Source organism: Manis pentadactyla, chromosome 5, assembly GCF_030020395.1.
Source record: "Manis pentadactyla isolate mManPen7 chromosome 5, mManPen7.hap1, whole genome shotgun sequence".
NCBI classification, from domain to species: Eukaryota; Metazoa; Chordata; class Mammalia; order Pholidota; family Manidae; genus Manis; species Manis pentadactyla.
The window spans coordinates 29,511,184-29,655,362 of NC_080023.1; positions in this window are offsets into that span (position 1 = coordinate 29,511,184).

The window sequence follows — 144,179 nt, forward strand, 5'->3', positions numbered from 1 at the left end:
TATATTACATTTTCACACAGTACACCTTAAAAACATTGTACAACCTAAATATATATATATTTTGTCAATTATATCTCAAAGCTAGAAGAAATAAATTATAACATATACATTTCTGGAAACTTCATGATTGTTCCCTTTGATTACATGACCTTTTTTTTTTTAATTACTAGTCTTACAATAAGTTTTTATATCACCTAGAGCTATTTATTCCCATTTGTTTTCAAAAACATTGGTTATTCTTGTTTTTTTTGAAATTATCTGTAAAATTTAGAATCTACCTTTCCAATTCTATACACATATACAGGAAAAAATCCATGAGATTTTTTATTGAGATAACCTTGATTCCATGACTCTGTAAATAATTAACACCATAATTATATTTAATTTCTCAAACCATAAGCATATTGTGTTGCTACATTTATGTAGTTAATTTGGTACATTTTTTCTATTCATTATTACCCATAATGAATAATTTTTGCATGTGTATCTCATCTACTATTACAGTCATCCTTTGAATTCTTGATTTTAGTCATTATATATTTTTTGGATTAGAATTACCCTTGATTCTCTTTATGGTATCCATTACCCTGCAAAAAAATTATCTTGTCTTTTAACTCTTGCAGTATATCAAATAGTTATATTAAGGCTTGTTTAAAAAATACCAATAACTGGACTCTTGTTTTGCTCTTTCTGTGCTCTGTTTCCTTGGGTTTTATTCATGCTGTTTTATTTTCTTAATGCCTAGAATTTTTTATTGTGTTCCAGATACTGTATTTGCACAATCCTTTGTAGTAAATAAGTTGATGTATAGGATAAATTTTTCTTTTTCTAGAAGGAATTATATATGTATTCATGGCTTTTCCTTACCCCTAGGGTGAGGTACTTCAGGTTAAGAACCCAGAGTGACATGTTGCACTGAGCTCCCTTGGCAAATGCTTACCTCTCTTGGCCTTTCTCTGTCTCTAGAAACTTGACTAGTAATTCTTCAATACAGTCTTATTTCTTATATGCCTTCAAAAGAAATACTAGTATTTATTTATTTTACATATTGTCTTTACCAGGAAAATGTGAATATTGAAAATTGAAAAGGAAAATGTGGTATTTTAAATCCTTGATAACAAAAAAATGATGTTGGACCAACTAGCTATCTATTAACAAAAAAAGTTGATTAAAAAGGATGTTATCTCACTTTCATCGTCAACAAGTATTTTAAATGGAGCATAGATTTAAATTCAATTATAAAAATTTAAACCTAAAATGTTTTAAAAGAATACAGGAGTAGTAATACAAAGCTAGAATCAAAAAAATATCAAATACAAATTTCACTAGGTATAAATTAAAATTTCTCATAGAATTAAAATATAACAATCTCACTTAAACTAAGAGAGACTAGAGAAAATATTTACAAAACTTATTAATACATTATCAGCACCCAAGAAAGCCCCATTTTTCTTTATTCAATCACTACACATTCCAAAGAAACTGTGATTCAAACTTTTAATACTATAGATGAGTTTTTCATGTTTTTTGCTATTTGTATACATAGACTCACACAATACATATTATTTTTTATCAAGTTTCTTGAGTTCAACATGTATATTCACTTAGGTTGTATATAGCTGCCATTTGTTTATTATCATTTCTATCTGTAGGGATATTTTGTTAAATTTTCTAATAAAACTTGTGGTGCTTAACTGATGAATTAAACTGATGTTATAATGAACTCATCCATTACTAAAATCTCTAAGTTTAGAGTTTTCAGGGCAGAAAATATGTGTGAAATATCTTCTTCCTTGCAAAGTATATTTCACTAAATAAATAAATAAGAAATTTTAACAGATTAATTTTAAATGTGGAGAATTCCCTCTCTGTGATGGAACAAAATGGAATAGAGTTAGCATCTCACCTTAATGACTTACAAACTAGACAAAACATAAGAAACTGCAATTTTCAGATATTATACAACAAGTAGTAGAAGTATAATCTTAAGAGAAGAAAAACAAATGAGATAAGTCATGCAATTGGCTGAGCTGTCTGGAGAGTTTCCATTGAACAGGGAGTAGGAACAATAAAAACAAAACCAGAGGTTCTGCTGAGTTGAGAACACAAGATCCAGAGCTGAGGTAAACCTAGATAACAGACAAGAGAGAACTCCGGAGATCCACAAAGTGTTCCTCTCAAGAATAAGATACATACCAAACAGCTCACACCTGAAAAGAAGCAATGAAGTCAGGGAAAGAACCCCCGGAAAGGCTGGGAGAAAAACCCTCAGAGCTCATGGGGGGCTTCAGCTAAATCAGGTACTCAGTATTCAGAGTGGAAAAACCTCTTAACACAAGAAGCATCAAGTAAAGTCCGCAGAAGGTGCTGCCTCAGAACTAGCCATAGATTTTGTTTGATCTGCAAGCAAAACTTAAAAAGCCACCATTTTAGGGATCAAAGCCTTTTCTAGTAACATAACTGAATTTCAGAAAATAGCCTAACAATATGCAGAAGAATTCGAAGTATTCGGCATTGAGTAATGTAGAATACCCAATGTCTTGTACTCAATAAAACAATTAGCAGACATGCAAATAAGTAAGAATATTCAACCCCAAATGAGGAAATCAATCAAGCAACCAAAACAGATTCAGGAATGATACAGATTTTAGAGGTAGAGGCCAAAGATATTGAAAGAGGTTTTAAAAACACACTGCACGTATTCAGGAAGGTGGAGGGAAGAAGCATCAGCTTGATAACGAGAAAAATAAAAGATCTAAAAAATATATTCAAAGTAATCTGGATCTGACAACGTATTTTCTGAAATAAAAAAATATATATATATAGACTGCAATAAACATGTGAAGATACTCCACATCATGTATTACCAGGGAAATGCAAACTAAAACAATGAGATGCTCCTACATTAATACATACCTGTTAGAAATGGCCAGAATACAAAACACTGGAGAAACGAACTTTCTTTCATTGCTGGCAGGAATGCGAAATGGTGCAGCCACTCCGAAGACAGTTTGACAGTTACTTACCAAAGTAAACAAACTCTTACTGTCTGATGCAGCAATTGTGCTCTTTGGTATTTACCCAAAAGAACTGAAAACATGTCCACACAAAAACCTGCACACAGATGTTCAAGAGCAGCTTTAGTCATTACTTCTAAAACTTAGAAGTGATCAATATGTCCTTCAGTTGGTGAAGGAATAAATTAAGTGGTCCATCCAATCAACGGAATATTATTCAGTGCTAAAAAGAAACCAGACTCTCATATTCCTTTCTGATGTAATTTTGAATTATCTCTCATTACTTATGTGGTTATATTTTTTTGGCCAAATGGTAACTTTATAGAACTATAATTCCTACTTTTTAAAATAAAGTTGATATAAACATTTAAAAGTGCCAAGCAGGGTTTTTAAGGTTCTGAATAATCTAGCTCACTGTGATCCAGTTACAGTTGGAATTTTTCAGTTCCTCTTCTTTAGTAAATTATTGCTCCCATCTAACCTTCCCACTTTTTCTTTCACCTAGATAACTCCAACTCTCTTGAAACATCACCTCAAACATGAGTTGTGGAAAGAATCTTTGTGTAACTTCCCATCGTCTACTTAAATTAGGTTTCCTTTTTTCCTCTCTCATTTAGTTTTTCTTCCTGTCATTTATCTCAGACTAAAAATACTGGAATATTTGTTTAATTGTCTCTAAGTTCCATGAAGGCAGGTATTATCTTCCTGTCATTCACTATTATATACCTACTGCCTAGAACACTGTCTTGGAATATAAAAGGGACTTGATGTTTGTTTGTTGAATTAATAATAACTAAAATACATAGACAACCATATGGTACTTCCCTAGTCTGTGCTTAGAGTTCACCTTCACCCTCCCTTGAGCACCTTAACTGCCTTGCATTGCTCATTAAAGGCAAAAAACTTAGACTAGTTTGACTACTTCTGTTCCTGTCCTGGTCCATAATATGTTGAATCAGCATGACTGCTTAAGAGAATCTCGAAGCATCTTTGGATGCCACTCTGATTTCTAGCACCTTGACTAAATTGCCCATGAGCTCTTCTTTTCCCTGGGGTCTTTTCTTTCTCCCAACAATGAAGGTCTCTTGTAATATCCACTTTATTGATTTGACTTGATTCTTAACCAGAATGGGAAATGAATGAAATACACAGGTAGGCTAGACACTGACTCTGTCATCCAAGGACATAAAGTACAAAAAGTCTACAGGTTTACTTTCAATATGAGATACAAATTTGTCTCTTTTTCCTCCATATCTCTTTCATTTCTCACTTTTCTACAGAAGGGAAAGTCATTGCATCCCTGTACCTCTGGATATAGAACAGTCTTCTCAGGTGTATTTTAAAAAGATCACGAGGCTAGAATCGACAGGTAAACTGCCCATCCATTACCCAACTAAGGTTTTCCACAGGTGGATCTCTGAGCCTAAACTATTCACTTAGTTTCATCTGTCTTTGCTCCCATCACTAAGCTGAATGGATCCCAAACTGATGTCTGGGTTCATGGCAGCTGTTTGTAGGCAAGACAAAGACCAATAAGTGACTGATAAAAGGAGTACCCTGCCTAATTATGGCCATATTGATTAACAACAACTTTAAACTGATTTTCTCATTTTGGAAAGATTGAAAGTGAATAAAGCATTATTTTTCCCCAAAGAAGGCTGATAATAGAGACAATACCTTATATTTATTTACTTGCATGAATATAACATTCCTTAAACTTATTTTTTCTTTATAAAAGTCTCATTAAACTTTCATATTCAAGTGATTCTGACTCAGTAGGTCTCAGGTTCTTGGAATCTGCATATTTGGGATGCATCCCTGGGCTTGACGATGTCTGAGTCAGACCATGGAGGAATACCGTTGTGTAAGCAGTATGTTTACAGGAAGGCTTTGCTTGGAATGTTAGAAGTAGGTAAGGTAGTGCTGGCACCAGCAGTCGTAGCTCAGACAGACCTACATCGCGTGAGGCTTGCACACTGCGAGCAGGAGCACTGATCAGGTAATGTCAGCAGGAGCAGGAAGAGGGATACGGTTGAGGGAGAAAAGGATAAGGCTGTGGTGGGGGAGCAATGGCAATACAATGTCAGCAGGAACAACTTCCTGAGGCTCTCTGTGAACAGGGACACATGCCACCACCAGGCCCGCTGCCCAGAATGATGAGAAAATCCAGTCAAAGAATCTCAGGAAAGTCTATGCAAGACCTCTGTGGTATCATGAGCCAAATACTTCTACAGTGGGAAAAGAACAATCTGTTCTGCTAGCAGAGAATTATTGACTTCATGTCTTTCACACAAAAACTGCAAACAGATTATGGGTATCAAGAATAAAATCTTATGAAATATTAAGTTTGAGCCTAAAACAATTGTAGTAGAAATTTTAAAACATTATAATTTGCTGCCACTTAAATACAATGCAAGAAAAGGATGAGATAAATTGGTGTTCATGAAGACAGCAAAAGCTTATACTGATTTGACTGATGAAGAGTCTTAGAAAATGCAGTAAAACTTGGACAATATAGAAAGGTCTCAAGCCATAAACTTTGGAAGTGTGTTGATAGTTTGAAGAGCCAATCACAAAAAGTCAGTTTTGGTTTTACTCAATGGAATTTGAGCTTCAGTATAATAAAGGTTCTGAATGGGAGCCTTAGTATAATAACAATCCACAAGCAGACCTAGTACTATAACTAATAAGAGATGATTAATTTCTTCATGAATTTCCTCTTATCTACACTAACAACTTGAAGGGAAGAATTCTATTCCTGTCTCATATGGTTGTGGTAAAGCTTCCTTAGATGCTTGAAAATCATGAATGACTGTTTGAAGAAAGGAATTAAATAATCTGACAAAAAATAAAAATGGCCCAGAGTTGGGAGGAAAGGAGTCTCTTGTTCCAAACTCAACATCTCCAGAAGCTTTAAGAAGCTTTCTCAGGAGGCTGATAATTTCCTTCAGCAATTCACATCTCCATTTTGCAGCTCCCACTTGTTGAAGGCGATGGATTAGGTAGATTCCAATAATAAACTGAGACATTAAAACTATCCAGAATTTAGTGCATTTTAAAGAATCATATCATCACCATCTACTGGCCTTCTTTAAAGATGAGAAATATGAACCGGTATAACTATACTTGAGAAACTTTCTTATGTGACTATGAATAGATGCTAGATAAAGAAGATAATATCACAGCAGACTTCCTAAACACAGGATTACTTACACTTTTTAAGCCAGGCAATGACAGAGGTTTAAGATAGGTCAACCTGTTGCACTACAGAACAAAAGAGGCAAGTTAATATCAATAAGAACAGGGCAAGGAAGAGATTCACAATGAAAACAAAAGGATACTAGAAAACTGCTAAATCAAAAAGAAAACTTTAGAAAAGTACCCATGCCATTGTTCCAGCAAAATAGGAGCTGCAGAGTCAGGCAAATGGGATTATTGGGAGTGAAGCTACAGAAAACCAAGATGAAGTAAAAGTCTAGGCAAAGACAGTGATTCTGAAGAAAAAAAGAAGATTCCCAAAGTGAAAATGATGATGGTAGCAGCAGATGATATAGAACAAGATGAAAACAAATAAAAGATCATGCAGAGGACTGGCAAGAAGTACATCAAAGTATAAAAGAGAAGGAGCGAGCTTTACTGAAAATCAAATCAAAGATAACTCACTCTTTTTATAGTCTGCACTTTCCTAAGGGGAAAAAACACAATAATGGTGGTAGTTATACATCACAGTTAGGAAGGAACAGATTAATATCTGGGCTGTACAAAATGTAGAAAGGAGATGTAGAACTGCAGTCTTTTTCACCAGGAAAACCTTTAAATGGCCAATAAACAAAAATCACATTGCCAGATATGGGGGTGAGGAGACCAAGGCAAGGAGGAGCACTTTGAGGACTGTTTTCAAGAAGAAGAATGGTAGATACACATATTTCAAAATTTTTCTGTTGGGAAGTCCATAATCATTCAGAGAGAGTGCAGAGCTGATGTTGAGGAAGGTATTTGTTTCTTTAGTGGAAATGTTTACACAAAATAAATTATACATTGGAGGGGTCCTGGTGAAATCTGAAAAATGCTTATGGCTTATAGAAGCTTTACAAGTGTGATATGATATATTTGTTTGATGGTCAAATATGGAAAAATAATTTCTTATAAATGTCCAGAAGTGTGGCCTATATGTTGTCTGATTTGACTTAGTGGCCCCAGTAAAAGACAAGTACATAAAAACCCATCTACAAATGAGCAATTATTTGTATTCTGCTTTGTTTCAGCAAAATTAAAATGAATACCTCAAGAATGTTTTCAGTTTTAATTTCAACCTCTTCTGCTCAAATTATAATTTCTTCATAAGACCTATTTATTTGATTTGTATTTTACAGTCTTTATTGCAAGAATATATATTATAGCTCCATTTATAGTCTTATGTTTCTTAAACCCTATCTTGATCATAAATTACCACTCTCATATATATTTTACATAATAAGGGGAACTGCATTTTGGAATTTGCCTTTTTTTAACTACCCAGAGTTATCATAAAAATCATGAAAATAATACATCATAGTCAAAAAGCCTCTATTTTAGCAGATCAATGCCATAACTAATTCTCCTGATAAGCTAAATATATAAATGACAATGGGAAAATGTTTTCTGATGTTGGTGGCTTAGATGTTATTATACTGCTTTTTAAATGTACACAATAAAAACAAAAGTATATTATTAGCTTTTAGTTTTCATCTTATTCAGAAATGCTTTTAAGGAAAGAATACAGCATGCAAAGGAAACATTTTTAAGTTTGGCATTCATTTGGAACTGTTATGAAAAAACAGAAGATTGCCTTGGTTTATGTTTATAATGACATTTTTTGCTCTCAGAGAATATAAATAGGAAAATCAATTGTACTATTTTCCCAATAGAAACATTTATAGCATTATATTAGGAAAGGTTCTCCAGAGAAACCAAACCAATAGGATGTGTGTGTGTGTGTGTGTGTGTGTGTGTGTATAAAGAGATACAAGTTGGCACCCATAACTATGGAGGCTGGCAAGTACCGAGCAAGTCCCAATGTCTGTGGGGTGAACTGGCATGCTGCAGATCCAGGAAAGCTGATTGTTTAGTTCTAGTCCAGGTCCAAAGGCCTAAGACCCTGGAGAGCCAGTGTTGCTATTCCAGTCCAAAGGTGGTAGGCTTGGGATTCAGGAAGAGCTGATGCCTCAGTTCAAGTCCAAAGGCAAGAAAAAAAGCCAATGCCCCAGTGTGAACAGCATAGGGCAACAAGATTCTTTGTTATTTGGGGGAAAGTCAGTTTTTTTTTCTATTTAGGACTTCAGCTGACTGGATGAAACCCATCCACGTTATGGAGGACAATCTGCTTTACTCAGTCTACAGAGTTAAACGTTAATTTCATCTGAAAACACCCTCACAGAAACCACCAAAATATTTGACCACAGATCTGGGACCCCATGGTCCAGTGAAACAGATACACAAAATTAACCATCACAAACATTGTCACATACTGAACTAGCATTTCTATGTAGTATAGAAAACACATGAGCAGGAGTTCTAACATGAGCAGAAGGGTCTAAAACCCAGACCAGTCTGTAAGAACAGTGGTGACAGAAAACAGATATTTATGCAAATAAACGACTTCTCTAAGGCTAATGTACAGGCACACCTCACTTTATTACTCTTTGCTTTACTATGCTTCACAGCTGCTGCATTCTTTTTTTTGTTTTTTTCAGATGCTGCATTCTTTACAAGTTGAAGGTTTGTGGCAATCCTGCTTTGAGCAAATCTACTGGCATAATTTTTCCAATAGCATTTGCTCTCTTTGTGTCTCCATATAACATCTTCAACTCCCACAGTATTTCAAAGTTTTTCAATATTATTAATTTGTTATGGTGATCTGTGATCAGTGATTATAACTTGCTGAAATCTCATATGATGGTTAGCATTTATTTTAGCAATAAAGTATTTTTTAATTAAGGTATGTACTTTTTTCTAGACAATGCTATTGCACATTTAATAGACTACAGTATATGCAAACATAACTTTTATATGCACCAGGAAACAAAAAAATTTATTTGGCTTTGCAATATTCACCTTATTGCAGTAGTCTGGAACAAAATCCACAATATCTCTCATTTGCCTGTTAATTAATCTTGAGGAACCACTAATCTACAATATCATAGCATTGATTGTGACACATTGATCCACAGAAGTATTTTATTTAGTCTTACCAAAACCACCTAGGCAAAAGTACAATACTAGAATACAAATTTGTGACTTTGCTTACTTAAAAGTTGGATGTTTTACGTTCAAATATACCACTAAGTTTTGTTACTAAAGTAGCTGAAAATACAATGTATAAATGGAAAAAAATGTGGACGGAGTTTTATGAAAGCCCTTTCAAATAAGAAAAAAACTAATAAATTGCGATTTAAAAAAAACTGAAAAAGGCCCCTAAGTCACACAATACAGGTAATAATGACATTTTTCTTAAGTACCCAGCACACCTACATTATCGACTTATCTTATATTTGCATGAATATTATGATTGTCTCTTCACATAGCTGAAATTTGGTAGAATTTTGTACAGAGACAATAGAAACACTATAATTAATTTTTTTCTTCAGCATTGTTGATCAAATCTGTTTTGTTTGAATTATGTGGCACCATATTGTCATGTGTATTTTTAATATTGTCATATATAGGAGTCTATAACTCTTTTTCAAAATGCTGTATTTCAAAGTTGGGTAAATAATAATAAAGAAAATTTGTGTAAGAATATATTTTACTTTAAAAACAACTTCTGATTGGCAAATGTTCTATGCTAAATGCTGGGGATAAAATAGTAACTTAGAAAAGCCCCTGCTGCCTCTGATGTTGATTACCCAGTAGAAATACCATAGCTTACTATCCCCTACTAACTTTGTTTTGTGATATCTAGTGATAGAGCAGAACAAAATAAAATAATTTAATATCATAGATTACTTAGGACTTTCTAACATATACTGAATTCAAAACAAACCAACCGAAACTATATCATTATATGAGGGGGAAGAAAAATCTGCATTTTCTACATTCAGGAAGTTTAAATTGGTTTGGCATAAAAAGAACACTAAATTTCTAAGTTGCTTTTGGATTCACACTTTTTTAGTCCTTTGAACTCTCCTAGGACATAAAATATAAGGGAGTGAATGAAATATTCAGGGCTAATAACATAGAGCCTAACATATGTTTTTACATAAAAATATATCTTCAGTTTCTGGAAATATGTTAGAGGAGATGTCTGGAGAAATGTCATAGGATAGCAACACTGCCTTTTCAATGCATTACATAATATATGTTAATAAATATTTTCAAATATATTGTGATCTGGAGAGAAAACAAGAGAATCAAGAATACATATAAGTAAGTTTGGGTAAAATTGCAGTATTTCCAGAATCTCTCACCTGGCTTTAGTGCATCTGCATATCAATAGGTGTTTCAAGGGGTGTTTAGAAGTGGTCCACCACATATCAACAGGTAATTGCCAATGAACCTGGAGAGGTTGGGTGGAGCCCTCTGTTGCTGCAGCCTGGTCAAGAGACAGATGGGACGACTGCTTGTAAGAAATAAACAGGTTTTCTTAACCTTATTTCTCCCTTTGACTGATTTTGGTTTCAGTAGTATTTTGCCCTGGGATTTTCCCCCCAGAGTTACACTTAGGAACAAAAATGATGAAATACTAATAATACTAACTTCACAGACTTATGGAATGCTGCTATACTCTGAGATTCAAATTTAAATGATCAAAAGAAATCACTAGGACAACTGCTTGTAAGAAATAAATGGGTTTCTTAACTTTATTTCTCCCTTTGATTGATTTTGGTTTCAAAGGTATTTTTTCCCCAGGGTTTCCCCCCCTGAGTTATATTAAGCTTGCATCAAAGTGGTAGGCGGGAAGATAGACATGAGCAACTGGGGAAGATAAGGTTCAAGAAAAAAATTGTCCAAACTCTGCCCAGGTAGGGGGTCTCACAGTGCATACAACAAAGGCTTTGGAGGAAGAAAAAACTCTTGAATATTAGGACTAGGCCAAACTGGTCCCAACCAGTTCTCAGAACAGGAACAATCAAAAAAAAAAAAAAAAAACTAAGAACCACCCAAACCACACATCATCATAATCTCATTAAAATAAAATTGCAGTTTTGTTGCCCCACCATGGGCTTTTCCATGTGCATTTTGGGAAAAGACAAGTACACTAAGAGGAACGGGTGCATAACTAGAACTGTCAATCAAATAAGTATGAGGTCTACTCAAAGTAATCCAGATTCCCTTCAGTGAGTGAACTAGAAAAAAACATGTGTCTTTCAGAATGGATGGGAAATACCTGACTGTCTTAATCTTGACTTTAGGTACAAGGAAGGAAGTGTATATTCAACAAAAAAAAAAGAACAAAATTTCCCTCTGGCCATTCCTAAATTGAAGCACAATTTCTCATGAGTTTAAACCTATATTTAAAGATATCTTTAGTTATAGTTAAGATAATAACAACAATAACAATATTAACAGCTAAACAACTTAATGTTAGGCTGGAGAAAGGAAAAACAAGGACATGCAAACAGAACAGAGAGATGCCATAGGGGGAGAACAGACCAGACCCCAAAGTCCGTGCCGTATATGGAAAGGGGACAGCTCTCCCTGAATTCCATCCTGATGTGCCAACTGGGACCCGGATGTCAGCCTCCTCTCTCTTGGAAGGAAAAAAGTTTCTAGTTGTCTATTATGTCACCTTCAGCCAATCATACCTCTACACACCCCCTAGGATAGCTTGCCCACTCCTCCCCCTCCTAATCCCTATCATCAGCCCCCACCTCCCCAACTGGGTGTGACTTCTCTGGCCTGTGACAAGAAGGCCACAGAACCTCACCCAGGGGTATTCAAATAAATTACCTGGCCCTTTGTTGCCTCACTTTGCCTGCTTATTTCGGCTAGAATTTATCTTACATTTGGTGCCGAAACCCGGGAAGAGTGTGAGCATGGGGCTCTGACTGGCCACTGGAAGCCCCGCCCCCTCCTTCCCTGACCCGGAACCTCAGCCTGCTCTCCGCTGCTTGGACTATTTTCCGGTGAGTCCCTCAGTTTCTCCGTTCTGCTTCCCTTCCTAACTCCTTTTCACCTGTTCCGTCCAAAATTGTAGCTACATCTAGGTCCGGGCATTCAGCCCATCCGTTGCGAGTATCCGGGATACTTGCACCTGGCCCTGTGGTGGGGGAGACGTCCCTCACCCACGCTCCCAGGCCGTCTCCCCTGACTTGGTGCACTTGGGACGCTGGGCGCGCTCCTCTCAGTGGGATTTTTTTTTGGGAAGTGAACGCAGACATGGGAAACCAGCCCATGAAAGCAGAGGCTCAGACCCCGCTGCGGTGTCTCATTTCTAATCTGGCTACTCTGTCCCGGGAAGTCCGCAAATGGAAGTTAGTCTTCCTTTGTTCTGAGGCAGGGCCTCAGTATTCCTTGGACAACCAATCTCGCTGGCCCCCTGAGGGAACTTTTGATTTTAGCCTCCTCACCGACTTAACTAATTATTGCCACCAGAGCAGAAAGTAGAATGAAATCCCATATGTGCAGGCTTTTTGGACTTTGCACTCCCGTCAAAACCTTTATATTAAGTGTTCTATAACTCAGGTTCTCCTGGCACAATCTCTAGTTAAAGATTGTCAGCCTCTTACTCTGCTCAGTCCTTCCTTTTCAGATCTTCCAGAAAACCTCAGTTGCCCACCTTCCTCAACTCGCAATCCCCTCCCCCTCTCCACCACCATCTTTAAGTCCTTCGTCTTCACATGTGTTGCCTCCATCTTAAAGTCCTGCATTCTCAACCATGCCATTGTCCTGCTCTCCTCTTCTGATGGCTGTACCCTCCCCTTCTCCTTCCACCTTCACCACCCTCTTCCCCCACCAGAACACACCCCTCCCGCCCTCTAGTTCCAGAAGCCACAGACAAGAAGCTAAGAAGAAAGAAGGCAATTGAATATTAGAAACTCAAATCTTTATGTCAGTTTGTCTGTGTATATGGTTTTATATGAAAAAAAGTGTTGCTGACTGTAGTCGTTGTATCTCAGTTTGTACGTTTGTGTGTCTAAGTGTATAGATGAAAAATATTTTATTTAAAAACAAGCACTTGTGAAGATTAAGCATTCTGGAACTTCCAGAGAATCTAGTAAAAAATGTTAAGCATGAATGCTAATTTGAGTTTAGCTGAGGCTGGCATGTCCTTGTTGTTATCAGCTGCCTAAGTTTACCTAAGGTCATTTAAGTTGATGTTATCTGTTAAATCTTTTAAGAATAAAATACTTAAAGGCTTGGCTTTGTCTAATATTCAGTAAAAGTTCTGTAAGTAATCTAGCATAGTTGCTAAAAATAAGTAAACAAGTCTAGCAAATAAATATCTTAATAATAATACTGTATTAATGTATAACAGTATATATATATATGCAAACAGCCTGAGAATTTTTGTAGTAACCAAAATTCTTAAAGTTTGCTAAGTTATATAGACATATTTTGTGCCTGACAAGAAATTGTGCTATAAAGCACATTTCCAAAAATGATAATATACGTTCATAAATGTATCAATCTGAAGAATGCTAGTGTAACAGTTTACAGTAGCCTATTTTTCAGTGTTCACTGAAGGTTAAAGTAATAGTTTTAAGTTCTAATCAAAACTACTTAAAGTAGTAAGAAAAACATTTCTGCATGCTAAAGAATATGTCTTTTGATAAAAGAAAGTTGTAAAAAGTTTGTAGAAAAATTTAATATGGTCATGCTGTATAAAATTAAAGCAAATAAGTCTCAGTATCAAGTACACAGCAAAATTAGAATTTTGTTTTCAGTTAAAAAGACAAAGGTTTCTTAACTGTTAGTTGGCTCTTAATATTGAAAGATTGCAGTAAGTTCTTCTAGTTGTTTTATCAAAACAGTTTCTTATGCTTTAAGTCTCAGTGAGTTGTCAGTCTTTAAGAAAATGAGATCTTAATATTAAAAGGACTAAAAGCTAAACTTTGATAACAACTGTGCAACCTTTATTTGCCTTTGAAGTACTTTGTTGTCATTCTAGTTAATTGGATAAGTATTGCTTCATAGCAACCTATAATCCTATTTAAGCAAGCCTTAAAACTTTTAACAACTTCCCAAAATCAAATTCAAAAAAGTGCTTTTGCCTCTAGTTAACTCTGATATTTTCCAGAGAGCCCCTAGAACATGTCAGAAAAACTTTTTCTCATTGAAGAAAGTATTTGGCTAATTTAGCTTATTTATCTGATATATAATTACCTGCTTAATTGCCTGGAAGGCACTGTCAAAAAGAATGATGCTGAACTTTGTTACGGAATGTTTTATGTTACAGAAATATCAGAATTTCCTTATGTCAACTGTCTTACAGTAAGCTCTCATCAGATCTTTAACCATTGTCATTTGTAAGTCTTATTATTTACAGTCACTGTTTTATTACTCTTAAGCTAGTAAAGAACCAGATTTCAGCAGAACAGGAATTGGTTACATAAGATTTAGTAAGCTAAAGAAGATGATTTTGTGGCTTTTTGTTTCAAATGTTGTTGATAAAGTGTTTCAAGCTTTTTCTCTTAAGCTGACAACAGTTTAGTAAATGACTGTCTCTACAAGCAGAATTGAAACTTTATCTTTCTCTCTACCTGATCCCTCCAGAATTTAAAAAGTCTCAGTGACTATTTTTATATTTCATGGCAGTATGTTTATTTGCATAAATTCAATAAGAACCTGCTTTCCTAGTAAGAGGACCAGTTAAAAACACTGGTTATATTACCAAGGCTTTGACTGGAACGTCATACCTGAGAGACACGTGTGTAAACTCAGATATGAACAGACAAATTTAAGGAACTAAGATTGACTTTATGGAGCCAACAAAGCCCCTTAAAAAACTGGCCTGGTACCTTGCTTACAGAGTTCCCAGCAGCCTTACCAGGTGAGTAAAGAAGGTCACTTCCTGGCAGGTGCAGAAACCTCAAGAAGAGAGGAATTCACCCAAATCTATAGGTACTGCAGGCACAACCTGATGGCAAGCCTGGCTTGACTTTCTAGCCTCAAGAAGCCCTTAAAAGTTCAATCTGAAATTCCTTACAAAAAGTTCCAGCAAAGCATATTTAAAAGAGCCTATGTAATCAATTGCTCTTCTTGCTACACTTATGCAAATAATCAAGCCAACTGTTAATTATTTTCTTAATCTGGCTACTTCTAATAAAAATAAGGGTGATTTTAGAGAAAAGTATTGTTTCAATAATGCAGTCTTATCTATACTAAATCCTAATACTAGTCATTGAGATATAAACTCAATCCAGAATTCCAGTCCCTCATAACAGTCTAGCTAATGCCCCTACTGGGCCCCTTAATAACAGTTTGTGGTTTACTCTTAGTTGCCCCTTGTGTCCTCAGGTTCCTCCAACAGCAGCTAACCCAGATGACCCGAGTCACCACCAACCAGATGTTACTTCACCGTTACACACCTCTTCCCACTGAACCCCCTCCTTCAGCCTAATACCAGCCTCAAACCCCCACGATGCCCCTTGTCAGCCAGAGGTAGCCAGATTGAGTCATCGCCCATTATGAACAAAAGGCTGGAATGTTAGGCTGGAGAAAGGAAAAACAAGGACATGCAAACAGAACAGAGAGATGCCATAGGGGGAGAACAGACCAGACCCCAAAGTCCGTGCCGTATATGGAAAGGGGACAGCTCTCCCTGAATTCCATCCTGATGTGCCAACTAAGACCGGGATGTCAGCCTCCTCCCTCTTGGAAGGAAAAAAGTTTCTAGTTGACTATTATGTCACCTTTAGCCAATCATACCTCTCAATGCCCCTTAGGATAGCTTGCCCACTCCTCCCCCTTCTAATCCCTTATAAGCCCCCACCTCCCTAACCGGGTGTGACTTCTCTGGCTTGTAGTACCCAGGCCGCGAGAACATCACCCAGGGGTATTTAAATAAAGTACCTGGCCCTTTGTTGCCTCTCTTTGCCTGCTTATTCCGGCTAGAATTTATCTTACACTGTGGACTGCTGATCATAGCTGAATTCACTTGTGCATTGGGGGTAGGCTAGGGTGGGCTGATCTAGATGGACTCCTCAGGGATAGCTGGCCATAAAGGCTCTACTCCACGTAGATATTATCTCCTGTTTTGATGACATTGAACTAGTCTAAGTGTGTCTTTTTATGATGGTGGCAAAGGCACATACAGCTGAAGGGTAGCAGAGTATGCCACTCCAAAATATGCCTCCTCAGTATAAACAGTATTTGAGAAACAGCAGACACAGAGAAGCTCTGAAAACAAAGCTCAAGTTACTCTTTTGTAAGAGACATTTACTTATATAAGGGAAATCTCCATTTGTGGGGTTGCCTCCATCTGTGTACCAGGAAGAGGAGTATGCCCAAATCTCCAGAAAGATTTATCAATGAAGTGTCCAACTTAAATAAAGAACCAACTTAAAATCTGCATAGAACCGTACCCTTGTTTACTGTGCTTTTCCCTACTTCCCATAATAGGGCTCCCCCACAAAGCACCTTTCTCTTATCTTTAGCTGTAGATAAAATTTAAGGTGGTGGTTTGGGCCATATGGGGAGTTACTCAGTTTCCCTGGTATCTCAGACATAATAAGTAGATATACAGACTAATAAATTTCTGTTTGTTTTTCTCTTGTTAATCTTCTATTATGATAGGGTGGGTGGGGGTTCTCAGCCAAGAACCTAGGATAGGAGGAAAATTATTTTTACTCCCCTACAATTGTTCTTTTCATAGACATTTAAAATACCTTTCAGCTGAATATTTCAGGATCTTTGTATAAAGTTAGATTCATCCTTTTCAGTTTGTATTCTAATTTAGAGAATGCTTTCCTCCTTTTTTGAGTTAGTCTTATTTTAAAAAATTATAATTCCAACATAATAATTTATATTCAATGAAATCTGTATTCTCTGAATATAAATGTAGCACCTGTTGACTTCTGTTTCCTCCCTCATAAAAATTGAAAGGTGAAACCCAAAATTTGAATGGAATAATGGTCAAAATACAAATGTATAGTTCAATAAAAAGAAATACCAATAGCATTAAACATATAAAGGATACTCAACCTTGATCATAACAAAAGGAATTAAGAAATCAGAACGTACTGACATAGAATTTCTCACCTATTGAGGCAGGAGGCAGCTGGCGGAGTGGGTATAACAGGACATTTTGCACCAGCAGAAATCGGCCAAGTGGGATGCTAACATCAGTCATAGCAGCCAGCTGGCCAAGTGGGATGTGTAAGAAAACACTCCCTAGAATGGTCAGCCTGAGAAAAAAGGGCGGTTTCTGATTCCAGCCCAGCCCTAGAAATAAGTTCTAGGCAACCGTGTGCACATCGCAGTCCGGCCCTAGCATCAAGTCCGAGGCAGCCAGGTGCACTTCCTCCTTTCCAGTTCTTATAATCCCTTGGACACTGCAGCCCAAACATCATCCTCTCTTGGAGCCCCTCCTGATTAGCAGGAGTCCTATTCTTTTCACTCCTCATAAAAGCTTTGCTAGTTGCTCTGTACTCCTGTCCATTGGCTTCTTTATTCATCACCTACAAGATACAACCCTGGGAAAAACAGTATCTCAGCTGGTAACACTATCAGGTTGAAAAAAATCTAAAATTTAAAATGTGTTCTGCTGGTGAGGTTTTGAGAAATTAGAACTCTCATATCTTGCTGGTGAAGATACAGAGTGATACAGTTGGGGAGGAAGGAATTTCCTCTGCCATTCAAGAACTTTCAAGGTTCCTCTAGCTGGTCTTGTTAGGAAGAAAAACAGATATGATTGGCAAGACAAGAGGGTGGGGCTCACCAAGAACTCAGGGAGTTAATCAGATAAAGCCAGAGAGCCAGAAAGGACTCACAGAGTTAATGCCCTTTGCCATGTGAGTTCAATCCACATGCTCTAAAGCTGGGCTGACTTTGAGATTTTCCCTAGCTAATGGAGGTGAGCTAGAGCACAGACATGAGACAAGCATCATAATTAACTTTCCTAAAAAATTCCTGGAATTAGAATAATAAGAACAAGAGGAACTTACCTTAAGGATGAACTTTTGAAAGAGAATTGGGAAGTTAGATTCCTAACATCCTTTGGTAATCAGCCAACAACTTATCTTAAGGCAAGGCAAGCAGTTTTAACTGATGTGTTCCCAATACATGGGAGTGGCCACGATCTTAGAGAGGAACAGAAGGTTTTTCCTATAGAATTACTTAGAGGACTGGCTACAGACAATGACAGATTGTCTCTCATCAGAGATAAACATCATGAGGCTGCCTGACAAGCCTACACTCCCTAACCTTTTACCTTTATCCCATTCTTAAAACTTCTTAAAAGACAGAATCCCAGCTTTTGGATGCACCTACTCCTCCCTGAGGTTGTCTGCACTATCCTTTCTTAGAGTGTGTTACTCTCTTTGTCCTACTTCAGATTAGTAGGGAGGGGCTACTGAAAGCTCTGATTTGGGCTTGCAAGTTCCCATTGTCTGGGGGACCTGGACGGAACTTCAACTATACAATTATGCTCCTTAGTTGCCTGCCTGAAAATCTCTTTTGTTTGTCTTTAAGAAGTTCTCAGAACATAATCTCACTCCATCCAGTGCTCTGTGGCTCCCCCAAATCCTGGGGTGGTAGGGACTTGGTTCCCATGCTGTGCAGATTTAAGCTGACACTGGATGCCAAGTGACACTGGCTTTGGGAGTTGGCAAGAGATTATGCCCTATGCTAAGCAGCAGTTCAATGAACTTCCCTTTCCTCCCTCTGTTTTTCCTTCCTGTCTGTTTTATTCAAGTAAATCTCCATTTATCTAGCTTGACTCTAGCCCATTCCTCCCTTAAAGTATATTGAAATAAAACTTTCATTCTGTTTAACTATTGTGTCTCTGCTTTTCAAGAAACAAAGAGAACAAACTCATCACCCCAACAATCTCAGAATCAAATTTAGATGAGACATATTAAGAGTGGGAAAAAAAAGTTTAGTTATATACCTTTGTTAGGTGGAAAGACATGAGCAGCCAGGGAAGGGGAAGACACAGTTCAAGGAAAAACTGCCCAGTTAGGGGGTCCCACTTGAAGACAACAAAAGCTTTGTAGGGAGATAACTTCCTTGCCTATCAGGACAGGGCCAAACCAGGTCCAGAGCACCACTCAGGCATAATCCAGCAAAACTATCATGCATGTAACCACTCATCATCATAATCTCATTAAAATACTATTTACATTGCAGTTTTGCTCACCCCTCCTTGGACTTTTCTGTGTGTATTTTGGGAAAAATAATGTGCACCGAGAGGAATGGGTGGATAAGTAGAACTGTCAATCAAATGACCTCACCCTTTCAAGCAAAGAGGCACCTCCTGGCTAGTACATGATAAACATACCCTCCCTTAAAAGACTGGGCACTTTGTCTGCCTTGACTCTGGCCCACTCCTCCCTTGGAGTTTATTCAAATAAAACTTTTGCTCTGCTTCACTATTGTGTCTCTGCCTTTGAATTCTTTGTTTTAGCGGGACAAGAACCAAGGAGTACGAACCCCACCCATAACACCTTCGGGGAATCCACAGACATTAGATTCCAGACAGTCAGTGAAATCAGGTATTATGTCATCCTGAAGTAAGATGGGGGTAGGGCCTGGGGACTTCAAAGGAAAAAGAAAGTAATTCACAGGAAGATGAAAGAGTAAATGTTTGGCAGACAAATGCTTGCTGGGCCACACAGAAACAATGGGACATAGAGAGGGATTTCAGCAGACTTAACTACATTTCTCTGTCTACCACCCCCAGTTCACATTACAATGTAGTTATCATTCGTGATGGCTCTTTTCCTGGAGCATTTCCTCCATCTAAATTCCTTTTATGCAGGGTTAAGGAGACCCAAATTTATTTCTGAGTTTTTGGGCTGTGATTGTTTTTAACTTGACATTGTCTGCATGTCACAAAGCGGCACATTTTGGGGCAGCCTGTCCTTGACCCCTACAATGCAAAAGAGAAATTTGAAGATATTGATTCATCTACCTACTTGCCTACCTTGATACAGTTAAAAAAGAAAAACAAGCCAAAATCGGGAGTAATTTGCACTTCACAACAGCAAACCAAGATTTACTGACAGGTTCAACTTATCTCACTGAAATTCCCTGATCCACACTAATGAGGTAATCTGCATGATTAATTAAAACAAGACAAAAAACAAAAAACACTGCCTGTTCCCCTACCCTGAAAAAGATGTCCTAGGTTGAAACAATATTTTCTTTTGCTGATAGCTTCTTTCCCCAACCTCCCTCCTATAAAATACACCCATTTTGACTGACTCAGAGCATCTCTGCTTGCCAGATGAGATCCTGTCCATCTGTATTCATGTATTTCATGTGTTTCTTTATAAAGTAAATTAAATCTTTAAATTCACTCACTCAATTGAGTTTTGATTTTGACACTATCTATATAAAAACATATAAAACATTTGGGAAAAATGGAAAATAGCATATGTAAATTTTATTAACTGACACAAATTGACATTGAGTAAATATCCTGTTAAACAACAAAATTCAAAGGAGTAAATTTGAAGATCTAATTGGCTTTATTAAGTAATTCATGAATCAAGAAACATCCTATGTAGGAAGTCCAGAAATGCTCCCAGGAGTTAAACAAAATTGAAAACTTTTATAGATAGGAGGGTGGGGCCAGAAGTTATTGGCAAAAGAAAAGAAGGAATTATTTCCAGCAAGGTCACCTTCCTTTAGGAGGAAGATCAAGGGTCTCCTCATGCAGATTGCCTCACTTCCTTTCTGGAGTATAGAGGAGTAGAGAAGGCTCAGATGACCTATTTCCTTATTGGTGCTTGTCAGAAAATTCCTGATTGACTACATTTCTGGGTGAGACTCAAATTGCAATTAGGCTAGTCATTTGGTTTGGTGACCTGGCTGAGGAGTCACTCTTAGGTCTGCGGCTTTCTTTTTTAACAATCCCTAGACACTCCACATTTTTAAGGAGCTGTAATAGTCACAGACTATTCAGGTTCAGATGGTACGGCTTTATGAGAATTAAGTATTAGTTAATTATTAACATTATTAATTACATTCTCTTTACATTTGGAAAGATCCAACTCATTATGACAAGGTGAATTAAGGAGAAAACTAAATGAAACAAAAAATCTAACCATAATAACTAAATTTAAGTTGCAACAATCTTACAAAAATAACATATATAAAGGGAAAGGAGGGTAAAATGTCATACAGTTTATTCTCATTGATGCAGTACCAACTATCTTCATTGTACTGTCACGGGAGATGGGTCCTTGGTCTTTTTGGGAGAAAAAAATTCAAGAATGGACACAGAAAAGCCACTGAGCATTAAGAGTTTATTTGAAGATTTAGAGTTGAAAAGAAAGAAGAAAGTATGCACCCATGGATCTGGCATGCAGGCAGACCCAGAGGGGAGTGCACCATGGAGACAATAGGGAGACATTTTATCCGAAGGGAGAGGAGTGTTCAATAACTGAGATTAGGTTTCAAAGGGGACAAGTGGAATGTTCTGGAGTTTGGAGTTGCTCTACCCTTAAGTCAGGCGGGGCAGAATTTTCAACTATATTTGGTTCTCCTCAGAAGTGTCATGCTGTACGGAGGTGGGATTTTTACTTGCTGAATATATATTTGAAAGTGAAGTCAGGGTCAACCTCTCCTCCATGTTGGAACCAGCCAGTTTTGGTCAGTCTAATGTACACCCTTAGTCCCCATCCCAAGGGAACAACTTGTACAGAACGTGTAGAATGTAAGCAAGCTTCTGACCAAATTCCCTCTCCCTGTCCCTGCTTATGGCTAATTATCTACCTACTCTAACAGTACCTCTGTATCCCCTGATATTTAGTTACTGTTTAGATCTAAGAATACCAATTAATAAATCTTCAGTGAATTTTCACTTGTTGCCAGTTGATATGTATTAATGTTAGCTCTCTGCTGTCTTAAAAGGATCAAGTATTAAAAAGCAAAATTATTTATATATATGTGTGTGTGTGTGTGTGTGTGTGTGTGTGTGTGTGTGCATGTACAGTATCCTTGAAGTTACATTAACTTGAAGACATAGTTAACCAAGAAAGCAACACTAAGTCAGAGATAACCAGTAAGATTGGTTTCATATTTTGGTTTTTCTATTTTATTATTATAAGAGATCTAGTTTGCTAGAGATGCCATAACAAATGCTACAGACTGGGTGGCATAAAGAAAAAAATTATATTCTATCACAGTTCTGGTGGTTGTAGTCAAAGATCAAAGTGTTTACAAGTATGATTTCTTCGGGACCCTCTCCTTGGCTTGCAGATGGCTTCCTTCTTGTTTCCTCTTATGGCTGTTCCTTTGTGTTTTCTTTGTCCTGATCTATTCTTCTGATAACAATACCAGTTATTTTGGGTGAGGGACCAACTATGGGACTTCATTTTATCTTAATTACTTCTTTGAAAGGCCTATCACCAAACACTGGTCACCTTCTGAGGTACTGGGGGTCAGCATTTCACCATATGAATTTGGGGAACTCTATTCAATCTATAACATGAGCAAATGTTTTCTCAAAAACAATTTCTAGAATTCTCCTGATTTTCAAAAAGGCTAATAAAATTGTTTTTGTGAAAGGAACTTTGATTGTTTTATTAAATTAAAATTAACTCGAATACTAGATAGATAATGAACTTCAGTACAAATATAAAGCTATTAGATAAAACAGAAGAAAACTGTAGATGATTTACTTATTAGCATATCTGTAAACTTATCTCTGTTTTGTCTTTTAAAAGAAATGTTTTCAGTTAATGCATATAAATACATAATCTAAATTAGGGATGTTGAAACAAATGATTTAAGAAATAACTTTTTCTATTTTCATGTAATATTAAGTGCAATATCATCCATAGGCACAATTATTTCTCCTACATTTTGAAAAATATATACTTTACATATTACAATGTCATTAGATACATTATTTTTCTTTTCTTTTCCTTTAAGCAGTTCTAAGATTTTAAAATACATTAGGATAACATATATTCTGTTTTTTTTTTCTTTCTGTGGAGCAAGGTAACATCTGGCTTCATTTCAACAGCTTTTCCCTAATAATTTCTTGTACATAGGTCTGCGAAAACTCTCACTGTTAGTTTGTGTAGAAATGTTTTTATTTCCCCTTCATAGCTACACCAGATAAAGAATTTTTGATTCAAAGATTTTGTCTTTTAATATCTGAGTAAGTTAGGTCTTTGTTTTCTGACTTCTACCCATCATTTGGTCCATTGTTTTGTGTATGTGATGTGTCATTTTTCTCTTGCTGCATTGAATGTTTTCTCTCTAGGTTTGGCTTTAAACAGTGTTGTTAGGATGTGTCTTCATGTCATTTTCTTTGATTTTTATTTGGAATCCAATGGACTTCTTGGATGTGTAAATTAATGTTTTTCCCCAAATTTGGGAAATGTATAGCCATTATTCATGAAGCTATTTTCTGCATAAATGTTTATGCTCACTGTTCTCATCTTCATACATCTAACATTCCTTCTGATTCTTATAATCTATTTCAATTGCAAAATCAGACACATTTTTCTTTTAAAACAAACTTTTTAAACTATGAAACCCATAAATGATTTTCCCTAATTAAGTAAATCACTTCAACCATACTTCCACTATTATGATAAACTTTTTTCTTCAATTTTAGTCGGAAATGAAATTTAGGATAAAAGTTAAACTCAAAACCAAAAAAAAAACAAAACAAAACAAAAATGAGACATTGGATTCCTAAGCATAATTGATAATATTTACCCCAGGATTCAAACAGGCTGATACTTTCTTTTCGTCTTCTCTGTTCTAAACATAAAAAGACATATTCTGCCTTGAGCAAAGATGAAAGTGAGATTTTTGCTGCAGAATGACAATTATTGCCAATAATGGTCTAGTATGTGTTATAAAGTTTAAACAGCAAATTCATCCTTTTGGCTGTGGGCATAAATAAACAAGATAATTGCATATACTGTTAAATAGCAGTAATTTTTTTCTTATGTTCAAGTTGAGGGAAATTGTATTCTTAAGTAGATGAAAAGGGAATTAGAATTAGAATCATACTGTGGAAAAAAGTTCACAATTTACAAAATAGATGCCAATGTAATTATAATCATGATTTAGATTAATAACTATGGCTCACTTTATTTACATTTATTTAAATACAAATTTAATTTAAATACAAACATTGTGATTATATTTCCTATGGGACCTGATATCATGAAGATATAACAATTATTTCATTTGAACACACTTTCCTGAGCAATTTACAAAGAAGATGGTTAGTTCTCTAAGAAGCTCATTTTTAGATAAGTAAAAATAGAATGATTAATGAAAATTCCAATCTTAAATAGAAAATATAATTACAGACAACCTCTTTTTGATGTTGTATTTTACTTATTTACTTAATGTCCATAAAATATATTTATAGGTATTAATTATTATTCTTCATGATATAAAAACTGAATAACAGAGATTGTGTGACATAAAGAGAAAGTGTCAAGCTAGGATTTAAACTCAGTTTGTTTCCAGACCCCAGACATCTTACCACACTCTTTTGATGTGTAAGAATTTTGAAATCTAATGGTAGTATGATCATGAAGATGTCTTGATAACACTATTAGCTCCTGGATAATGCTAATAGTATGTATGATTTTCTCATTTCTTTGCATCAATAATTTTTTGTATCCACCATTTTTTAATTATTTAACATAGCTGATAATATTTTATGTTTTAAAATTGTGAAATGGGAGGGTGCGATTCAGGAACTATAAATTTAACTCCACTTTTCACCACTAAATTTTTAAGATGTATTCATTTGCAAACGTATTGATTATGCTAGTCACTGGAGATACAGCAGTAATGCAAATAAAAATACTGTCTTCATGGAACTTAAATTCTGATGGCAAGATCAGAAAACAACATGTAAATAAAAGAGAAAGAAGAAAACTCCAGATTGCAATAAATTATTTGCAGGATGGTTAAAGGGTGAAGTGATAGAATACACATGGGGAGGATGCTAATTTCAACAAGGTGATATACCAGTGAAAGCTCAGCATGCAAGGAGAGACTACCTCCCCATCCCCCAAGGCTGAAGGCTACAGGAAGCATAAAGACACATTCTAGTTAGAAGAAACAAGTTAAGGTACACAGCTGGGAAAATAATTTGTTATGGTCAAGAACTGGAGACCAGAAAGTGTGCAGGACAGAACTTAATGGAAACAGTGATACAAGGCAAGACAGTAGAGGAAGTCAGAAGAGGAGTCCTGAATACGTGTTAGAGGAGCCCAGTATTTATATGCCAGAAAAATTTGCCCTATTCACGGCAATAGCTTCCTCTCAGCCCCCTGACTTTAGACCTGGTCTCCCAGTTACAAATGATTGGCTCAGCTTGGACAGTCATAATCACCTTCTCAGGAATTTAGGATTAAAAACATGACACACAATGTCTGGGAATTATAGCTGAGCTACATCAGCAGCAGCATCCAATCCGCAAGTTTTGTCACCTGAGAACCCTGGAATAGGTAGAAGTATAATCTTGGAATTTTAGGTATTAAAAGGAAGGTAGGTGAAATAATATAAGTAATATCCCTCCCAAAGCCCTCTAAACTAAAAACACCTAGTCTCCAGTTATATTTTTAATGAGACTGTGATAAACCACAAGGTATCTGAGAATGAATATTTGATCCTTCTTAAGTTTTTGTCTTGTAACATTCACACAGTTAGAAGGAATGTCAAGTTTTAGAATGTATGTGATTAAAACATTTAACTGTTTTACCAACCACATTATATTTATCACAACATTTCATCTATTGTTACCTTATATCTCATTTCTTTTACTTCATTCTTGTATTTGGAACACCACATTCAGAAAATTGATTCACTATACCCATTCAACTCACAGAGTAGTAAGCTGATAACTGTTGCAAAGTACATTTTCTTTCCAAATATCTAGAGGTATAGCAAAGTTAGCATTGGAAGTAGGTTAGCCAAAAGGCAAGTCCCCAGGTTTTATGTAATGTTTTATAGAGGAAAATTCCACTAAGAGAAGGTAAGACCATTTGACTTAGGATAAATCCATTGCCTTCAGGTTCTCATGCCCAAGATATATATTATATTTGTTAATGACTCTAATTTTAAAGATTAGCATAAATGAACAGTCCTGGGTAAGGATGATTAGTTTTATGTTTGGCATCCTAATTATTGTCTCCTTGCCTAGGCATTCAAACTCAATTAAAATATGCTCTTACAAAACGATAACTGGAGCCCAGTGCATGCAATTATTCACACCAACCTTAAAATAAGAATTTGCAGTACATCATGGGCAGTGACTTTATATGTGTGGAAAAACTACCACAAAAATTAATGATGCATCATGAAATAATAATTGTACTTATTACACTATAAGCAGAGAATTAGACACATTGATACAGTCATTTAAAGCTCTGCTTATATCAGCTTTTTATTATGGCTGAAAAGAAAATTAAATGTTTTTTTTTCTTTTTTAAACAAAGGTCATTGTGTAGGTACATAAATTATTTGACCACTACAAAAGTACAGAAACTGTAAGATATATTGTAGCATTTAGAGTTAGAACTTTAGTCGAGAAATATTTCCTGAGCTAGATATTATACTAGGCATGTGATAATATAAAGATAAATTTTAAAAATGAACATCATCCTCTCCTCTCAAGGAACTCATTATACAATAGGAAAGTGTGTATATGTGTGTGTCATATCACATATATGTCATGTCATATTTAAAGCATACATATAGTATGTAGAAATATGAACTTCAGAAATGTATACAATTTACATAAATAAAATTATAGATATGTCTATTTTGAGACCTAGGGAAAAAATTGGTCTATGTGGGGAACCATTATTGAAATTTGCAATTTGTAAGATGTTAATAGTCTCTGTATCTATGTAGTTAAGGTAATCACAGTACAAAATTCTATAATAATATCTCTTAGAAATAGAAAAATGCTCTAAAATGTTTAACAAGTCTAGCCAGGAAACTTTAGCTGGAGAAAAACTGAACATTTATAAAGAATTGATCTTGTGTAAAACACACGGCATGGGCTTTAGCATTCTGAGTAGACACAGACACTAAACCATAAACTAGAGCAGAGTTCTGGACATACTGTATTATGCTAGGTTTTAGCTCCCTCATTTTGGGATCACAAGAAAGCCCAGAGGTCCTGAGAAAGGAAAAAGGAACATACCAGGACTCAGAGCAGTAGCTATTTACCAACCAATGCAGGAATGTTGAAATTCAGCAGTTGAACAAGTGGTTCAGATGCACAAATTAATAGCTATATACCATCCCTGAGTGTGGTTCTGCTGCCATATTAAAAAATGCATAGGAGGAATTTACTAAAACATGTAGAAATCTATTAAAATGTTTAAAACTGCATAACAGAGATACCTTTTATAATCAGATGGATTTTGAAATAACCAAGTTCCTAATCAAAACCCTCATCAGAACAGTCATAACTATGTAATAACCAAAGGAATTCCAAATGGATCAAGGGATCACCTTCTCCACCAACCACAAACATTGGATCTATCAGTTTTACATTTCTCTGTTATACTTTCATATTGTACTTTGAATCTATCTCTTCATTTCCCCAATCTGCAAAATTCGAAGCAACTACCATTTCTCACCTGACCTAAGAAAGCAAAGTTTTTCTGCTTAACTTCTACTGATCCCACAATCACTTCTCCATTTAGCTCAGTGATTTACTTAAAAAGCAAGTAAAATCATATGTCCTTATAAAATATAGTCGTCTTTTTTTTTCTTTTTGCATGTGAAAGAAAAATCCAAACCCCTTACCATGTCTTATAAAGATCATGTCTTTTCTGCTCCTTTCCGATCATAATCTGTTCACATAGGTCTCTGCAGTCGTAACTCTCAGTGAGAACTTCCCCATCTGAGGATCTTTGCTTAGTTTGTTCATTTTTCATGGAAAACATTCCCTCAATGGGTTGCAAAGTGCTTTCTTATTATCTTCCATTTAAATGTCACCATCTCTAAGAGGCTGTTCTTGAACAGTGAAAGGAGGGGCATAGGGTTCCTAATGCTTGTGTGTTTCCCTTAGGGCACTCCCCTCAATCTGTAATCACTTAATCCATTTATGCCCTTTTGTATTTATTTCTCTGTGTCCCAAACTGGAATCCTAACTGTTAGCTAGTAACACTGTTCAAAGTAAATGAACAAGATAAGGAATTGTCCTGATCAAGGATTGATTCCCGAAGGAAATTTGAACTATTCTACTTGTTACCTTTTATGTTAATAATTAATAAAATTATGGAAAACTTATAAAATGAGCCAATAACTATGTACTTATTCATAAGTAGTGTACTTGGACACAAAATATGCCATCAGAAAATGAAATAATGGGGGTTCCAGTTTACTAAATGATCTGTGTATATTTTCAATATACTGAGCACTGGACAGCAGACTGCTAAGTATTGCTGTATTTTATAATGAATATAAGCAAATATCTGTATTTTGACATTTATACTCCAAGTCGAGAAATGTGTAAACAATAATGAGAAAAATTAATTTTTTGTTATGCACTGTGACTCAGATAAGCATTAGACATGATGGGCAAAAATAAAACAAAATGATTATTTAATGGAATTGGAGTGACTCAAATCACAGAGAATCTGGAAAAGAGTTAATCCTTCAGAGGATGCAGTCTGCATTTATTTGACTTGGCTACAACACCCCTTGGTGATTAGCAAGGGGGGATAAGAACTCACAGGGATATCTTCCTTGCCATTGGCTTGAGGTTTCAGAGGTGTTCAGGGTTGTCACTGAGGGGAGAAACCTGGGAAAGAGGGTGCCTTATAACAGAAATGCAAAAGTTCTGAGTATAAAGCCCCCTCAAATCCTTGGCTACTCAGAGAGCTGTGTATATTTCTGGGAGACTCTGACAAGCCCAGGGTAATATCAGCCAGAGTCCACCCCCATGCCCCCTGCACTTTGGTCTGGAGGGTCTGGAATGCTTCTAGGCAATAAACAAGGACCAGCACAGGACCCACCTTGCTTATTTTCCCTCTTGCAGTGATCACGGCCCTATGCTGCCTGCTGCCTTTTTTCTGAAAACAATTTTTCCATATATTTTTCCTGGATTTTTATTTATTTCAGATAGGAACTGTTACTTCATCATGTCTGGAAGTGGCAGTACTCCACATTAAGCCTTTAAATTGCATAAGAAAGAGATATGCAAAATTTTAGAGTAAATTTGATAACACTTTCACCTATACTATACTGTATGTTATGTTAAAACTACACTAAATGTATTTAATACAAGCAAACAAAATGCATAGTTTTACAAAATCAAAAAATAAAGTGGCATTTTTTTTTTTAAGTTTTATTTAAGTATGACCTTTGCTCTTGCTGGAATCTAGTAGACAGAAAGTGGGCTTGGGAGCATTTCCAAAGTAACATGATTATATTCTTTTCACTGGAACCAAACCAAACCAGACAAACAAACAAAAAACAATAGGTGGCTTCTGTGTCACGCAGAAACTTATCTTTACTTCCCTTCTAAATGATTTTGCCAACGCTGGGAACAAGAATGTACATAAAGTGCAAGCATATCTGAGACTGGAGCCTTTAAAAGACAGAAAGAACGCTGTTAACTGCAACGTCAGACTACGAAAGTGTTAATTAGCATCATAACCTGTCAAAAATGAGTCCACTGATATTTTTGGTGCTTAGACAGGATCCAAACTTTAACCTATTTCCTCAGCCCTCAAAGTCAAATGATTAGATGGAAAAATGCCAGGAGAAAGATTACAACATATTCATCTACCACAAGTACTAGATGGAACAGTGCCCCCCCACAGTCTAGCCTGGAAGGTTCCCCTTTTCCCATTGTTTCTCAGCAGTTTGGAAGGCCCTGCCTATAAAGACACATCCATTTTATCCAGCCAGGCACCCCTTTTGTTCTTCCAGAGCCTTGAAGTAAAAGCTCTGAAAGGCCCTCAGTGTCTGGATTATCATGAAATTTAACCCCAAATATCTAGACACTGGGGATGTATTAAGATACACGTGATTCTGCTCTTTGACTTAGGAGTCAGTAATTTTACTTGTTCTAAGTGAAGGGTAAATCAAAGATGCTTCACTATCAGCTTCCAGGAATCAGCATTTCATGAGTCTCATGCCTTGTCTCTCTGAAACATGCAACTATATAGTTCAAAAACTAGTGAGAATTGGCTGTGTTGGCCTGGTAACTGAGTTCTCTTCTGACAACACTTATTGGCTCTGGACAAGTGCTCTACTTTTCTTGTTTTCTCTCCTCTTGGGAGATATTTTAGTGTCTTTATCTTACAATGTTTGTAATAAGTTTTAATTTCTACTACCATGCTTTTAACTTCCATGTTTTGGTAAATAATTAGTTATTATACCACTCTTTTCTTTTGACGGATACTTAAGAGGCTAAAAACATTAATGTGATCTTTTAGGTTTTATTATCCCAACCACATCTGTTTTGTTTAATTTGTGTTTGTTCCATTTTTTTCTTGTTTCTGCTAATAATTTTAGATATTTTCTTAAAATATTTTTTCTTAAATATGTGGTGACCCTTAGTACTTTGTACTTAGTAATAGAAAACTAAGAAACTGATTGAAAAAGACCTCTCCATCACCCTAACACTCACCTACTCTCTAAGAGTATCTTTGTGAATTTTCTTTTGGGCTCATCACATTGCAGAGGCTAATTCCAGTATCCTAAGCAAATTGTAAACCATTTGGCCCCCAGTGGTTTGCTTAGTACATGGAGAAAATAAGAAGTGTTCTGTAGATTCTGTAATGAATATTCACTGACTGTGTAGTCTTAAGTTTGCTGTGTTTTCCATCTTTTCTGATGTCCAGAATCTTCTCTCCCACCCTTTGCAAGGATTAAACTTTTAGGCTCACCAGAGGATAGATCAACGTTCGGTGTTGCAGAATAGATCCCTTGGTCTCTTTCTTAAAAAAACACTCTGTCACACAATCCTTTCATTTTTATTCCTCTATCATCACATCTCCCAACCCATACAGTCTTTTGGGTTTGGGGTTGACATACTTATGATCTAAATGTTTTGTTTTGTTTGGCTGGGGCAGGGGGTGAGTATGTAGATTCAAAGCCTTTGGTTCAAATAAGCCAGTTCCCATTCACTGATTTTCCTACCAGATCTCAGCATATATATTAATGTTCTCTTTCCTTTGTTTTGCCCTGTGGGAAATACTCTAAAAATTCCATTGTGGTCATTTTAGTGATTTGCAGACATAGCGAAACTTAGTATTCAAGCACTGATTTTAATCAGAAAGTTCTACTTTTCTAAAGTATTTTTTATTTTCTTGTTGCACTAGGTAAAAATAATTCAACTTTGGTAAAAAAAAGTGTAACACTACAACTATCAGAGCAACAACTGTACATTATGTATATAAAAAAGTATATTATGAAAATGACTCTCAGACATATTATAAGCTCATCAAGCTATAAGTCTGCTAAATGAAAGGTCAAATGTAAGATTTCCTTCTTGTTAATTCCTTTCGTAGCTTATTTTTAGCAAAGTGGGTCAAGTTGTAGTAGCATGCAGGCTAAACAAATAAATGAATAAGAACACTGTACTGAAATAGAAATTAATGGAGGTACCCTATTTATTGTCTAAGAATATACAGTGGAAAATTTTTTAAATATTTTGTGTATTTTCAGTATTATTCTTCTGATATAATCATTACAAAGACCAAAAGGATACATATTATCTTTCTGGAAGACACATTTTCTTAGTAAAAAATTGTCTAATTTCGTGCTCACCATTTATTTGACACTGGCACTATATCCTGACTCTACAAGAGAGAGCTAATTTATTATTAATAGAGTTTTATACAAACATGTATTCATGACATCAGTTTGCTCTCTTTAACTGTACCTCTGGGCACCTTGTGAATCATTTATGAGGTAGCTATATGTCTCACAATTAGAAAAGACTGCAAATTTTGAAAACATACCATGGCATACACACACACACACACACACACACAAACTCACACACTGTGAATTTCCTTTCATAACAAGCATTTCTTCATTTGGAAGAATAATAAATATTGAAAACACTAGTTCTGTTAATTAGGAAGGATTTTTCCAGATAAATAGATTTGAATGTAGTATCTTGGAGATAAATTTATTATACCAATGATAAAATAGTGTAAGAAGATTAATAAAAAAAACCTGAAGAAATGCTAACAAAATATAAGATTATCAGATGAGGTTATCATATGCCATGGCTATAATGGCAAAAAAATCTGAAAATAGTAAAACAGGCAAACTATGCACACCAAATTACATTTATCAAATTGACAATGTTAAAAATACATCATCAACTACTATATTACCACAGCACACAAAATATATTACACCTCACATGGAAATGCACCCAGTTAGATGATAGCCACAGGTTAATGGATATAAAAGTTGATTAAATATTAAACATATTTTATGTTCAAATTCTATTAATTTTTAATTATATTCATAAACTGCAGATAGTATGCATACAGAGCAAGGCAGGTAACAGAATGGATCATCCTGCTAGATATCAATTACAGAATTCTGCTCAGCTGTCATTAACATCATATATTGTTGATAATGTAATATTCTAGCAAAATGTAATCATAGTAGCAGTAAATAACAATAACAACACCCACTTTTGTCTGCTGTAAATGTTAAGATATATTTGGAATAGAGGAAAACAATAAAAGTTGTTTAGATTCTGACCAAATATATAATTAAGTCATAATCTAACTATCCTATCTCCGTCACAAACTGTCTTTTTAAAAATGTAATCTATTATTTCCAAAGAAAATAACATTTGCTTATTAGATGTTTGCTGTCTTGAGAAAAAATTTCAATAATAACTTCTGTACTTTTCTTGCAGGGAAATAATTTTAATGGAGACATAATAATAAAATATTTTAAGAAAAATTAGAGCAATTGAAAGAAAACAAACAAGTTTAAAAATTCTTAAAATTAGCAAACAGTGGCAGAGCTATCTTCTAGATGGAACATTTTTTTTGTATCTAAATATCTCAGACTATCACATGGTATCATTTATTCAATTAGTATTCAGTGATTGAGAATGTACCTAATTTAGTTGAAAAAAATGATTAATCACAGCTACTCTCTATATAAACAATAACAAAATAAAAATCTGTAAGATTACTCAGAATACAGATAAAATTTTTCAAGAATATATATCAAAAGATATTACAGTAAATCTATGGTCCCCTAGGGGTCCACTGCCAATAAAGGACTTCTCCTTCTCAGCCAATAAAAATATTCAATTCTTTTAGAAATATTAATTGGCAACTGAAGATTACAGGGATATTAAAATATATAATAAATTAATATCACTAGAAAATTTAATTAAGCCTATAATTCTTTTATATTTATTAGAAATATAATTATATAAAAGAAAAATATAGCAGATAAAACTGTATGTACTAACATATAGTAAAAAATGTAAGGGCATTTTGGGGAGTTTATTTTATATCAATCTTAGGTAAGAAGATGGCTGATTTCCAAATAGCATCTGTTCAGTTACGTTTTTTAAATTGACATATGTTTAAATATCTAGAATATGTATTAGGGCCTAATTTTTCAGACTGATCAAAAAATCTGAACAGGTCCATTATTTAGAAATGACATTTAAATGAAAGTAATTTAACAGCACTTCCTTAAGTTCTTAGGACATCTGAATGATCTATAAAAAGAACCCATCATTGTGTTGTCAAAATGAGTGATTATGATTTTATTGTCAAGAACAAATGATGACAATTGTTTTAAACATGACTTGAACATTTTATAATTACACACACACACATTACATTTTTGCAATTTTGTCAACTAGGATGAGTAGATTTCTGGTTATTGTAAAATAAATAAAACAATATGAAATTTTATACTTTAAATTTTTATTACTCACCCACTATAGGAACATAAATGTTGTATTTATTTGAATCATAATTACATATGACTACCTATATATATATACAGTATTTTACTCTAACCTTAGTAAGGAGATCGTTTTGGGGGCATAACAAGGAGTAAGTAGAAACAAAAGAAAGATTGCTTTGCTATTCAACAGGAATGCATTTATTCAATACACCTGCCAATCTCTTTAGCTGTCTCACTGTTTCATATCTCTTCTCCTCAAACCCTGTCATCTGTCAGAATAAAAAATTTCTCTTGGCTTTTCCAAGCAGATATTCAACGTTAGTCAGAAAAATCATTTCTATGTTTAAATAAAATGGAAAAAATTCCAAATAACTGAGAGTTCTGTAAGTCATAATAGTGTTTCCCTAAATAATTTTATTTTCAAAGATTAGCCCTTTGCAGAGGTCCATATATGTGCATTGCCTGGAAAAAAAAATTAATTAATGTAACACTCTTAAAGCTAAAATATTTTTCAGATTTCTATTTGAGAATAAAATAAGGCTCCCATCACCTCTTGAAGTTCTAGAAATGTAAACCAGAGTGCAATTGAATAATTCATTATGTATTTTAAATGCAAATTGCAGTTTTTCTTGCTTTATGTCACATTTTCAGTGGTTAGTAAGAACAGGAAATCTAAGCCAATTTGGAAATACAAATATTCTCACAAAAAATCAAGTCAGTTTTTATACCTCAAACTTTTTCTCAATTCATGTTGAAAATCAAAATGAGTTGCAATGATTTTTAATGCACATACACTGCTGTAAAAGGGGGCAAAAAATGAATTGATGAATCCCCCAGGTTTTCCTTTTTATCTTCTTTTTTAAACATAAAAAGCACAGAGACAAATATTATAGATACAGGTTGTACACAACTTTCAAAGTTGATATGTATGAATATTTTCCCCAGCTCCATTGCCCAAAAAACATCTCAAGGAAAGGTACTATGTATTGATTGCTCCAATCCATATTTCTTTATATTGAACGTATGCATAGCCATAAACTTTATTATGATACTTTTTATCAGTAAGTTTGTAATTCACATAAATTCTACCTTATTATCATTTAATAATGTTTTGGAAAGACACACATGTTGATACATGTAGATCACGTTAATTTTGTTTTTGCTCCACAGAATCTTATTACATGATTTTGAAGAATTATTCCTTTTGATCATTGGTTATTCTAATTTCATTTTTTACAACCTGTAATTTCATAATTTTAATTGATTAACTTATACCCATTTTTTATTCTCATTTGTCTTTTGCTTACCTGAACAGCTAAAATGTCTTTTGTTTTATACAATATTTATTTTTAGGATAGTAAAATTGATCTGTTCTTTAAGATTTTTGCTTTTTCTTTTCAAGATATATTTCCTTATTACAGCAAGGTAAAAATGTTTTCTCTAAACTTTATTTTCTAAAGACTTGCTTCCATGTTTACATAATTTTGAGTGATTTGATGTTTACTGTGTTCTTTTCATATATTTGCTCAATTTTTCTAACTTTTGGGAAGTTTTATTGAATAGTTTTTTCCTGATTATTTTTAAGTCTTCCTCTCAAATTACAATAAAACAAGTCTAGTTTTTTCTTCTGACTCTTTATTCTATTTCATTGGTCTATTTCTATAATTCTATACAAAAAATGACTAGATTTTAATTAGTAGATTTTTATAATACATCTTGACAATTAATAAAAATTGTCCTCCATTCTCTTTTTTTCTCAGAATAGTCTTGGCTTTGAAGACCATTCGTCATATTGCTATTGTCTTGTTCTGTTTTACTTCAAATGAAAATCTGCTGTCTTTCAATCATGTTTTTCAATTTTCTTTTAATAGTGTTTGTGTAATTTGTTAGATTAATTCTTAAATATTTTAGCATTTGTTCTAAATTTGGCTATTTTAAATGGTGTCTCTATAGTGTTCTTTTATTTTCTCATTGGCTATTACTGCTTCTTATAGATCCTTTTCTTCCTCCACTTCTCCTTCTCATCTTTAACCTTACTCCACCCCTATTCCTTTTCCTCTCTCCCTGTCCGTCCCTCATCTTATTGCCTCTGAGATTCAGTAGCAGTAGTGATGGTGAGCATTTCATTGTCCTGGTAGAAATACACTTGACCTTTGAACAACACAGGGTCAAGGGTGCTGACCCTTGCTCAGTCAAAAATCCACATATAATTTTGACTCCCCAAGAACTGAACTACTAGCTGACTGATAACCAGAAGCCTTACTGGTAACATACAATCAACACATACTTTTTAATGTTATATGTGTTATATATTGTATTCTTACAACAAAGTAAACTAGAGAAAAGAAAATATTTTTCAAATTGTCACAAATCTCCAAAAAATGTTCCAAGATGGTTTTTGAAAAAAAACTCTGTGTATAAGTGGACCTGTGCATTTCAAACCCAGTGTTGCTCAAGGGTCAAGCATATTCTCATAACTGTGGTTTCTCTTTTTCATTCTGCTGCATCCCACTTGATTCCAAACAGAGAGAGTGTACTCTGGTTTAAGGGCTCCTGTAAGTCTGTTGGACTTCTGACAATTCATGATCATCTCCCTCTTTCAAGCTCTTTAACCTTAATCACGTCTGCAAAGTCTCTTCTGTTGTGTAAGGTAACACATTCACAGCTTCCGGCGGCGAGGGCAGCCACCACTCACGGGACAATTCTTCCCACTATCCACCGCATGAAGGAGGGAATGCTAGCCCTTGACTCTCACTGTAAGGTTAAAGTTTATACTTGAGTGTGCTATAAGAAATTGATAAGTATATTATAAAATAAAGTTACAACACAAAAATAGCACTTAATTTGTGACAGACACTACTGTAAACATTTCATATTTAATCCTCACAACAATTGTGTGAAGTCCGAATAGTGTCCCAATTTTATAAATAAGGAAACTGAGGCACAGATTAATTAACATATACAGTGCTAAAAAGAAAGAGACAGAGAAAGAAAGGAAGATGAAAACTAAGGGAGGGGAGAGAAAAAACAAAAGAATGAAGGAAGAAAGACAGAAAAGTAGACAAGCAGGCTTTTTGATTTTGTTAAGGGAAATGAGAAAACTGTATTGTTCCATAAACTGTATGGTTCAAACCTTTAATAAATTTGTCTATGTTCAAGAGACAATATGTCTCAAATTGATGTCATTTCTCTAGCAAGGTTACAAATGTAGTTAATCTCCAATGCCATTCATTTTCATCTATATTGGGTTGCAGACAATTCCCTTTCACCAATGACTGTTATCAATAACACAGGCGGATATGAAAGAAATTGCTGTCTTAAATTGGAGGAAACTGTCATGAAGGATTATTTTTCCTATGCATGAGTCCTCATAAGACTGTGCAAGATCATTCTGAGTGACAGGAGACATCCTATCAGTACAAAATATCACAAAAGCCATGATAAATACTTGGTGCTGCAGCAGACTACTGCACCTGAATTAGGCATACACTGTAGCAGAATGAAAAAAGGAATATTATATAAATAGTACATAGCTTCTCACCCAATGAGGTCATTTTTCAAAGGTTAAATTAATTACAGAAGGTGGGAAATTAGCATAGGCATTTCTAAAGCAGTATCATTTGAGAATGTAAAGCTGTTCATTCTTGATTTATATTTTCTGATTTTTCTATGAATCATTCATAGATGATTTTATTCCTCCATTGCCTTACATAGGAATAAATGTTAGATAGGAAAATTCTCACCATACTCATTGGTATAGGGTTTCTAATTTTTCCTTTAATGCTTTTTGGATAAAAATCAAATATCAACCCTCTAGATGTTCATATGTTATTCAGAATGCCTCCCTCACTAGGTGTCTTCACTGTGACCTCATTGCCATGAAAACAATCCTGTGTTTGCATTTATTATATAACTGCCTTCCCATCAAAATAGTAACTTCTTTGGAAACAAATACCGTGTTATTATTTGCAAAATGCTGACATTCATGAGAGATTTAATATGCATTTGTTGACTGACTGAGTAAATCAATGGAAATGTGTTGCCTTCTCCATCAGGAAGAGATAGTGAGGCAGAATGAGCAGCTGGATAGAACAATATTTGGATAAGAAAGAATTATGTCCAAAAGGAAGTGGTCAACATTGCCAAATGCTGCAAAATGATTAAGGTAAACAAAGCCCAAGAGGCTCTAAAAGCCAGATTATAATGAGAAAGTATGTGAACAGCAAAGTGAAGAAAAAGCATCAGTAACTGTAAGAAATGAGTATATCTTGGAGAAAGTTGAAGTGAAAAACTGGTTATAGAAACTCACTGCACAGCAAAGGCAAGTTTATTTGTAAAGGAAGGGCTTGCGCTGATGCCAAAGAAAGAAAATAGTACATTATGCAGTAGGAATAGAAACAGAGAAAAACACCTATTTAGTTAATATTTATGGCAATTTGTTGATTCATTCTTGTACTTTTACTGTATTCCCTCTAAAATGGCATTCTCCTAATTGAGTTAATATTTTTATAAAAAATGGCATTGCATATATTTAAACAGCAAGGAAAAAGGATTTATAAATTAAATTTAGTGATGAATTTGCTTATTTGTTTACATTCTGCCTCATTCAACAAAGGAATTGAGATGATTGGCCAGAGCTAATATTTGCATATCACATTTCTGTTTATTAAGTATTTTACATAAATGATACCTTGATCTTAAGAAATTTTATCAGTGTTACAAGAAAGAGAAAGAAAGCTATTTTCCAAGAGGATACTGAAAGTAAGTTCAGGCCAGAAAATATAAATGAAATACATACTTCTTGGTTGTGTGCTTTACGCTAGGTTAAAATACCACAGAGATGCCTAATAATTCCTGTCCTGGACAGGCATACACTTTAATGAGAGAGACAAACATATAAATGGGCCAACTGCAGCATAGACGCTAAAGTAAAGACATGCACAGTGTAATATGACAGCTTTAAAGAAAAGGAAGAGCATTTCAAAGACATTTTCCAGAGGTGTCCATAACTGATTGCAAGTGGGAAGAGGTGAAGGATTATAGGATAGATTCCAGGTTATAGATTTATGTATGTACTTGGAATAAATTTTTGTCACTTATGTAGATGTTATATAGATTTATATATTGTATTATATTATATTATATTATATTATATCATACCATATCATATATATAAAGAGAGATTTCTATATCATGATAGAGAAGGTACTACATTTCCATTGATTTATTCCATTGATTTATTCAGACTACACACACAGATAAATGTCTGTGTGTAAAATTTGACAGACTTATGATAATAGATGTTTAATTTCGTTTTGAAAATTACAAGCTTAAGATACTTTGAGGCATACAGACCTGACTTACAAGCAGTAAATAGATGAAGTAGACATGCAAGTTGAGGTCAGAATTAAAGAGAGGCATGGGGAACAATCAGCATGTTGATGGATTTTTCAATCAGGAGAGTAAATTAAATTAATCAAGGAAAAGGTGCAGAGAAAGAAGTAAAAATAGACAAGTTTACAACTCCTGGGAAGATCCAATGTATAAGGCTCACGTATAAAAGTCAAAACCCATAAAAGGGAATACAAAGGACTGGGGAAAAATAATCAGACTAAGCAGTGTCATGCAAACTAGGACAAAAAGTTTAAAAACTGACTGTTAAAGAGCATTACAGAACATCAGTAAGATAAACACTGAAGAATCTCTTTTAGAAAAACAGCTGTAATAGAATGGAAGAAATAGAAACTGTGTTAATATACTTGAGGATGGGAGATGTATAGTAAAGCTATCAATGACTGGATAATTTTTACAATACTTGGCTGAGAGAGAAGTAAAAAAACCAGGAATCCTGAAAGAAAAATGTAGACTGACTATAAAGAAAACAGTTTAAGCAAGAAACTCAGATGACTCACATATATACAGATTCATTGAATGGGTTGACCTAAAATGGGGAACAAATAAAAAACAGCTTCTTATTCAACTCCTGGGTTCAGCTAGGCTCTGCGCAATCGCTCACACCTTTCCTCTGATGATCTCTGTGAATCCCAGAGCTTTCCTTTTGCTTTTGTTTGTGATTAGTCTCATTTAGTTATTGTTATTCATCTTCAGATATTAAAAAATCTTTCCCAGTTCTATGTCAAACCTTGATCTCATGACAAACACAATTATTTATTTTATTCTGGGCTCACACCACAACCTAGGCTTAGCATCCTTCCAGGGAAAGATACAGCAACGTGATCTATCCTCTGTGTCTTTGGACTCTCATTCGTCTTCCCTTCCCCACCCTGTAGCTCCCTTTCCTGCAGAGATGCAGCATGGATGCAGTTAGGAAAAAATGGGTGAAAGGTGTACGCAGTAGTTCTTTCTTGTGTACCAATGTTTTTGTGAACAGGAAACACAATTGCCTGTGCAATACATTTTGAAGGCTAATTCAGATAAGCCTGTAAAGTTCATCAGATAATCAGTTAACAAACTTTTCTCTTTATAGGCATGCTCGACTTCACTCAACAGCTCTCTTGCAAACCTTTCAGGAGGTGAGGTACCAGTAGCAGAAGCCATAGGAGATGGGATCACAAGAGGTCAGAGTTCATGAAAATGCAGTGTTCATGTAATGCACAGATTTTTCTTTCTATGCCTTAATGAAGCTTCCAAGAAGGTACATAAAAAAAGGATAATCTAGGAACTGTAACATTTAAATATATACAATAGAGTAATCGTTGAAGTTTGAATTCACGTAGTGGCAGTCATATAAGAATTTACCCATTTACATGAACCCCTTATCCTCTCACCTCAATAATGGAAGAGCCACTACTGAGGAAAAGATGGAGACAAAGGGAGAGAAAGTCTAAGAAAGAGCAGCATACTTCTCCTCCTTGTTGCAGGTTCTTGAGCCTAGTATCAGGACTGGATTTTAAGTCTTTGAATTACATTAATATCTTTAATTGAACTAGACTGAAAGTTTTAATATTTGAAAATGCACCTAGATTATCAAATGTGACTGATTTAATAACAGAAAGTAACTAATGAGCTAAATACAGGATCAGACTGTGCGACTAAAAGCAGACATCTCACAGAACACCAAACTTTACTAAATAATTTCAAAGGTACAGGTAAGCAAGAGGCTTAGAGAAGCAAAAAAGATGTCTGGGAAACTGAGGCAGTTATCCAGGCCTCCACCTTTCCATGTTAGATGTACATTTCTGGCACAGGAGAGATGAGGTACCTAATGAGGTTTGTAGGGTATATCACACAGTGTCAGTCATTTTGATTATGACAGAGATTCCATGTGGGTTTTCCAGGGCATTAGGTCTCAGAGATACTAGGTTCTATTTAGTTCAGATTATTCTTAGGCAGACACATCCTATTAAGGATATTTTAGTGATAAGTTCTCTTCCTCTCAGAAGATACCATTTTTACTATTTACCTAAGAGTACAGGTGACATGAAATTAGTCTGATTCACCTGCTTTATGTGAGTTTTTCTTCCCCTCTAAGATTATCTCTGTTTAAGAAAGCAGATGATATTCAGATAAACTACTTTAACCCTCACTTCTCAAGCACAAAGCTCTGAAATTATTCTGTGACTCAGTTAGAAGAAAAAAAAATCCAATAGATCGTGTTTGATAGTAGAATTCAGTGTGGTAACAAGTATATCAAAAGATGATAAAACCTAGTATTTAAGGATATACTATTTAAACTGAGATGCTACTTCACACCCAGAATGGCAAAAATAAAAAAGCTGTGTAACACTATGTATTGCATAGGATGCAGGAAAATGGTAAACACTTATGCATAGCTGTAAATAAAATATGACTCAGAAATCGTAGTTTGGAATATACATTCCAGAGAACTGAGTCAAGAGACGATAGGTGGGAGAAGGTTCAATGTAACATGATTTGTGGTAGCAGAGAGTAGGATTCAACCTAGATGCCCATCTCTCAACAACTGGGTAAGGAAAACCTGGTAAATATCATTATAAAATTCTATATAATTGTTAGAAGTGACAAAGTAGATGTAATTATAACATAGCTACAAATTACAATTATAATATTAAATGAATAACAAGGTTATTAAATGAATAGCAAAATGCCATTCATGTACATTTAAATGTGTAATATACACTTAAAACAACATTTTACAAGGGCACATAGTTTTTCAGATACATACATATGTGTTTGACTAAATATCAATGGAGAGCACGGTATATATGGATATGAAAGGAATAAAATAATATTTAACATTAAAAGAGTGGCACTCTTCTGATTGTGATGGCCTTTACACTAATGGAAATGAGTTGATCTCGACTTAAATCTTTTTACATGGGATCTAAAAATAAATTTAAAAAGGAAAATAGGGAATTAAAAAGAGCAATAGGATAGTCTACACCAGTGTAGGTGGCTAATCTGATGAAGGTTTTATTTTTGTGAAGTGCAGATATAATTGTTTTTCTTTGCCTTCCTAAGGTTGGAAGATATAATTACATGTTTAGAATGAAGGAGAAGAACTTTTGGGAAAATATTCACAGCATAGAAAAGAGTTTCTCAGAGATACAATGCAACTTTTTCTAAGGTAAAAAGCTGCTGAGTGGATAAGCCAAAGTAGGAAACCCAAAATTATGACTCCAAAACCAAATTTTTTCTAGCATATTTATAAATTATATACACATAAATGTAAAATCATTCAATCTGTTAGATACCTAGAACATGTCATCTCATGTTCAATTCTGATCTGTTTATAAAGTATCAGATCTTATATTTACTTTGACTTACTGCACAAATTGAAATTTTTACTCAAACATCTACAGCAGGCTACTGTTATGACTATGCTGTTAAAACTCTTAGAAACAATATATATATATATATATATATTGAAAAGTTGTATAGGATTTAAGACTAGAAATCTCTAGTAAAAATTTACATGAGTCACCATGTTTTAAATTACCTTTTATGATATATATATATTGATTTTTACTCAATTACAAGTATTTTTCATTTTTATAGTTAACACTGTTTATACTAGAAATTTTAGAAACAATTTAACAGAATTATAGAACAGACATTATTGTATGTATTCTAACTTCCTTTACATTATCTAATAACATAAATAGTATGTCTTCTTAATTAAGTAAAGGTTTAATCTGAGTAGCACTTACTATTTTTAAATAAAGTGCATAGTTTGATATTCTACAATGTAAGTAAGCCTATTTCCAATGTCCAAACTCTCAGATATGAAACCTTGCTTTTTAAATGAAGATGATCATATGAAATGTTCATAATTTTTCTATAACTACACTGTAATATCTCTAAAATTTCACATGAAAACTGTAGTAATATGTCAAAAATATACAATAATAGTAATAAAAATATAGCTATAATCTAAAATATCTATATCAATATCAATTCTAAATCTCTTCTTACAATAAATATTGAGTGATTAATCTTTAAGCAAAGTCCATATTTCATTATGAATATAAAGATAAGACTATCTCTGTTTCTAGAAAAACCCACAAGTAGATGCTTTTTTATATGGAAATGAGCCCAGAAAATAACTCAGTAGGTGACTTTTAAATAACTTCTTAACATACAAAAATGTTTTAAGAAATTCTTTTTTCTCAGTATGACAAACATGGAATCAAGTCAATAAGTTCATTACTATGTATCTTTGCTTCTTTTCTTCCCTCTTCCCTGGTTTTAGCTTTCCTCCCCACCCCTTATCATTAAAACTATTTAAAGAATGATCAGAAGCAATGACACAGGACATGAAGAAAGTAATGTTAAAGAAAAATAGCATCATGTAAAGTTACTTTATCACTGACTGTGTAAGGAAGTTGGCTTGTATGAGTAAAGTGGGGGAAGGAAAAGAGGTTTGATAAATGGATGCAATCAGCTAGAGATAAATGACCACAATGATCTGACTTGTCACTTACGAGCTTCTGAGAAACATTTAATCTCAATGAAGACTGCTGAGTTTGTATTTGCTTTTGACCAGACCTTCATATAATTTATTCTTTCCTCAAACACAACTACTATAAGTGAACAATACAAAATAATAATTTAATAAAGAAACGCATACACATATGTAAACACCTCTCTTTTTCCCTCATTTTACCAAAGGTATATTATCATTGTATTGTTATCCACAGTAATTATTTTTATATTTCTAATATTTTAGCAAAGAGTAACTGGAAAGAAATAAATCAGGTGGAGAAAGACAAATGCCATAGGATTTCCCTTATTTGTGGAATCTAAAAACAAAACAAAACAAAGTATGATGAACAAAATAGCAGTAGACTCACAGACACTGGGCAGTGACTGGTAGTTACCATGCAGGAAGTTTTGGGATAAGTGGGTGGGGAGAGTGAGGGGGATAAAGGGGCACAAAATTTCTTAGTCATAATATAACTTAGTCACGGGGATGGTAGTACAACATAGAGAATCTAGCCAATGGTTCCATAACATTTTTCAGTGTTGACAGATAGAAATCACACTAGAGATGTAAGGATTTAATAATATGGGTAACTACTGAACCACTGTGTTGTATATTTGAAACCAACATAAGATTGTATATCAATGATACTTCAATTAAAAAAAATAGGGGAAGAGGTGTCCGACCATAAAAAACAGCGTGGAGGATGGCTCTGAAGATAAGAATCATAGCAAAAAAGAATAATGGAGAGAAAGATAAGTGTGTCTGGAGAACAGAAAATGAAAGAGACACTGAATTGAAGAAGGACATAGAGGTAGAAAGGGGACATGTCATGAAGTTGAATGGGGATTTGATTAGAAGTCGAAAATTTGACTAGGTAGAGAGAGAACGGATAGGTAGAAAAGAGATTAGAAATTGACAAAGTAATGGTAATGTGCAAACAGATTCTCAGATTAAATGATACGGAGAGCAGAAGTTCTGTAAATTTAGTGTGTAATCAAAACACATGGCATGTTAAAGTATGATCTGATTCAGAGATTCTAGAAGAGAATCGAGAGTTTGCATTCTCTCAAGCTTCCAGACAATACACATCTTGCTGGTCTATGACCAACCACACATTGACTCGCAGGTGGTAGACCACAGACTTAAAAAATAGTAACACTTACACTAAATTCTGTTCATTCTGTTGGATATTTGGGACTGGATCTTTCAATGATATAAATCCAATAATGAACGGGATCAGATTTTTCAGGGGAAAAAACAGTTCTCTTCTAGAATTATTATTATAGAATTTTGTTTGATCTCTCCTTAGATATTTTTAAATATTGCTCGACCTGCCAAAAACATATTTCCATGAACTGTTTTCGCCAACAAAAAAGATTTTCTATCCAAAAATACATATTATATTAGAAAAATGTGTTTATGTCTAATATTGCTAGCACTTACACTATATATTTTTTCTAAGTTTATAGTGGAAATATTGGATCATTTTTCTGTGTGTGTCAACAGGTCATTTTATAAATTTGCTGATACATAAAAGGCATGTTTTTAAGATTTAATGAATACTCTTCATAATCCTAGTCTGTAGGTTAGATAAAAACTATTAGCACTACTACCTGTAAAAATATGTATTTCTATAGATACTGATTCAGTAGTTTGTTTGTGTAATGTTTGCATGTATTTCACCCTCCAGAATAATATCTTCTTGACTGCTTTACTTTCATTTCTATCATTGATATCATGGCCATGAGACTATACCTGGTATTGGAGGAAAAATATTCATTGCATTGATATAGGTTATTTGAGGAACCACTTATCTTTGGAAATGCTCATTGCACTTGGCCTTCAAATAATCTAGATGCTTTTTTATATGGAAATGAGCCCAGAGAATAACTCAGTAGGTGACTTTTAAATAACTTCTTAACTTGATTTTCCATTAATAAAGCACAAGACCACCCAATTTAAAACTTCCGGATTTGAGATACTTAGAATGCTCTTGTGTAATTAACTAATTAGAAGAGGTACCACTATCAGAAAACATACATTCACAAGAATTATTTGTCTTGCTTTGCCTCACCAGGAAATTAAATCCATCTAAAAGATTATAAACTTAAGCAATGGCTTTCTTTGTGCTGTTCAATGTAGGTAGGGCATACAGCGTCATTCTGTTGAAAATCAGCATCATTGCATGATTGGCTCAATGCTCTTACATGCTGTCCAAAACATAAATTATAATTCTACATATTTTATCGGTTAGCTTTTTATAGTGAGTACTGTACAGTGGATTACTGACTTGAATTATTTATGGTAACACCATCTTATATCCTGATTGAAATGCATACTTTATAAGCAACATATTAAAGTAAGAACTAAAGGTTACCTCTGGAGATGTGTTTGAATATAAATTTGGCTTCAACTTTTCTGTAGTGGCACTTTCCTTTTAGGATATATATTTTTGCATTTATTTTCTCTCCCTACTCACGTGCAAATCTTTTCTCTAGAATTAGATTAACTGGAGGTGGTAAATTTAAAAGCCTATTGGGATCAGGCAGGTAATGAAAAATAAATGAAGAAAGCTCAGTAGTAGAAAAACAATAACCAGTGGTTTGGGACATGTGAAAACAACAATAAGAAAAACATGTCTTAACTACAATGAGCAGCTGCTCCTCAGCCCCAGTCACCTGATGTCACCAAGGAATGTGGATTTTTTAGCTGTCATTTGATTTTCAGTTACTTAAATGCTGAAACAATATGCTTTCAAAATCTTCCTGGTGGAAAAATCTATTTGTGGACTGGATATGCATTTTATTTGGACTCTTTGGGTTCTAGTTGTTCATTTAAGTAAATTGAACTATCATTTCAAATTCATATGTTAATGGTTTATCACTGTATCTTACAGAAAATAATGAACATTAATTGAATTCTTGCAGAGTATCCGTTACCATGCTAAAGTTTACAGAAGTTATCTCATTTCATTCATATGATAATATCATAGGTTAAGTGCCACAGTCATCTCCTTTTACATATTTGAAAATGGAATTTACATATTTGAAAATGGAACATGGGGAGTTTATATTTACTACCAAGGTCATACCCATATATTAAATGTGAAAATTGCACCAGGAAGTTAGTCTTTAGAAACAGTGTACCTACCCTCTATGATATAGGTCACCTCAAATAGTGAACACAGTAGATAGATGTACCCATATGTACAGATAAAAATATAGTTCTATTAGTCTATTTGTCTATCTAATAGAATTTTGTGTCATGCATATCTAATCTAGCCCAATTTCTTATACTGTGCTTAGATATTGTTTTTTTAATTACTTTTAAAATTTATTAATTACTATTACATTTACATTTGTTCACCTGCCATTTTCCCTTAAAATTCACCTTCCTGACATTGTGCAAGTTTTATCATTTGAAAGCTTTCCCTAGTTTTCTCCTCTTCATTCTTGCATTCATTACTTTATTCAGCTTTCTAAAAAATGTTCCAGATAATCTACTCCCCTCTGATTATGCTTTATGTTCTGTCTCTCTCACATACCAGCTCAATCTAACATTCTACCACCTTTTGTTAGCTTCATTAGAAGAAGGCAAAACATACTGGCAGAATAAAACATTAAATATTACTAAAAGCCATTGTCAGAAACCTCACAATTATCTGGACATTTTGAGAAAGATTAAATTACTTGTCACTATCAACAACATGATTAAGTCATTTATCCAATGCCTAAGCCCTATCTAGGCATCCTGGCTCTTAAAAGAGGTGCTTATTCCTCAGGAAAACATGAGAGTTTTCAAGAATATTAAGTTTCTTCCTCAGACAAATATGTTTTCAATAATGTATAATTTAGTTCATATTATTTTCCCAGTATTCATATGCTTATGGAATTTTTTGGTTTTGTAAATATACTTCCAAAATACATGAACACTGAATGACTTAACAAAAGCAATGGTTTTCATTATATCTTTACATCACAGTCCAGTAAGGAGAGAAGATATACACTGGTAATTTAAACAGGAACATTTATTATAAAGAATCATTAACTTATAAAAAATAAAGCATTTAACTACCAAAGGAGGTAAAGGGGACTCTAAGAAGTCCAGAATTAGCAATTGTAAATAAATGCATTCTACTGCTTCTAGGCTGAAGAAGAATACTGGACAATGCAGGGAATTGAGAACCTCGGTTCCTCCACCCAAGTCTGAGATTTCAAACTCTTTGAAGATGTGGCTACATAGGGAAAAGCAATCTGCCAGTGATCAAGAAGCATTCCAGAGGCTGGAAGCCAAGGCTAGGGGACAGAAATGGTCTACCATTGCCAAAGGAAGTGAGCAGATGTGAGCTTGTTTATAAAAGTTAACGGTTTGCTGGTAAGACAATTACTTGCCTAAGGTCAGAGCTCGACCTTTCTAGAAGAAACCACATACTAGGTAGTGAGTTGCCTGATGGTGGGTGAAGTTTATCTGTAAAAGCAGCCAGTCAGGTAGGGAGAGTGGGGCTTTAACAGTAAGCGTGCAGTTAGTGTGAAAGACAGTGTGGCTGGAGCTCTTACTGAACCAGACTAACCAGGGTCTGCTTGTCTGATGCACAGCAAAGCCAATCACTGACGTCAGGATGTAGTGAAAGAAAGAGGGCATTTATTGCAGGGTGCCAAGCAAGGACGATGGGTAATTAATATTTACGCTTCCAAACATCCTATTGGCTTCAAAGAAAAGGCTTTTAAAGGCAAAATTACAGGAAAGGATTGAAAGTATGTGATCAGCTTGTGCCCATTCTGATTGGTTAGTGGTAAGGTGACAGGGGTTTGCCTCAGGAACCTTAGTTACCAGTCTCTGGCTCCACCCAATCTGGGGTATATGTGCTTTTTGTCAGGAGGTGACCCACCTGGGAGGGGAGGGGTTTAAGTTCTTGTAAAACATCTCAAGGTTACATGAGTCAAGAGTTTACCTTATTACCCATAGGGCTTACCAAAGAGGGAATCAGGATTAGTACTTTATTCCATCATTTCTGTCTCTCTTTTGAATAATGTGGAGGCAAGCTGACATCGTTTCAATAACAAAATTATGATGATAGAGTCTATTTAGTTGAAAATGAGAAATCTATGACTTCAACCAAATATTTGAATAAAATGCTTATTTTTGCAGGCTAAAATAAACTCATTAACCAAAAAAACCTATGTACATGTGGCTTTTTACATTCCTCCCCAATTCATGTATTTATAATAGTGTGGGGACATAGGATTAGAAATGAGAGATATACACATACCTATAAAGAAAAGAAAATCACTTCTAAATATGATTTCAGACTGCATTTTGGTCTTGTTCTCAAGAGATCACACTTGTTGATGTCATTGATAAAAGAATTTCAAATATTGTTCATTGCAATGTGTTCAGTTAAAGGAAGATTTATCAGCTGTCCAGAGACACTAATTCACTCACCTATGATTTCATAACTAGATAGTGTCTGATTGGCCTACAACTGAATCTCACAGTTTGAATCCCGGTTCTTTTTCATATTGTCTGCATTAGAGAGAGAAAATAGTAAGTACTGTTTACCATGCTTTTATAATTAAATAATGCTGCTTCTTAGTAGCATATATACAGTTATGTAAGTAAAATATTATATAGAGCTCTATGTTATGCATTTTATTATTCATTTTATTTCACATAAAATAGTTTATTTTACTCTAAATATATATAAACACTCAAAATTATTTTAAAATTAGCAGGAAATGTACCCCAGGGAGGAAACATTGAACATGAATTAAAGAGGTCTTATAATATGCCAGGCCTATCTTCTAAAATTAAAAGCCTCCTCATTTTTACTTTTTTTTTCTAACTTTCTTTGCTAAATATAGATTATTTGATCTTATTTTTACATTCATTTCCATGTAGATCTTAAAAAAATAATTTCTTCTTTAGTCGATGCAGAAATGGCAGGAGAAAATTAAGACTGATAGCACAATATATCACAGGCTCAAGAAATTACCCAAAATGTGTCTGCACAACCATGTGACAAATGCCACTAACCTCCCTTGCTTCCTTTGAAATGTTTCTTTGATATAAATGATATAGTTAGTCGCTATCTAAGGACATTCTATAACCAGAGGTCAACTGCATTAATGTAGCAGACACTTTATTCTTAGGACATACAATTTGCTTCTCCTAACAAAAAAAAATCATCATATTCTGGTGTGCTTTAATCTGTCATATTTCAGGGTCAGATAACTTTCTTAAAGTAGATAGCAACAATTTATTAAGAGTAAGCCAGTGTACTGGACTTTAAGATAGAGTTTCCCTTTCATATCTTACAAAGTTTTTAAGTTGTATTCAGACAGAAAACTGAGGGCCAGTGCAGAGTAGAGGAAAGACATTTCAGGTACTGAATATCAGAGCAACTTTTCTTCCAGAGACTATGTTACACTTTCTGTCAAGAGTAAACATACTTAAATATGATTCAGAGACATAAGCCAGCTTGAGAGAAACATTTGTAAGATCCTTTTCCATTTCCTACCAGGGCAACACTTGCAGATGCTTTAAGGGATTTCAGGATTACACAGCATCAATGACCACACCCTTTGGTTAATTCATATTAGAGACTTTGAGGCTGAGGGACCTAAATGGACTACACTGATTTAGTATATTTGAGCATAATATTGTCCAGAGTTTAGAGGAAGAATAGAGAATAGAGCCCACAGCTATTATTTGGGGTTATGTTTTTTGGCCATGATTTGCTTTCTCTTACATTTGCCATATGAAGTACACAACCATCATATTCCAGGAACTGTGGCAATACCACAGACTTTTATATAGAGCTGTGTCTTTCCATTTATATAATTACCTAAGAAAGGGTCTTTAAGAAATGCTAGCTACAAGTAAAACAGCATTTTCCATCACCTAATCCAAATCAACTACTGGAACCTTCAGAATGGGAGTGGAGACACTTATCTAAATTCAGGCTTATCAAAGAAATCATTCTTAGGTGTCAGCATAGCATCTCAAGAGGTATTTTTTGATCACTCATAGCCTAGCCTTTAACACTTCAACAGAAAGTTACAGAAATAAAGCCAATAAATTTGATTCATTTCATGCCGAACACATTTAATCAAGCATTGTGATTGTAGATGAATTCTATACTTTATCCACTTTTTGAAGTGGATGAAAAATAATATAACTTTCACCCAACACGTGCCAAAAAAAAGGTGCAACAAAAATGGCATTGAAATATATGAGCTTTCTGACAACAGTATTAGTTACATCTTATACACTGACCTTTCTAGTGACAAGACTAGATTACCAAATCAGAACATGATTTTTTGGTATATTGTAAATTTATCACTATGTATAGCACTGAAGATTTGTTAACTTTTCCCACCATTAAAATAATAATAATAATAATAATAATAATAATAGCAATATTTTTTTAGAAGGGATTCAGTAAGCTGTTACAAGGAGTTGGCATTTTCAGAAATAATAAACCTCTTTAATGTCAGTCATCTGCTTAGCAGGACTACCATCTCCTGGCTGATGAATTTCCAGTGTTGTAAAAATCCATCCAAGTACTTTGCTGATTTTGCCACTATACCAAAGAGACAGTGGCTCATTTCAAAGAGTTAATAATATCATTAACAGCTCCTGGACAATAATCTATAAGACAATGGAAGGATGAGATGATTGACTGTTATACTCTTTAGAAATATGTGCCTGTGGAACATGGGTATTATATAGAGCAAGTGCTTCCATATTAATAAAACTGCATTCTCAGGAGGCTCCAAAAATTTAGAGGATAGCATATGTAAATTAGGCTCTTTCTAGTTCAATGTCAGTTCTTAATCCTGTTTTTGATTGAGAGGTATATGGCTTTAAGTTTTATCTTTATTCTGATTTACCTTAAAAATTTTAAGTTTTGAATTTGATGAGATGGATTAATAGTGGACAATTGGGCTCTTATTTCTCCTCTTGCTTATCTGAGCAATTATCCACAGTTTTCATTAAAAATTTTCTAAGTAGGAAATCAGGTTATTACATCTGACTGCATTATCTAATAATCTTCAATACCACTTGCCTTTCAGCAGCAAAATTTTCTATTTATTAATTCATGTCCTTTTTGCATCAGTGACTTAGCACAGTGTGGAATTAATGAAACCACAATATATAATTTCTCTCACCATAGTAAGTTACACTAGTATATATTCACTGCATGAGAGATTATGAAGAGATATATTTTTAAAATTCTTTATAATTGTTTCTGGAAACCCAAAGATTAAGTATGTGTGCACATGTATTTGTAGATAATTGTAGCTCAGGAATAAAAGTTGGAAGAAAAATACTACAGGTTCTTTATATACACAAAAAATGATTACCAAATCAGAACATGATTTTTTGGTATATTGTAAATTTATCACTATGTATAGCACTGAAGATTTGTTAATTCTCCCACCATTAAAATAATAATAATAATAATAATAGTAATATTTTTTTAGAAGGGATTCTAGTAAGGATAATTAAAATGTAAATATATATTTTTTTCAACCTGGGAACAATCCATGGATTTTCATACACATTATTGTAACTTTTCATACTATATTCACCATTCATATTTGTTACTTTATTGTCAAATTAACAAAATTACATCTTAGAGTCTAATGAGACCTAAAGTATTATCCCAGGGGCTAACAGGTATATTTCCTAGATGAGGACTCCGTGGCTAATAGAGGGTACATAGCTTGGCTACAACAAAACAAAAACAGTATATGTTCACCAAAGATTAGAATCTAGACCTTCAACGTTCCAGTGTTTCTTTACCTCTGTCTTACACCCTTTTTTGTGGAATGGCATTGAAGTGATCTCATATGCTAATAGACTGAATGTTTTATGCCCCAGATTCATATGTTGAAATCTAATCCCCAGTGTGATGGTATGAGGAGGTGGGGTCTTTGGGAAGTAATCAGGTCATGGAAGCGGAGCCCTCATAGATGGGGTCACTGCCCTTAGGAGAGGCCCTCCAGCACTCTCCCGGGCCCCTTTCACCATGTGATGACACAATGAAAAGACTGCTGCCTATGAATCAGGACTAAGGTGCTCACCAGACAGGAATTTGCCAGCACCTTGATTTTGGACTTTCCAGTGTCCAGAACTAAGAAATAAATTTCTTTTGTTTATAAGCTACCCCCTCTATGGTATTTTTATTACAAGCAGCCCAAACAGATTAAGATACACTATTAACAAGATACTTAATTTTTATATTATCTTGTTCTATCCCATAAATGTGACATCTTGCAATTTACTGTGTATAAATACAAACTAAACAGATGTCTTTAACTGTTTCCTCTCCTATTATTGATAAATTTGTTGACTGTGGGTTTGCATGCAATCATCTGTAGGCATAGTTTGTTTATCAAGTAGTAATATCGCCCTGGTCCCAACTTCATTCTTAATCACAAAACTTGACACGAGATATAATAAGAAAATATTTTTTGTCACTATTGAATTTACAATTGTATATATTTAAGCTTTTTTTAAAGCACAAACCTTAAAAAATGTTTAAAAGAAAAAATATTACAGAGCATGTTATTATATCTTTTAAAAACCTAGAAGCAGAGCCAGAATCAATTTTGAAGGCTTAGAAAGTTAGGTTTTCAGAAAAACATATAGCTTATTTATGCCAACCTCTTCATTTTAATGATCTATAAAAAATAATCCTGAGGGCAATAAATTACTTATGATCACAATGCTAGACCCTGATGTATAAGCCAATCTTCTAACCCTTATCTCAAAATGCTATTACATATACCTGAATACAGTTATATTCAGATTTTTTCCATAGATTAATACTCCATTTTTTAAGAGTACACACATTTATCTGATATAAAGCTTTATAAAAATATTTAAATTTGTACTACAATGCACATCAAGTTTTACTTTAAGGATTTTGTAATTGAATTTAGATAGTATCTAGTTCTCCAGTTACAATTTTATAGCACTGGTTTATTATAGGAAATACAACACAAACAATATAAAGGAAGAGTCGATGAATCAATGAAACTTCTTAAACTGTTAAAAGTGTTCAAATATATTAGATTTGGTCTGATATAAGTACGGTTATTTTGGATTTGGCTTTGATAAATTCATATTAAGTTTAAAACCCAATTTTTATTTAGTTAACTTGTACAAAAAAATCAAGAATTATTAGTTTTTAAAAAGAAGGAAGAAAGACTTTTTTTTTTTTATTTTTGCTTCTGAAATATATGGCAAATAGGAACTTAGTAAATCTGGCACTTTAATGACTTTTACCCTGATGTGATTTTTCTCCACTTTCAATAGCACTTTGTTATCTCATCTACATAATGAACATAAAATGAAATAGCAATATTTATGAGACATCACAGAATATACCTATGAGACCCCAAATTCTACACAGGCTTCTGAAACAATTAAATCAAGTATTAAGGAAATAGACAAAAGTTAAGGAAATAGACAAAAATAAAGACACTCTACAAATAAAATATGAAAGGGCTAACTGAAGCCCTCTGGGATGTCTATACTAAAAATTAAATTTTAAACAATAATTTTAAATGAAACTTGGGTTTATTTGATTCTAAAATACTATTTCAAGTTTATCTGTCTTTTTCTACCCTGAGAGTTCTTGATTCTCTCATTACAACCAATTCAGTTAGTAACCTTAAAGCCATCTGGTAAAGATATAAATGTGAGAGATGTTAAGTAGGAAGAAAAAAATGGTTGCCAGGTTCATGGAAAAACACTATTAGTTAAAAGTTTGTTACTCCATGATGACTTGTTGGAGTTGAAATTAATTCTACCAGAATCTATTTCTTCCAAGGATCTCACACTCATATCCTCAGTATGTGTATCCTCAAGAGCTACATCTAATGACTCAAAAATAAAACAACACTATGATGTCTATTTTCAATCCAGCCATTGCGGCCAAAAGAGGGTGGGCCGGTTTTCCAAACTAAAACCAGCAATGATAGGAGAGAAATGTGTGTGTGTGTGTGTGTGTGTGTGTGTGTGTGTGTGTGTGTGATATAAATCTTGTACTGCAAAGATTGAAACTTAAGCAACTCTAAACATATATTAATAGTTTCACCTGCTGTAATTCAAGTCTTCTACGACAGACATTCAGAGATTGATACTTGCAGTACACAGCCTTGGTTCACATGAACAGACAGGGAAAAGAAGAAATGATACACCAATGTCAGCCTCAATACTCCCCAGTAACCTTTGGCTAGGAAGAGAAAATAAGAGACTAATCAATGCTAAAAAACACATTGTTGTAATGATGGCTTTATATGTAGTTATTTGGTTAAATAAAGGCCTACACTAATATTTATGAATATATGAGCAATTATCAAATTGTGTGAATTCAGATGTTTATTTTGATACATATTTCCATTAAAAATACTTACAATAATCCAAATATATAATTTTGTATTTATCATGGAATACATAGATAGATACTTACTTATCTGATTTATGTTTACCTCCCCTACCAAAAAGTAATCACTTTGAAGGAAGAAACTCTCCTATTTATTTATTTTTAGTACTTAGCGAAATGTATGACACATATATTATTATTGAATAAGTGGATGCCAAATATTAGTGGAATCTATTATATATTAGAAGGAAATATAACATACTCATACCCATTTTATGTAAATCATTAAATAAATGTGGAATCTATTCTTTTTACCTAATCAATTTGTTTATAAATAAAAAGAAGTAGCAACATCCCTTTCCAGATTGTTGCCTGTCCATTATCGATCCACTTAAAGCATTTCACTTCTTCAATCAGGACATCCTATGCACTAATTGTTGTTCTGTTTCACATTTTAATCTTTACACAAATTTTAATAACTTCTTGAAAATTAACTGGAAATGTCCCTTCTTTGGGAACAAATATGCTTTAATGTGCTATATTAAGTGTTGGTACATACACTTTCAATATCTTGACACTTAAAGAATGCTTTAAATACAATCTCAACATAGCAAACTCCCTAGCAAAAACAAATACAACTATTTCTAATGAACAATTAAAATCAGTACTCAAAAACACATTTTCCCTAAGTGTGTATTTTACAGAATAAAGAAATAAATTGTATTTTCAAAAGAAGCATTCAGAAAATTGTTTCTGTCCAAATTTGACCATACAGTTTAGTAAAACCCTAATTAGATACAATTGCCGGATACTATGTTTAACTGCTCCCTGCTACGTTTCGAATTTTGATCACACACTGAGTTAAAAGCTCTATCATAGGCACTTTCACTTCTAGTTTCAACACTTCTGTAAAATGATTTAGCTTTTTTGTCAATCTGTTTGTTAAATCAAAGTCAGAACAAACTCTAGCCCAAGAAAACACTCAACTATACTAGATTTAAAGCTGTATAACTTTTAATTGATAAGGAAACAAAATCCAGACACAGGCATTAGTTTCAACATTATTTAATATACTTACATATCACATTATCATTAGCTGTTAGTCAACTGTGCATATAAAAGTTGATATAAAATATTACTACAATAGATATCAAGTAACACATGACTGAAGATAGATTTTTGGTGATCATTGCTTATAGTCTGCCTTTCTTAAAATAATTTGTTGGCCCTGAAAACCTAGTGAAGTCAAAAGTATATGCTAACCATGATACACTGCATGATCTTTTACATTTATCTATGTCTGAAAGTTAACAAAATGAAACTCTAGAAAAATAATAAGGTTGCCTTAATTAAAAGTAGAGACTTCCAGCCATTTCCATTGAAACCAATGATTTGTCAAACTGCAAATAACAACACAATTAGCAACAGAGGAATCCTACAGTCTTTATGCACAGTGTGCTATATTCAATGAAAAGAAGGGAAAATAACAGCTTCTCCTAGACTGATGTTTCACATTCACTCCTATAGGCCATACCATTTGAGAAAAAAACATTTCTGACCTTTCTCACTCTCCATTCTGCCTTTCCATTTCTGGAACCTACTTTACCCAGAGTATATATCATATATAAATTATAAATACCCTAAGCAAACAGCCATTTACTAGAACTCTTTTTCTTTAATTACCAGTTTTGTCCATAGGAAAGCTTAACTGTTTGACAAATAAATTTTAGGTATTTAAGAGGTACTTCTTAAATTTAAACATTTCTAAAGGAAATATTTAAAAATTATTAGCCTTCCCTGCCTTCTCAGTGTTTGTGGGACTTAATTTTATCTTGATTATTCCACTCTTATGCTAGAATATTGCCACAGATTTCATAAAGCTCTTGTGAGATATGTGGTTAGCTAGGACACACTATGAATCTCAGATTCTTGAAAAATCCCCTTATGACAACTTGTTTTTCTGTCTTTCTTGCTTCTAATTCACAAAGGTGAATGTGACTTCCTGGGCAATGGAACATAGAATTTCTGCCAGATCTGTTATTAAACAAATGTGATATTAATTTCTTATCCTCTAGAAAATCTTTCTCACACTTCTATTGCTTTTTAAACTTGAAAAGAGCATTTAAAACTTTTTGGCATTTTCATCAAGAATTTTATGATGTAAAAACACCACATACACATTAACTAGAATTATTCTAAATCTATGGAGGTGTTTGCCTTCAGTTGTTATCATGGCAAAAACATCTGTGCATTAATTTAACTGAAATTCCAACATTGAATGATTGGTGTTAATGGTATCAAAGACTCAGTCTGATATCTCGATATCCTGATTATTACACTATGCCTTTTCTTGATCAAAGGAAGTAAGATTTTGATACAGTGAGGTCTCAAATCCAACTCAATTACTAGGGAATATGAAAAGCCCAGGTGACTACCTTACATCTTTCTGACTGAAGGAAGCAAGATGAAGCTGTCCCTCAGTGATAGTATGTTTTTCAAGAGCAGAAAAGTGGACTAAAATCATAGTGTTTGTAGCCAAACCAAAGACTTACATTGATCTCAGAAATTTCCTTTACAATATCTAGAGTGCTGGGTTTCAACTTTAAGTAGCTTTATAGGATTGGAGAGCATATTGAGATATACAAGGTCAGTTAAATGACTGCTTGTCTGTTGTTTTTTGTTTTGTTTTGTTTTTTGGTATTACTTGAAGGGAATCACAAACTCCTTTGCTTTTCTCAATAAATTTATGTAGAAGATAGATGTCTATTTAGACAGTGATAACAAAATGAAGCTATAGTTGTCCAAAACTCTCCAAATCTGGACCAAATAAGTAATTATCTATTCGAGTAGCAAGAGGAAAGAGAAAAAGTTACCTTTTCAAACATTTTCAAGGATGAAAAGGGTATCCTAATTGCAATAAAGTTTTATTTGCATATATTCTTCTTTTTATGAAAGATTGTGTAAATGGTCTTCACTTTCATCACCTCCCAGTAAGAAACTTCTGCCATGTGCACACTGGATCGATCATTCACAATTTAGAATTTTCCATACCAGACTAGGACATCCCAAATCCCTTGGGCATAATATAATCATCAAACAACCGAAGACATAATTTTACACCTGGTCAAAAGTTATGGCAAAGGTCAAATATGGAGTATACAAAAAAAAATTTTTCAGTATATATAGTTTCTTTATATATCATTGAATCATTAAATTACCTGAACACCCACTCACCCCAACACAGAAGTGTCCATATGAGCATTTTCATATGAACAATGTACTGTTATCTAATCTTCCACCGGAGGTTCTTTAGCCTAGGGCAACGGTATGTTTAGAGGTGGCTAAACATTAAATGATTTTTGTTATTGCCTAACCCAGAAGGACAAAGAGTTAACCTGTGTCCTGTTCTTTTACCACTATTTAATTTTTAGTTAGCAGCGTATCAGCTACTACACTCATTTCACCTACCCACCGACCCTAAACCCTAGCCCTTAACTTGCCTATTTCTATTCATGACCCTGTCTCTCTGACAGGGCCCAAAGTATACGCCACACTAGTTTGACTTCTACCCTTCTTTTTTCTCTCTAGGCTCCTTATTGTTTTTCCTCACCCCTAGATTTCTAATCTTTCATAGAAAAATAGCTTTATATTTATATCATTCTCAAATAATTGTAATTGTTGTTTACTTCTGTTCATTGAACTGACCAGTGACCTTAAGAATTGAAACCAATACTGGTCCTTCTCAGTTATTTTTAAGTTGTTAAGTACTAATTTTCAGAATTTCTTTCTCAAATATTATTTCAGAAACGTATCATGACACACACACACATACACACATCTATCTATATATATCATGCTATAATATGGATCACAGAATAATATATATTACAATGTATAGAATTATTAACAATCAAGCCCTATTCTTTATATTATAACAATAATCATATATTTTAAATTAATTTTTAAGTTAAATGCGATTATTACAGTATATTATATTCTTTATTTAAAACTCTGTTACAAAAAAAGTATGCTGGAATATACTTTCAAATACTTTATTATGGGATATTTTTTCCTATAATGATTTATATGAAAGTATAGTGTCTAAAACTTTAAATCTGTAAATGAGAAATGCATGAAAATTGCCTCTATGGAGACAATAGCTTATTCTGATTCATGTGTACATGTTATAATTCAGTGTGTAATATTTGTAAAAGTTTAGATATTTTTTCCAACCTGTATTCCAGGTACTGTAAGACACCAACTTAGAATGCTTATTTTTTCTTGCTAAATACAAAAACCACAAAATAATAATAACTGTTAAAAAGCATTATTAAAATATTATTAAAATATACTTACAAATGTAGAGGTTTATTAAAGAGTAGACAAACTTAATTTCATTTTGTTGAAAATATAAGTATTTATATGTGTATGTATTTGAATATTAACATTGTTCATATTTATGAACAACTGCAATTAGTGTGTTAACAGAAGATGTCCAGTAGGGGAGGAGGTTAATGAAAACTTTTACATTCGCCTTTAAAACTTTTCATTAAAACTTCAACTACAAAAATAAATTATTTTTAAATTAGAAAAACAAAATATTTCATTTTGAAAAAACTGAAGGTTAAGAAATATATTTCTAATAGAGAAAGAATATTAAAAATTAGATAATTTAAAAAATCTAATATAAAGTTTAGATAAATCTAGTTATACTTTTTATTTGCTTATTATTTCTAAGATACAAAGCCCGTTTTTGCTTTTGAATTGAAATTAGAACAATAGAAACTACTGTCTTAGAAACAGATTTGTCTTTAAATATAAGGCCTAGATAAATATCTGAGATTCCACATAATTAATTATTATACAACACTTTGAATATTTTGTGTATAGTTGTGGTGATAATAATAGTTAACTTTTATTTCTCTTTCTTTTCCTGTCCTTTTTAAAAACTTCTCAAATTTCCCTTTTGCTTGTTTAGTTATATTGCAGCTGAAAGTACATCAGTAACTTCTTCCTCAACTACCTTATTGATATCAATCTTGAACACTGATTCCAAGATGCACATGTTTTCACATTATAATAGTTTTTACTATTGCTGGCACCATCTTATAATAGTTAATCTTGCAGTGATGTTGTGGTAATCACTGGAGCACATGCATAAACTCTACAACTGCAGAATATTTAGCAGCAAAATAATAACTATCATTGATTGAAAAGGTCATACAGAGTCAAGGCCATTTATGAAAAGAATAACTCCCCTAAATAACAATGATTTATGTTGGTGTCAAATTTTCATTTTACTAACTGTCTATGACATTAATACTTATTTAAAGGCTAAATTAATAAAGGTCCAAGGCTGGAGGGACATGTCATGTATGCATATGTAATCTTGATTCAAATTTTACTTCAAAGAGTATATTGACTTTATACACATAAATGTATTGTTTTATTTAACATATGTTACTTCCCAATTATTTTACTTATAGCTAAAATTAAAATCCAATAACGTTTCTGTTTTAATAATGTATAAATTCATTTTTTCAGATATTACTATTTGAAAAAAAACCTTAATACTGAAAAATATTTATATACATATAGGCAGCTTATAGCTCTGAGTGACTTGCATTATATATAGAGCAAATGTAACCAAGACAAACAGTATAACTATATGAACTGATAGTATATGAGTTCAGAAGTATTTTATGAAATAGGTTTGTGAAGCTTTAGGTTTACAATTCTAACTCTGTTGATTGTACTATGCCATTGCTAGGAATCTTAATAAAAACAAGCTAAGTCATTTATTCCCTTTAGACATTATGTCCTGGTAGGATAGTTTCTGTGAGTGTTGCAAAATAAACTTACCAAAATAAAACTATGTAGAATTTCTACAACCTGCAGCCGGTACAACTGAAGGATAATTGATTCCAAGATTAAATTCTCTTGGTAATAATCCATCCCAGTACATCAAAGCCATGTTCAAATTCAATAATTAATATGATTTACTCTAGGCAAACTAGTTTTTACTCACTTTAATCAATGTTTGTGTGCAAGGAATTATGCTAGGTAACAGAAGACTTAAAATGAAAAATACCTTAATTATGCTGTTTGTAATGATGGATAGGGATGACTTTTGATACTATTTACTGAGTATGTAAATTATTCCAGATGCCTTGATAAAATTTTATTTGAATTGACTCATGTATCCTCAAAATACTCATATGAATTAGTACTGTTATAATTCCTATTTTGTAGATGCCATTGTTGACGTCAGGTAACGTGCCTAAGATTAAAAACCTTGTCTCTTTGGTGGAATCGGATTTGCACCAAGGACTTTCTACTGCAGAGACCTGTACGGAGGTGAGGAGCCTGGCACAAGGCCAAAATCCTGTGTGATCCTTCAAGCCTAGCCATAGGTGGTCACAAAGGCCTCATGGGGGAAGCTGTTTTCTGCACAGCAGCTTAGTAAAGAGACAGTGCATTGTAGTCTCTGAGTGACCTGCCATCATGGACTCAGCCTGTCCTCACAGGCCAGCCCTACTCACCTGGGTATGTGCATTTCTAGACCAGGTGTCTCTTTTCAGAGGTGTGCTTACTGGGGCCCTTGCCTAAGATACTTTTCTCCACTCTCTTATTCAAGACTTATCCATCCCAGCTCCGCCCCTCCCCCTTCTACTGGCCCCTGGGTCCATAAAATGGCAGAAGCCTTTAGTTCAGGGTTTTTCAGCAGTGCTATAATTCCACCATCTTTCCTGATCCACTATTGCTTTTAAATTGCCTCTAGCATAGGAACACACAGAATTTTATTTCCTTCACCTACTATGTCTTTAAATCTCATTAATTTACCTGTCCTCTTGACGACCCAGGATCAGATTTTTAGCCTACTACCAAAATACCAACTTAGTTCTCTTGAGTGTGCTTGTGTGTATAATTGTCTTCAAGAATAAGAAATATATGAGACTAGGATGATATTTTACTGAGTATGATATCTGAAATAGAGGAAGCAATAATTATTAATATATATTCACTCATAGTATGTACATTATATAATGTATATCATAAAAATAAGCCACACTATAATATAATAGATTCATAAGTCCTTATTAGTAAATAGACTAATAATTTGATCCTGCAGTCAACTAAAAAAGTAGATATACTTAAGGCTTTTCATAGTGGTAGGGTAAGGCAAAGGAACTTATTGTTTGGGACGAGATTAATCACAGGCTTTTTTTGACATACAGTAGAAAGATAAAAATCAGTGGGTTATGTAGATATAAATAAGAAACATGTAAGTACTAGATTATATATATTGCCTAAAAACATTTAAAACTGAAGATTTTGTCTCAATAAATTATCTTCCATTTTATTTAAAGTCAAAACTGTAAGGGGTCATGTTGTTAATCATCTCACATCTGCAAGGCATGACAATTTTGCCCAAGGTCAATGTAGAAAAATGTAATAACCTATCCTAAACTTACTGAAAGCCTGAAACCTTTAAAAAAGCCACTGATATATTTGATGCTAATTGACATTTTTGACAGTGTAAGTGAAGAGGTCAAGAATTAAATTGGCCATAAAATAACCTAAGCATTCTTTGTTTCTGGCAATTTTAGCTAAACTTTGGGGAGGTGTTTTTGAGGAACAGAGTTCATATGGTGCAGTAGAAAAGATAATCATAACATATTGATAAAGTTTTCTTAAATATGCACAATTTGTTAGGTTAAATAAGCATAAATAATTTTTTATTTTTACACTACTTTGAATTAATAAAGAGAAGAGGATAAAAACTCACTATATCAAATAAAAATTCATCATATCAAGATATCCTTCTCAATGTGAGATTTTCCTACCAAGAAAGCAAGTCATATCAATATCCAAAAATTCACGCTGACAAGTTCATTGAAATTGCTAAGAAATTAAGTTTCTGTTCTCAGTGAGGAGCAGCTCAGGGATCCTCAAACATTCAAAGCTCAGGATTCTATCATCTGTTGTAAAGCTCAAATTCACTGATAAGGAGGGGGGTGTCATTACCAAACAACTGTCAGGGTCATTACTGCAACTACTAGATCAGGAAATTACATTATTATTTTCTAGAGGAATTTTTCTTGAAAAGCAAAGCAATACAAGAAGACTTAAAAGAGATTTACATAACAGGAAGCTTGAGCCTTGTGAAGGATATATATTCTTAGTAATTGGTGGAGAGAAGAGTACCCTTAATTCTTGAGCTTTCAAGTGGGAGACATGGGCCTTTGCTGAAACTGGTTGGGGGAGGAGGGAGAAGTAGAGTATAGTTCACGTTCAAACTTCTGTGAGCCTCACTGGAGATGTGGATTCAATTCTGTATATCACTCACTAGGAGATATGAGTAAACTGGAGTGCTTGAGAGTTTCCAGCATTGTAAAGTCTTGAAAATTTTCATTGCATTTACTCTGTGTAACGTGTGGGTGAAATTTCATAAAAATCCTCACATTTTTAATTTCTGGAGTTCTTAATCTACTACATATACTGCCTCATAATTTCTTGTAAAACCCCTACTTTTTGCCATAGTAGAGAAAACCTCCTTCTCTTCCTGGCTTTAGTGATATTTTAGCTACTGTACCAGCCAAAAGGAGGCATGGGGCATATCTAAGTAAATTTCATGAAACTTTTGACAGAAGGAGGGATTGATGTAAAATAAGAAGATCAATTTTTTTCTCTCTGTATTTATGAGTCTGTTTCTGTTTTGTTTGGTAAATACTTCATAATGTTAAATCACTCTGTTGTACATCTGAAACTAATACTATATGTCAATTATACTTCAATAAAAATAAATAAAAAATGGAAAAACTAACAACAACTGCCAAAAGTAGATAGGGAATCAAGATAACAAAAATCAAAACTATTAATTATAGTTCTCCAATAAAGAACTAAATAGGTTTGTAGAATTCATAGTCCCAAGTAACTGAAATATTCATTCAGGGACTACGGAAATTGGATGGATGTTTTAAAGTATGTATTTGCTGTAGGTGAGAGATTAGAATAGAAATTGAGAATTAATACTTCATGCATTTTTAATTAACTTTTTCAGTAGTGAGTTGCGATTCTAGAGTATCTATATCTGTATAGGATAGAAAAAACTCCAAGAGGAAAAGACTCAGCAAGAAAGCCAACAAAATTGCTAATTGTTACTAAAGTTAATTATTAAGTCATTAAAAATAATCATTACCCCTGATTTTGAAATCTGAACTGTGATCACAGCTTTGTGAAAATCAGTCATATTAGCATATTATTGATGGTTTGAACTCCCAATTATAAAAGACTCAGAAGACAGCTAATGGCTCACAGCATATGAATTTGTAGAGAAAATTAAATATAATACTTAATGAAGCATAGAGGTTATTAGTGCTATAACTTACAAAACACTTGCAGAAAATTAAAAGGCAGATTAGTATGTGTGGCTCCAAACCCTCAAGTGACATATAACAAGGTCAACTGGAAAGGATGAAGAAATATTAGAATGTTGTGAACAGATGGCAACGGCCTTGAATTTTAAACAGAAATGACCCTTACAAAGAATTCTAATTCTGTTCTGAGGGTGTTCTTTGAAGAGAGTACATATTTAAAGATTATTATAAATACTTCCATAATTTCAGACCATAAGGAAAAAAAGTAACATTATGACTTCAGTTTTATCTTGGGTCATTTTAAACTTTTTAACAATTAGAGAAGGTAAAATAGATAGTATATTTATCAGGGTTCTCCAGACAAACAGAACCAGTAGAAGACATACATATAGGAATTGACTTACCCAGTTCCAGAGACCAAGAATTTGCAAAATCTGCAGTGGGCAAACTAGAGAATCAGGAAAGCCAGTGGTGTAATTCAGTCTGAGTCTGAAGGTTCAAAAACCAAGAGTTCTAATGTCTGAAGATAGGAGAAGATGCATGTATATCAGTTCAGAGCAAATTTGCCCTTCCTCTACTTTTTTGTTCTATTTAGGCCCTCAGTGGATTGGATGACTCCCATCTGCATTGGTGAAGGCGATATTATTTACTCAGTTTATGAATCCAATTGATAATCTTTTCCAGAAACACCCTCACAGACCCAGAAATAATGTTTTACCAGTTTTGGAGCATCACTTAGCAAAGTTAACTTGACATATAAAATTAACCAACATAGGTAGGATAAGTCAGAACATAGATTTTTAATTTGAATCAACTTAAATTGAACTCATGTCCTGGTACTTACTACCTATGTGATGCTGGGCAAATGCATACATCTCAATAGATAACTTTTATACAATTATGATGATAGCTTTTATAAAATAAGGATAATAATGTGTATGAACTGGAAGAGACTGTAAAGAGAATATAAAGTCACCTTGTCAATAAAAAATAAATTTAATTTTTATTGAAACTGAGTAATTTATAATGATAGCCCAGAATGTTGTATGGAAATTTTGAGTCATTATTGTGACTTATTAGTGAAAAGTACTATTATCAATTATAATAGTCACAGAATGGGGAAATTCAAGTGCCATGCAATCTCTTATAACAGTGCCTCTTTTGAAATTTCTCACTCTATTTTAGAAAAGAAAAAACCTAGTGACATCATATGTCTGATGAGAATACGGAGTTAGCTGCTAGTCCTTTCTATTATTATCATAGTTTATTCCATTTTTGTTGCTATACAATTCTCAAAATAATAAAATAAATTTATTTTTGTAATTTTTTCTTCTAGATTCACATAAACATATATATTACCAACTTGAATTGAGAGAGCAGATTTTATTTTTTATTATGCTAAGATAAAAAGAGAAAGAAATATACTTATTGGGAGTTGAATGTTTATATTTCATACTCTTATATTTAGTAATAATGACAATGAGTTACTATTATTATAAACAACACTTAAAAAGTCAAATGGAAAGAGCTAAGACATAGTCAAGAGACTTGAACTCTTCCTGTTTCATTTTTTAAAATCTTTGATATTTACCACAAGGGAGTAAGAAACAGTTTCAAGTATGGTGAAATCATATTATTTCTGCTTAATTCAACATGGAATTCAGATAATTCCTTTGAGTGTAGTTTCCATGCTAACAAAAATAAATTCATGATAGTGTGTTTCACATAGCATAAATAAAAAGACATTGGTTATTTCACTTATTCCTAAAATCAGTCCATGGATGCTTTATCCTCTTGTTTAATTGGCAAGTACACTATCTCTTGAAATCCAGTGGGAACCATTCCTCCTTATGGGTCAAATGGCTGATTTTTGAAGAGCTAAGTGGCAATATCTTTCAGCGTGCTCTGAATGATAACCTGTTTCCCTTCACTTGTTTCACAATATTTCCTCTGTTCTTAAACACATGTACTTTTCATATTTTGTTAACTCAATCTTTCCTCTGGATCATCTACCAAGTATATTGTATATGCATAAACAACTCTCCCTAGTGCCAAACAAACTGATAAGCAATGATTTCCAGGTGGAAGTTAAGGAAAGAATGTTAATTTCCAATTTTATTTTTACACAATTTAAGTAATCATATAATTTTGTAATGAAACAGTATTTTTAATTTGATAAAAATAGAACACTTTCACGTAAAGGTTGAATTTGCATTGTACATTTCTTTATAATTTTTCCTGGCTATTCAGGGAATTATTAATGAAACATCATCACAATGAATGGAAGATAATATTAATAATGAGATTCTAATGAGAAGCATGATAAATAACTAATTTGATGTTAATAAGATATTTCATATACTTACCTTCTGATCTCAATATAATTTTGATATTCCATTTTCATGTCTCTATTGGCTTTTTAGCTTTATATTTAGGCAATTTCTTTTAGATTTTGCTCTCAGGATCATAATAAATAATTAATCACAATATATTTAATGTTAATACTTTAAAATGTAAGAAAGTTGTAAAAGGAGTTTTACCATGTCCCCATTCATAGTACTTTAACTGTCATATATATTACATCAACATATATTACAAATTTCATTATACAACATAATTGTTTTTGAAAGAGATACTGCATTTTAAAAATATATAGAGGAATAAAGTCTACATTGTTCTTATCCCTGCATATTTAGCATTTCTGGGGTTCCTTATTTCTTCTTAAATATCTGAGTTTCCATGTGGTATTTTCTTTTGGCCTGAATGACCTCATTTAGCATTTCTTGTGCTTGGATTTGTCAGTAAAGAATTATCTCACTTTTCCTTTATAGGAAAATGCCTTTGCTTTGCCTTCATTTCCACAGGATATGTGTGCAGGATATAGGATTTTTCAATGATAGAATTTTCCCCCTTTCAACCCATTAAAGTTGTCATTCATTCCACTGTTATGCATTCTTTCTTGTGAGAATTCAGCCATTATCTTTATATCCTCTATGGAATGTGTCTTTTTGGTTAACTTTAAGATTTTTATTTTTTAATTTTCAGTTTTATGCCACTTGAATATGATGTGCCCAGGTGTGGCTTTACTTGTTTCTATTCTGGTAATGATATGTATTCTTTGAAAAATTTATATGTGGCTGACTTTTCTTTTAGGTATAGGGTTTCCTTGTCTTCTGCATATAGAAGACAAAATAATACTATTTATACCTACCATTTACACCCTCTCCTCTTTTAGTAACTAGCATTAGTTATCTGGTAGATATATTTTTAAACGTTCATTTATTCTCATAAACATACATATGCTGGTTTTCTTTTTAATTAAGGTATCATTGATACACACTCTTATGAAGGCTTCACAAGAAAAACAATGTGGTTATTACATTCACCCTTATTATCGAGTACCCCTTACATATCCCATTGTAGTCACTGTCCCTCAGTGTAGTAAGATGCCACAGAGTCCCTATTTGTCTTCTCTGAACTATACTGTTTTCCCCATGACCTCATACACACCATGTGCACCAATCATGATACCCCACAATCCCCTTCTCCCTCCCTCCCTCTCCACCCACCCTCTCCCACCCCTCCCCTTGGTAACCACTAGTCCTTTCTTGGAGTCAGTGAGTCTGCTGCTATTTTGTTCCTTCAGTTTTACTTTGTTGTTAAACTCCACAAATGAGGGAGATCATTTAGTATTTGTCTTTCTCTGCCTGACTTATTCCACTGAGCATAATAATACCCTCTAGCACATATGCTAGCTTTTAAAAATTAATTTTACAGGACTAGTGTTTACTAAAGGGGGGAAGTTGGGGAGGGTGGTAGAGAGGAAGAAGGGGATTAAGGGACACAATAATTCAAAATCAAAATACAGGTCGGTAACAGGGACGGGAGAAGAGTATGGAGTATAATTAATGACTCCATAACATCTTACTACACTGACAAACAGTGACTGCACTGAAGGGGGTGAGGACTTGATAATATGGATGAATGTTGAACCACTGTGTTGTGTTTGAAACCATCATAAGATTATATGTCAGTGATGCTTTAATATAAAAAATTATTTTTACACTTATTGCTCTGTACTTGGTGCTCATCACTTAATGAACTGTTAGAACTATCCTTCCAGGGAAATAGTTGTTAATATCTAAGAAATGTCTCAATCATTTTGTTAAGTAGCAGCATGTTATTACATACTAGGTAGATAGCATAATTAATTCAACCATTCCTTTATGAGCATTCAAGTGGTTTCCAGTTTGATACCACTTTATTTATAACTAAAGGTATGATTATATTTATATTTTAGAAAGATATCTAAATCACTCTGTTCCATAACCAGAAGATAGGAAAACCCTAAACTTTAAGTACAAGTATGAATCTTTAGGACTTAAAGATTTGGAGAAATCATTTGGAAGGACATAATAGCCGGATTAAGACTTCATGGATGAGTAAGAATTGGATAGGACAAAAAAGCTAGAGGAATCTTCTAGACAGGTATTGTATGGCAAAAGCAGGGTACATTTAAGTGTGGGAAGTACAAACAGTACATTACGGGAGACAAGAAATGACACAAGATGGAAGCTGATTGGCATTGATAAGCCAGACAATAAAAGTCCCACAAGTGTGTTTGTACTATAGACAACAATTCAAGCTGATTTTCTCTATTTCAAATATACCAAAATGATACCGTTATATAAACTTGTGCATTTTTGCTCTGTTTCTTACTGTTTGAAATGAGCATAATTGAATTTGGTTTTATTTTCTCTCAGATTAAGAACAGTCTCATTATTAGGTAGAAAAGAAAATGAATGTGGATTAAATAATAATGATTTAATGTGAAATACAACTATCAATTACAGAAATTCATTAATTAAATATTTGCCAACAGTTCTACACACCTGCATTATTTTCAAGATTTTCTATCAAAACAATCTCATTGAGTTATGTATGTTAATCAGAATGTTTACCATTTCATTTTGCCTAACACTGCTTTGCATTTAGGTTTTGAATTCTTTTTTTCATTATAATTTTGAAGCAATTAACTCACAAGGAAAAAAAGTAATTTGCAGGTTTTTATAATTGCACAGATGTTAGTCTGCTATGCTAGGATGAAAAGAATAGCAGGATTCTAAGATTTTCTTTCAATGAGAAAAAGACAAGAATACACACACATTAAGTTCTTTTTTGCTTGACAATTCCCATAAATGTATTTTTTAAATTGCATATAGTACATTGAATTTAATAAAAATGTGGTATAGAAAATTGTCTCTGAGCACCTGAGATTAGCCTAAGCAAGTTAGAAAACTAATTAGTATATGGGAATAAATGTAATTATAAGATACATAATAAACCGCTTTAGATTATTTTACTATTGTTATCCCTTACTCTTACATAAATTTACAGATAGAAAATCAAAGATAATGAAATATTTTATATTCAACTATACCAAAACTTAAGGACTTAAATTTTAGATAGCTTTATCAGTTGACTTTTTTTGCTGACAAGATCTCAAATATGTTCAGCTGTGAAAACCATTAGAAAGGTGGATATAAACCTCTATTTTTACATAGGTGTTTACTTATTCCTAACTTAACTGTCCTCTGATCTTATTCTAAAATAGTCTTCTTCAGCAGGTATTGTACATTACATATGTATGTTTATATTAGGGAAAGACTTAATTAGCTATTTTAATATCCATTGAAATAATCTGCTTGTGTGAAATTATTCTTTATTATGCATGTTATTTTATTTATTCTACATATAGTATCTAGTATCTATTCTTCTCAAGTCCAGATCTACTGATTTTATTAGTCTGTAGACATAAAAGCATCAAATCTGTTGACAAAATTATATTTTACTAATTAGTATTATTATTGTAATGAATAGTTTTGAAATGTACTGGCTGAATTGTACAGTCTTATATTACATAGTCATTATTAGTACATCTTCTCACTTCTTTCCATCATTGAGTTCTAAAGGAACTTTTCTTTTGGCCTGCCCTTATCTCAGATTATTAATAAAGTGGCTAATACATGACCTTATCATCCTTGACCATGAGGTACAATGGTAAACGAGGAGTTCCACTAGGTTGTTATGATTGGCATCTTCAAAATAAGTGAGGATTACCAATGATGGAACTTTAGAAGTTTCAGAATTCAAGTTCACCCTGGATAAGCTTGGATTCTTATTGGAAGCTTATTCAAACCTTCTGAATTAGTAAAACAGAGCTGTAAATGTCAAAAAAGCAGACTTTCTCATCGGATTTACTATACTCTAACTTCTGTTCCAAACCAGGGATATCAAGAGGACAATTTCTCTTGCAATGTCCCTACGGCTTTTTTACAAGTCTTCAATCAAAAGGTGATAATGGAAATGCAAAGGGAAAAACAGGCAGAATCAAAATGTATTTAAATACTTGTTCTTATTTTGGTTTAAAAAATGGATATGACAAAATTGGAAAAAATATTCCATTCTTATTACATTTTTCAAACCTAAAATGTGTCTGGTTCCACTTTGCTCACTCAGTGAGCACTGGAGTTAGTAAAGTTTATGTCAAAAATTCAGGACCAATGTTATAATTTTAATTATAAAGCTATATAAATAGAGTTTATATTTTTACGATCTTTGTGTTTGCTAACTAATACTAATTAAATGTAATGCTTGGCATGGTGATTGATAGTAGCAGCATAACAGTTAAGCACTTAAGTTTATAGAGACACTTTCTTCATTTGCCTCTTAAGGTTGCCATTTATTTGCTGTCCAACCTTGGCATCCAACATAATCTGAGAGCCTCTGATTCCTAATCTACAAATATGGATAACAATAACACTTAATTCATTAATGTTTGTGACTTTAAGAGATTAATGATTAATCTTAGCACAAAACCAAGCATAAATGAGAACTGTCATTATTATTATTATTATTATTGATTATTATTTGTTTCATACCCTATGCTTCATGAAGAGTAGAAATGGGGTTGATGATTTTTTATCTTACTATCATCAGAATATCACATTTCCATGTTTTATATAATATCTGTTTTTGAGAGTCATGCTTGTCTACTATTCTCTACTTTTCCACTTTTCTGTCATCCACTAGCCTTCCAATTATTCCCTACTCACTCATCAGGGACATAAACTAATGTTCCATTTCATACATCCATTCCTGTAGATACCTTGGGAAATGTGTCAACAACAGGAACTCTCCCAATTTTGAAATCACTAATTTCTGAGCCCAATTCATCTCACCAGCTCTTTTACTCTCTCATGTGTTCCTTACCATCTTACTTCCAGAGCCTTAATTTTAGATCATTCAGAATGATTAAACTATTGAAGCACTTCCCCAATACTTGGAAAGATGAATGCATGTGGAAACATCACCCAGAAATATGATCACAACTCTCTATGCCCTTAGTGACATCTATCTGGAGGAGAGGTCCTTCTTTCACAATGACCACTTGTATTAATCCAATAAATATTTGTTGATTGGCTACTCTGGGGCAAAGACTGTCGTGGTCAGCACCAATCTAATAGTGGGAACAAGGTACATGAGGCTTTCACTCTTAGAATTGAGTGCTTGTTGTGGGAGACCTGGTTTTAACAAATAATCACACACCTGATGTACACACACACTGTATTAGTGTTATGGGCTAAAGTCAATGAAAGGAGGACAGAATAAAATTAAAAGACACCTATTTTTAAAGGATGTAGGCCTCTTTGTGGATTTGATACCTATACTGAGACTTTAAGATGACAAAAATGAGTAAGATATATGAGACTCAAGGGTGGGAAGAATGAGACATGTCAGGTGGCAGAAACAGCATGCAGCAAGATCCTGAGATGTTGGTTTGTTATAAAATAAAGGGTGGCTGGAAGGAAGACCGGGGCCATATCACAGAAGCCATTTTTTAAAAGTGCAGAAATAATTTCTACCAGATTAGAATAGGCACCCAGAATAAAGATCTAATGATTGAAAAGGTTTAGATATTTCTTGAGGTTTTTCTGACTACCATACAGATGGACAAAAGCTGGAGCACAATCAAGAGCAGAAAGCTATGGCAGCACCTCAGGTGGAAAAATAAAGTGTCTGGAATGACGTGTACTTTGCAGTTGGACTGAATTGGATGTGAAGTTGAAGGAGTAGGTGGAATCAGGGAAGACTTCCAGGTTTGTTCTTTGAGTAACTCAGTGAGGACTGTCGGCATTTACTAAGATGGAGAAGTCTAGAGGAACGGCTCATGGTGATTGGGGAATATCATGAATTTCTCATACCCCCATGTCAGTTTCCAACCTCTAAAACCTCAAATTCTATGATTTCAACAACGTGTTGGGGATTTACATATCTGTACTTCCACTTCAGATCTCCAGTGCCTACTTTAGTGCTGTCTCACTGGTCCCACACCACCAATATATTCAAACCCAACCACTTTAGTTCCTACTTTCACACACACACACACACACACAAATGTATACACGCACACACACATATATATATGCACATACACACATATTCCATATATAAAAAAGCAAATAGGAAAATCTATTCCAAGACCACAATCCACTGCATGATTACCACTTTACAACTGAATAATGTTTACATTTTTTAGGGTACTTTTCAAATCACTGTCCTATTTCCCCACAAAAAGTGGTTCCTAGATATTATAGGTATAAATGCTTAGTTACATAGTTATGCACAGTGAAGTTTGAATAGACAAATGATTCATTTATTCAAGGCTCCAAACCTAGATAATATCAGATCTAGCATCAGAGATTTGTTATTCTGATGGTAAATTTAGCAAAAATATAAAATCTATATTTATAGTTCTTGTGTTACACTTCTAACTCTCTGCTGGCATTAATTAATTTGTTATTCAATAAAATTACAGTGAATGGTTATATATGGCAGGTATTTCAAAAGACACTGGAGACTGGAAAAACACACTCTATGAACCCAAAGAGCATGTATTTCATTAGCCATGACAAGCCACTTCACATTTCTGAGTAACAGTGTCTTAAACTTTAAAATAGACATAGAAAATAATATTTGCTTGTATTGAGTGTATTCAAGTATGTAGGAGATTTTGGATAGTAATGCTATGATCTCTTCATTTACATGTCCTATGTTTTTATCCCAGCTCCAAAACTGAAAATTCACACAATAAATATCATAATAGCAAACACTATTTGATATTCTAGTTATTGGGTGCCAGAGTGTTCTAAGTCGTATATTTATATTAACCCAGTAATCCTAATAACAGCCCTGTGTGTTACACATTATTGTACTCTCATTTTATAGCTAATGAAATCAGGCACAGAAGGGTTAAGTAACTTGCACAAATTTAAGGGGCTGGTACAAAACAGAGCCAGCTTTCAAACACAGTCAGTTTGACTATAGCTTCTGTACTCTTAACTGTTATATTATACATTAGTTATAATCTTTACCTCATTTTTTTCTTACTTGTAAAACAGAAAATATTCTACTGCCTACTTCATAAATTGTTGTTTGAGTAAAAAAATGGTTATATCTAAAGCACTTATGATAAAAACCAGATCATAATAAATCCTCAATAGATATTATTACATATGTTGTATATTTAAAAATGGCTTTGTAATAGCTTTTACCAACATTTTAATTTCATGGTTAATTTCTCTAGTCACTTATAATTCTGGATCTCACTACAGTTTCTCTTATTCTTTCTTATTTCTGTTGCATGTTCATCATTAACAGCCACACATCTAAAACTGGCAGCCTTTCTGATGACCATTGTCAAGGGCAGGTAAGGACAAGAAGAGTTGGAGCTGGGAGATGCTGACAGAAAATGGTATTGTGGCAGGGTGGGTACCGTAAGAAGGGCACCAGGGTGGGATTGGGACACTAAGGTGTAAGAACTTCAGGCAGCATCTCCTTTTTAGGGATGATGTTCATGGAGAATCTATTTAAAATAAATACCTGAGTTGTAAAAGACCTGGTCAGCAAACTAAAAGTGATTGGAGTATCAGAAATTATAGACTCGTAATTGTGGTACGTATAGGCTTGTAAGTCAGCTCCATTTTTACTTAATAATTTATATTCCTCTTGGTAGTTTTTAGGATGTGTCTCCTCTTCCATAATGCCTCTTCAACAGGTAGGTTTCTATTGAGAAATTGACCAGTTGTCTAAAGGAAAGAAATGGCTGTTCCCTCAAATTTCCTTAGGTATTGACCCTACAGTTTTAAAAAATGGCTTTGTAATAGCTTTTACTAACATTTTAACCAACCAAACAAAATAACTGGTATTTTTTTATCAAGATGAAACACTAAGTCTAAAGCCTATGTAATAGCCATAATGAAAAAATCACTATTTTCACAAACTAAGATGTCAAACCTATGCACACTATATTAGAATTTTTGTTTTGATCACTTCTCCTGAGATTTGTCCTATCTCATTATCCCAAAGACATCCATCTGACATTTTTATTTGTATTTCATCTATCAGTAACAAACAAAAAAATGAGCTAGAAAACATTAATAAAACAATAGCTCAAGGTGTATGATATATTGATGAAATGTCAACAGCTAGCCTCCACCTTTGGCATCTGTGTGACAGATTTAGTGCAATGAAGCAGAGTCAGGAAACAGGGAAAGACAACAAAGAAACATACAGGGATAAATGATTTGGAAATGTTCCAAAGTGATTCCCCTTTTCTTTTCTTTAAGATAGCACATGGCATTTAATCAAAATTATAAATACAAATGTAAACAACAGAGAACTTATCAATGTTTTTATGGTCTCAGTTTTACATCAGAGATTTCAAACACTTACCCATCTCTTACAGAAAAATAAAATATTATAGCTTCTTCCCTTTAGGGTCATATCAAGACATAACTGGGCAAATAACTATTACATCTGCATTTCATAAATAGTTTTAGTTAATTAAAAATACCCTAAAGCTTCTTAAATTACATATTATAAATGCATATGTTTATAATACATTTATATTTGTTTACCTATATATATGAATATATGTATATTTGTTATGAATTTGCATATTATAAACTGTTTAAGGAAATCTTAAACATATAATATTTAGGGATCAATGGAATGTTATTAAGTCATATGAGACTCCAAAATCTGTATGTTTCCCTGTATTTTGAAAGGAGGCAAAACTAAAGTGAGAACTTAAATTACATTAAACTGTCTATGACTTCAGTTATGACCAACCCAATAGGTATGTTTCCATATTGATGCATATGAATATTATTAAAAATGGTTAAAGAAAACATCTTAAGTGATACAAACTTTATTTAACACTTCACAAAGTAGACAGTCACCTTTCAGAGAATTTCAAAATGGGATGGAATGCAAGAAGCTTTTATAGGATAAAGAATAAAGAACAAGAAAGAGACAAATAGAAAACATCTGACTGGTGGGTTCCATACAGTGAACATCATTTGGAGACAGCCCAGAGTCGGCTTGGGGTTTGGGAATTGACCAAATATACAGCATTCATGAAAGTTATCTAAATTTTGGTTTGTTGATATCACACCCTGGACACGAGTGGCTCCTTCTTGGGTCTAGAAAGTTATTTCAGTAATATAATTCAACATTTAAATGGCCGCCAAAGTAAAAACCTCAAAATTAGATTACAGTGTACCAAGATGGAAAGAAGCTTTGAATTAGATCATACATATTCTTCAGAATTTTTTAAAAATCTTATTTGATTTAACAATAAAATCAGTTGGAGTTTGGAATGTAAGGTGTTTTTCATGAGTGAGTAATGAGAAATGTTCTTCAGAGTCTCTTTCCAGAGGGGTTTATAAAAAATCCAGTAGAAAATATCCATAATTTCCACACACAAAAAAGTGAAGTAAACCAAGAATACAGGGCGAGGACATTGTATTCCTTTTCCAAGCAAACCTCAGTTCCTAGGAATTTAACTTGAACAATAGAAAAAAAAAGCACATTACATGTTAAACACTAAATGAACTGTAATATCAATCACTAGAAAATTTTTATATTATGTTCTGTATAGAATGGAATGTTAGAGACCTATGAAGTATCTTTACATGCGCAAACATTTTCCTTATGTACTAGTTAATGAAAAAGATTTCAAGAAGGAATATATCATAAGACCAGTTGATGTTAGATATAGATGGATGGATAGATAGATAGATAGATAGATAGATAGATAGATAGATAGATAATAAATACGATAGATATAAAATAATTATTATTGGTTACAGCCTAGAGGACCCTTGACTATTACTTTCTGTGTTCTGCATTTCCATATTTTTAGAAAGCTTGCAACAGAATGCATTGAGTTTTGCAATAAAATTAGATATTTTCATCAAAAATACACATTTTCCTTGCTGCACAGTTTGTTTGGTAAACAGCCACCAAATTAATTATAAGAATTTCCTGTAAAACATGTTAACTATATAAGTAATACTTCTCCACTAGATATGAATCTAAAAATGGGTTAGAGTAGTTTCTTTCTGTCCATTGTGAAAATGAAAATGTAAGCTGTATTTGTTTAACAAATCAGGAAGTTTAATGTTATTTTCCAAGAATAATATTATTAAATCTTACTATTCCAGCTTACTGACAGTTTTGTAAATAACCCAAAAACACTTAGGAGAAACATGCCCTATCCTGTGGAGAACTAAAATATAGTAGATACGTATATGATTAGAAACAGCCTACCAAATGCTTTGAAATGCATAGCATATGAAATAATAACCACTTTTTCATGATACCGGGCATCTATTTCAATGAGACAAGGGCATAGAACTTTCTATACTATGTTAGTTACTTCTTGACCCAGAACAGTTCAATTTTGTGTCCTCGGGCACAATAACTTACTCTGGCAGTAATCACTAGGATGAGTCACAGAAAATTGGATTCAAAAGGCTTGAAAGAATAAAAAGGCTCTTTTTATTAAAGGACTTATTTTAGTACTACTTACTTCCTGCAAATCTTTTGGAAATCTTGCTAGCCTTACAAATCTTCATAGTCTCCTCTCAAACCTCTTTTTTTACATATGTCAGTAAGTTTTAAGACAAGAAAATGGATGTCAATTTTCCCTTGGTACTGGTAACTTAAGGAAAAAAAACAAAAAACAAAGACACTCAAGTTTTAGGAGAAACAAAAGTTCATACAAGGAATTTAATTAGTAAATTAACACCGAACTGTAAACATACAAATAGAGCAACAGATATTTTTATCTCCATGAAAATTCATAGAATTGGTGTATTCATGAATTTATTTCCCCAGTTTTTTTACAGTCATTTATTTTATCATGGTTAATAAAATATAATGTCCCAAATACTTTAAAATATTTAATAATTGAGTAAATAGAACCAAAGGCACAACTTTCACATTTTAGTAGTTGAGCAATTTTTTTTCTTATCTGAAGTTACCTGGGGATGAAATGAGGGGAAAAAGAAATAAGAGGATCAAGAAGAGCATACTGATGCTCAGCACCTTGAATTTCTCAGTCTAAAGGCCTCAGAACTTCTCCATCACTTCATGATGGGCTCCACCTGTGCATTTCAAAATTCTCCTGACTTCTGATTACCACAAACATGTCCTCCAGATATTTCAATTCTTATTTTCACTGAACCATCTTTTTTCAACACATTACATTTTTGAATGTCTTAAACTCCCCTTTCTCTTTGAATTTCACTTCACAGCCCTGGATATTAGTCTCAAGTTATTCTGAATATATGACCTTATTTTGTCATCGATTCAATTTCTTTCACCAATAACTTCATTTATCTAGGCTGCTTGTTTATACACACTATTGGGAGGTCTCATTTTGCCGGAATGCTCATTATTCTTCTTTATGGAAAAAAAAAAAACAAACATTAGCTTCTTGTGCCCGATGTAACAAATCACCACAAACTTGGTGAGCTGGTCATGGGGACAGTAGTTCAGCATGGAGAATATAGTCATTGATTTTGTAACATCTTTCTACGTTGATAGATAGTAACTGCACCAGAGGAGGTGAGGATTTAATAATATGGGTAACTGTTGAACCACTCTTTTGGACATTTGAATCAAATATAAGATTGTATATCAACAATACTTCAACAACAACAAAGAAAACCCACACACTGCTCTTAAAACAATCACGTATTTTTAGGCTCATCCAAAATTAGTTTCCCTGGGCTGAAATCAAGATGTCAGCTGGGCCATGCTCCCTCCAGAGGTTCCCAAGTAAGATTTAATCCCTTGCTTTTTCAAACTCTTAGAGCTACTTTTGAGAGCTACTAGTCACCCTACCAAATCCAGGTAGTTTGCTATTGGACAGAAATTAGGATTATATTGGTGGGTGCTAGTACAAATCCTTGCTCTTCAGTTTTATTTATCTAAGTGTCCAACACTGCCATCATTCTCCTTGAGTCCCAGGGTTCACTACATCATTTCCTGTCTCATATGCAACAGATGACTTATTTGTGGAGTGACTTTAGTAAAATCTCTGCAGCTAGTGACTCATGTTCTGCTCTAATTCTTGGACTAGGATTATTTAGTCAAGCGTACAAACAGAATTTTGGACCTGTCCCAATTTCTTATATTCCTTCTTCCCACTCTTTGCAAGATATTAATGTTCTATATTTCAGAAAAAATGCAATATCTGAAACATATTATGCTCTTTCATGCCTTTTTACATGCAGTTTCTTTTTTCAGAAATTTCTCCTTGCATCTCATTTAAATAATTCTATTTGCACTGTTTACTTGGTTAGTACTTGTTACTTCCACTGTTCAATGGATGTCTACTAAACACTTAATAATCAAAAATTAATGTATAGTATTACCACTAGCAGGTGACACCTCCACCTCTATTATAACAGTGATATCACCAGCAATATTAAGTGCCTTTCTTCATCATGCTCAAGCAGAGTACGCTAAATATTTAATTCCTACTTCCATGACTCTTCATGTGGTTGGCCATACATCTCAATGAGAAAAACTTTCAGTCGTATTTTTGAAGAAGTAATATGTGTAACTAGTTTAAAAGAGGAAGATGATATTTATAGTTCGGCAAGGTGACAAAAATATACCATGGTCTAGAGGAAGTAAAGATTTGTTTTGCTGAAAAAGCAAAATCTATATTGAAGTATGAAGGGAAATAATGTAAAGAGGACTTCTGAGCAGAGAGCCTTCACAATAAGTTATAAAAATTTGAAGCAGACTTCTGAGCAGAAAGCCTTCACAATAAGTTATAAAAATTTGAAGCAGAAGACAGTAAAATTCAACCTGGAGCTTGGAAAAAATTGCATGTTCATATTGATCAGAGAGAAAAATTTACTGAATTAAATAAGCATAAGTAAATTAGTTTAAGTACTATATTTAACAAATATTTTTGAATGATTTTAAAACTATTAGTCTCTGTGAGTTTTTTTTTAAAAGAATCTGTAAAGGAAAAACTACTGGCCAGGGATACAGTAATAAGGAAGCAGGCTTGACATATTTGTCCAGAAGTAGAAATAAGGGAATAACTTGGTGATAAACATTTTTAAAATGCAAACCTAACTTTAAGATTCATCAGATTTGTCAGGAAAGCTTACATAAAGCCACATGGCAAGGAGTCCTCTTCAATATTTGCATTTAGGAAGAATATAGGGAGATCTCAGGGATCTGGTTTTGTTTTGTTTTGTTTTGTTTTTTTAAACAAGTCCTTATGATGACTCAGATACAACGTCAACCTTAAAAGTTCAACTTTATAAAGGAGTTTAAAGGGAGAAAAGGGAACTGGAGGGAAAGATAATTTTAGACAGTAATAGAAATAGTTTGCAATTATTTGGGCATTTTTTTTCAAATACACCACTCCAAAATCTTTATGTGTAACACCCCATTTATTTATAACAATACAATGTAGTATGCTTTATTATTCCATCCATTTTATTAATAAGTGAATAGAGGATGAAAGGGAGGAAATAAACTGTCCTGAGTGACAAGGTTGAAAGAGCACTCAACCTGGACGTTAACACTAGGGCCATCCCTTTCAACAAATGTGAAACAATGTTTTGCTGGTGGCCTCAGATAATGAACTCCAAAGTAGACTGTAGAAAGTAGTAATGCAGGAGAAATTTGTATGAAGATTATATGTACATTCTTTCCAAGAACACATACTTCTAATATTATTATATTCATGGCAAGTACTGTAGTAATACATGAGCAAGTATTTCTCATTTCCACACAATTTTTCAGGGAAGTAATATATATTTTGGATACAAATCCACATGGATTCGAAGTCCAAGTTTGAGGAAACACTCACTGGAATAATGCCAGTTCCCTGTTGAGATGAAGAAATACCTATAAAAATATCCACAAGTATCCAGCCGCCTAAACTATCATCCTAGTTTTGTATCCAACCATGCATGTAAAGTAGTGTTCAGGAGCTAAAAACCAAAAATGACATGAATAAAATACCTAAATATTGCATCACATTTAAAGTGCATTTTATCAATTTGTCCAGTTTGTACTTCTAGTCAACAGCTTCAGAACAAATTTCCTCCCTCTAATATTCACTTTTGATATGGGAAAAAAACAGACTTAGTAGTTGAGACTACTGATAGACTGGAATAAAGAAAATTAACTTTATACTTTCATATTTTACAAATATATGTCTATCTATCCAGGGTCTGATGAGCACTGAAATCTCCAGACAGGAAATATGCTAAAAGTTTATGTAATCCAATGGGACCCCACACATGAAAGTGCTCATTTTGGAGTCCCTGTGGTTATTCATTGGCTCTCATTGATGTTTTTGAAGCTTTGAGAGATTATGATTAAATAGGATTTACCAAGAGAAATTTCAGCTTTTAGCTTCAAAAGTCATCATGAAAATATTCTCCTAGCTGCCAAATTCAGTTGGCATTACTCAACAGTGCTTTCACTTTCAAAATCCCAATTTCACTGTTAAGAAAAATGCATGACACAAATGTTTTATGTTAGGTAAAGTCCAAGAGTGCCTAAAATAGTCTTTCCCAAACTGAATGCCAAGGAACATTGTTGCCTAAAATTTTTATACCAGACAGTAGATTCTTTACTTAAATACTTTTAGGAGATTCTGGGTAAACAAATTAAATGAATTGCTTTTCTGTATTTTTTAGCAGAACCATATGAATATATTTTGTTAATATCTAAAGGGAGGTGAGTAAAACATGCGGTCTTCTCTAAACAGGTTTTTTGCAAAGAATACTCTATAATGTTTAACAAGCATTTCCTCAGAAGATACATTTTAAATGTGGGTCTGTCTTATAGGAGACATGCATTGGAGACTGTTCCCTCTAATTTCACGTGATACACAGTATCACATAGGGAATATTTACTTTACTGTATTTGATTTCAAGATTTATGAAATTATTACAGGGACATTTTTGCTAAAGTGTGAATAGAAGATGATAACTATTCTCACAAATGCATATGAAATGTATTACTAATTATTTCAACAGGCTTCTACTGTTCTTATCTGCCCTTTCACCCTACACTGCTTTTATCTACTTTATTGAGAGAAACTGCTTATTCCTTACTAAAATTATGTGTAATTACTGGGGACTTTTAGTTCAGTTCTTTAAGTACCAATGAGTGTGTATATAACCTACTGATGACCTATTATTACATCAATCATGCACACTAATGGTTGCATATGTATTGGACAATCAAGGGATGGAATAAGAAAGCATCAGTTGCTTTGCCCAGCATTAGTGTTCATGGCATCATCAATTTGCTGGGGGGAATTACTTTGCTGCATCAGAATCATGTGATATAGTTAGGGCTGACCTAGCCCACCCGATCATATAACTCCAAGCAATTACTTACAGTATAAAACCTGATAATGCAATGAAAGTAGGGTTAAATTCAGGAGAGAGGGGAGTGGAAGTGACAATCGTGGCTCAAAAATTATCTGAATAAGCTATGTAAATCCATATAGCATGAAGTTTCAATGGTGAACAGGGATAATTAATTAGCACTTAATTGTGGCAAGACCTGGTTTATAATTTGGTCATCTGTAATTTCTTCCACCTCTGTAGTGAGCTATCTGAGAGAGCACACATGTAATAGGTGTAATAGTCATTTTATTGTTCCATTGATGACAATAAAGTATGCATCTTCTGTGTTATTTGATGAACAAGTATTTCTAGTAGCCTTTTGTATTTTTCACTCCAAACATACATATCATGACTAGTTTCAAAATTTTTCAAGAAAAATGTGACTGATAACTCCTTTGTACATCACTTAAATGATGACACTATAGTTAAACAATCTACAACAAAGTTAATCAATTTCATATTGGAAAGCAATATTTTATGTGTAGTATGCAAAAACTCATTAGACTTTTTAAAGAGAACTCTATTTGAAAAATGACAATATTTTGCTGGCTATTGGGGAAAGCTTCATAACACTACAATTGATGGTTGAATGGATTACATTTCTTAAATACATCTATTTTCATCTTCTTGATATTTTTCTTCTTATATCCTTGACATTTTTATTTGTTGATATGACTTAATTAGCATATGCAAATTAATGTTTTTATTTATAGGTTTCTGTTTAAGAATGGTCCACTCACTCTTTTCCATTCCTTGAACAATTTTTACCCCAAAACTAATTTTATTTGCTTTTCCAAATTAGTATAAACTGTTTCCTCTGCTTCCTCTACCTCTAATATTTGAGATCATTTTTGCCTAGAGACTTTCCAATGACCACATTTAAAAAATAATCATCCTTTATACTGCACCATTCTTTTACCTTGTGTTATATTTGTCTCTAATAATTACTGTGTAAAATGCTGTTATATATTTATTTTTTATTGTGTTTCTTCCTGTTAGATTATAAGGTTCATGAATTTGGAAATGTTACCTTATTCCCACTTGAATTTTCATCCTTAGACACACAGTAAGTTCTCCATTCATGCTATTTTTGTATTCAACTTCTAAACTGCTGTATTCATAACTGCTAAATGAAGAAAGGTATTGAACACTTTGGAGTGACTTAAATATTTTGTGCATTGAGAACCGAGAGCAATACAATAATCTACATGAAAAACTGTAATTCCAAAAGCATAAACTCTAGCAATCAAATCATGTTCAAATAGGCTGGTCAGATGAACTGTAGCTTATTGATGACATTTCAACTGATACATCCAATTTTTGTAGCATAGGTTCCACCTTTGAAAACTTCAACATCCCTGAGTTAAATCTTACATACCAAATTTGTAAAGCAATTCTTTACTTGCCTTTGCTCTTAAACTATGCTGCCTATGAGCCACACCTGTTTCTCATGGCCCACATTTCAGAAAATATTTCCTTAAGACCAAGTTTTTTTTCCTCATCTTTGCCTCCTTGATGCATATAAGTCTTCAGCACATATTCAATGTATATTAATGCTTCTTTTGAATAAATGAACAAAACAATAAATGAAAGAATATATAAATACAAATAAACAGTGGTGACAAAAGTAAAGTGATTTTTAGAATAGATTCATTTTTTTAACCCGAATGACAGAGCCACCATCTGCTCCTAACTATATCACCCAATTACCAACTGTGGAGGACGGCCAAGACAGGACTATCATGGCAATGATTAAACTTTTCTTTTTCTATGAATGGTTTATTGTTTGGAAATAATCTCCAAGGTCCAAACTATGATAAAAGGAATTCCTTCTTTTTTCATCATCTGAAATAACACACATATAAGTATTCTAATGATAAACATTTTTCCTATGTCAGTTATTTAATTCCTAAATAATGGTGATACTCTGATGTTATTACAGTTTAGAGCAGATAGTGCATTGCCTTGAGAATGTGTTCTGAGAAGAACCAAGTAGAAAAGACTAAATTACTTTCATGGTTTGACAGAAATGCAGTTATTCTAGATGTAATATTTGAGCTGACACTTGTTACTAGGTGTATTTGTTCTACATTATGTCAGAAATAAGCGCTTTCCTCTTACTTTTTCTTAACATTTCTTTTTTTATGGTTCACCTAAACACTTACCTCTATATGCCAATATATCAAGAAAAAGTTTTGATATTACTTATTTACTCCTCAGAGAAGCTGTTTATACTAATTTGATACTCCTCCTAGGATAAATTTTATTATTGAATGTACTTGTAATTTAATGAGCACACAAGAGCTTACCAGGTAAACATATTTTTTTTAAATATACAACTGTCTTTGAGGGTCATTTCTCCTACTACTTATAGTTGAACCAGTCATTGTTAGGAGAAATTTCTTTTTCTCCTCATTCTGTTACAAAAAGTAGAAAAGAAAGGTAAATCATATATTTTACTATGAAATTATAATTTGAGAAGGATGCTCATTAACATACTTGCCATAATTTCACATCAATTCAGTTTAATATAATAGTATGTGTAAATCACCAATGTAAGTTTTACTTTATTCAATAAATAGAGAAACTTTGTCTCTGTCAGCTAGAAGTATACTCAATTTTACTTTTTTTTATAGAATAAGCGTAATGCCCTATTCATTTGTTTAATTGTTTTTAATCAACTATAAGTTTATGCTGACTTCTATCTTACTCACTTGTTTCCATTGTTAAATTCTGTTTCGACTGCAAGATGCTGGTCATAACACAATTGTATTTGTATCAAGTGAGCCATAACTTAGTCTCTTAATTTATTTTCTTTCCCTCATAGCCAAGTAAACCTTCACAAATTGAGATTTTTTCATTAAATGAGGGTAGGATCATAAGGAAATTGGTAAAATGAGTAAGAAGAAAGTAGAAACCGACCCACTGGTTTTTCAATCTTAGATCTTACCCATTTATATAAAAGAGAAAAGGAATAAAATACACTTCATTCAAGCACAATACTATCTGCCTTTAGATCAACCAGTTTAGCCTTATCATAGGGAAGTAAAGGCCAGCTTAACCAGGTCTGTGGGTGCTTTGGCATGAGGGACTAAGTAAGGGAGAAAGGTGGGAGGCGGGAGTCCGGGAAGTAGGAGACACTTGAGTGTTCCTGGCAGCTTCCAGTGCAGGTTGATTATAATTCAGAATCCTCAGGAGGGCCCTGGGAAACATGTGCTCCGTGATAATCCCTCCTTGATATATACTCGTGGGTATTTTCAGCTGAATAGAGTAGTCCCTGCGGTTACATTTATTTGCAAACATTTTCATTTACACATGACACGTAAGAAAGTGTTATCAACGTTACAGAGCTAATAATTAAGAATTTAATGATTATAATTAGTCATTTTAAATTAACGTATTACACAACTCTCCAAATTTTCATGCAGATATTCACTACAAAAATAATTACAGTGAATTTGCCTAAGAAGGTACGGAAGTAATTAATTTAGTGTACCTTCCATGATTTTAAATCTTACTAAGAATGGATTCTCCCCAGTAGCTCTCCCCTTCCAGGAACTAAGTTTATTATTTCAGTAATCCAAGTAATAAATATGTATCGATCGCTTACTATTGAAGATGTGCTAGGAAGAATCATAAGGAGAATAACAAGAAAAAAGCACAGATCCTGACCTCTATGAGGCTGCAAACTACTACAGCACACACACACACAGAGCGAAATTTCTGTGTAATGAGTGATAGGGATCATTTTGCTATGTAAACACTTCACAAAGAAGGAGTCATCTTGTTGTGGGATTAGTGAGGTGGTTTCTTTTTTTCTGAGGTCTTCAAAAAACAGTATGCTTTCAACTGATAAAATGGGAGCAGATCTAATATGTACAAATGAACAAGAATTTTACATGGGAACTTATGTTTCAGTTATGCTGCTCTTGGTTTTGAAAGTGGTTTAAGTTCCCAGAATTTCACTTTATTTATCTCTTAGTGATGATTAGAATTGCTTTTTAACTTTTAATTTATTGTGTGAATTAAATATATAGATATTTGAGATATGCAAAGGAGCTTTGGAATAATGTAGGTTCTTAGTAAATATTAAAGATGTTTAACTATAATAAAAAAACTACTGATACTGAGTCTATGTGCTAGACCTATGATGTTTTACGTTAATAATCTAGGTCCTTAATTATAGGAGGATATTAATTATATTATCCTTATTACTCTGATAAGGAGACGTATCTGATAGGTTAACCAAGTGTCCCAAGTCACTCAAATAAAAGTTAACTGATAGTGTTTATTTTAATAAAGCAGAGATCTTTAAATAACTACATTTAAAAAGCAAAATTGGAGATATGTCTGACTTAGAATCTTAATATAAATTCATTTTTCATGAAAATATAAAATGTAAAAAGGCCAAACAACTAAATGGAATAATTATATTATGAATCAAAAGTTCGTACTTTTAAATAGAGATACTAATTCTTAAAAGTCATTTAAGAATAGTGTGTTTGCAATTACATTTGGCAACAAAACAAAACACTGATCAGTGCATAAATGGAAACAATCAAATGAGTAAAACTTGGACAGAATGTAATTGATAATTTTCATCATTTATTAATGCTGTAACAACAACAATTAGCATTTAAATTATTGTAATTATTCTCTAAATTTTAACAAAAATCAATAGTATTTGCTTACATAAGTTTTAAATATCATATCCCCTAATGTGTATTTCACAGAATGTGTGTGCTGTTTATAAATCCAAATCTTTTTGTTAGAAAAATGGATATAAAAGAGTATTTCTTGGGAAAGAATAAAAAAGACTGTGTGTGTTTGTGTTGAAAAAGGCTGAGTTTAATAAATATGATAAAAATGTACATGTATACTATCTTACAAATAATAGTTATTTATTTATTATAATATGGGATAAATGAGTGAGTAATCTCTCTTTAGCATAGTTCTCTTCAAGGACCAAAGATTTAAAAAAGTGAATCTTTTGCAAATTCTACATATTTTTCCAATGTCACCCTGGACACCAATATGCCAGTGACCTAAAGGAAGAGGAAAAACAAGTCTGGAAGATTATAACAATAATCCCCAAATTATTTGATTCTGTCAAAATATGAAGTCTATGTTCCCAACTCCAAGTAGAGGTGAAATTCAATCTATTCCATGTAGTGCATGGGATGCTATGTGACTCCTGAGGCTGGTTCAGAAAAGGAAATCCTACTTCTGCTTAGTCTTCTTGAGATGTTTACATTCCGGGGAAGCAGATGTCATCTCAAAATTCTAGCTACACTTGGTCCACTTTACTGGAAAGGTCCACGTAGATACTCCAGTCGTATATCTGAGCTGACCTCCTAGTTGACAGTCAGTATCAACAGGTAGCCATGTGAATGATCTAGGACCTCCAGCCCAGGCAAGCCTTCTGATTTATAATTTCATGACAGACTCTACTCAAGAGCAGCCAAACCAATCCCTTCTCTAATTCATGACCACCACCATCCCCACCAAAATTTTGAGAAAATTAGCATGGTTATTTTGAGCTGCTAAGTTTTGCAATAATAGCATCCATTAGAAAAACACAAGAGGCTTGCATGGGCCAAGTGTGAAAGGCACATTTTACTTTCAGTAACATATTATCTTGGTCTGTGCAGCTGCTTTGACAGAATATTGTTTGGGTAGCTTATAAATAACAAATGTTTATTTCTCACAATTCTGAGCCCTCCGAAGTCTAAGATCATGACACCTGCAGATTCAGCAGCTAGTGAGATCCCACTTCCTGGTTCATCAGTAGCTGTCTTTTTGTTGGGTACTCACATGGTGGCACAGGAGAGGGAACTCTTTGGGGTCTCTTTTATAAGAGGAGTAATTCTTCTTCCTCAATCTTTTGAGAAAGGGGATAAGACATAAAAGTGCTAGTAAAAGGTCATGAAATATTTTCCATGGCAAATTTTTATAGCCACATCAAATACCTTCCCATAGTCTAAGTTGAACATCTTGGAATTAGTTTTGCATTTTAAAAAGATGATATAGGATATTTCTGCTCTTGGTAGTAATTCCAGACTGTATAACTAGTCCATTTATTTTATTTTCTGTCACTTTACTTTTGTAATAATTGACTTTCAATCTGTCAGTCTATTCAATAGTCTTTCCCGATGGGCTACTTTCCTGATGCTTACATAGTACCACATGTAAAGCAGTCACTCAATAAATTATTGTCAACAGAGTGGAAAGAGAGAAGAAAATAATAGTTAATGGGAAGCTACCAAATGTTATATACACTGTTACTTACTGTACTTGGGTTAATTCTTTTAAAAATAAAACAATCCTTTAAGATATTTATTTTTATACCCCATTTCACAGATAAATAAACTAATTCATTGAGTTTCATTAAGCAACTTTACCATTGTTACCTATCCCTGTGTAAAGTCATGTCTTTTTGGATTTGTATCAACAGTGTGATGAAGATTAAGATCAACTATATACTTTTAAAAGTTTTATTCTCATTTATATTATAGAAGCAGCATTAGAGGAGATTTCAGATAGATGTTTCAAAGCCATTTCACTTTTGCAAAGGGAATGTATCTGAAGAGCTATACATTGCAACATTTTTCATATACCATGCCAAAGATAATGCTCAAAATAATACACATCCAGGCTAAAAATCTTATACTGATTCATCAAAGATAAAGAAAATATTGAAATTAGAAACTGAATATAGAAGTACAGGAGGAAATGTAATACGTATCCAGTCAATAAAATTTTATCCATATCAAAACTAGATATTTTTTAGATGTCATATTTGTCAAATTGATTATAAATTACAATGGCAGGGACTTTCTAATCTCATTCTTCATTGTATCTGACATGCTGAGTAGTTGACTATTCCACACTACCTGCTCAATGAAGAAACAGATCAAAATGTATAGCAGGACTAGGTACCTAACTCAGCCTCACTATCCAGGACAATAGAGATTTCACCCAATCAAATTAGTCTCTGAGTAATAAGACTCCTCCACACATTTTTGCCCTTCCCATACTTTTAAGCATATAAAATATCCTAAAGACCTAATAAGTGGAGAGACTATGAATGAAGCCCAATTATATCTGACACTAAATTCCATTTCCTATTACATCTTTCTGCCACAGTGTAATTTATTTATTATAATTTTACTATTCATATGAGTTATGTTTTGATTTATTTAGCAGACTTTATTCAGAATTCTATTTGATGTATTAAATAAGGGACAGTTGTGTCCCCAGTACCAAAGCTATTATTTAATAAGTTGATTTTCACTTACAGTTTACACATATAAATGCTAATGTAAAGATTGTCTTTTCAATGTCATATATATTCTGAGGTATACAATGTCAGCTATTAATACATTTTATGGATTCTAGAAGAAAATAAAGAAAAATCTTTTCCATTTTAAATAGATCAATGTCTTTATATCTTAAGTATCTACTATTGGATCAATTGGAAACAAATTATTTATACAGTCTGACTAGCCAACAATTTTGGAAAGATGGAAGATTCAATACATCCCTGTGATTACCCTCTACCAATCCCTATCAAAATACTAAATACTGCTGCTGGAACAGCTGGATAAAGTGTGGGGCTTGAAGGTTGTGAGCAAGGCCTAGGCTAACCAAGACGAGCAAATGTGTCCATCTCTGAGAGTTTGTGAACTGGGGTTGGAAAGCATCAGAAAGCATGGATCCTGAGGAAAGTGGGCCTAAGAATAAACATAAGTAATCCAAACAAATTACTCAATAAATAGCAAATATCAATTTTCTTAAAGGGAATGTCACCCAAATCAAAGAATTTCAAGTGTAGACTGCTCTTCAATAATCCAATCTTCTTGTAGATACAGATAAACAAGTAAATCATGTCACTTAGATAGGACATTTTCTGGTGTCTAAGAATTTTCAGAAAAGGGGATACATACAGGCAATTTTAGCCCTGAACTAAGACATAAGTCCTCAGAACCCATCATAAATTTTAGTGAACTAAACAACAGGTATAATAGAAAGTTTTAGAGAAACACCAGGAATCAACATAATCAATTAATGTCATGTGGATAATCTACAGTTTCTGTGTTTTGTGGGATGACAGTAATAATCTATTTTTCTATTCATAAAGTTAAAAAAGATATTTAGTATCTAACCAAAGCCATGATTAGCATCTCTAATAGTGAAAGTTTCATTGGATATGTTGTGTAGAACTTTTCATAGAGTTAAAGCCATGGTAGGTCTGTGAATTTCAATTATTCATGACCCATAGATAATAGAGTTGGTTTAAACTGACAAGAGAAAATATTTATACTAATGATATTAAAATGGACTGGTCTGAGGGCAAAATTACATGCTGTAGTTTTTTGTGTTTTGCATATACAGGCCTCTTAGAGAAAAAGCTAAGAATTATTATTATATTTAAATATCATTATAAGGAACTTAAGATACTAAGGGAGAAATATAGAGGCTGTCTTTTTTGAAGGCTATCCATCTTAATCTACAAACTTTATTGGCACTTTTACTTTCTAAGTTCTACTTGTACGGAGTCCTTTAGGTATTAAACTGCTCTTTCTGCAAGTCTAGTTGCATCTTATAAAATCTTTTTCTCTTAGTTCACTGACAGCGCATCAACCAACAAATCTCAGTAGTGACAAACTATAATGACTGAAGCACAATCTTGATTTCTCTCTGAATCTCAATATATTTCTGATTCAATACTGACTCTACCATTATTAGCTCATCCCCTCTCTTACTGTCTCCTTTCATCCATCAACGATAAACTACATGTCAGGACTATAATCACCTGAACTAAGGGAAGAAAAAGAAATAAAATAACATTAGTTCACTGTAACCCTGCTGTTATTTAATTTAGTTTGTTGTAAAATTTGATTCTTAATAATAATGTCCAATAATAAATTATACTATTCCAATTACTAATAAATTCCTGAAAACTGAAATTATTTATTATTTGATAACAACCAAAGATTTGTTCATTTTTTTCCTCTGATATGCTTCAAACTAAACAGTTTAGAAGCAATGTCTTTAATAAAATGTCATATTATAAATATCATCTGCTGATGATATTCATTTAGCATATCAAACTAGGCTTACATTTTGAATTAGTATAATGTTTCAATTGACACAATATCGCATATTGTATATATCATAAGTCATGTCTGTTAAAGAATATTTAAATTTCATTACAAAAGTGTTCCCTTTATTGATTATCTAAGAGTTTATGTCTAGCATTTCAGAACAGCAATTTCTAAAGTCTAAATAAATTCAGTGCTGAATTTAGGCTCTAAGATATACAATATTTTCATCAATTTAGTAAAATAAGGTCATAAAACATCATTTGGATCATGATAAAATTATTTTATAAGTATATCAATAGCTATATATACACTATATTTATATATAAGTAATATAGAGGTATAAATATATAAATATATACATATACATAATACATATTAATTTAAATATATATATATTATATGTGTAATTGTGGGATAAAATTATCTACTTAACAAGCAAGGTACACAGTATAAAAAAAAGTAGGAGCTAAGATAATTTCACAGGTGATAATTGCACAGGTTTTATTCTGCTATAAAATGAACCTAGCAAGGAATGTAATTGTGCAGCATGTTAAAATAAAAAACAAACAGAGACAAGTCTTGAAAATTTCTTGAGCAAACAAAATCACTCCAGTCATTTTAAACAAATAACAAAGGTTAACTTTGTTTATTTTGCAAGCCTAACTTGACCTGGTTTATTTCTTGCTTATGCCTCTCAAACCATAAGTAAAACTTGAACTGTTTCCCAAGGTGGATATGAAGTAACCACTGACTTACCATTTCCTTATCATTTAAGAAATTTCTAACATAATCAACCATTATAAAGAAAAAGTAGTCACTGTTTTGTCACTACAACACTGCTTTAAAATAATATACACCTGAGCTTCATTCCATGTTTTGATTTGAGTACCCTCTGTTTGCAATATTTTTGGTAAGTGCATAGTAAACTTTTCCTATTTACTACTTCAGTGATTCTTTGCTTTTTTTTGTTATTTCTGAATTCTGACAAGTAAATATTTTCCACTATATACACAAATTGTGTGTGTGTGTATGTGTGTGCAGTAGGTAGAATAATGATACTCCTCTCCACCAAAATGTCACCATCCTAATCTCTACAACCTACGAATAGATTCCTTCAGATGGTGTAGAGGAAGTGAAGGTTCCTATGGCTAGGATTCTCACCTGGCCCAGGTCAGCTTGCTCACTATACACATGTGGGCAATATGTTGTTACTGCCTCTATATAAAGAGCTCTGCCCAGTGCTCTGGGCTGCAAGGCTGCAGGAGAGCAGAGACTGGAGTGGTGGCAGCACCAAGGGCAAAGACAGATGGCTGATGGGGCAGAGAGGCCCAGAGGCAGAGACCAGCTTGCTGCATGCAGACTTGCTCTGAGTGGATGGGATTCTAGTGATTGACCTGCCACCATGGGAATAAAGTTGGGTATAAACTCTTTCACCCCAAGAATGTCCCACTGTCATTTTTTCAGTCTCACTGAATCCATAGAACTTGTCCGGGACCAAAATCCATTGGCAAGACAGATGGAAAAAGTAGACTAAGGTTACAGATAGAATTAAAGTGGCTAGCTAGCTGAACTTAAATAAGAAAATTGTCCTAGATTTTCCAGGTGTAATTGAAAGGGTCCTTACAGGTGAAAGGAGTCTAAAGACTCTACCTGAATGTGATGCAGAATGAGGCCTCAACCTACCCTGGCTTAATTTGAAAATGGAGGAAGAAGACCATGAGTCAAGGAATTCAAGTAGCTCCTTGAAGCTGCAAAAGCAAGGAAAGGGAATTTGCCCTAGAGCATCCATCCAGAAGGAATGCAGCCCTGTCAACACTGATTTTAGCCTAGTAAAACCTGTGCTGGGTTTATAACCCAAAGAAATGTAAAAGCATAAATTTGTGTTGTTTCAAGCCACGAAGTTTCTGCTAATTTGTTACAGCAGCAATAGGAAACTACTATGTTATGCAATAGAAAATGAGTATGTTTAGGCGGAGCCAAGATGGTGGCATGAGTAGAGTAGTGGAAATCTCCTCCCAAAACCACATATAACTATGAAAATATAACAAAGACAACTATTCCTAGAATAAAGACCAGAGGACACAGGACAACATCCAGATCACATCCACACCTGCGAGAACCCAGCGCCTCGGGAAGGGGGTAAGATACAAGCCCCGGCGTGGCGGGAGCCGAGCGCCCCTCCCCCCAGCTCCCGGAGGGAGAAGAGCAGGCAAAGCGGGAGGGAGACGGAGCCCAGGACTGCCGAACACCCAGCCCCAGCCATCCGGACCAGAGCGCAGACACAGTGCGTGCGCAGGGCCCTGGATACTAGGGAAACAGGGCAGCAAGAACGGTGAGCGGGTACCAGAGGTCTGGCACCAGAGGCTATAAGAAAAGTGAGCGGCCGTTTTTTTTTCTTTTTCTTTTTTATTGTTGTTTTGTTGAGGTGAGTGCTTTTTTGAAGTCTTAAAGGGACAGGGACCCCAATACTAGGGAAACAAGGCAGCAAGACCAGCGAGCGGGTATCGGAGGATGGCACTGGAGAACAAAAGAAAAGTGAGCAGCCATTTTTTGTTGTTGTTTTTGGTGTTGTTGTTTTCTTTTGGCGAACACTTTTTTGGAAGTCTTAAAGGGATAGGGACCCTACTACTAGTGAAATAGGGCAGCAAGACCAGTGAGCAGGTGCCTGAGGCTGGCGCAGGAGAATAAAGAAAAACGAGCAGCCATTTTTATTTTTATTATTTATTTTTATTAATTTTTTTAATTTTTTTTTTTTGTGATCGTTGTTTTGTTTTGGCGGGTGCTTTTGGAAGTCTTAAAGGGGCAGGAAGGGACACTTAATCCAGAGGTAGGGAATCCGGGGATCTCTGGGCACCCTAATCCCCTGGGCTGCAGGGAGCACGGAGGCCCCTTACGGAGATAAATAGCCTTCCAGCCACTCCCCCTCCAACGTGACTTCACCACTTTGGAGGAGCAGCCTGAGCCAGGCCACGCCCACAGCAACAGCAGAGATAAACTCCATAGCAGCCAGGCAGGAAGCAGAAGCCCTTTCTGCGTGCAGCTACCCAGGACAAGCCACTAAAGGTCGCTGTTCTCCCAGGAGAGGAGGGCCACAAACCAACAAGAAGAGAAGTCCTTCCAGCCGTCATTCGTCCCAGCTCTGCAAACTATTCCTATCACCATGAAAAGGCAAAGCTACAGGCAGACAAAGATCACAGAGACAACACCAGAGAAGGAGACAGACCTAACAGTCTTCCTGACAAAGAATTCAAAATAAAAATCATAAACATGCTGACAGAGATGCAGAGAAATACGCAAGAGATATGGGATGAAGTCCGGAGGGAGATCACAGATGCCAGAAAGGAGATCGCAGAAATGAAACAAACTCTGGAAGGATTTATAAGCAGAATGGATAAGATGCAAGAGGCCATTGATGGAATTGAAACCAGAGAACAGAAATGCATAGAAGCTGACAGAGAGAGAGATAAAAGGATCTCCAGGAATGAAACAATATTAAGAGAACTGTGTGACCAATCCAAAAGGAACAATATCCGCATTATAGGGGTACCAGAAGAAGAAGAGAGAAGAAAAGGGATGGAAAGTATCTTGGAAGAAATAATTGCTGAAAACTTCCCCAAACTGGGGAGGAAATAATCGAACAGGCCACGGAAATACACAGAACCCCCAACAGAAAGGATCCAAGGAGAATAACACCAAGACACATAATAATTAAAATGGCAAAGATCAAGGACAAGGAAAGAGTTCTAAAGGCAGCTAGAGAGAAAAAGGTCACCTATAAAGGAAAACCCATGAGGATATCATCAGACTTCTCGACAGAAACCCTACAGGCCAGAAGAGAATGGCATGATATATTTAATGCAATGAAACAGAAGGGCCTTGAACCAAGGACACTGTATCCAGCACGACTATCATTTAAATATAATTGGGGGATTAAACAATTCCCAGACAAGAAAAAGCTGAGGGAATTTGCTTCCCACAAACCACCTCTACAGGGCATCTTACAGGGACTGCTCTAGATGGGAGCACTCCTAGAAAGACCACAGAACAAAACACCCAACATATGAAGAATGCAGGAGGAGGAATAAGAAGGGAGAGAAGAAAAAAATCTCCAGACAGTATATATAACAGCTCAACAAGCGAGCTAAGTTAAGCAGTAAGATACTAAAGAGGCTAACCTTGAACCTTTGGTAACCATGAATTTAAAGCCTACAATGGCAATAAGTACATATCTTTCAATAGTCACCCTAAATGTTAATGGACTGAATGCACCAATCAAAAGACAAAGAGTAATAGAATGGATAAAAAAGCAAGACCCATCTATATGCTGCTTACAAGAAACTCACCTCAAACCCAAAGACATGTACAGACTAAAAGTCAAGGGATGGAAAAACATATTTCAAGCAAACAACAGCGAGAAGAAAGCAGGGGTTGCAGTACTAATATCAGACAAAATAGACTTCAAAACAAAGAAAGTAACAAGAGATAAAGAAGGACACTACATAATGATAAAGGGCTCAGTCCAACAAGAGGATATAACCATTCTAAATATATATGCACCCAACACAGGAGCACCAGCATATGTGAAACAAATACTAACAGAACTAAAGGGGGAAATAGACTGCAATGCATTCATTCTAGGAGACTTCAACACACCACTCACCCCAAAGGATAGATCCACCGGGCAGAAAATAAGTAAGGACACGGAAGCACTGAACAACACAGTAGAGCAGATGGACCTAATAGACATCTATAGAACTCTACATCCAAAAGCAACAGGACACACATTCTTCTCAAGTGCACGTGGAACATTCTCCAGAATAGACCACATATTAGCCCACAAAAAGAGCCTCAGCAAAATCCAAAATATTGAAATTCTACAAACCAATTTTCAGACCACGAAGGTATAAAAGTAGAAATAAATTCTACAAAGAAAACAAAAGGCTCACAAACACATGGAGGCTTAACAACATGCTCCTAAATAATCAATGGATCAACAAATAAATTAGAGATCAAGGAATATATGGAAACATGACAACAACAACACAAAGCCCCAACTTCTGTGGGACGCAGGGAAAGTAGTCTTAAGAGGAAAGTATATAGCGATCCAGGCACACTTGAAGAAACAAGAACAATCCCAAATGAATAGTCTAACATCACAATTATCGAAATTGGAAAAATAAGAACAAATGAGGCCTAAAGTCAGCAGAAAGGGACATAATAAAGATCAGAGAAGAAATAGACAAAATTGAGAATAATAAAACAATAGCAAAAATCAATGAAACCAAGAGCTGGTTCTTTGAGAAAATAAACAAAATAGACAAACCTCCAGCCAAACTTATTAAGAGAAAAAGAGAATCAACACAAATCAACAGAATCACAAATGAGAATGGAAAAATCACGACAGACTCCACAGAAATACAAAGAATTATTAAAGACTACTATGAAAACCTATATGCCAACAAGCTGGAAAACCTAGAAGAAATGGAAAACTTCCTAGAAAAATACAACCTTTCAAGACTGACTAAGGAAGATACACAAAAGTTAAACAAACCAATTATGAGCAAAGAAATTGAAACGGTAATCAAAAAACTACCCAAGAACAAAATCCCCAGGCCGGACGGATTTACCTCGGAATTTTATCAGACACACAGAGAAGACATAATACCCATTCTCCTTAAAGTTTTAAAAAATATGAAGAGGAGGGGATACTCCCAAACTCATTCTATGAAGCCAACATCACCCTAATACCAAAACCAGGCAAAGACTCCGCCAAAAAAGAAAATTACAGACCAATATCCCTGATGAATGTAGATGCAAAAATACTTAATAAAATATTAGCAAACCGAATACAAAAGTATATCAAAAGGATCACACACCATGACCAAGTGGGATTCATCCCAGGGATGCAAGGATGGTACAACATTCGAAAATCATCAACATCATCCACCACATCAACAAAAAGAAAGACAAAAACCACATGATCATCTCCATAGATGCTGAAAAAGCATTTGAAAAAATTCAACATCCATTCATGATAAAAACTCTCAGCAAAATGGGAATAGAGGGCAAGTACCTCAACATAATAAAGGCCATATATGGTAAACCCACAGCCAACATTATACTGAACAGCGAGAACCTGAAAGCTTTTCCTCTGAGATCAGGAACTAGACAGGGATGCCCACTCTCCCCACTGCTATTTCACATAGTACTGGAGGTCCTAGCCACGGCAATCAGACAAAATAAAGAAATACAAGGAATCCAGATTGGTAAAGAAGAAGTTAAACTGTCACTATTTGCAGATGACATGATACTGTACATAAAAAACCCTAAAGACTCCACCCCAAAACTACTAGAACTGATATCGGAATACAGCAAAGTTGCAGGATACAAAATTAACACACAGAAATCTGTAGCTTTCATATACACTAACAATGAACCAATAGAAAGAGAAATCAGGAAAAAAATTCCATTCACAATTGCATCAAAAAGAATAAAATACCTAGGAATAAATCTAACCAAAGAAGTGAATGACCTATACTCTGAAAACTACAAGTCACTCTTATGAGAAATTAAAGGGGACAGTAACAGATGGAAACTCATCCCATGCTCGTGGCTAGGAAGAATTAATATCGTCAAAATGGCCATCCTGCCCAAAGCAATATACAGATTTGATGCAATCCCTATGAAACTACCAGCAACATTCTTCAATGAACTGGAACAAATAATTCAAAAATTCATATGGAAACACCAAAGACCCCGAATAGCCAAAGCAATCCTGAGAAAGAAGAATAAAGTAGGGGGGATCTCACTCCCCAATTTCAAGCTCTACTATAAAGCCATAGTAATCAAGACAATTTGGTACTGGCACAAGAACAGAGCCACAGACCAGTGGAACAGATTAGAGACTCCAGACATTAACCCAAACATATATGGTCAATTAATATTTGATAAAGGAGCCATGGACATACAGTGGGGAAATGACAGTCTCTTCAACAGATGGTGCTGGCAAAACTGGACAGCTACGTGTAGAGAATGAAATTGGACCATTGTCTAACCCCATATACAAAAGTAAATTCAAAATGGATCAAAGACCTGAATGTAAGGCATGAAACCATTAAACTCGTGGAAAAAAACATAGGCCAAAACCTCTTAGACATAAACATGAGTGACCTCTTCTTGAACGTATCGCCCCAGTGAAGGAAAACAACAGTAAAAATGAACAAGTGGGACTATATTAAGCTGAAAAGCTTCTGTACAGCAAAAGACACCATCAATAGAACAAAAAGGAACCCTACAGTATGGGAGAATACATTTGTAAATGACAGATCCGATAAAGGCTTGACGTCCGAAATATATAAAGAGCTCACACACCTCAACAAACAAAAATCAAATAATCCAATTAAAAAATGGGCAGAGGAACTGAACAGACAGTTCTCCAAAAAAGAAATACAGATGGCCAACAGACACGTGAAAAGATGCTCCACATCGCTAATTATCAGAGAAATGCAAATTAAAACTACAATGAGGTATGACCTCACACCAGTAAGGATGGCTGCCATCCAAAAGACAAACAACAACAAATGTTGGCGAAGCTGTGGAGAAAGGGGAACCCTCCTACACTCATTGTGGAAAGCAGTATGGAGGTACATCAAAATGCTCAAAACAGACTTACCATTTGACCCAGGAATTGCACTCCTAAGAATTTACCCTAAGGATGCAGCAATCAAGTTTGAGAAAGACAGATGCACCCCTATGTCTATCGCAGAACTATTTACAATAGCCAAGAATTGGAAGCAACCTAAATGTCCATTGAAAGATGGATGGATAAAGAAGATGTGGTAAATATACACAATGGAATACTACTCAGCCATAAGAAGAGGGCAAATCCTACCATTTGCAGCAACATGGATGGAGCTGGAGGGTATTATGCTCAGTGAAATAAGCCAAGCGGAGGAAGAAATAACAAATGATTTCACTCATCTGTGGAGTATAAGAACAAAGGAAAAACTGAAGGAACAAATCAGCAGCGGAATCACAGAACCCAAGAATGGACTAACAGGTACCAAAGGGAAAGGGACTGGGGAGGATGGGTGGGTAGGGAGGGATAAGGGGGGGGAGGAAGAAGGGGGGTATTAAGATCAGCATGCATAGGGGGTGTGGGAGAAAGGGGAGGGCTGTACAACACAGAGAAGACAAGTAATGATTCTACAACATTTAGCTATGCTGATGGACAGTGACTGTAAATTGGTTTATAGCGGGGACCTAGTATAGGGGAGAGCCTAGTAAACATAATATTCTTCATGTAAGTGTAGATTAAAGATAACAAAAAAAAAGATGAGAGAAAGAAAAGGGGGATTACTCCATGATAGGATAAAAATAACTATAAATCAATGATTAACGCATGCTTTAAATATCCTTAATTTTGATCACTTAAAGGGGGTCAGATGATCGGCCATGGAGGTACACTTTTCTGATAATATTCCTTTCTCTCAAAAAAAAAAAAAAAAAGAAAAGCAGTTCCTGTGTGGTGACCTTCACAATGGTATAAAGGGCAGATCAAAGTGTGGGCAAAGGATTTGTTTGTGTTTATCCAGAGGATCAAAGCCTAATTTGACTACCCAGAAAATGAACTAAGATGCGATATGAAGAAGAACTTCCAACATCAGCACTCTCTGGAAGAGTCATACCAGAAGATGATCATCAAAAAACCTCAACAATGATCCAAGGGATGCTGAAGTTGTAGCTGCATTCATCCCACCAGTTCCTGGATTTGCCATTGGAATGAAGAAGGAGATATCTAAGCTGACCTGTGCATACAGTAAAACAACAAATTTGACTGGGTCTACACTGTTGGAACTCAACCAAGAATTAGGAGAAGTGCAAGTTGTAGCGTTCCAAAATCTTACAACTACAGACTATCTACTGTTAAAAGAACATATGGGATGTGAACAGTTCCCAGGAATGGGCTGTTTTAATTTGTGTGATTTCTCTCAGACTGTTCAAGTACAGTCGGACAATATCCATCATATCATAGACAAATTTTCACAAATGCCTAGGGTGCCTAACTGGTTTTCTGGGCTTCACTGGAGATGGCTGGTAATTACAGATCTGCTTTGGTTATGTAACTGTATTCCTATTATGTTAATGTGTGTGTGCAATTTAATTAGTAGTTTAAAACATATACATGCTTAAATTACTCTACAAGAAGATATGTCAAAGAAATAATCAATCTTCCCATGTTTTCTGCTACCTCTATAGCTTTTCTTCTTCCTTCCTAATTACAACCCTTAAATAGAATTCATGCCTCATATCGAATTTACTGAGTATCATAATTCCTCAGTGCTAAAGATACCTCAAGACAAATACTGGGCATAGAAGTCACAGGGCATAAATCTGCAAGAAGTAAAAAGCTAACCTTTTCAAAGAATATGGCTTCTCTCTCACGTACCAACTTCACATCTCCCTGTATGGCCCCGGAAGATGACTGGTTAGCCAGAGATGGGTAAGATTCCTCAAGGGAGGAACAACCTAAGACAGTCACAGTCGCAGGGGGGCCATCAGGTGAGAAATTGGGGATCAACAGAGGTGAGGCTTAGAACCTCACCCCCCCTGTTTTGAGAGAAATCTTCTGCGTCCGTGGATGTTTTATTGCCCTTGTCTAGCTTGAATTAACACATAGTCTACAGGCACACACCTGATCATCTACATTTGCTCTCTTACAACACTAAACTAAGTTTTCTACCTTTATCTTACATCTACCTACCACTTCAGCATTTTATTAAAAAAAAAAAAAAATAATAATAATAATAATAATAATAATAAAGGGAGAAATATGGGATCCACATATAAATCAAGTATAAAAAATCAAATGAATATTCATATTTGACCTGATTGTTTATAGTTCATAATGCATGATCAAAACCGAAAGTTTCTGTGATGATTGCCCTTGCACTGTTCACCATCTAAGAACTTATTCACTATGTAAGAATTTGTTCACAATGTAAGAACTTGTTTGTTATACTTCAGAAGATTGGAGACTGTTCAGAATTAGGCTTGGGGTTGATTAATGATTATGCATTGAGTCCCCTATACAGAATTTTATTGTTGTGAACAACCATATGATCAATAAATATAAGATATGCCCTCTCAAAAAAGAAAAGAAAATGAGTATATTTATATTTTAAAAAGCTTTTTAGTCATATCAACAAGTTACCCAATTTGTGTAATTCACAAAAAATTACTCTGATAAGATTAAATCTTTTTGCCTACCTATAGTGAGTAGTTTTTCAGTTATCATTTACTTACAGGAAACAAATTAGTACAAAAACAACACTTATAAAACAAAATAGTATTTCTAATTATAGAAGTGTATGGTTGTGAGGAAAATGGAAGTTCCTATGGCCAGGATCCTCACCTGACCCTAAATTACTTGATGAGGTATTTGACCTGCTGCTAGGTTAATGCTTCCATAAGCTATTATTGACAGAGTCACTGTATAAAGAGCCTTGCCCAATGCTCTAGTTCAGGAAGAGACAGAGATGGATTGCAGACCTACAGAATTCTGTTCTGGATGCAGAAATGATTCTAATGCTCAACCTATTGCTGGAAGAATAAAGCCAAGTATAAACCCTTTTACAACAAGAACATTCCACTTTCATTTCTCAGCCTCACTGAATCCATAGTGAACTTGCCCAGGGTTGAAACCCTCAGGCAAAACAATGGTGTCTATGTATGTATGTGTTGAAAAGAGAAGTAAAATTATGTGCCTGTAAAAGATGTTTTTCTGTTAAGGTTTGCATGCACACACACACACACACACACACACACACACACACACACACAAACCATCATCAGACATACAGGCATACACACTGTCCTGCCAGAGGTTTCAGTCCCAGGCAAGTTCACTCTGGGTTTACTGAGACCGAATCACAACAGAATGCTGGGGTAAAAGAGTTTATACCCAGCTTTAAACTCATGGTGGCAGGTCAATCACTAGAATCCTGTCCACTCAGAGGAAGTCTGCATTCAGCAAGCAGGTCTCTGCTTCCGAGTCTCTCTGCCCCCCTTAGCCGTCTCAGTCTCTGCCTTAGGCGCTGCCACCACTCCAGCCTCTGCTGTCCTGCCGCACAGCCACAGATCACTGGGTGGAGCTCTTTATATAGAGTCAATAATAACTCATTGTCCACATGTGTGCAAGCCCATGCGTGTGAGCATTGCACTTGAGCAGTGGGCTAGCAGATCAAGGTCAGACTAAGAGAATCCTAGTGGTGGAACATCTATTTCCTACACACACATTTTATTTTAAATAAGATAAAATTTCTATACAGTGGAAGGCATAGATCTTGTGTATGATTCAGAGTTTTGAAAGATGTATAAACCTAGGTAACTAATGCCTTAATGAAGATTTCGAGCATTTCCATCCTTCCAGAAAGTTTCCTTGTGCCCTTTTCCAGTGAATCCCTGTCAACCATCATCACACCCTCTCTGCACCTCCCCACTATTTGTTTATCTATTCCCCTGTTGATGAATAGTTGTTTCCAGTTAGAGGCTTTTATACTAGGTCTGCTATAAACATTTTAATATGGGTATTTATTGAGGTTCAACCCTGTTCCACTTAAATACTGTATAAACCATTACAGTGAAGGTACCACCCACATCTGTGTGCAAGTGGGTAACAACACAGCTTACCTTTTTCCACTAAACAAACAATCTTACTAAAGACCAAAAGAAAGTGAAAGAATATGTGATCTAGAGTGGATTTACTGCTGAAAAATATGAACTAAAATATACAACTAGTCTAAGCAAAATTCTAAAGAAAAGTGTATGTATAAAATTTAAACAAGAAAAGGATTTCTAAGATTAATAAACACTGTATAATTAACATGATTATTGTATTAAAACTATAATGGTGTGTATGAAGAACAGAACAGATGTTAATGAAAAAGTATATTAAAAAAAAAGAATATTGTTACCCAAAAAGAAAATATTTTCTCAGAAATTAGAAAAAAATAATAGGGAGGTCTTTTAATTTTTAACTGAGAGAAAAAAAAATAAAGTTATGAAACCAAATTTAAGCTAAATTATACCATATGTATGTCTAGTTTTAATACTAATAGCAACTAATTATCTTTATAAAGAATATATATGCGATAATTTTAAAATAATATAATTATATTAAGTGTTACATAAACTATTATATTAAGTGAAAAAAGATCAAATACAAGCTGAATAATAGTGTCAACCAGCATTTGTTATAGCTATATGTCTAGATAAATTGCAAAATATACTGAATTACTAGTCAAGTTTTCTTTTGGTCTTGAAATTACAGAAGATTTTAATTTTCTCATTATGCTTTTCTACTTCATATATTTTGCAAAATGCATAGTTGTCTTATGTAATTACCAAAAACAATTATTTATGTCAATAAATAGGACTCCAGAATTTCATTTTGAAGTTTTCAAGGATCGTTTATCAAACAAAATGAAAGGATCTATAAAAGCCCAGGAATGAGAATATTAAATTACCCATAAAAAAACAAAAATCTAAGCAATAATATCCACTTTTCTGCACCATCAATCTATAAGAGAAAATATGAGAATAGCTGAAAAACTCTGAAAATAAGTTTATGATTTCAAAACAATGTGGACTAACCATAGACAGCCATTCTCAGTTTTGTGTGATCTTAGGAAACACATCAACTATGTATCCTTTAATAAACTTGTTGGCTATTAATTGATGGTATTAAAACTAGTCACACATGCAGTATAATCATAGTTTAAATTTTATAGGTTATAAAAAAAGACTAGGATTGAAATGTAAAAAAAAAATTCAAATAATATAATTTATCATGCTATATAAAATTAACAAAGTCAAGTAGGTATATGAAATCTGGAAACATATCTCCTAAAAAGCATTCAAGTTATCTTTTAAACTATTTTCTTTGAGAAGCACTTAGATCAATAGAGTTATAAGAGTCTTTGAAATGAACTCCAAAATCATCAGCAGAATTAAAAGAAGTATGCAATTTCTTAAAGATCCTTGCAGAAGATAATGGTCATAAAATAGAAGAATGGCATAAAAGAAATCAAGAAAAAATGAAAACAAAAAATAGAATTAATTTTTTTAATAGATACAATTACAAATAAGAAAGTTTGGTAAAAGAAGAACGAATATGAATGTTAACAATAAGTATAAAACCAATAAACTCAGCTATTAAAAAGTGAAAGACTCTGTGTTGGACTATGAAGTTAATTCTATGACATAGTTCTTATAAGGGATATTCCTAAATCATCTACTAACCACACACATACACACAATAGAACTACTGGAAAAATAATTGCCCCACAGTCATTAGCTATTTTTTTCATATGTATGAGTAAGAACATTCGTAGAAAATAATAAATAAATAGCCAATCACAACAGTAACAAAAGATATGAAGAAGCTAGATATATTTGGAAAAGAATGCCAAAAGGCTATATTAAAAATTATGTCAGAAGAAATTTCCAAAAATCAACATAAATAGGAAAATATACATAGTAAAGATATAAAATCCTCCAAATTCACTTACAAATCCAAGGTAATTAATCAAACACTACTAGAAATTTAATTTATTTAAAAAATTGACTGAGACAGTTAGAGTGATGTCAGCAAAATAGGACTTTCATCCTCCATCTTGAAATATCAATTTGGACAACCATCTATGCATAAGAAAAACCTTCACCAAAGCCAAGGATTCCAAGTGAGGGATTACAGCACCTGGCTGAAACACAGAAATAAGAAAAGAGTCATTGAAGAGCATGGGAAACATGGACTCATAGTACCCCCATGGAACTTCATGGGGAAGATCAGTTCCCAGCCTGGGGCAAATTACCTTTGAGACTAAATCAGTCAAAAGGAGAAATAAAGGGAGAGAAACCTGTTTGCTACCTACAAGCAGTTGTCCACTTTTGCTCACCCATGTCTCACGTGACCCGGCTACAAAAAGGGACTCCGTCCAACCTCTCAAGTCCAGATATGCCCTCCCTCTCTCCCCCTTGTAATCACCTATTGCTGTGGAGATGGACTACTTCTCTCCATCCCCTGGAAACACCTATTGATATAGAGATGCACCAAGGCTAGGCGAGAAATTCTGGAAATATTGCAGGTTTACCCACACCCCAGTATGCCTTCCTCAAGCTCAGGCAGCCCAGCTTAGAGAGATACCCTCCCTGTGGGTAAGGATAGTGAAGTAAGCACCCAATTTCACCATGGACTCCAGAGATTACCATCCCAACAGCAGTCCGACTCCTGCAGCCCTTGGGGCTGCACTGTGGGCCCCTGTGAATGCAGGCCCCTGGCTCGCCCCTTCACCTACTGGCTCTCAGGGCTCCAGGCAGCTCCCACAGCCCCAGGTGGCTCCCGTGGTCCTAGGTCCTGGCAGGCTCCAGGGAACCTAGGCCACCTGCCCGCCCCAGCGCCTACCTGCTCCAGCAGCTTGGGCTGCTCCCTTGGCTCTAGGTGGCTTCCTTGGCTCCATATCTTGGAAAGTCTGTGGCCACAGGACTCCCAGGCTACCCAGATGCCAGCCTGCTCCAGTGGCCCAGCAGCTCCAGCATCCCCAGTAGCTCCCAGGCTCCAGGAGGATGCCTGTGAAACCAGCTCCAGGCATACCCTAGGGCCAAAGGCTCCTAGGGTCCAGCAGCACCACAGGCCTTAGGCGCCCAGAGGGTTCTTATCTTTACCCCTCCCACTAAATAAACAGTGGATATCATCCATAAAGTTAGTGTAACAAGACTCCAAAAGCTTAACAGATAGACTGTCTAGGGACCTTGAAAACAAAAGAATGACCCAGTGGTGAGTTCCCTGGGTTTTCTTTTCACTTCATAAACCTCACATAAGAAACTGAAGATGAAAACAATATGGAACTATCCAGGTTGTACACAAAAACAGACCCAACAAAAGCCTGCTCTCTACAGCCAAACGCCTGGGAACTAACTAGACAGAAAACTTCTACACAATCACCACTCCACCCCAGCCAAATGTCACAGGTAAACACTATGGCCCTTTGCATGCCAAAAAAGGCCAGGTAAAGAGCCTAACCTTCCACCCTGTATAGTTGACCTGTAAGGAAGCAGCCAACACCCTCCCCATCCCTGTCAGGGTGCAGCAAAGAAGGCTGAGAAGGGAGCCAAGACTTTCATCCCCAAAAGGCAGGAACAAGCCAGCTCACGTGTGAAATGGCTGGAGACCACGCAGGATGTCTGGACTTCCACCCCAGTCCAGCCCAATTGAGTTACCCCTCCCTCTCCCCACTGGGGTGGTTATCAGAAAGGGCCTAGCAGAGAGTCAGGGCTTTCACTATCACCTAGCAGTTAGGAGGCCTCTTCTGCCATGGGTCAGTGCAGGCTACACAGCGAGCAGCAAGGAGGCATTCATGCCCTTCCCAGTCAGGGATGTATGTGGGGACTAAGATGACCACACCTGCCCAACAGTAATGAGGATGCCCCTTGGTGCCAGCAGTGGCCAGGAGGTGAACCTGGGCTTGCATCTCCATCTGGCAGTGAAGAGGTGGTAACCCTTTCCCTCCCAAAGTGTTTTCAGAATAAGCCAGCTAAAACAGAAGACTTAAATAAAAGCCAGTCTTATAACACAATACTCAAAATGTTCAGGTTTCACTTGAAAGTCACTTGTCATACCAAGAACCAGAAAGATATCAAACTGAATGAAAAAAGGTAATCAAGATACCAACAATGATACAACTTAAATGTTAGAATTATCTGATGGAGATTTTAAAGCAGCTATTATAAAAATGCTTCAGTAAGCAACTAGCAGCATGCTTGAAACTAATGGAAAATATCTCAGCAAAAATATACAGACTATAAGTAAAGAAACAGCAAAACTAAATGGAAATTTTACCTGAAAATACACAAATTCTGGGAATTAGAATGACTGCCACAACCATGTTTATGAATTACAAGACTCAACATAGAAAAGATGTCAATATTCCAAAATGGATATATAGGTTTAATACAGAGTCTACGAAAATTCAATCATGGTATTTTCATTGATACAGAAAATATAATTCAAAAAATTTATATAGAAAGGAAAAGGAACTAGAATAGCTGAAACAATTTTCAAAAATAAGATTTAAAAGGTAAGAAATCAGCCTATATAATTTCAAAATATATTGTGTAGTTAACAATAATCTTAATGATATGGTATTGACAGAGAGAGAGAGAGAGATATGGGTTAATGGAAGAGAATAGGGAACCCAGAAATAAACCTACACAAATATGTCCTACTAGGACATAAAGATTGCAAATAAGAACAAGAAAATATATTAGCTTCATTGACTGTTAGGGAACTGCAAATTAAAACTACAGTGAAATATCACTACAGGCCTATCAGACAACTAAAATAAAAAATAGTCACAACACTGCTGGTCGGGATATAAAATCACACAATCACTGTGGATAACAATATAACGGTTTCCTTAAAACCAGACATGGTATTATTATCTCACTCCACAGCAGTACTTCTAGGGATTTATCTCATAGATGTGAAAACTTATGCTCATGCATAAATTGTACATGAATGTTTAAGTAAGTTTTATTAAGTAACAACAAAACCTGGAAACAACTCAGATGCCTTTCAGCAGGTTAATGAGCAAACATTCATACCATGGAATACTAGTTAGTATTAAAAAGGGACTAACCATTGATGCAAAAAAATTACCTGAAAAAATCTCCAGAGAATTATACAGGGTTAAAAATATGTAAATTGCAAAAGATTACATGATCTTATTACTCCATTTATATAACATTTTTGAAATAACAGAATTACAGAGATGGAGGTTAGAGCAGTACTTCTCAGGGGGTGCGGCAGGGTGGAATTGGGAGAGAAGTGGATGTGGCTGTAACAGGGCAGCGTGAAGAGTCCTGGTCATGAGGGAAATACACATGATGTCAAATTCTGGATGTGATGTTGTACTAAACGTTTGCAAGATGTTACCATTGGGGGAAACTGGTAAGAGGTACATTGTATCTCTCTGTATTAATGCGTAAAACTTCATGTTAATCTACACTTATTTCAAAATAAAATATTCAATCAAAAAATTTTAAACAAAAAAAAGCAGTGGTAGTAATGTCAAAATAAAAGCCTGAAATAATTAGTAGAAACAAAAACCACTTTACATGAAAACATATCATAAACAAAATGAAGAGCAACTGCAATTTGTGACAACTGCTTGCTGCAAATAGATAATAATTAATAATAGAAAAAGGTAAACTAAAGAAGAAAGTTTCAGAAGAAATTTATAATTTAAATAAAAATAGTCAACCTCAATGGTAACGAATGTGTTTTGACAAAATGCTTGTCTCTCAAATTAACACTTATTTTAAAGTTACTCTTCAGTGATAGAGTATATGGTAAACTCTTTGGGAGCAGAAATGTACATTTCTATGTTCTTTTCTGAAAGCAATTTATCAATAGCAAGAGTTTTCAAAATAGCCTTCACAAAAGAATGAAATTTTGCCATTTATAACAAAATGGATGGACCTAAAGGGTATTACAGAATGTGAAATAAGACAGAGAAAGAGAAATACCATATGATTTCACTTACCTATGAATCTAAAAAACAAAACAAATGGACAAACAAAACAGAAATAGGTTCATAAACACGGAGAACAGTTTGGTGGTTGCCATTGAGAGGAGGGATGGGTGATGGATGAAATAAGTGAAGTGATAAAATGGTACAAAATTCCAACTATTAAATAAATTAGTCACAGGCTTGAAAATACAGTATAGAGAATATAGTAACAATATTGCAAAAACTTCATATGTTGACAAATGGTAGCTACTTACTGTGGTGAACATTTTGTAATGTGTCTAATTGTCCAATCACTATGTTATATACCTGAAGCCAGTATAATATTGTATTCCAGCTATATTTTAACTGAAAATAATTATAACCATTGCTCCAATAATTCTGTACATAACAATCTATCCTAGGAAACATAAAATGGCATTCTCTTTGAAGGCAACTTGGCAGTTACTTAAAGTGTTAGCCATGGAGCTCCCATATCACCCAGCAACTTTTCTGAGCACATGGAAACATGCCCACATAAAAGTGTGTATGCAATTTTCAAAATAACACTAACATCCAGAATATGAGGAAAAACAACAAATGTTCATCAAGGCATGAATGGGTCAAAATGAGGTTGTATATCCATACAATAGAATATTACTGTGCAATAAAAACAAATGATGCATGCTACAACACAGATGAACTCTATAAACATGCCAAGTGACAGAACTTAGTCACAAATTCAGAACAGCAAATAGAGACAGAAAGATTGACTGTTGCCTGAGAAAGGAACAATTGCAATTAGACATGGTGTTTCTTTCTTTTTGGGATAACATGTCCTAAAATTATACCACAGAATCATGTATTTTAAATGGGTGAATTTGATGATGTGAATTATATACAATAAAGTTGTTTTTAAAAAATTATTGTGCCATGTAATGTGAATAAATATATATGTACAAAAAGGCATTGCAATTTTATACCAAATGATAGAGACCACCTAATACCTAAACTTAAGATAAGTATTAAATCAGTTTCACTTTATCTATGGAATGAAATGTTATACAGAATTTAAGATATATAGATTGAAAATTCCTAATAATATGTAAGAATTCATACAATGTGTTAAAATGTACAAAGTGACATAATGCACAGTATAAACTCTAATATGTAGTACTTCTGTGTGATATGTGAGGGATCTCATAAACACATTTATTTAAATGGCCTGGATATAAACATTCAATCATTTTGACAGGAATTTTATTTTAGTGATGTGGTAATTAGATATTTTTTGTTTATTTTTTATTGTTCAGTTTTTAGTTTCCTTTGTATCTTCTTAATTTCTATAATTTATATTTATTGCTTTCATATTTTCTCTTTTGTATAAAAATGCTCAATTTAATAAATTTAAACACAATTGTGAAGAATTTCATAACTAAAGCATGAAAAAAGTCATCAATCTTTTGGGAATTTTTACTGAATGAATGAACTTTAAGTTTTATAATCTGTAAAATGTAAATAATAATATATCAAAGCATTTACAAGGACAAAATAAAATAATTTGAAAAGCTCTTGATTAATCTCAGAGTACCAACTGACAGGGAGGCAGAAGTAAGAGAAAGGCAGCAAGGTCTGCTGAGTTGAGAGAAATACACATGGAGAATGTTCCAGGTGAGATTGCACTATCCATCGTCCATCAACAAGGTAAAATGCAGAAGAAAAAATAAAAAGAAATGATCATAGTAGGTTTTAGATAAATCTTCTCTTCTACAATAGAGGGCCAAAATCTCTGTAAGAATTCTAGTCCAAATATAGGCTTTTGTGATGTTTTGCAGGGTAGAAATTTTCTAAACAGAGCCCTCAGAGAAAGCTGACATCAGTTACAATACCACACCCCTCCCATAAAAAGAACTAAAGAGACAGTCAGTAAGAGTGAGACATACTGTAGTTGCACAAGGTGTGTTTGTCCCAAATTCTTTGGGATGAGCATGGCCCAAACTGAAGCATCATGGAAATAAAATGACTACCTTACACTTGCAAAATACTTTCTGCACTGAGAATTATTCCTTATGCATTATCTACATTTCTCAACTGGCTTTATACATTCTGTAACCGAGGTACAGGTCTTACAACTAACATCTGTCCCATTAATGTGGAAAGAAAGACTCAGAGATAGTACATGCTTTGGTGTTGATTACATATTAAATAAAGGATGGAACCAAGATTTCAATCTAGGTCTTCTAATTCAAAAAAGTGTTGTCACTTACTTCCTCTTATATTTACATAAACATGCTGGTATGTTTCTCTTTTCTTCCTGAAATCTTTTACAAACATTAACACTGAGAAAGGATTTCCATCTGGGAATGGAGATTTCAAGTACATCTTGTGGGGGGAAATCCATGGCCTTGTTTCAAATAAAGATTTAAAAAATTTAAAGTGTATGTTAAATATGCCCACTAATTTGTCTTTCATAATGAAGTACCATCTACTTACCCAGCCCTTCAGTGTGGGCTGCCCATGTGACACTGTGACTAAGAGACTGTGTCTGAAGAAATATCGTATAACTTCTGAATCCAAGACTGAAGGGTTCTTACAGCTTCTGTTCTTGCCCCCTCAAAGCGTCACTGCCTGTGCAGAGGCTCAGGATAGAATCCTCCAGGATGAGAGATCTAACGGAGAAAGACTATGGGGAGAGAGGCTCTGCTGTGTAGTTTTGTTGCCAGGGGAGCTGAAGCCCCACACATGTAAGGCCTGCAGAGAGTGCACAGCCCAACAGCCACAGCCACTGACTACAGATCCTGCATGAGCTCAGCTGACAGGATGTGGAGCAGAAACCAGCTGTCCAAACTGAGTGTTGTTCATGTCACAAACCTACAGAATCATGAACTCATAAATAGGCCTTGTCTAGACCACAGAGTTCTGGGGTGGTTTGTTATTTAGCAGTAGATACATATGATTGATGTTGAAAGCATTGAGACCCTTATAAGAGACCATCATCATCACAGGCTTTGTATTAGAGAGATCAATTTGAAAAGCAGAAATAAAATATTTCCCATTAGAAGACAATTTGATGATTTATTAATGATGAAGCTTCATTACTTAGTGAATTTGAATTGCGATAAAAGCTCAACTGGAAAGTGAATTGTGTAAGATGATAATGAACAGTATTTACATATATACTATCTTACTGCCATTAACTAAATCTTGTGAAAATAATTTGTGGTAAAAGCATTATTCCATTATCTAAATAGAGAACAGAAAGGAATTGACTTTCCAAAAGGCATATACTGAATGAGAAACCACTATTAATACTTCTATTCTTATGCTTTGGGTTCTTACCCATTAACATTTATTTAATCAAATAACTTCAATAACTATGTATTTTTGGAAATTCATAGATCACAAGCTTGCAATTAACACCTTGCTCTTCCATTATCTATTTCATTATTCCTCAAAATATGTCACATTTTCAGTAAAAACAATGTCATTTGATAGCTACAGATAAATAATTACAGCTTTCATATTATCCCATGACATGCCAACATAATCAAATTACACTTGAACTAACAATTTACTAAAAAATTATATAGTTGCTCTAACATTATGTTTTTTCTTTACATGAAGGGCTCAGGTTTCCTGTTAGTCCTGAAACAAACACAGGGTCTGTATAACCCTGAAAAATCAAATTGATTGAATTTCTTTCTATTTCCAAAGAATCTTTCATTTGTTAGTTAGCAGGAAAAATATTATAGAGAGAATATCAAGTAAGGAGATATAATAAATAACAACTATAAGGAAAGTATCAGCAAGGCTAGAGAAGAAAAATAATAATCAAATGCAATTTACAACAGGAAGAAAGCAAAAGGAAAAGAGAGGGGTAATATGCTGGGAAAAATTGATCTGGTTGCTGATGATAGCCAAGGAAAGAATAAAGTAGTTCCTGGAGATACTGATTCCATCATAGAAATGGACACACAGATGAAAAAATAAAATAAAAAAACAAAGAAAAACAAAATAAGACAGGAGAAGCCATAAGAGAATCTCACCAGTAAACTGGATAATTTCCAGAAATCAGATTGTCAAAGATTAAGTTCTCATTAATCAAAGAGGAGAGACATTATTTAACAAATGGGGCCTTCGGCTGCAACATCAGAAAGGCCATAACTTAAAAGTGTGGCTAAATGAGCCCTAGAGTATAGACTTCTCTACAAGCAACATAAGAATGTTTTAAACTAAGCCTTTAAACTACCCAATTGGTCTGCAAATTACTTAACTACTAACTAGAAGAAAAAGTCCAATACTGTTTAGAACACTACAACATCAATTATCACTTATCAATGCAAAATTCATAATATCTGGCATCCAATTTTTTAAAAAATCACTAGACTTAAGTAGTAGGAAGATGCAACTTACAACCTGGAGAGTACCATTCGATAGATACAGTACTAGAAATATAAATGTGAAACAATTAACTGACGTGGACATAAAACTAATCATTACAATTATGCTCCATAAGTTCAGGAATATAAAAGAAAATATGAAAATAATCATAGAAATATTGATATAAAAAAATGGATGAAAATAATCAGAAATAAAAATCTCCCAGGTTAGACATTGCAGAAGCAAAGATAAGTGAACCTGAATATCTAACAACTGCATCTTTCTCATAAAAAGAACAATGAAAAGAAAAAAATCAAAGACATCTCAGTGTCACATGGAGCAATATTAGGCAGACTAACATAAGCAATTAGAGCCTTATATAGAAGAAAAGAAAGGGACAGACAGAAAATATATTTGATGCTTCAGAAAAAAAGACAAGTAATTGTCCTAGATTTTATACCATAAAGTAACGTGAAAGTTCTTTGTAAAGTGTATGCAAATTAATGTAAGGCATTGTTTAGGCCCTACCTGTAAATTTTTATAGTCTTCTTTATTGTTTCCATAAATATATCAATGCTTTGTTATTTCCTCTTTAGTAGCTTCTGTATCCATGCTTTCTTATTCATTGAGCTTTCTTTTTTTTTTTTTTGAGCTTTCTTTTTGATTCACACTAGCAAAAAAGATAATGCTATGGAATCATTGAAAAAATCAAACTGTAAATCTCTAAATAAATGTAAGGTATGAATGATCCCAGAAATTCAAGGTATGGGTGATCATTTTCCTTATAATTCATAATATTAATAGGGTGCCAGAGGATAGAAGACTTATTATTGTAAATGCTCTTAAATGTAATGCTTGGAAAATCAAATGACATTTTTTTGTGATCCTTTAGTACATGGGATGACTCATGTATGACTCAAGATCTTTCTCATTAGCAGCAGCTAAAAATGCCATCTAAAAGGACTGAGATACAAAAATCTCTTAATTATAGAGAATGTCTTACCTGAAATGATTTTCATTGCAGCAAAATCTACAACTGAGAAATCTGAAAGCAAACTAAAATATTTCAATCAAAGGGTTGGTTAAGAAAACTATGGTGTAGCCATTATAAAGATATTAAATTTTTATCTCAATATTTCTATTAATATTATTTAATTACTTTTCAAATATTACCCTATCAGGAAAATGCTTGTATTATATTCAAGTAGAAAAGCAGAGTAGAATATTATATTTGATTATTACAATATTAAATTTAAAAAAATACCTCCTCCCATTTCCTAAATTTTCTTTATTAACAATTTCTTAGGGTTTCTAAATAATGCATTTATTCTCACTTTCTTTCTCCCACAACTATTCAAAAATAATCCTAGGTATCCCCTTGTTCTGTGATTGTACTGGACACACACATACTGCTATACATATATAATTTTTGCTTGAGTTTTAAGTATTCATCCAATAATGTTTGCAGGAAACTTTCTGCTACTTGGTTATCAAAACATAATTAAAAACAAAAAAGAGGAAGGTAGGAAGGAGCTCACTCATGCAGAGAGTTTTAGTGATGACAATAGCAAATGGTATATTGACTCATGATGCTTTTGTGACAACCTCACCTGCTTTTTATTGTCAAATGTGAAACATAAGAGGAATATACCCTAAAATAAATAAGTCCCAGAAATGTTATTCTCTGTGAATAATTATCTACTTGTTTATTAAGTATTATTCTTTTTGCAAAATGGTATATATTTGGGGCTTGATTTTATTAGGTCTCAAGTCAGGCTTAGGTTAGTACACCCTCTAATTACTTCCTCAGGAAAAAGAAATGGTACTCCAGTATATTTTGTTTATCCAACATCATTAAGATATAATTGACATATAACAGTGTGTAGGTTTAAGGTGTACAACATGATATTTGATATAAGTATAGTATTGTGAAATTTTTATGACAAGGTTAGTTAACACATCCATCACCTCACTAAGTTACCTTTTGTGTGTGGGGAGGGGTGCGGTGAGAACACTGAAGATCAAATGTTTAGCATCTTTTTAAGTATGTAATACATTATTGTTAACTATAGTCACCATGCTGTACATTAGAGCCCCACAACTTATTCATTCTACAGCTGGAAGTTTGTACCTTTAACCAATTTCTTCCCATTTTCCCCACCCCCAGTTGCTGACAACCACTAATATACTCTGTTTCTATGAGTTTGGCTTTTCAAGATTTCATACTCCAGTATATCTTTACTGATGAAGAAAATAGATAGTTTTCATTGGAAAAATCAATTAATTCAACCAAGTTTAACTTACTTCCTTGAAAACAATAACTCCCTTATTGAGAATAATTAGAAGATCAGCATCAAAGCACTTCACACTTAACAATATGTCATATTTCCCCATGTTTAGCCATTTTTTTAGTCTCCATACAAAATGGAATGTAATCTGAAAGAATGATATATCCTCCAATATGGAATCAAGGAGGTAGGAAAAGTCTGGGAAATAAAATTTTGTTCTCTTTCCCATTTTTATTTTGACCTTAATGCACTCACATTTTTATTAGCACAAAGATATATATGAAACATATCACAATAAGTGTGATAACTTTGGCATTAAAAATGGAGTTCTATGAATCATTGAAGTCAACAACATCAAAGAGAACATATTCACTCTAGCTTTCTTGTTGCATTTTCTTTCTTCTCATGTGTTTTCTTTTAAAAATATATCAATATGGTTAAAGTACAAATAATAAATAATCATACTTAATATTAATATTTCTATATACTTTACAATTTAAAGAAGGTATACCATATTTTAGAAGCCTCAGAATAATACTTGTTGACAGATCACAGTGGTATTTTTATGAACAAAAATATCCAGAAATGCTAACTTTAACAAATTGTAGTATTGTTCTTTTAAAATTTTTGAGGAACTTCAGCTATTTTTTCATATTAATTTTAAAGATAAAGTGTTCATTTTCTACACTTTTGACAAAACTGCCAAGTTGTTACTGATTGTGTGACTTGGACCCCATTTTTCCTTCTTACTTCAATAAACTGATGTCAAAATAGTAAAGAAAAACATAGTCACTAATGCTAACAAATAGTTTCCCAGAATTGGTAACAAAGATTCTAATTTGCATTCAGCAATTTTAACAGAAAGCTGAAGTTTTGTAGAGCTAATTTCAGAAGAAAGTCTGATGTACTTGTCATGGTATTAATTAATCAGGAAAGAACATGGCCAACCTACTGCCATCGCCTTAAGTATAAATAATAGTCGTATTTGATGCTTATCAAGATTGTAGATCTTACTAAGCTTTTTAAAGGAAAGCATCTCATCTTCCCATTCAGATGCTAGACTCCTGAAAAGCAGTATTTCCTCATTGTTCAGAAACTTCATAACTATTTTCTTACATGAATTATATTAATTATAGTCACTACATTATTAGACTTGAGTACAAAAATGTGTACTGTTTTCTTTCCTATACATATCCTTTATTTAAAAAAATCTTCTTTATTAAGAAACAATCTTAATAATTTGGGAAGAAGATAGAAATTGGACATTTTAACAATAAATGAGAAAAGTGAATCATATTTTTGTATTGTACCTGCTTATGCACATATTTCCTAAAGTTACCCCATATTTTCAAGCACTTTTTCTCCCCTGAAACCAGTATCTGCTGCTTGAGTTAAGTAAGGATATTTTTATGTTGCTGTCACTTGTTTATTTAAAAAGATGGTAAAATCTGTCATGAGTTCCAAAAATGAACTGATATAATGTGCAAGTTATCTCAGCTGCAAGAGAACAGATCACTCTCATACTGCCACCTGAGTTAGAGTAACTACATTAATGGACAAATTCTGATGGGACAAGGGAAAAAGCTCTGTCAACCTCATGCAAAAGTAAGTATATGCTACTTGTCATTAGGGCAGAGGTGCAGCACTCTATGAGCACTCTGCTCACAGCCGTCCTATGAGAAGTGGTTATATCCCTGTTTTAAAAATAAAAATACTGAAGTCCATTGAGAGAATTTAAGCACAGTGTGCAAGCAGGGGAAGATGAGAATTCAAACCTAGATGTGTTGGGTCCTCAACTGTACGTTGGCTTTAATGTCTCCAATAGGAAGAAGAGAAAAGTATACAGTGTGATCAGTATATATTGCTGACAAGGGTCAAGAGTCCTAGGAAAGGTGAGCTACATCTGAGGCAGCAGAATGAAGAACTGAGAGAAGCTCAAATGATGGGGCTTCTAGGACTGAATCAGTGCCAGTGGAGCCCATGGCATTCCTGATGGACTCCTATGATATTCAGGTTCCCTCTACCCACTGCCTTTTTTCTCCTTCTCTCTCTCCCTCTCTTCTTCCCCATCTCCCCTTAGCTGTATGCTACTCTGGTTTCTCCAAATGATTCTTTAATGTTAGCATAAAAGTTCTCTGTGCACATGTGGTTCTGTCCATGGAATATACTGCACATTGTTTTGTTGCTGTCTGCGGCAGGTCAGTTGAGCCTCCACTAGCAGGTTACGTGAGCTCATGCTGACCCACACATCTCTAAAAGAATTACAGCTGGGTCACAGTGCTGTCATGCATGATAGGCTCATGGATTCGATCTCCCGTGGTGTGACTGAACCTGATTTCCCTTAAATCTGCTGCATCAATTTCACCAGCTTTAAGTATGCCATAATACCACCTATTTCACAAAATTGTTGCAAGAATTAAAGATCAACTAAAGAAATAGTCCATGACCTATTTTTAATACAGTGTTTATGAAATTATCATGCTTCACGCAGCTTTTCCTATTTATTTATTATCTCCCACAATTCTTTCCAAAGACTGCCATTTTTCTGAGACATAATTCAGGACAATGTCAAAAACGTTAGATATTTTTGCTAAAAGAAAAACATCTTGTCATGGTGACAATGTGTCACCATTTTATTATGTACACTGTACGTATATTTATATTCTCTATCTTGGGGAGACCTACAGGCACATTAGAATCACTCAAGTCTTGGAGAATTAGTTGTAATATTTTTCATTGTCTCCCTCATGTTATAATACATAAATAATTTTTTAGTATATGTGCACAACTCTCCACTTCCTTATCTCCACCAAATATAGAAAATGAATAGGAATCAAAAATAGTTTATGAGTTGAGGGGTATTATGTTTAGTACACATGGTGTGGGAGATCATAGGGAGAACAATGTAGCACAGAGAAGGCACATAGTGACTCTGTGGCATCTTACTACACTGATGGACAGTGACTGCATTGGGGTATGGGTGGGGACTTCATAATATGGGTAAATGTAGTAACTGCATTGTTTTTCATGTGAAACCTTCATAAGAGTGTATATCAATCATACCTTATTAAAAATAAGTAAAAAAAATAGCTTAAGAGTATGATAATTTTCCAAAATAATTTCCCAAAGCCATGATAGTGCTCAGTCATTGATTACATTGAAATTTTTTCATTTCTTATTTGATAATGACCTTTTTTGTCCTTTCCTCTTCAGCTTCCAGTCTATTTGAAGAAACCTTGTCTTGCCTGGTGCTTTTACAGTTAAAGATGATGGATTCAGTGCAGACTGTCCAAGTCATTTTATCTTTACTTACAAAGGAAACCTACTGGGTGATGGAATGATGCTTTGTAACACTAACAGCACACTTCATTTGTAGTTATTAAACACTCAGCAGGCTCCTCTCCACACTGACATTTGTTCCCCAGTCAAGGCTCCTGTTTGACATGGCCCCACTGTGTAAGGTGCCATTTACTGAAAATGAGAATTCAGCTTGGATAATTAATAAATGCCACGATGCTTCAAACAAATGCAAAACTTGATATATGAGAAATAAAATGTACAATCCAACGACGAACAACACGAGCTCTCTTGAATGGCATTTTAAAGTTTGTGAAGTGTTAAGTGGACATCTGTCCCTGTCTTTTTTTAATACAAAATCCCTAATAGATGGTGAGATGGTTTGAGTTTTGATTAGCTTATCAAGGGACATAAACTCACAGGTTACTAGATTGTGAATCTCACACTGATAAGAAAGCTCTACCTCTGACTTACCATGTGACTTTGTACACATCAATTTTCCTCTGTAAGTCTGTGAAATGGGTTTGAAAATGCATCTAGTTTCCCCAAAGCTAACCAATGGTGGGGCAAAAGCTTATTTTAAGAGACATATTGATAAACTTTTTAAAAATTCCATAATTGTTTATATTTTCATGAAGACAAAAAAATAGATAAAGCTATCTATATCATACCCATTACCCATTCTTTCAAGGATGACAGTTTTCAAGAGGAGCCTAAGGTGTTAGTGAATTAAAAAATATATTTAGTAAATAATATACAGGTCATCTACAAATATGGAAAAATTACTCCATTTCTACATAATATATTTAAATCAAACGAGTAACTTTCTGGCATGGTAAAAGTTTAATCATTGCTGTTATTATTGGTGATGGTGGTGATAGTAGTAGTAATAGTTGTAGTAAAAAATAGATATTAGACCAAAAAGTAGGATATTGACCAAAAATCTGCTTCCTGTTGTTGGTTTTGTTTCTGTTTTTTTGTTTTATTTTCAATTCTTTTTACCCATTTCTTCCTTGGAGGAAATTAAAACTAAACCTATAATTTCATAACAAAACAGTAAAAGTTATATTTTAAACATTAAACTCCTCCACATGTTTGATGACTGTCACTACCACCATATCTGTAATTCCAAGAAACTGGTCCCGCACAGCTGCCAAGCCGTACTGTCCAGGAAGCTCAAACTGACATGTAGCTTGCACGATAATTCATGTGCATAAAGATTTTTAATCCAAAATATTTTTTTTGTTATCTAACATGTCATTTGATATTTACAATGATAGTGGAGGAAAGCAACTAATAATATGCCCATTTAGCAAATGAGAAGAAGAAACCTGAAGAAATAAGACACATGACCGTAATTCCCACAAGTGGTACTGGACAAAGAATTCTCTCTCATTTCAAGACAAAAGCAATATCAGAATTTTATTTTGAATAGAATAGCCAGAAAAACTTGAGACATAGCATTAAATTTGATATTTTAAAAGCAAATTTTCCCTTTGAGTTTGATTTCTTTGCCAAGCAATGAAATTATATTTTGAAAATGAGTGTGTTTTTACAATCATAGACCAGTCTGTGATATAAATTCAGTTTGAAAATAATTTTTTTCTTTCAGAGGAAATGAAATGAGGCAACTAGAATAATAAACCTTATATTTTACAGGATTACTAGAGGACATGTAAACCCATACATCAAATTGAAATGACATCAGAAAATATTAAGAATTATTTATTTTTTATTTAACTGAATTGCATAATATTACTTGCATCTTGAGAGATAGTTACTGTTTGCAGCTTTTCCCCTTTGCTACACAATGAGCACGTCATCTTCACTTACATTAACAAATAGCTGTCATGATTATATCTTATTTTTCTCCAACAAAGATGCAGGGACTGTTTGGCTGGTTTACTGAGAGGCCAAAAGATTAATCCACGCATGTAAACACTCGTTATCCAAGAAGAAGTAATGCCTTGCATCGTGTAACCTAACTGGTAGACCATCGTTAAATCTGATTAATTCCTTCTGTACCACCCGTACACCTAACAAATGAGAAAGATTCAAGGGAGGCTTATTTTTTTTGAAGTTATCTGTTTTTTATATACTTGCATTGTGTGTGTGTGTGTGTGCGTGTGTGTATGTATATATATATGTGTATATATATATACATACACACAGCATGGATCAGACCCAAGGGGTTTTCATTGCCTTCATGATTTTATAATTCCACTTGTAACACGGAGACTCCAATGTGGGGAGTGGGGGATGTCAGTAAGCTAACTCTGCACCCTCTGATGTTCTGTGCCACTTGTAGGAGAATCGTACATGTGTTGAGAGTTCATAATATAAGTTGTAAAATACCAACTGGAGTACATCATGGCACAGAGTTTTCATTAGCTTTATCACGATACTCACAATGGAGAATTATATTGCATGGGAGCAGAAATAGAGATTTGTATGTGTTATTTTTTACCTCAAATTGTAGATACAGAGTAATCAATAAAATCCATGCCTTTCAAAAATAAACACACACACACACACACACACACACACACACATATCCCTGGAACTTGTAAATATTTGTTACATAGATGGCAAGGGAGAATTAAGACTGCATATAGGGTTGATGAGGCTAATCTACTGACTTCAAGATAGGGAAATTATCCTGGATAATTCAGGTGGGCCTAATATAAGGACCCTTAAAAGAAGCAAGAGGCAGAAGGAAAGTCAGTGTCACAGCGATGCCATGTGCAAAAGCCTTATCAGCTATTGCTGGCTTGGAATGAAAGGTGCCTATGAACCACAAAAGCAGGCAGCCTCCAGAAGCTGGAAAAGATACAGAGACGGATTTTCCCCTGCGCCCTGTAGGAGGAAGGCAGCCTTGCTAACACCTTGATTTTAACCCGTGAGACCCACCTCAGACATCTGACCTCCAGAACTACATGATAATGAATTTGTGCTATTTTACTACTTACCACCACTAAGACTGTGGTAATTTGTTCTCACACCAATAGAAAAGTAATACACAAAGTAAGGACTTCATTTTATTTCTTCATTCACTCATAAAACCTTTATTAATTCCTGTACCAAGTTAAGGAATGTGTTAAGTTCCTATAGCATGTTAAACCTTTGTTAAATTACTATAAATATTCTAGTTCCCTGGGACACATCAGTGATGAAAACAAGTAAAAAATTATTCTCATGTTGTTTACATTTTTTGGACATGAAGTGGGGAAATTGAAGCCAGGAAGTCAAGTTCCAGAGGCTTCATGTGTTTTCATCCTACCTGCAGTGAACGTTAGAATGAATGTTGCCTTGATCTAAAACTTAGAAGTTGCATTTCAGATTAAAGATATTTTAGGCAGTAGAACTGTATTTACATTTTGTTGAAACACACTTAGAATCCCTTATCGGTACCTAATCACTCCATATATCAAACCATGGATTAATCTACTAATTTTTGCCTTGTTTTGTGTCCACTGAAGCAGTTAACAGATTTATAAAGAAAGTAACTTTTAAAAAATTATTTCTGGAATGTATTTTAACAAGCATTTCAAAAAAATTTAATTTATTTGAATATACCATGACAGGATATCTGAAACACTGATTTTATGCAGATGTAAAATCCTGGATTTTTAAAATATGGAATATATCCATACAATAATAAAAAAAGAATGCTGACTTTGTTTATTAAATACCATGAAAATGTTGAAAACACATCTTACTGATAAATTGGATGACATTATTACATTATAAGTAATAAAAAAATGATGAAATTTCATCCTGAGGCAGTTATTTTATGGGTCTTAATTCTAGGAATTTTGCAAGCCTCATAAATAATGGGAATTCAATTTTAACTACACCTAATTATCTATGGATTTACCATTTTACTTTCATATTATGCCATGAAAATTGCTGTAAGTTTGAAAAACTTATACATTCTGTAGTGGAAATATATTTCATGGAAGGAAGAGACTCTCTCTGATGGAAGATATATTCACTAAAACATGGGAATAGCACAAGTTATAAACAACCACAAGTGTTTGAGGCTTTTCTCTGAGCTCACACAAATTTGCAGGCATTTGAAAATAATCAATTCATTATACTAAGTCTTTAATATTCAATTCAAAGTTTTCAGCTGAAACAGAACAACGAAAATGAAAAACAAACAAAATTCTCTTTTGAGTATTCGCCCAGGTGGAGGTTAGGTGTTTAAAACTGAGAAAAAATATGCTTATAAAATATTAGTAATCAAAATGTTACAGCTAAAGTGAAAACGTAATTTGTAAAATACTCTTTAAATAGATGTCTGACTCTTTAAACAGACAAGTTATAAACTTTTGTAACTTCACAGGTTGTATGCTTTCTTTTTTTGCAGTATATATTTAATCAACAGTGATTTTTTTTAACCACAGTGAAAGATATTAGAGAACAAAAGGATGGGGTAGTCTTTGCAGGCTTTTTACTTGGTGACCTTAGTCTAGGACAGTAATTTTCAACAGTGTGTGTGCATACGGGGGCCACATTTTCTATTTTGCTCCCTTACTCCTAGGAGAACTTGGAAGTATCTGGAGATACTACTGGTTGTCACAACTTGGGGAGAGGAAATGTGCTAAAACCAAGTAGTTAGTAGAGGCCACGAATGCTGTTAACCATCTACAATTCACAGAACAGGCTCCTACAACAAAAAATTGTCCAACCCAAAATGTCAGTGGGACCAAAGCTGAGAGACCCTGACTGCAACATTACACCAGACTGAAAGTCGGAGTTAGAACTAAGAACAGGGAATTATCTCTGATATTATCTACTCAAAAGTATCACTAAGTAATTTTTTAACCTAAAATGCATTTAGTCCTGACTGTATTGTAGATTTACATGAAGAAGAAAAGATTATTATGCCCATTGGATGAAGACATCTGTATTCACTAGTTGCATCGTATGTTGCTCATTTTCCTCTTCTGTAAAATTGGGAAAACAGAAAATATCACAGGATTTTTCTGAGATTCTAATGGAGCTAAAGTATATAGTATGTCCAGTATGTGGAAGACACTGTAACTTTCAATGGAATTACATGTTCATTGGAGTTCTGTCCAGAGCAGCACCTGAGGTAAGCCCCTGGTGGAAGGGTGGTACGTGATACATTTGCATATTTGGGAAGTGAACCCTGGCAGCCCAGAAAAGGACAACTTCAGGAGTGAGTCAAAAACAAAGGAAATGCCTCATAAAGACACATTATTGCATCTGCTGAGATCCCTGCTGTGAGAAAGGCAGGTTATTCTGGTGGTACCTTTTGAAAGCCTACAGAATTCTTCCCAGAGTTGTACACCTTGAAAAAAGAAGGGCAGGGAGATTTATATCCAGAATGTCGTTTACCCTCCTTGGAGACATTTCCCCAGGGGCGCTAACCCCCCTGCAATTCAGCCTTGCCTGCAGGAAGCTGAGGGCTGGAGGAGCTCCGTGTGTTGGACAGGCCCTCGGTCAGAAAGCTGTATTGGCCGTGCTGGAAGTGGGATGCTTGCACAGAGGCATGAGCCTGAGCTCCCACCGAATCATCGGCTATGGAAATAGACTGTGGGTCAACAGAACATGGCAAAGTCAACAGAGGACTCTTCAGTACCTCTTTATTTTCAATAAACTATGTAATGTTTAAATAGTAGCTTTAGTAAAGAGTGCAATAGCACTGTAAATACAACATGCCAAATGGTCACATAAACCAAGATATGTGATTAATTTTATATTAAACTGAAAATCTTATGGGAATATTAAATGTGAAATTTAGAACTCCTATTTTCTTCCTGATCAGTGGATAACTAAAATTCAACAATCAAATAAAAATACACAAACAAAAGTCCAGTAAGTAATAGCTAGTTGACAGATCATTGAAAACGGGCTTAATATACCTGTTAGCATGTGGTACTGTAAAGATTATATATATTTCAGGCAGACAGATTAGAATTCAAATACTATCCCTGAATGAGCCAGGGAAAAGTGTCAATTAATCTGAGTTTCTCTTTTTACCATCAAAGTTGCATGTTAATATGTTTAGACAAAATTATTAATAAGAATGGATAATTTATTAAAAACTTGACAAGAAATGAGTGTCAAGAACTCTGAAAGGTCTCAGACTTGATCCTACTTGCAAGCTAACAAATTAGCCTGTCCCAGTTCCATGGATGATGGTAGAAGACATGAGTCTCCTGGGTTGGAGATGAAAAGCAGTTTATAGCAGAGGGCTAGGAATAGCAGTTGACAGTGTATCAGCAGTTTTCTATCATTTTCCAGAGCCCCAGTTCCAAAAGGGTGACACAAACAATGCCAGATAATACCTGCACATGAGGTGGGTTATAGGGAGAGGAACCCTGAGCTTAGGGAGCCCAATTCCTTTTGGACAGTGAACCTGTTTGCACTTTCTTCAAGGAGACACTGTCTTTATTTGGAAAGACTGCAAATAAACCCACCCTTTGCTACAGATGCAGGCACTACCTCTATCTTCCATTTCTGCTCCTACACAAATATCTTAAAAATATAATCTGGGACAAAGTGCAGTCAGTACATTGCTCAGATGTGCACAACACTTGACATCCAAAGAGAATTGTATCCCACAGCACCTTCTCAACATATAGCTAATCCATTTTATTTTAAAAGCACAATAGGGCCTCAGGATAAAAATACACATTTAAAGGCACCTTGGTACATATACAACTTGATACCAAGGATTATTTGAGGAATTAGGAAAACTGCTAACCAATAAATTATTTAATACCTAATATAAATGATATGTGATTAAAAATGTTTATCTTCATATTGATGTTTTCCTATTGATAAACAATCAATAAATGTAGCAGTGGATATCAAAATTTAAATTTTGTTAGAACCCTTTCAAAATGTGCAGTTGCAGCATATTCAGGGCTTAGGGATGTGACCTGTGGTGAGATGAAGTTTACATCATTCGAAATGGATTCCAAGGTACCTTCTCTGTAATTCTGTGGGCAGGGAAGAAGGGAAGAGAAAGAGGCAGTTTCCAGAATGCAGAGTAGTTTTGTTTGGTTGTTTAGTTGGTTTGGGCCAGCCTGGGTGGTGAGCATAATCAATTTTGAGGATCTAATAAAAAAATCACTATGAACGTAAGCACTGTAAATATGATAATCATCAGCCTTAGGGAGGAGTACCCATTTTTGAGCAGTTATATTTCTAAACTTATGCTAATTATTTACCCATGAATTACTTATAGTTAGTTGTACCATGGTACATCTTTACATCGATTTAACACACGCTATGTAACGATGAGTATATATAAGAAAACTAGTATGGTAGTTGTTATCAACCATTTACCATTCGTGAGCAAATATTTGAACCAGTGTAAAAGTATTGCCAGGTACAGTACATTCAGCAACAAATATCCTCATTAAAATTTACTTTGGACACTTTTTCTACTTTTGCCATTAAGAAAAAAGACTTACATATACAAAATGGTATCACATAATTCTAAAACAACAATTTCCAAACACATAAATTAAAGGTGCAGCATACATAGCTCAGATTTTTACCATTCTCAGAATTTAGTTTGCATAATTTGCTTAATACATAAGCCATATTATATAATTGATGCTTTTATGCTAAGCTTTGAGCCATTATGATCTGTTGAATTTAAATATGCATTTATCATATTTGGATACTTAATGATCACTTGCATCCGTAATGCTTAGTATTTGACTCCTTTGAAGAGTAATATGCCACAATACCCTTGAAAGCCTTTGCTGCTTAACATGATATACCTATCTATCTAAATATATAAATTATATAAATATAAATATATATATAATCTCTATCTTATTGTTGCCTGCATTTAAACGCATTTCTTGACCCCTCAAGCCTAAAGTGGAACTGTTATCTTTTAAGTTTAGTAACCACTACTTTGCAAAATAAAGCTCTAAAATTACCCAGCTAGAGGCATAAAAGATAAAGGGAGATTAGATAAATGGAGGAGAAAAGGCTTCATAGCATACTTTTAATTTTATGTCTCTGCTTTGCTTTTTAATTTCCTCTCATGTGATCATTGGTCCATTCAAAACACTGATGATATTTTGATTACATTCACTTAAGAATTAAGGATCTGTCGTATGGTTTAGTGACTTGAAAAAATCACTATTGGTTGGGAAAACACTCAAACAAGGAAAACTAACAGCTTGTCACACACACACACACACACACACACACTCTCTCTCTCTCTCTCTCTCTCTCTCTCTCTCTCTCTCTCCAAAAACTTGTTCAACCCTGCTAGGTAGATCTATCCACATAAACATTTTCTCTTTATTTGTATATAGATGCCATCTTCCCTCCATAATACTTTATCATAGGATGCATTATCTGACATTTCATAGTAAAATGATTATGAAGTCAAGCAACTGTGGCTTAAAAATGCTAAATTTTACGACAATTTTCTGGGAGACAAAAATGGAGCTGATTATCTGAAAGTTGAGTTCAAAATGTTTTTATCCATGTGAAGAGGGCCAGTTGCAGTTCCAGACATGGTACAGAGAGGTCTCCATAATTCATATATATGGTTTATCTACATGGTTGATTTTATACTCATCACAATATGGTTGATAAGTTAAGAGAGGAAGGCAATTACAATGAATAAGGGGAATACAAACTCCTAGACAAAATTAGTGACAATAAAAAGTACTTATCAAAAGAAACCAATAGCTACCCTGTGGGAGATGAAGGCATAACGTTGTAGGGGTGAAGGAGAGCCAGAGAAACTTTCAAGATTTGGCAGAGATTTTTGAGTATGATGAAAACTGAAAAGAAATTTGTAGTTCAAGGATTATGTAGGCCTTAGCAAGACCACCTTAGAGTTTGGAAGACCATATATGTAAAAGTCAGAAATCACTAAGGAACCATTCTCTAAGGCAGAGCTCTGAAATCAAGACCTCCATGATACCACACTGTTTCTTCCAGCATTTATTAATTTAAGTGAGTAGCAAGAATGGGCCAAGAAATGTACAATGTACTAGATAAAATAAATAACTTTACAATGTGCTAGATAAAAATAAAAGAATTAAAGAAAACGGTTTCTACCCTTATTCTCTCATTTCCCCTGCAATATTCATTATCTGTTTCAGAAAATAAAATCATGATTACACACATGTATCTACTGTCCAATAATATTTTTGCAAATGTCAACCTTCTACAGGCATAGCAAGCTTTTAATAAAGGTTTTCCACTTGTTAATACAGTACCCAACAAGCAATTGAAAGCCTACAAGGTGGTAGTTACAAATGGGATTTCTCCAAATTTAAGGCATTAGTAAGCATCTGAGGCAGAAAAATCATGACTAATGACACTGATGATTCTGACTGGAGTGTATTTGGAAGCATGCATCTATGACTGGTGAGAGCCTCATCCATGCTAAGCACTGTTTGCAAAGAAATAGAGACAAATGAACAACTACACCATGTATGGCCCTTGTCCCACCCACACTATGGCAATATAGATAACATAAACAATTGTAAAAGCAATTAAACAAAACTACAGTGGGGAATGGAGACTAGGCTACAGTGAGAACACATAGAAGCAAAATCTATCATGGATTTAGAGGTGAGGGTGGCAGTTTGTGAATTGGTCTGAGAAAGTATCTGTCGAAAGCAGTACCACTTAAGTGGTACCATTTAAGATTTAAATGGTAAGTAGGAACTAGGCAGACAAATGGGTGGAGTGTGTGTATATACATGCATTTGTTTCCTAGTATGTATGTGTGTAGAAAGTGGAGTCTGCACAGAGATTGTGCTGAGCAAAGCCTCAACTAAAGCAAATAAGAGAGAGAGAATAAAGCTTTTTCAGAGGTATTAGTTCAGTATAGTCAAAGCAAACAATGTGTGGGCAAGAATAATAAGAGATGAAACAAGACAGCCTTCAGGAAAGACCTTAAAATGCTTTTTAGGTAATTTTAAATTCTGCCCTAAGGGCTATGGTATGTATCAAAGCAGCATGTTGTACACCTTAAATTTAAACAATGATGTGTGTCAAATTTATCTTGATAAAACTAGGAAAGAAAGAAAGAAGGAAACAGCCCTGGAGAACTAAATTGCATGAAGTGAGTGCGGGGAGAACAAGGTGAAGTTCTAAGTGACGAGTAAGAAGGCGGAGCTAGCAGAGTAGTGGCGGGGCTGGAAGAGACTCCAGTGGTGTTCAGGCAGCAGAATCTGCAGCGTCCAGCATTTGCTGTAAGGAAAGAAGTCACAGTAAAGTTAAAAATTTAGCCACTTGGGGGAAAATACTTGAGGTTGAAAGTGTGAGAGAAGATAAGGGATGGGTACAATTTCAGAATTATTATTTTTAAATATTTATAAAATACCCAAGTGGAGAAGTTCTGAAGAGGATCAGATAAAAAATGAAAGATCCACAGAGACGTAGAACGGTCTTTTTTTAAAAGACATCTTAGTATCAACACACAGGTAGTGGCTGAAGTAACAGAATAGATAACAACGTCCAGGGACAGTGTGCTGAAGAAGATGAGGACCTAAAGAAAACGTGAGATACATATATGATTGATGTATAATTGATATGTGATATATATGATTCTGCCATGAGAATGAGGGACACCTGCCATTTGCAACAACATGGATGAACTTTGAAGGCATTATGCTAAGTGAGATAAGACAAAGAAAGACAAATACTGTATATTATCACTTATATGTGGGATCTATAAAAGCCAAAGACACAGAAACAGAGAATATAAAGGTGGCTACCAGGGGCTAGTGGTGGGGGGAAGAGAAAAATGTTTGTCAAAGGGTCCAAACTACCAATTATAAGATGACTAAATTATGGGTATCTAACATACAACATATTGGTTATGGTAAATATTGTATTACATGCTTGAAAGATGGTAAGACAGGTATTAAATGTTCTCATTACAAAAAGAAATGGTAATTATGTGATGTGATGGAGGTGTGAGGTGATGTAATGGTGGTAATGATTTTGTAATACATTAACATGTGAAATCAACAAAACATGCACCTTAAACTTACACAACTTCATATGTCAATGATATGTCAATAAAACCAGAAAAAAAATCTTGGCCTATACTGTCATGTATAGCCCACATGAAACTACAATGCAGTTGTCAAAGATTTAGAAGAACAAAGGTGGTATCATGACAAGTGTGGTATCATGAAAGCAAACAGAGGTGAGCATTGGAAAGAGCTGGCCAAGAGTGCCGAATGCAGCAGCAAGACCTGAGATACTCCTGTTTGGGGGATGCCCAAGAAAGACTTAGGTGACTTTGATCAAAGAGCAGCTACAAGCTCAGAAGTAAAGAAGAGCATGAATAGGCGGTTCTTTTAAGAAGAGAGAGAATGCTGGTAGTTGGAGAATTCTACAAGATTTGGTAGATGTTTCTGTGATTTTTTTTGTATGTTTTAAGTTTACCCATCTCTTTCTTATGCTGATGGAAAAGTGCTTGAAATGAGGGAAAAAATTAAGACATAAAAAAGATGAAGAGTAATCCAAAATATCAAGTCTCTGGGCACATGAAATGGGATGAGTTCTAGAATGGTGACAGAGTGATAAGCTACACTTTGCATTATAAGGTAGGAAAAAAAATGGGCAGTTACATATACAGATAATTTAAATCTTGTGGCTTTGTGGGTTAGAGGTTTTGTGGTATCAGTTATATTGCTCTGAGAACTTAAGGTATATCTGTCACAAATATAGGCGAAGTAGGTGGATTCTGTGAATGAAAGAAGGCAAAGGTTTTAAATGGCCTCTGAATAGTTATGAAACATTAGCTCAGGATTTATAAGGAACAGCCGTGTAGCACAGTTAAGGCAGGAGACCATAAATGTACAGGCTACCCAGTCTGTACAACTGATTGACTTCCCTCAGGGGCTCTTACACTCTGCATGTAGGCTCAAAGAAGGTCAATAGTTGAGGTTGTTCAAATTTGGAGTTGGCCAAATGAGAAGATGAAAGAACAAAGGAGCAACAAAGTTGAAAATATTGGAAGGAGTAGTTGAATAAACCAAGGACGCAATACAAATTTTTCCTTGTTCTGGTGTATTTATGACATCTAGTGTGTTTAATAAAAAGTACTGCACAAAGAGGTTATAATGATTAAAAGATATAAATATTCGTGTGGCACCTAGCATACTACCAGAAAGGTATTTAGCATACTACCAGAAGAAGAAAAGCATTCACAAGTAATCAGAGAGCAATAGTCTCACCTTTGCCAGCTTTAGCAGTGCATAGGAAATCTTCAGAAAATGGTAGCAGATCTGTATTCTTGAAATTATTGTAGAAAGTTGGAAAAATTAAACAAAGTTACCTTCAGAATGAATTCTGAACCAAAACCACTAATCTAAAAACTAAAATCATATAACACTCCTTTACACACATTACATAACATGAAAAATTGGTTTAGAAAAGAAGGTTCTCCTCCACTGAGGTAAAAATAGGAATAAGAGGAAAATAGTTGTAGATGATGAGACCAAAACTGTTCTTCACATTTTATAATGTAAAATTGCTTGGATTTTGTTACAAGGCTTTGGAGAATAGTGCAAGATAAAAATCTCTTAGGGCTTTTAGTAAAATAGGATTGTTCTGTGCTTGGTACAAATGTGGAACTTCTGTTGACAGAGAAGGGAAGAAAAGCATCTGGGACTGAATTTCTCTCTCCATGGAAATTAAAGAACATTTGACTCCACAGTGGTACAGAATTTCAATAACAGATCCCTTTTAGTTAGTGTCCTAGAAACATAAATTTATAAATTTTACATGACTAGAATACTGTTTAATATGTTTAAGCTGTCCTCTTATGCTCATTCTACTGTCAATATTTTAGAGTTATCTTTGCAATGTTACCTTACATTAAATCACTTTTATCATTATCCACAGTCTAGGCATAAATACCCAGTGTTTTGGAAGTCTCTAAGGCTCTGAAGAATGAAAAGCTATCTGATTTCTAGAAGTCCATGGAGATGCTTTATACCTTTCTGGCACACAACCAGAAGAACCTACTTTGCCGTCTTTTCCAAATGTAGTGTATCCCTTGATACTCATTGACATTAATTACACTATTGCCATGATAGATATTCCTTTACTCAATTCAGAAAAGTTATGTTTCAAGATGCTAGCGTCAAAAGTTTAATGACCTGTTCTACTCATGAAACAAATCTGGATCTTACCTCTAAAATACAAAGAAAAGTACATTGAAATAAAGTGTACCATTATAATTATACTATTCTACATATACCATGTATTGACCAGATCTCATTCAAATTATTTTGCCTACATAGCTACCAAATATTACATCCTCATATTATAATCATTTTTACTATGGTGAGGCAAACAGGCACCAGGTAGACAGTTTCTCTAAATCTAATCGTTTTGTTAGAGAAAAATCCATGGCTCAGTTTACATGTTACAAAATAGGGGGAAATGTGCATTTAAAATCCTAGAATGCATGTGTCTGTGTGTTTCAGCCCAAGAAGCTTGTTTGGAGGTTGCACCTGCATCCCAGTCTTACTGCCATTGCACAACGATGCCTCTAATGAGATTACACTGAGAGAGGACTTTTCTTCACCACAGAAGAATCTTAGTAAGTTCTCTTTCCCTAAAACCATTGAAGAGTAGGTAAAAGAGGCCACAGTTTAGGCCATGTCCTTTCATGGGTTATTTTAATAACTTCCTTACTGAATCCAGGCATTTTACCAGAGTCGATCTACCTCCCACGCCATAGCCAGAGGGGTCTAACCAACTCTTCTGTCTTGCCATTCAACTATTCATAATGCCTAAAAAGAATCTTAGCTCTATAATTGTGTCTTTTCTTAATAACAGTCAGAAAAGAAATCTCTTATAATTTGCTTTCAAGTATTCCCCCTGTATCACTGGGCTGCTCTTAAGGCCCCAGGTAGTGTATATTCTCATTTCAAATCTTTTTATCCAAAACCAGTGAAAAAATGACTAGATGTATCCCAATTCTATTAATATTAGGAAAAAAATAGGGAAACTTATGTTTATTTAAACATCATTTTTGTTTAGCTTAAAATGCATTTTATTAACATTTGGAGAAATCATGTAACCTAGGATGATGTCCAGGTCAATGTAAAAATTGCAAAAATAGATAAAAAGAATCAAATACTTTTTAAAAATGATCTTGCAGTTATGTCTATGAACATGTTTGTAATTTCCAAATTTAAAGGCTCCTTCCAAACAATAAAGATTAAATTCATTTATAAGTTGTTCTGCAAGAACTAGGAGCCATTCCAAATCAATAGAATCAAAGATTTTTCTACATTTCATGTTTTAAAATAAATGGCCTGACTGAAACTCTCATCAAGTTTCCACAGCTAATTTTAAGAGGACCATATTCCTTTAACATGGATTCTTTTTTGCACTAGTTTCATGTTTGTCTAACATTTTACACAATTCTAAAGAAGAATGAAATCACACAATTTTTTAATTTTTGAAAATCTTCCCAACTGGTAATTTTTCTGCAGTGATGAATAGTTAATACATGGAAATATTAATCATTGTTCTTTAACTCTTGTTTATTTATGGTTCTTCTTGTTGTACCATTATTTTCAACAGATCTACATGTTGAACTCTTCAGATAGCTTTTAAAAAAATACTGAGTTTTAGGCTACATGCAAAAGAAGGAAATATGATTCATGGGTTGGTGTGTTTGGGTATTAGTAATTTCAAATTCCAGTTGATTCTAATGTATAGCCAGGTGTGAGCATCACTACTTTAGTCAGTCAAAAACATCTCCATTTCTTTGGGGAAATTTAGGCTTGTTATAAAATATCTGCAAGAACGCAGCAGAAATAATAAAACCAAACTTTTGATTTCTAAGAGCTGCTTGTGCTGAGAGAAGAAAGGTCTCAAAGTAATCAAAATGGAGGGCTCTGAGGGAATCAAGGCAATGGTTTTTATTGCAGCAATTTGGAGAATACAAGACGAAGATGTGATTATTCAACTCTCTGGGGATTCACCTGGCTGAAAAGTTGGAGAAATGAGGGACATGATTTTGAAGCAGATCTGAGAAGCCTGAGGCAAGGGGATCATGGCTGCCAATGGAGAAGAGAATCAGCACCTGAAAACCACCCAGAGCTCTGCCTGGCCAACACCAGGACACCTATGAAACTGAGGCACAGCCTGCAAAGCACCTGTGCCTGTTGAAGGCAGCACTTTTTGTCTGCAGAGCTGAAGAGCCCCCTTAGCAGAGCTCATCTTCTAGATGGTCTTTGCTGAGGGTCCTCCTTCTATAGCTGCCTGCATGCTGTGAGTAGGTGAACAAGAAATAGTGATGCCATTTCATGTAATAAGATTTGTCTGTGAGCCATTTGTAGTATTCCAAGTTGAAATGCTGCCTTCTGAAGCCGCATGGCATGCATAGTAACCCAAACAGAAAGTGATACCCTTAATACCGGTGAGTTATTGCTCATTAGGAGGGCAACATGCAAAGCTCCTGCTCCTGGTTGGGACAGGAAAGTGGCAAATCTTTTCCAGTTACATAGCCATCCATGAGTTGATGCCATTTTACTAATCATGTGATTCCACACTACGCTATAGAACACACACCCCTGTCAATGGCATCCAGCTATTTCTGAAAGATTCAAAGAATTAAAAAACTATCAGGGAAGTGTATTTGATATAAGCAATATTTAAATCAATTGATCCTTTAAGTTTTGGAATGTGAGAAATAGGAACAGAAAGTTAATCCTCTTTTCCTTTTTTTCTCCCTTTCCTTCACTTTCTTCTGCCCTCCCTTATTCTCTGCCTTCCTTATTTTATTCCTATTTTCTTTAATGAGTTTGTAAGGTGATTTAATAATGAGCAGAGTCTAGATATCAGCTTTTAATATACAAACCTGTTAAAGGAACACTTTGAGGTTTGTTACCTTTGCATTTTAATGTCTTGAAAAACAATACGTACTGTAAATTCTTAGTTGTAGAACTAAGTACTAACTAATAGTAACCATGTTATCTCAATGTCACAATTTTTAAAACAGTATTGTTTTATTAATAATTTTTCGAGAGATGTTTTAGGTTCATAAGAATTGATGAGTTATGTTGGAACTCTTCTCTGTGTCTGAATGATAAATCAAATAGAACCATAGCCTTTGAAATCATATTTAAGCATTTGTAGGTATTATAATGCCTATTTCAAACAAATTTCAAATTTACAACCTTTAATTTTCAAAGTTTATTTATGTTTAGAATGCAGACACATTTCTCTCCTACTGGGATAAACTTTGAGGTCCAATGTTTAGTCACTAACAATATGTAAGTGGCATCTCAAAACTGGTGTTAAAACGTAGAACTTATAAAAAACATCTGATGTGTACAGCAAACTAAATGTTGTAAGTTTTTTGGGCTTGGTTATATTACAACATGAAAAATCATGTTGCAATGATTCAGAAGAGCATTAGAGTCCCATAATCTGGGTCATAATCCTGGTGCTATTTTCCTAGTTCTGTGCCTTTGGGCATTTCTCTGAGTATTTCTATGCCTCAGTTTCCTCAATTATAAAATAGGGCAATGATACAGCCCAAGCCATAGGGTTATTGTTATTCAAGTAATACATAAAAAGTCAGAGAAGAGTGTCTAAATAAAATATGCCCTGACTATGAGAAATTTGGGTTTTTAAAAAATATGCAATTACTTTAGTTGTTACTATGCTCCAGGAGAAGTGTGGAGACTTGGCATTTAAGTAAAGACTGAGGACTCGTGCTAGCCCAAATATATAAAACATAGCGGAACTACAATCTTTTACATCAGTAAAATGTAAAACAATAATAAATAACCACATATATAGGAGAAATTTTATTTTGAGTGCTTCCTTGCAGTACTTGTGAACTTACTTGTGGTCTGTAATGCTTAAAATTTCATATAACTTGGTTATACTAGCTGTGTTACTTTTCATGCCAACGCTTAAAATACTTAAAACATAGGTAGGTTAGGAAATGTTAACAGAACTTCATAAGTGACTATTTCCTATTCTTTCCTAATACAGTTACTTTAAAGAAAATTTGTCTCAAACAGTAGGATTATGCTAAGGTCAGTGAACTCAAAGAAGAAAATGATAATATAAGATATTTATCATTTGCTTAATAGGTCAGTTTATTGCTCTTAGTATGAAACATTCCTGAAAATTTATTTTTAGCATTGAAACTGTGGGAAACATATATATATAAAATAGTAAAATTGCATGTTTTATAAACTCTTTACTTTCTTAATTTTAAACTTTAATTAAACCCTTTTTTATTTTTAGTTGGGATCCCACTTCTAGTAATAATGCTAGCAATAATATTACAAGCCCACTGAGCTGGGACCCTGGGACAGGACAATATGTGCAGGTTAAGCAATTTAATTTCATTTGGAAGTAGAAGAATGTAAAATCCCAGGCTATGGTAACTCAAGAATAAATGAGAGAATTGGTATGGACCTAAAGAAGCAGATCTTGGCTAAATTTCTATAGGACTTCCAAAGTTTCATTTATAAAATCAGTAAAATCTAGGGAAATAAGACTTGACTTTAGTCAGATATTATAGAAATAAATTCTTTCTTAAAAGCTTTTAAAAGCACTAATTATGAGCCTGGTATTAAAATTACACAAATATCTGTGCACACCCAGTGCTGCATGTTCTCAGTAAGATCAGCCCTTATGAGTAGACAGAATAAGGAAACATCAGTTGTATTCTGAATCTAGTAGTTTCAGAGGTGAGAATGAAAAGGAGAAGCAGCATTTTTTGAGTGCTTTATACATATATGCCAGATTCTGTGAACATCATAAGCAGTTCCCAAACTCAACGTCATTTTAATTTCTCATATGAAGGTTTAAAAGGATAATATAGCTTGCCTAAGTTATAATGATAAAGGTAGGATTCAAACTCACTTCCTTCTGACACTGCTCTTTAAACAGTAGTTTACAAAGTTTCCACAGCCAGGTTTCTCCTCCTACTCTCTGAAGAAAACACAATAAACTCACTATGTTGTCATTTAAAAATCTTATAGTATTTAATAAAATATAGTAACACATCTGTGAAAGATATATACATGATAGCTGACTGATAGATTGATGGGTAGATAGATGATAGTTAGATGCATAGATACACGAATAAATGATAGGTACGTTGGCATTGGGTGATGTCTTAAAGAGAATACCGAAATGGGAAAGCCAAGAAAAACAAGAAATCTTGCATGAGCTCCTAATATGTGACAAGCACAATGCTACCACTTCAATGTAAATTTTTTGACTTATTCCTAAAATAATTTGAGGAACACCTCATGGTTTCCCCATTACCAATGAGTAAACTGATCTCATATCAAAAAATGTGGAAGCAAAGAATCTGTCATACAAATTTTTCTTGCTAAGAAGCAAAGATGAAATTCAAGTCCAGGTTTATTTGATTTAAAAGGCCTCTTCTATATCATAAAAAATGTAACTTACAAATAAACCACATTATTCTGTATTCAATTTAAAAACAAGCAGATTCAGTGGGATTCAACTCCACTCAGTGGTCACACATCAGAAACTGACAGCACTGAGCTTATGCATTGAGGTATTTTCCTTTCTAAATCAAAGCTGTTGTTCTCTGAACAGACATCTGCCCCCTTGTTTTCAAGAGAAATACAGGTGGTTATTTTTGAACTCCTTTCCTCATGCTGGCAAACTGGAGTTGCAACTGAAGTTGTGCCTCATCCAGGATTGTATCATGGATGGAGATTATACTTCCTATGTATGACCATTAACAATTCCCTTGGCGTAAAGCATCTCAGATAAGAGACTTTTTAATTATTTATACCCAATGTTATGTGGGTTTTTCATATATTAGTGGGAAAACAAAAAATAGATTATTTCTTGTATTTCCTTTAGGAGAGTTATTTTTACATTTTTTGTAGAGTTGATAATTAAGCTCTCTAGGTGATTTTTTAATTATAATTTTTTCCCCAAAATAGTTATACCCCAATAAGTTCAATGCATTAGTTTTAATTTTAAAAAGTAGAGAGTTTTAAAAGTACACAATGGTATAACATGAAATGAGCTCTATTTACTTGATTATCCACTAATTGTCTCAGGAAGTACAATGATGTTTGAATCACTTTGTATAGATGAATTAAAGGCATAAGTGTGTACAATATTGCCTAAGGAAAGTCTATAGAAAAAAAGCCGCTGGGGTCGATCCTAGAGGGACTCCAACATTGGAAGTAGAGGAGACAAAGCACGCAAAGGAATTAGAAATACTAGTCAAGAGATAGATGGTGAAAGAGGGGAGTGTTGTCTGGTGAAATTCAGGAGTCCCAAAAGTATAATTTAAAAAGTGAGAGACAAATAATAAAGGGCATTGAAAAATACCTTTTGGATATAGGAAAAATAAGGCTATTCTTATATAAGTGAGGATGGCTTTGGTGAAGTGCTAAAAGCAAATTCAGATTTGAGTTAATTGAGGAGTGACAAATCTGGGTAGAAGTTAGTTGAAAAGAGAAAAAAATATTTCTGGATTTAGGTGGAAGTTCTGATGAAGAATTGCATATTTAATATTTTAAGCAGAAGAAAATAAAGCATGTGAAAGCGTTTGTGGGGAGGATGTAGTTGTAAAGGAGATGTTAAATATGCAAGGAGAGAGTAGGGATAATCAATTACTGTAAAACTCCACAGAGGTTTGGAAAGCATGGACTTCAAAATACCATTTAGAAGATATCCTGGAATTAGAAAGGATCAATTCCTCTATTGGGAAAACATTTATATGGGGGGGATGATAACGGGGGTTGCCTGAACATGATTGCAAAAATTTGTGAACTTTCTATCTAATAGCTTCTACTTTCTTTGGGAAGAGAGACATGGACATCTATGAAAGGATTGAGAACAAGGGAGTGTCAGAAACAGTAAAACATAGAAAAGATATGAAATAGTCATTCTGACACAATAATTGGGATTAACACATTTCTGTTCTTAAATTAATGGAGTACATGAATTATTTTTAAATAAATCAGATTATAACAAAACACAAATTTGTGATTCTTTTTTACTTTCTTGTAAAAGTTATCTGTTTCAATAAAAAGAAGGACATACAAATAAAGAAACTTCATACATGCAATTGTCCAGAAGAATTGTTTCCCAAAAAGTTCTGTCTGCTAGTAGAATTTACTGATGCAAGAGGCTCTTGAGTCAAATATTATATCTGAATTTTGAAAAGCACTATATAACTTTACAACCAATTATGCTGCTTGTAGCTATCTAGATAAATAAATGCAATTAGTCTTCATGCTTCAGGATATAAACTGGGAGCCAGCATGCCTCTACTGTACCTGAATTCATTAGCTAAATGCTCTATTACTCAAGTATCACATAAAATCAACAAAATTATCAAATATAGTCAGTCCTACGGACAAAAGTGCCCATTGAGACAATTTTGGTACATTTTCAATATGTTATGTGTAAAGACTTAAAACATCTTATGCTAAATTTCTATTTGTGTTGATTTTTTCTCTCCAAATAAGAAAAAGAAATGTTCCATAAAATAACTTAATAGCATAAGAAACCAAATTAAATAGTTCCCCTAAAACTGTCTATTGAGGTTAACAGAAATGATAGTATTGTTTCAAAAGAGCAGTTCTTAAAGTCTGATAACAGTAGTTGAAGAGGTGTGAGCAGTGGCTAAATCTATTTTCTTTTTCAAGTAGGGTCAGTATCTCAGTTCACATTTCTTCAACAGTGCATACTAAGCCATCAGAAGTCTATAACTGCTCTTTCTCTACTACAGCTATGAGAGACGGAAAAAATGCAGTGAAAAAGATCTTATAAATGCATGTAAACACTCCTGCAAACATTGAAAATAGGTATGGAAGTAATGTTATATAATTTTCAATAAAAGATTAATCTGTTAAACACAGAATTCTTTTATATAGATTTTAAGTTGGTAGACCATCTATTGGCTCTATGATTTTAAAAATAAAGCAATGTTTTAAAAATCTACTATTTAATCTTTTATTTGGTTGAGAAATTCTGCCAATGCTATATATATATATATATATATATATATATATATATATGTCAGTCTATCCTCAGTTCCTGATCATCTAACCATCTGCACATGACCTACAATTAAAATATTGTAAATTTTCATCCTATTAGACTCTGTCCTAAAATAATTGTTTAATTCAAAGAAACAATAAAAATTACACAACTCTGTCAAACTATAAACTTTCCATAGTAAAAATGGTCCTTGATTTACCATCAATAAATTATATGTAATACAAATATGCCTGGTATTAAATAAACAATATAAAAATCCCTCTTTAAAGAAGATGTTTTACATTTTTACTTTGAACTTGGTTTGGTATTTTTCTAAGTCTTTATACAACTATTTAAGATTATCTCTATTTTCTATTACAAACATACTTACTTCAAGATGAATTTCTTTATTGAGAAACAAACTAATGATGTTGTTTTTCCCTATGTGATGAGAATTCCACACGTAATCTGAATCTTACTATAAAGAGTTATGTTGATAACGATAGTGATAATAGCTGGCATTTATTGACTGTCTACTCTGTGGGGGCTCCTTACATGCACTATCTCTTTATTTCCCTCTCAATCCTCTGAAACAGAGACTGAAATTATTTCCATTTTACAGAGAAGGAAACTGAAGTTTAGGAAGGTTTTTGTGATTTTTTTCCAAGTTCACACATGTATTTTAAAAACTTTGATTTGAACTTATATCTATATTAGCAAAATGAATGTGCCTAACTATTCTGATAGCAGGATATAAGAGCATTTTAAATTTAAATTTATTCTTCACCTCACTCTTAGCTCAACAAAGGCCAGAAGTCCTGGCAGAAACGTGCATATGCTGTCAGAGCCAATTTCACTTCTGTGTTAGAAAGCAAATATTGCTGAGGTCATTGGTGTGGCTGGCATGTGTTTGTTTTCTGGTGATCTTGACAGGTACGGTGGTACTTTGCAGAACTTTATTGACACAATTTTGCCCAATTCTTTCAACTTTCTAGCTGTTGCTTTTCACAGGAACTCCAAACACATGAAGTTCACAGTCAGGCAAACATTTGAAGGGAGTTTCCCCACAGATTTGAGGACTCTCTTCTTTCCTGGATCCTCACCTCAATTTCAGCCACTCTGACAGCTGTGAATTCTCTCCTCAGACACCGTATGTCAACAACTGTGACTTCCTGCTTCTCTCTTCAGCTGTCCTTTGTCATGCTGACTGGGAAGTGACATGAAGAAATGTCATGTAACTGTGAATGTTACCCAGTTAAGTGTGGTTTTCTTCTTTCAAGGGTTGATTCTCTTTCACTATCTCCTTGTTTGGGTCACCCCTCAGTGCTTTTGAAGAGTCCATTTTTTTAAATATACAGTGTTTGGTTGCACTTAGTACAGTGTCAGCTATTTTGACATATTTAGAGTGTTTCTGCTACTATTTTTAAATTAATCACCATCCCTAGTTAATTTGCCATAAATGAATTCTCTCAAGGGTGTTAGTAGAAATCTTAAAATACTGAAGAATGATGTAATTACTTTTATGGGTAGGTGTTTACCTATATGGTAACCAATTCCTCCATTAAGTAGACTTACAATGCATTAGAAATCATATCTCTATTTATTCATTGCCTTGTGAATTATTGAGCCTTTATGTTGTGGCTTTATGTTAGGCACACACTGGTATTCAAATTAATCATGGGACAAAATAGGTTTCATCCCACTTTTCTCTACATTTACGGTGGACCATTCATCTAACCATTGATTAAATTATAGCTTGTCTTTTGCAAACAAAAGGATTAATAGGCCTCATGCTATATGCTAATATCTACTCAAAAGTATGTGTTCATTATTTAAATTAATTATTTCATTGCTTATTTCTTTTCACAAAGTATTTATACAAGGGTTGCATTTGAGAAGTACTAAGATACCGAATATGCCAAAAATACATAAATGGTATTAGATTCTGCTAAGTCTTCTTCAATATAAAAAGATATTGTATATTGATTTCTTGATTAAAATTAGTGTGATAATTATATTACAGTATCCTTTAATATAAGATATTTGTATTTTTAATAGTCCAGTAATTTTTCCGGAAAGAATAAATGTGTAAAAGTGATTTCTCCAATCATATGTCAATTATTTTGCATGAGACTTATTCACTGGAGGTAGGAATGTAATAGCATGAACCTCAGAGTTGGATTTCAAACTACAGAGAATCAAAATCCCAGAGTAGCAGAAAGAATTTAACATTAATAGCATGCAGCTATGTAGAGTATCTGTACATTACTATTGTAAATATTCACACATACAAATATACAGACTGTAATTCATTCTTTTTTATAATTTTAAATGTTTTAAGGACCATGACGTACACAATCCCAAAGCATTTTACTGTACTATGAGTGTAGTAAAGAGGGATTAATTTCTATAAAGCATGTTTCAGCAGAACAATTTCCTCTCAGTGTTTCATACACATAAAAACCCTCTACACACAAACAAATGCAGGAATTGCCACTGTAATGGCCAAATCCCCCCCTTAAGAAAATGAAAATGCATAAAAGCATAAAAAAATTTATTCATTTCCTGGTTAATGTATTGAACTATATACCACTCTCTTCAATACCTGTGAGGGCAAAAGTTTTACAATGGGATTTCCTGAATGGCCTATTTTACTTGCCAAAGGGAGTAAAAACGGGAGATGTATTTGTCTCGTTGAAAAGGTTATGAAACTATTTTGTACAAATTTTCCCTTGGGGGCTTTCCAAAAAACAACTGGGCCAATTCTTTGTCAAAACACAATGAACAAAACATATAAGAAGACCAGACATTTTGAACCAGCAGCTGGACTACCTGCAGCTCTCCTTAACAAGTGGGCCAATTCCACCTGGAAACAGAATGCACACAAGATATAAAAAGATCAAAATTGCTTGAACCAGCAGCTGCTCTACCTGCAGCAGTTAATCTTTCCTGGCAATCTGTTAGAGACACACATTCCTCAGGCTAACAGGACTAAGAACCTTCCTGCTGACTGCTGTGCCTCTGGGACATGCTCAGGAACAGGTCTTTGCACAAGTGTTTGGAATGTGTCAACTATGCACTTAAACAACAAAGGGAAGCAAACAGCAGCCATTATTTCACTTTGAGTGTGAAGAAGTGAATATTAACAATCAGCCTCACCAAAGGTATACAAACCCATTTATTATTTCAGTTCTAATTTATCAAGAATATATAAGAAAATTTTTAAAGTGCACTAGTAATAATGCTGACAACATAGAACCTATATTTAGAATAATACAAGGCTGCAATATGGTTGATAGCTTAATTTAAAAAACAAAGACTATATATAAATGACACAGGAGTAAGCTCGTTGTATAAGCTATAGCTCTAAGTAATGTACAGGTATTAGCTCATTTAATTAAGCACTTGAAGGAATAGGAACCATAAAGACCAGAGATCCGAGACCCTGAGAAGTGATTTATCCACGACTACATTATTCACAACTGGCAAAGCTGGGATTCAAACATGTGCCATCTGGATAAGGAGGGCATGTTCTTGACAGCCGTGCAACGCTGCAGGGAGATGGATAACCAGGGGAAATGTTTCCTTCAAAGAAATACAGACTGAAATACCCATAAATGTTTTGAAATGTAAATTGTTTAAAATGAATAATCCAGATCTTTACATATTAACTATGGTTAATGAATTCATTTCCACATTATATTGTGTAAAATATAGAAAACTCTTAATGGTATGTTTAAAATATGAAAATATGACATAATTCTCTAACCATGTTAAGTGTTCAAGAAATGTATGACAATTAAGGTACAATATGAAATGGATGATTTGACATTTTTCTGTTTCATGCTGTTATGATGTATACATAATATGTATGGATAACTGAGTGGTAGCTTAAATTGTTCAATTTGTCAAAAATGATTTTTAATCAACCTGTATGACCACAAATATGAGGGCAATTTTTTTTAACCTTCTTGAAGACAAGCAGTGTAC